This window comes from Labrus bergylta, chromosome 14, assembly GCF_963930695.1.
Source record: "Labrus bergylta chromosome 14, fLabBer1.1, whole genome shotgun sequence".
NCBI classification, from domain to species: Eukaryota; Metazoa; Chordata; class Actinopteri; order Labriformes; family Labridae; genus Labrus; species Labrus bergylta.
The window spans coordinates 14,616,030-14,760,208 of record NC_089208.1 but is presented as its reverse complement, the minus strand read 5'-3'; the positions used below and the strand labels follow the sequence as shown (position 1 = coordinate 14,760,208).

At 39.6% G+C, this 144,179-nt stretch overlaps 2 protein-coding genes and 1 long non-coding RNA gene across 7 annotated transcripts; 1 reads left to right on the top strand and 2 right to left on the bottom strand.

Annotated features, from left to right (window-relative positions):
• Positions 1 to 48,815: 48,815 nt before the first annotated feature.
• LOC109995648 (putative fibroblast growth factor 1) lies at positions 48,816 to 54,598 on the bottom strand. 3 transcript variants are annotated; one of them, XM_065963325.1, is made up of 4 exons: positions 54,449 to 54,598; positions 52,907 to 53,126; positions 51,913 to 52,016; positions 48,816 to 51,060 (listed from the first exon to the last, which is right to left on the bottom strand). In XM_065963325.1, the coding sequence occupies exons 1-4, from the start codon at positions 54,488 to 54,490 to the stop codon at positions 50,875 to 50,877; spliced, it is 552 nt and encodes a 183-aa protein (XP_065819397.1). In that variant the 5' UTR covers positions 54,491 to 54,598; the 3' UTR covers positions 48,816 to 50,874. The 3 variants fall into 3 exon arrangements, with proteins under 3 accessions (XP_065819397.1, XP_065819398.1, XP_020505101.2); XM_065963326.1 differs by lacking the exon at positions 54,449 to 54,598 and adding an exon at positions 53,999 to 54,105; XM_020649445.3 differs by lacking the exon at positions 54,449 to 54,598 and having other exon boundaries at positions 52,907 to 53,886.
• Positions 54,599 to 61,258: 6,660 nt separating this feature from the next.
• On the top strand, positions 61,259 to 143,570 carry LOC109995641 (rho GTPase-activating protein 26). 2 transcript variants are annotated; one of them, XM_065963118.1, is made up of 25 exons: positions 61,259 to 61,487; positions 61,697 to 62,017; positions 97,336 to 97,431; positions 99,378 to 99,439; positions 100,274 to 100,345; positions 105,124 to 105,225; positions 106,389 to 106,499; positions 107,170 to 107,274; positions 107,905 to 108,034; positions 108,982 to 109,082; positions 110,900 to 110,994; positions 112,423 to 112,501; positions 112,836 to 112,872; positions 113,095 to 113,160; positions 114,598 to 114,672; positions 114,772 to 114,856; positions 115,775 to 115,833; positions 121,000 to 121,105; positions 122,658 to 122,817; positions 124,736 to 124,880; positions 125,175 to 125,367; positions 137,073 to 137,108; positions 137,258 to 137,368; positions 138,199 to 138,290; positions 141,475 to 143,570. In XM_065963118.1, the coding sequence occupies exons 2-25, from the start codon at positions 61,864 to 61,866 to the stop codon at positions 141,561 to 141,563; spliced, it is 2,361 nt and encodes a 786-aa protein (XP_065819190.1). In that variant the 5' UTR covers positions 61,259 to 61,487; positions 61,697 to 61,863; the 3' UTR covers positions 141,564 to 143,570. The 2 variants fall into 2 exon arrangements, with proteins under 2 accessions (XP_065819190.1, XP_020505090.1); XM_020649434.3 differs by having other exon boundaries at positions 61,259 to 62,017.
• Positions 133,695 to 141,056, bottom strand: LOC136182422 (uncharacterized). Of its 2 annotated transcripts, none has more exons than XR_010668683.1 (4): positions 140,833 to 141,056; positions 140,643 to 140,736; positions 137,284 to 137,414; positions 133,695 to 134,563 (listed from the first exon to the last, which is right to left on the bottom strand). It is a non-coding gene; the product is annotated as an uncharacterized lncRNA (long non-coding RNA). The 2 variants fall into 2 exon arrangements; XR_010668684.1 differs by having other exon boundaries at positions 133,695 to 134,531.
• Positions 143,571 to 144,179: the final 609 nt, after the last annotated feature.

The following is a 144,179-nucleotide window of genomic DNA, read 5'->3' as shown; positions in this document are numbered from 1 at the left end:
TTCATAGGAGGAGAGGAGAGGAGAGGAGAGGAGAGGAGAGGAGAGGAGAGGAGAGGAGAGGAGAGGAGGAAAGACAGGAAGATCAGGTGAGAGCAAAAAAGCAGATAAACAAGGATTTCAGAAGGATGGAAAGGAAAGAAGAAAAAGAGGACAATGACAACAGTGAGAAGATCAAAGGAGGGGAGGAAGGAGGGGAGAGGAAGAAGAAAAAGAGATGAGAGCAGTACAAAATAATTCGAGGAGGAGAAGGGAAGAAAAGAAGAGCAGAGGAAGGAGACATTAAGGGTAAAGGACATAAGCAGAAAAGACAGCGAGGGATAGACATGGGACAGCTAAAGGAACTTCCTGTTAGCATTCAGACATAAGTAACAACTAGACTAGTCTACTAGTCTACTGTCTCTTTACTCAAATAGAAAAATAAATGTGAGCACAGATTGTGACTGATTCTTAAGCCCCAAAGTCATCCAAAACTATTGGACCAAATTTTCAAATGTTGTTTTTGGACATTCTGATGATAAGTCTACATTTTTTAGACGGACAAAGAATTTTGTTTAATATATGACTGGATGTGACGCTATCATTGGCATAGATTTTGATGTTTAATTTTTAGCTCTGAGACTCCACTGCCATTAGTCCTTTTCTAGTTTTACATTGAATCCGCAACAGCGTCATATTGGTCTGGCAGTGTGTGATTTTACATTGTGTTGTGGCTTTGTGGAAGTTCAAAGGCACAACATAAAAAAACCACTAACTCGTGATTTTCAGACACACACACTCTGATGCACACACAGCGTTAAATCCTAACAGCTCGAACGTTTAAAGGGACATTACGCCTCTCTTTCTACTTCTCATGCCAGCTTCAATTTTGGGTACAGTATGTGATTCCACGCAAAACGTCTTGCACTATTTCTGTGCAGACTCAACTATTAAAAATAAATTGTGAGTGAGTTTGTGACATGTTTGGAGATGGAGTTTCAAAAAGCCATGCCAGCTGTTTCACTACAGTCAAGTGTCCATGCTAACTTCTGCTAACCCTGCCTTACTTTAACATTATTCTTAGATTCATGGCCTGTTTTCCTTTACCTGAGATCTTATCCTTATTTGCTCGATTGTTTTCACCTGATTGTATTTAAATTTTAGTAAATCTATTAAGTTACTTTCTTACTTGAAGGTCTTTTATTCCTAACATTAAAAGTTAAGTCTTGTTGTCTTTCATCATTAAAACAATGATACTTAAGTAAATGAAAGAAATTATCTATTCTGAATTTTGTTCATTTTTAGTGGAGCTTATGTGACTCCGTGTTGGCTAATAATTTACCTTTGATTTGAACAAACTGTGTCGGATTATAACCTTTACTGTATGTATCACAATATGCAAAGGTGTGAAAGAGCCCCTGACTGATGTTGTGTGCTTGTGTGTATTTGTGTCCAGATGTGAATATAGTGAGTGTGCTTCACAGGCCTCTGATTAAAATAACAAGGTTTCCTCTGAAGCAGATAGGATGTGGCTCGAGAGGGATGCATTGACTCACCGGCTCTTTTGTTGTGATGGATGATGAGGTGGTCAATTTCCGAACTAAAGCCCAGTCAATACAGGATGTGAATCAGGATCCATTTCAATATGAAAATAAAATCAAAAGCAGCTCTCCACAGCAGGGTCTATTTTTACACGATTCTTACTAAAATGAATCATGCTGAGTCAGCCCCAATGAGTACATCCTGACTGTCAATGTGCTCACAAAGACCATTTTTCTCCATCAGATCAGCGTGTCACTCAGCTTTATTCCAAATCGAAAAAAAAAAGATTGTATGAGGGATTAAACAAACTCAGTGAACCTTATCTCTTGTAATAAGTCTAACTAGACATTAAACAGCCTGTTATCAGTTCTTACTACTATTATTAGAAGGCTTCAGATGGGACCATTTTAACCTAAAAATAGGACAAAGGATGAATAATAATACTTTGTCCACAAGAACAAGATCATTGTTGTCGTAGCAACAACGATAGAAAGAGAGATCATTATTGTCAAATAGTTGCTCTCGTTAAAAACGCAGGTTAGATTAAAAATGTGTTTCGGTTACTTCATGCAAAATGACAAAAAAGTGAATTCTGAAGAACCACAATCTGAAACCTACCACAGTTTGTCAAACAAGACTAAAATGTAAACGTAAAACAGATGTAAAATGCATGTATATTAATGTTGAAGTCCACATATTTAACTCCCCTTCCAAAGCTTCCATACTGCTGATATAATGTGCTAAAATATATTGGAAATGAAAATAACATGCATACACATATATTTTTATTTCTTAGGCTACCATAACAACAATACTCTTTCTGCAAAGAAACATCAACTCTGCTCGGAGACAGTATTTTGTTCTTCTTTTGCTAATAATAACTACCATATTTTGTAGACCCTTTGTTCTGTAAAAGGATATTGATCTGCGTAATTGACCTGGAAATGCGACATTACGTTAATGAGCTCACCTTCCTTTTATCTTCTTCTCCTCCCTTTCCTTCATCACCACACCTTCATTTCCTGAATTGATCCCCTCATCCTGCATATCAGGAAGATTAGCCTCGGATTAGCCAGGTAAACACAGCAAAGAGAGGGAGAGAGTGAGTGTGTGTGTGTGTGTGTGTGTTGAACCAGTGGGGGAAGTGGAGTCTTTGATCAGGCTAATGAGCTGCCAGTCCTCCTCCAGAGCCTGCTGGTTGGCTGGAGGGGGGATGGACACCTGAAACAACATGCAGACCACGCATAGCCTCCAGTGACACACACACACACACACACACACACACACACACACACACACACACACCCACATCCTGTCGCCATTATTCCTTGCCTGCCACCTCTTCCCACCCCCTGCTAGTTGTCTCTATCCATGTGTCAGTCACACCCTTCACCACCAATCTCCTCTGCAGCTCCCACCCAACTAACAGTAGTCTTTCCTGTAACAATGGTCACACCACCCACCTTCTGCCTAACCCCCTACCTATCCTCCTTACACACACTCTTTCACCTACTCTCACCATCCCCCGCTAACCTCCATGCATGGTTCCTCCTTAAATAAAGCTTAATGCCAATTATCAAAAAGCCTGTCCTTTTCCTTTTTCTGTCTTTTCTTTTCTTGTCGTGGTTGGTATGGCTACATTCATGGGACTTCACATAACTTTGATAAAATTGGATGTTTGGTTCTTGTTCTTCACCCATCTTTTCCCTTGAAAACGGATTAAAGCCCATTTTAAACATGCACTGCACTCCTGAAAATTTCCAAAAATGTCCAGGTGAGATGCATGTGTGAACAAGAAGAGGTTCCCATCCTGAACTTCAGAAGAAAAGAAAATCTCTGGAAGAATGGGTAGAAGAGGACCAGCAAGTGCTCACTAACCTCAGTGCTGAAAAGGCTGCCCTCCTCAGTCACTAGGAACAGCTTGAAAAAGAGAACGAAGAGCTTAATGAGGCACTAGAAATTAGCCAGAGTATGTCTGCTGCTGATCTCCAGATTCACCAAGAACAGGAGAGAATGAAATGTATGCAGTCAATGGTTTGAAACAAAATAAGTCACAGTCATACTGCATGCATACAATGCCCCGTCTCTCTGCCAGTTTGATTGCGGACCAACATGATATGATGAATGGGACTGCTGAGCAGAAAGTCCTCGTTGAAAGTATGGTAAAGAAGATCAGAACTGTACAGCAAAAGGCATCTGAGAAAGAGATGTTCTATCTGAGAGAGTATAACTAAATACTCAGCTCACCTTCCAGACCTCGCTCAACTCTAAGCTTTCCACTGAGCTCAAAGCTGAGAGAGTTAAATCGGTGCCCTCCCAGAAAGATGTTTTAAGTTAAGAAAAGGAGCACGAGAACGTATACATTCCTGATGCATCCACCATTGAACTCAAGGAGGTTGAAGACTCTGAAGAGGAAGCCTTGAAAGGGGAGTCATCCATCCTTGAACCACCAACAAGATGAGGCTGAGGTCCGTGCACCAACAGGGAAGCCTCCAACGTGGAAAAGGATTTGACACCTTTTTTGGTTGAGAAAACCAGAGAGATGGTAGAAGAAGAAGGTGTCAATAATTCCACAGCCCCCACACTTTGACCCTTCCTTACCCCCCAACTAGCCCTCAACCACAACCTGTCACCCCCTCCCTGTGGGTTTTTCTCCAGGTTGTTCCAGTTTTCCCACAATTCTAATTCTAATTGGCTTTTTTAATCATAAAATATATTAGATTATGTTTCAATGAAAAATATAAGTATAAAATTTCAATGAATACATCAATGGTTATTTTTTATAGTGTATGTCTTGGTACAGTAAAGACCTGTGGTTCAATATATGAAAGTTTTATTTCAATATGCTTTATTGCCATTACTACCATAATACTATCAATTGTTGGTTTGGAATAATCTTATATTGACATGGAAATGTTTTAAAAAAACAACAACATTATTTTTAGTAGCCCATGTTCCATATAACCTGTGCAGGCTGCAGGTACCAACCAGTTCTGTTATGAATACATTTTGTATTCTTGAGGGATCTGTAGCGCTGTTACCCATCAGACCTCCAATCACAACAGACGTGAGGGCCGTCCCTCCCTCTATGCAGAACAGGTGCTGTGCATAGGGCCTCATCATCATTAGGTGGGGCCTCATTCAACAAATTATTAACAACAGATATGTTGTTGTAAGGAAACATATTTCTCACCTGACTTGGGTCCTGGACCATTTCTCATGTGGAGTTGAACAACCTTTATTGATCCAAAGCAATTTGTGTGCTATCAAGTTTAAGACCTTCTCCCTTTGATTGCTGCACAACAATGTCTTATATTACAATAACAGCAGAGTGTCTGACGAGAACACAATCAATGTGTCACTTTTTATGTTGCTTTTTGACCTATAATTAGTGTGGTTTTCACAGCTAGAGAGATTAGGAATTATTAGTTCCTGAGTTTACTTCCTGAGACTACGTTTGGTCAAAAGGGGTCAAAACCTGTCCTGCAATCACTGCTTTTATTGTCCCTCTCCAAGGAAGTTTACAACTCCACACACACACACACGCACACGCACACACACACACACACGCACACACACACACACACACACACACACACACACACACACACAATCCCACTTACATCACACTTCCTCACCCCTGCTGACCCTTCAACCCTGATGTGTGTCACTCAAGGTGGTGACAGTCAGGGATGGCGCTGCTGACACGAGGGCGCTCAAGCGATAAGCATTTGTCTGCTTTTTCCTGCTTTTTCCCTCCTCTGTGTCTCCCTCTCTCTCTTTTTTCCTCTGTTTCCGTGTGACTCAGTGACCCATGACTTGACTGGTCTCTGACAGCTATCACAGCACTTTCTTATTTCACAATGACAGCTACAGGACAATATATGACTTAGATGTGTTTAAAATAAGTGAGTTAAGGACAAGGATAAACTGGGTGGTGTCATTCTTTCATGTGGTCTTTGACGGAAGAAGCTATGTATTTGACTGTCTAAAATAGGTTTTAACACGTATAATACTCCTACCATTGTGTATATACTATATGGAGAGGGACCATTCTTAACTTGTCATAACTCAAATTACAGGTCTATAACGACCAGGAGAAGAAACTTAACATTACAGTTGAAACTTTCAGTCCATTGGATCTCATGGTTCATACAAATAACACATCTCCTGAATATGCTCCTTACTCATTGTCCTGTCTGGAGGCTATCCTAAACTAAATGAGGAGTTTTCATGTTGCTGAAATGCGTATATATATATATGTATGCTTTAAAAACCTTCCTACCACATGTATCTCACTGTTATATTTAACTCTTTAGTGATGCAACACTTTCTGATGTATGCTGGGACAAAAAAAAAAAGTTTCCGAGGTGAGGAGATAGGAACAAAATTGTAACACTGCTTGTGGTCAGATTTTCTGATGACATATGGTGTCACAATCTGCACACATTCTAAGAAAAAAGACTTTAAAAAGCTTTTGTTTTCAACTCTTAAAGGTTATCTGGAAAACATTGTGCTAGATGTGGGTTTTATTTCTTAGCGTAACATTTAAAAAAACATTTTTTAATCTTCAAATCTCAAAAATGACTCAATTCGAAATAATGTTTAAATGTAATTTTTTCCTTGTGAGAACTTAAACTCATTTTAATTTAATCAATTTTCCATATCTTTACCCCACCAGCTGAATTATTACTCATCTCACACAGACACTTCTTGTATTTGTGTGTGCGTAGGACTGTCTCAGTGTGCAATCAGGATGTTATTGCAATTCTCACTTTTGACTGGGTGATTTACATCTTCTCACACTCACACTCACACTCACACTCACACACACACACACACACACACACACACACACACACACACACACACACACACACACACACACACACACACACACACACAAAAAGCCATTAAAACACACTCACTCCACACACCAAAGAGCGGAAGACATGCCCAGCAATAAAACAGGTTTCTGATCAAACTGGTTTAACAGAGGACTTCTGATGTTACAGAGATCTTGTCCTTGAAATCTGTTTCACATACTCAACGCCATCAGCCCTTCCGCTGTACTCTCGATGTGAGGGTGATGGATATTTCAGAAGTCACTTGGGTCCTGTCTCACAAATCCTCTGTTTATTTAAGTAAGGGCTTCCTGGCACAGGATTACGACTGCTTCTGAAGCAATGATCTGCTATGATAACACAGAAATACTTTGTATTTGTCCCAGTTTGTCCATGATGGCTAGAAAGAAACGGTTGTTTTATGTGCATAAATCCCATTATGGGAGGATTTGCTCTGGACTGGTCTACCAACATCTCTCTACTGGACCCTCTCACAAGAGATAACATTATATTTTGTATAAATATTAAGGACAGAAAAGGTCACTTGATAATGAACAGCAACAAGGCAATTCAAAGTGCTTCACACACCACATCAAAAGCATCATGACAAAAGTGAAAAATAAACTCTGAAAAATCACTTAAACAAACCATTAACAATCGTAGAGGAGATTCAATATGAAATAAATATGTACACGGCACTGAGCAAGACACTTTGAATGATTTTAAGTAGAAACTGTTCAAAAGAGTTGGCTGTGTATCAGACTGAAAAACTGTCATGTTAAAATCTGTCTGTCAAAACAGGTTTTTTAGTATAGCTGTAACACAACTAACACTGGGCGATCATACAACAAATCAAACAACTGCCTTATAGTATACAGCAGGGGTCTCCAACCTTTTTTCATCTGAGAGCTACTTTCAAAAAATGAAAGCGGCCAAGGGCTACTTGCATCAAATCACTTGCACATTTATTATGTGACATAGCTCACATCAGCTGAATTAAGCTACTGTTTGTAGACGTGTGAAATTGCAATAAGCCAATGCTTATCAATAATCTTAAATTCACATGAATGTCCAAGAAAACATTAGTACTTCATACTTGTTTTTATGGGCCAAATACATGAATAGTGGGAAGAGGTGCATTTACTGTCGTCAGATTTTTATTTTTATTCTTAACACAGTCGGTCAACCTATAGGCGAGCTACTGAAAACCTGCCCGCGAGCTACCTGCTGGAGACCCCCTGGTATACAGTATATTTAACACGTTAAATGTTCCATCTATAACCCCAGCCTTTCCAGTTAGTCCTTTATTTGGGGTCAACATTATGGCATGTTTATATTTGTTGTAATTTGGTTGGACAATAGTGAGGCAACTGATCTCTTCTTTGGTTGATCAGAGGATCAACTTTGTCGTGACTTGGATTGGGTTGATGCTTGGACATGTCAAAGTGCATTCCTGCTCCCTTTGCACACAGCTGACTTTATGAATAGAGGTTCAGTGCTTGTAAAACTGTGCTATATGCCTAAAGAAAAAAAACAACATAAAAATGTTGTCTTCAAACTGCAACTAACAAAACCTACTAAGCAAATCTCTGAGGTATACAGTAACTTTCATATATGTATGTATTTGTACATACAGAGAAACACATTTTAAACTATATTATAGGGTAGTATTATTATATTAAACAATATCATATCATATGTAAACCATAAACTATATGATGCCACAAGTCTTTGGTCAAGCAGTGAATCAACTTTTCAAAAACGTACCACTGTTATACTGCTTTACTGGGGTAAAACTGTTGATTTCATATGTATTTATGTTTAATGTTTGTGTATTCATGTTCTGAGTCACACTATACCTGTGTTACCCCATTTTATCTGTGTTGTTCTCCTGCTCAGGTGAAGGGGATCCTGGGAACAGCCAGGTTCAAGCTTCCCAAAAGCCTCTCATTGCTGGCCGCTTACAATGGAACAAAGATTGCCTCAGTGTTAGGATTCTTATGGGAAACCCAACCCAGACTGTAATGGCTACAATTTGACAACTGGGATCCAACAAGAGAACAGAGACAGGACTGATCTACTGTATGAGCCTGGGAGATGAGATCTGTACAGCCTCGGGTTTTGGTATCATAAAAAAATACATTTTTATGATAATCTGTTTTCCTATAGGCCGCAAAAATCGGTCTAAATTATAGTTGGGTTTAGTGATGAGACAAACAGGCTGTCTGGTTTTGGGTTAGAAGCTAAGCTTAGTTAATATCTGCACTCCGTTGGTGACATGTTCAAATGAAAAGCAAACCATGTATCTTACAAACAAAAGTACCACTCTTTTATTTGATTTTTTTATGAATCTCTCCGGTTGTGCTTGTCCTCAACTTGTTTGGTGCCTTGATGGACCTTTCACATTTCTTCTGCTTCACCCTCTTTTCTATTCTCCATAGTTGAATTAGTACAGTTTTCTACTCTTGGACACGTTTTAAATACCAGTGACATTTGTGCAAAACAAATACAAAAAGAGGACTATTGAAAATGTAAAAGAACTTGGAAATCCCAAACTCGGACTGTTGTTTTGTTCCAGGGGAGTGTCAATGTAGGTCAAACAGTACTTCACAATAAAAGCGCCTGGGCCAGAGACCGGCATTTTGTCTCGTTATTCAATAATCTCTCAAAAGTACAGGAGGCAGTATGCTCTTGCTCAGGTTGTCCGTGATCCTTCTTACCATGTGAGAGCAGGGTGTGGACGTTAAGGGTTGCGATAATCATTTTTAAAATGAATGTCCTTGTATAAAAATGTATTAAAAAATTGGGGCAGATAATTAACCGATTAAGCCAGCTCCGAAGTGCTTTTACATTGAAGTACTGTATGTAAAAGCATCAAGTCTGACAGTCTTGCTGTCAGTCATTGGGTCAATATGTCTGTTTGTCCGTCTGTGCCTGTCTGCCCATCTGTCTCCGGGGGTGTGGTCTTGCCTGTCTGAAGTTTCTGAGGCTTAGAGCGAAGTATTGAACAAAGTGACAACCCCATCAAAGAGTGCGGGCCAGCATAAAAGGACGTTTTATGACTGCCCTTCAAAAGAGCAGTTTGAGGAGTTCAAAGCACACACACACACACACACACACACACACAGGGAGAGGCAGGCTGCGGATGGAAAGTTCAGTGCAAAACCTAGAGCGAGACAGAGGATGGAAGAGGAAGAGAGGAACATTAAAGGTGAAGAGAGGGAAAGCCTCAAAAGCCATTTGATATCGCTCATCAAAGAGCCAGACTAACCTGGCTCACTCTGCATGTCAGGCTCCACGCAAAAATATTTCAACATGAGGTCTTCGTTCTCTTCAGGGCAGACGCACATCAAGTCCAGCAGGGCTGTTTGATCAATCTCTATCGTTTGCATGTGCTTTTTTTTAAGGCACACACCTTCCAGACACATGCCGGGGAATTCTTCAGAAGACAGGAAATATCTATTTCTGATTTACAGTGATGTATTGATGGCTAAAATAGGAACAATGGTCTGTGCTTATGGGCTGCCCTTTTGTACACTCATGTGCAATGGAGTGTTGATTTAAAGCACCAGCTGAATGGTCTGGTACCAAGGCAGACATCTACAGGATTTTAATAAATGTCAGCTGCATTTTCTTTCAAAAAGAAAAGCTTCCAATCCACCAAAGAATCCCCAATGTTCACTGTTTGTACAAATTCATTTTTATTATCATTAGGCAGCAGTTTTTTTTTTTTAAACTTTATTTATTGTTCTATTCATATAATATCTGATCATATATCAAACATGCTCTAAATAAATAAACAAACAGAGTTTATGCTGTCATTACTTCAACCCTTACTGTACCATGCTTTACCTAACAGGTTAGTCATTTGATGCCGAAGGATTTGGTTCAGACTAGAATTAAGGGTCAATTTATACAAGACTCTCTGCTCTTGGGGGGTGTACAGGTCCCACAAAGCTGTATCATTTGGGGCCACACTCAAACTTAAAAAAATAAAATAAAATCTGGAATCTGGATGCTGACATCAATACTTTCAAGTGGGACCAAAGCAGCACTCCTTTCCTTCGGCTAACATTAGCTTAAATGCCACTGCTGACGGAAAACAAACAATCTCATTCTTCTTCTTTCTGAAGAAACAGCAACCTGAGCTGATGTTGTCCATTGTTACGACCCTGGTCATATTACTCAGCTCTTCAGTATTTTGTGGAGGATGTCTGTGTTTGTGTGTGTTCTGTCTGTCCTGTAAATCTTTGGGTGTTCGTTTGTTCTGTGTTTTTTTTTTTTGTCAGAGTGTGGTTTGTCTGGTGTGTGAGTCTTTGTTGCTGGTATGCAGGTGGAGCTTGGTGAATTGCTACAGCAGCTGGTTTGACAGAGGGTAACTACTAGTAACTTTGATTTGTGGTCATTCTTATGTTTGAGAAGTTCCTTCTTTAGTTTGGGGACAGGGGGAGAAACAGCTTTTATTTCTGCTTTTATGTTGCACACCTACCTCCTTGGAGGGGAGCATAAAATCCCCCCAAACATTTTCTCATCCACTTTGGAAAAGCCCTTTTCTTGCACTTTTTCCTCACTATAAGCTACAGCCAGTTGTAGCAAGCATCCCCCCCACGCCATTTTCTTAAGAATGAGTACGGTCTTTTACATGCTTTTTTATACAGCGTCTCACGATAACACTTGTCATAAATTGGCACTATTCAAATGATGATGGATTGATTGATCCCTCCCTATGAGATCACATGAGACCATGTGGGGTACAAATTATTCCCCTTCTGGTAGACACAACAATATTAATATCCTAGACTGTGATTGGCAAAATTTTCAGATCTTCAAGTATGTGAACTTTTGATATTATATAAAGCGAAATATCTGTGAGATTTCTCCTTATGTGTGTAATTCAGTGTAGCTGTTTGTAAGGATAAAGGTGGAATTACGGTATTGCAATGTGTAAAGGGCTTGCGTCTGCCTTTTTCCCATTTTTTTTCTTTTCAGACCTTATCTTGAGTTGGCTCTGTTATATGTACCCACTCGTATATAGTAACGAAGACTGATGTAGACTGATACAGTCCAAGAAATCTGTCCTGCTCAGGAAATCTGTAAAAGTAACTAATCAACAATGAAACAAAGACAAAGTAAATGATTGGGTAGAGACTGCAGGTAATGGCTCATTCATAATTCATTCTAGAAAAATGTTGCCATCCTTATTTAATCACAATCTAAAGAACAGATGGTCACTTTCCCCAGACAACTGTAGCAGTAACAGTATCATAATGAACAGCTAATGCAACAGCTAATACTCATTTGCACATATTAGGTAAAACAGGATGTAAACATCTGTGAATGTAAATTAAAAACAGTCCCAAGTAGGGACAGATTTTGAATTTCAAAAGTCCAGCTCACATCTAGGCAAGCAATCAACATTTGTTAAATTTTAAAATGTGTGTGTGAATGGGCGTGTTGTGCTGGCGTTGGTGATTAAAGTAGGAGGTGTGTGGTATGGTGTTAGAGGTGGCAACCCTACCCTCACCTCCCTTACTAATCCCCCAATAACAAAGGCCTGCTTCTCTGCTCTGCTGGACACTGAGCCCTGCTGGACTCTGCCTCGGCCTCCAGGCTCAAAAACCTGCTGGTTACAATTTCCCTGTTCCTGCTTTAAAGGTTTCTGGGCTCCAAGAGAGAAACATGGGTGGGTTGTGAGGTTAGATAGAGGCGGAGAGAGGCAACAAAGGTTCAGTTTTGTCCTACATGGAACAAGGAGCTATTACATGAGAGATGAAGGAAGGGAGGGAGGAAGGAAGGAAGGGAGAATCAGGGAGGGAGGGGTGGGAGGGATAGGGGGAGGCCCCATTGGGGATTTGCTGGCCAGCTGCTCCCCAAGGGACCAGACATGAGAGACACTTTTATTCTGACAGGAAGAGTGACTCCGGAGAGCAATGAAGAAGAGACAGGAAGAAAAACCGAGGAAGGATAAACATTTTAAAAAGCAGACGAGCAAAAACAGAAGGACACTGAAAAAGAGAAGAAGCAGAGGGTTTTTGAAACTACAGTAGAAGGGAGGAAATGCCATTGTATACTTTCATTCTTAAGTTTTTGTGAAGAAGCAGCCATGTCAAAGTTTATTCAAAGATATCTTTTACATCAAGCCCTACAAAATCCAACGAAAAAATTGTTTGCATTTCATCTCCAACATCCCATCCCAATTGTTGGCAAATGTTTCATATGTCAAACAGTTTACTTCTCTTCGATTGTTTGACTTTTACAAAGCAAATGATATTACTATTTCAAAAAATGAAAGCAAAAGGCTGTCATAATCCATAGAAGTTCATGGTCTACAGTGATGCAGTAGCTAATGCTGTTGGCTCACAGCAGGAAGATTCCTGGTTCAAAACCCCGTCTGATTGGAGTATTTTTTTGGCAATTGCCTCATTCTTTAGGGACCTGGGTTGGGGACGTTAGTGTAACCCGTTCAAGTCCCATTAAAAACCAAATGTGGAAATTGTGACTGATTGTTGGAGAAGTTAAAACAAAAGTACAGTATATAAACATTACCTATAGCTGATGAGCTGCGGCTGGAGGCGGCCGATGGGATCATATCTTTAATCCCATCGGCTATCGTCAAACAACGACCTAGCCTATGGGAGCTACGACCAAGTTTTTGTTTTTTGGTTCATTTGTTTGTACCTCTGGCAAAGACTTTCTTTTCTATTGCCATTGTTTACAGTCTGTCTAGAAACTTGAGAAGAAAGAACTTTAAATTAGTTGAAACACAATGTCAAAGAGTGGACTTTTATCCACACTTTTATGCAGATATCTGTTTATAGAGATTTATTAAATTTAAATTATTGTCACATGATAGTTTAGGGGTTACTGTATTGCACAAAGACCATTGCATTCCACAATTTAGGCTCTCCACATGAACCTTTTCCCGTTCACCAACAAACCTACACATAATCACAATGCCTTTCAATGCAAAACCATACTTCCTATACAAGAATGAATTGTTTTCTAGCACTGAACTGTGGGTTGCTTTGTCTAATGTATTCACAGGGATTAACATTGATTCAACAAATGCCACTAAAGGTGAGTAGCAATAATATCACCTTATTTCAGACATTCTGTACTCCACTTTTAAACGTGCCCTAAATGCTTCACATGTGTGTTTAAAGAAATGTTTCCTTGGGGACTACAAATATGGTGTAAGTGGGGTTGTGGTTGCAGCCTAGAGTCTGTGCATCTCTTTACAATGAGACAAGATTGATGTCCTTATCAGCTCAATGAGAGAGCAGGCAGCTCCCTCTTACTTTCTGCCATTTGTGTGGCACGAAACATGAGGCCATCCAACAGGAAACATTAACACAGCTCATTGAACGTCTTCAAAAACTGATCGACTTTCAAAACCCTTCACGAGAAACTCACAAGGCCAGGAAAAAAAGGACACAGAGTTTTTCCTTCATTCCGTCCTTCCTTCCATCTCCTCTGCCTTTCTTTCTCCATATGGCAGCCATTTGTCTGGAGGAGGTCTGTCAGACATAAATAATAGGTTATGAAAAAACAGTAGGAGGGAGGGGGATGCTTGCTTTCTTCCTGAGGGACGGGATCTCCAAAGGCCTGGTGTCCTTCACGGCAAAACAGATCGAGAACGAGACAGAGACAGAAAGAGTAAGAGGGAGATGGATTGAAGAAGAGATTGAAGGAGAAAGAAGAGAGGATACAGACTTTCAGCAAGTGAAGTGGTCAGTTTTTGTTAAAAAAAAAAAAAAAAAAAACTTGGCAGCAGAAAACCAAAGATATGTCTACTTTTTTGTGTTGTGTCTCAACTTATATTTTAAAGCTAATTCTAAAAAAAACAGCTCTCTTGACCTATGACCGCCATGACACAGCAATTTTTGCAATACAACCAAGATGAAGTTGATGAATTAACTGGTCAACACAGCAGGAAGACAGCAAGCCAGGAGGAGGAGAAAGTGAAAGAAAGACAGAAAGTTGGAGGGTGTTTTAAGAAGGGAGATGGAGTGCAAGACAGGGAACATTAAGACCTTCTAGAGTTTGTGAGCCCTGATTTTCATCTGAAACCAATTAGTTACAAACCACGAAGACAACACCAACCCTGGTTTTTAAAAACATCCTCTCTTTATTTCTTCCCTCCCGTCCATTCATGTGTCAGGGTCTGCAACTCTGCACGGTCTAGACTCCAGTGTGTGCATGCTTGCAAGCGTGTGTGTGTGTGTGTGTGTGTGTGTGTGTGTGTGTGTGTGTGTGTGTGTGTGTGTGTGTGTGTGTGTGTGTGTGTGTGTGTGTGTGTGTGTGTGTGTGTGTGTGTGTGTGTGTGTGCGTGCACTTAAAGGCATTGTGATTAACATTCGCCCCCAATTCGCTGAGGGACACGCATTCTAAGCCCTTCCTTCCTGCTCCGAGTGGAATTCTCATTAGCTGATAACTACTTTTCAAGAGACTGCTGCATTCCTCTGCTGGATACCAGGGGCCTTGCAGGACTCTAGAACACACACACACACACACACACACACACACACACACGCACAAACACATGTGCACACATGCATGCACAAGCAAAGCCACAGATACAAACAAGAATCTGTGCAATCACAGGCAGAAAAACAGATGGATACACTTGTTCAGCTCTTAAATGTGATTTCAAAGTTGAAGAGTTTCATGTCTGTATTGCTCACTAACAACCCTCATAACTTCAGTGGTAAGCCAAACGTTTTCTCAAACACAGACAGGTTGACAGGCTGTAATAATTTCTTGTATGGTCCTGCTGAATTTTGCCTTCCTGAGCCAGAGGAAGAGAGCACTTTCCTTATTAGATTCTCTCCAGAAGTTTATGGTGTCTGTTAGCATTGAAACCAAATGCTCTCCAGCATCTCTCTTTCACTTCCAAGGACTATGAAGCTGCCAAAACAGACCAGGTGGGGGCAGATGGAAGGAGAAAAGAGAGGTGAGAGTGTCTGTTTTTAAGTGGGGGCAGACAAAGAAGAGACATGGACACCTGGTGCTCAGTTTTCTCGTCATCATCACACCTCATTTGGTTTCATCTGATTTTGAACTTTGGGGAAAGCTGTGTAAGATATTGACTACGTTCAGAAGGATCTGACATTTATAAGGCCCTTGGGAGCAGGAAACCTGTTGATGGCATTAAGAAATATGGTCATATATGGTGACATGGAATTTAAAAGAAAAAGCTAGAAGGGATGTGGGGGAACAGATTCTTACAAAACAGAGGAGGCAAAGTTATTTGGGTCTAAAGTCAGCTGTGTCTGGCCAGAGTGTAAATGTGCAAAAGGTGCTTTGAGAGAGATTAGTCAACACATGACCATCTGTCTCATATTCTTCTTGCTCTGCACATGTAAACTCACCTCTGTTACCCCACCATCTGCCTTTTTGCTTACACTGATGTGAGCCGTTTTGGTTTACAACTTTTAATTTTCCAACAAACCCTCAGATTTCTCTGGTGCTCAAAGTGCAGCTCACGCTCGACGTTCCATGTCAGCACATCGGGCTATTAATTTATAATGTGTAATGCAGAGTGGCCTGGTTATGCACAGAGTGGAGGAGTAGGTCTATGTATCCTAATGGGTAAATTAAAGAGGTTTAAACAATGTGATGTAAAAAATAAATTCAGATTCATTTGTGATGCCCAGACGTTAAATCCAAAAAAAAGTTGTGATCCTCTGACTTCTCCCGTAACGCCAAAAGCTGATCAGATACTTTTTCAGCTGTGTAAACTGACTAAAATTTAAAAAGTATTCATGCCTCCTGGAGGATATACCCAACAGTCTTTGGTGATTGCCTGACTTCCCCTGCCACTGTAAGCTGTTTTTGGTCTTCAGTCAAACAACTCAACTGTACCATGGATTGTCATAGAATTTACCAAAGAATACTATCTTCCCTAGATGACCTTTCACAACTTTCTGTTTCCTTTTGCCCAGGCTCTAAATTAATCAGTATAGTAAGCTAATATTAGTAAGATAACATACTAACTATGATGGTGACGATGGTCAACATGCTGCAAAAATGTCAGTTTATTAGCAATGCCACAAAGAACATATTGGCATGCTGGAATTAGCATGTGCCCCTACAGAGTTAGCTAGTTTGTTTGCAAGCCTAATATAAAACCTGGCCACACATAATTTGGGGGAAATGTCCACCGCTCAACAGCTTGTAAGCTGTGTCTGAATACAGAGGTATACTTAAATTACACTGATTTATGTAAATTTTCATAATCTAAATCACCTTAATGTCTCTTATTTTATCAAACATTTGTACATGGCTTGATAAAAAAGGTTACATTTGGGGGGTAATGGTGATGAAGTATGTGCTTGTTTGCCTCTACAACTCTCTCAGTTTTGAACTCTTCTTTTATACATTAAAAGCGAGGCTATTCCGTGCCAGACTGATATTTCTGCTTTACTGTCCTTTGCCTGTAGCTCACCGCTTCCCTCTGTGGTTCCTCTTGTCTACCTGCAGGACTGATGAAGGCCAGTAGCTGTGTAACAGACCAGTGTTGCCACCCACTTAGCTCTCATTCAGTCATTTGTCTGGCTCCATCCCCGCTCCAGGAACACTTCCCCTCAGCCTGTAAAATGATCACCGGATGGCTACTTGATTTTCCTCTCTTTTTCTGTCTCCTCTCCTTTCCTCCCTTCCTCACATCTCCTCTTATTTTTACTTCGTCCTCCCCTCCTCTCCAGCTCTCCCACCACCGCATATAACCTTAATTCTCCCAGTCCTCCTCCATCATCTTGCCTTTCTTCCGTTGCTCTTTTCCTCCTTAAAATGGATGCTGTTCCCCTGGGAGCGGTCAGCAGAGAGCGGAGGAAGGAGGAGGCACTTACTGAGTGAGAAGCGGTGCCTAAACATTGATGTAAAAGCAGGTAGGCCTACTTTATGGAGGTGCTAGGTGTGGGCAGCTACAAATGATGCCTGACATTTCGTTAGTCACACTTTTTTTTTAAAGCCAATAACCCATCCATCCATGTATAATCTATACATTATCTAATGCAGCCATATCTCATACCAGTTCATGAGAAGGAATATTTCATAGCATACCTTTAAGCCTCTTAATTGTACAGTGCCTGAAACATAAGAAGTCTGTGTTTGTCCTGGTTGTAAAGAGTGCAAGAACTTTGCCAACTTGCCTTCACCAGGTAAATCTTTTATGGAAACCGGATTGTGGTCTTAGCCAGCACTCAAGCAGACGTTTATGGAGGGAAGTGTACCTTCCATAATTTATGTACTAAACTAACCATAAAAGTTTGTTTCCAGTACTCACACTTTGATTTGAACTGGAAATCCACTTCTGGATAATTCTACATAACTGTGTGTTCCCAACATTTTTCGTCAAATTGTAAACATTGTAAACAGGCTTCTATACAATTTTTTAAAAAACAAGTTTTGTAGACACCTAATGAGACCTTTTCAATTCATTATTCAGACTTAAGGCAAACACATCACATGGACCCACAGCTATGCAGTAAGTATGATTTGAGGTAAAGCTACGTTGAGATTACTCTGTATCTTTGCACATTTTCCAATTACAAACATTTTCAGAATGCTTTCTATATAGAGTGAACAAAAACAATAAAAGAAATGCTGCAATCCAACTACTTTTTAACTTATTTACCCATCTCAAAGTATTTCAACAGAAACAGAAAATACATGGGAATGAGAAAAAATAAAACTAGTTTGACAGAATTCAAACACAACAAGTGATGATGGAAAGAAGGAGTTAACAGAATGGAGCTTTAAAAAAAAAAAAGCATGGCCACACAGGGAACATCTGAAAATGCTGCTGTGGATGTACTGTGTTCCAAATTTACCTGACATGGGCAGTGGAATAACCTTAATAGACCTTAAATTTAAAAAATGAATCAATAACCGGTTACCCAAAGTACAACACATTTTGTGATTGCCTTATACAGCGGCCTAATTGAGCAAATGATTGCTAATAAGTAATGCATAACATTTAGATGTATTTGATTTTTGCTTTAAGTTCTAAATAGATTGTTAATGAGAATAAAATTAGATTTTTTTGCCTTTTACTCCAGCCTGATCCTCAGAACCTCCAACCTCTGCACCCACCCTGAGCCTGGTGCCCCAGTCGTTGCGTGATCAGACCGACTCAGGGGCCCCCACTTGCCCTGGCTGACTCCACTCCTTTTCATTGGGGTCTTCCGCTGTCACAGTCACAGCCATGGCCCTAAATTCCCGTTAGCACACACACACTTCCACACACAAACACAGTCCCAACCCATCCACCCGCACGTGCACACACACTCACAGACATCAAGGGTGGTAGAGGTTGGAGCCATGGGGATGGGGACAGGGTTTGGGAAAGGATTGGGAGGGGGTAAAGGGGGGAGGCACATAGGGATAGCCCCGACCGGAGGCACGCTTCTAGACTTGTGGATGAGGCAGAAAAGCCATTATGGATTGTTATGGTTGGCTGATCGCTCCCTTTCAGCAGCTGAGCTGCACACAAAAGCGGCAAGCAGAAGCTAAAATAATGGATCTCCTTTCCACACACCCCCTCTGGAGTATATGTGACTTTATGTGATCACTAATGCATGATGGGAGATGGAGTGGAGAGAGTGTGTCATTGTCTATGAGAGCCTATGTGTGTGCTGGTTGTGTTGAGTGTGAAAGAAATGACAGGGAATTAAAGACTAAACGTTATTTTTTCATCCTTTTTGGGATCATTTTCTGAATTGGTTCAGAAAACACATTCATTGACAAAAAATCTTCATGGGAGTTGATACTCTAGAGGCATCAGTATGATCCTCAGGTGTTGCCAGGGAAACAGAGCTATATTTAGTAAAACACACACACATAAATGTACGAGTGTGGACATAAAAACTCCCACTCAAACATGAAAAAAAGAAGTACATCCTGCTGAATGAATTGCTGGACTACACTGAGAGAAAATTGTGCTGTAGAATCCGGTCAGCCGTGATAAAATAGACTGATACTATAATAGAATATGATAGTTAACATAGCACAATGTTGGTTGCACATTGGTTTATGTTATGTCATTGGGCTGTGCTGACATTGAGCAGAGTTACAGCCACCCCATCCATCCATTAACCTATAAATAGACCAGGAGCCATTTTTAGACACATGCCACATAGTGACGCTTCAGACCTGCTTGTTTTTGTACCGAGTGGATGACATTGCTCAGATAATATGATAACTAGACAATAGGATTAGGTCTCAGTTATGTCTTTATGAATAAACAAACTTATTAATAGCAATTGATAAGTATTGTAACAGATGGCTTGCTCTAGATTGACATTTTCTGCCTCTTTAAAGCTATATTTTTGCTGCTGCTTGAACTTCTTCTTGTCACTCTGAAAGGCCACACAGATTTCCATTCTGGCTGTTGCAGAATTAAACCTGGGACCTTTTGATTAGCACTAATAAAACCTTTTGGTAGGACTTCCTATTCCATAGGTCACCATAAGCACAGGTTGCATTTCAAAGACGAGTTCATTGTAAATGTCTCTTTCTACTTGTGCAATCATCAGGGTCTGGTCAAATGATTTGAAGTCAAATCAGTTGCAACTAGTGTGTGTCACAATCACAAACATGTATATTACTTTATACAGCTTTTTTTTTATACAACATTAGTATTTATTTTCCTGCTGCTGAACATTAAGTTTGTGTAATGTCAGATTCTGTGTGGACAGTGGTCTTATAGGAGTAACCAGACATTTATTGACCTAGAAGGAGGCCTGTGTGAATATAAAGTTACATGATCCTCCAACTCAGTTTGCATGATGATACCAAGGCCGCAAGGCGTTTATCTGATATAAATTTTAATAAGGTTACTGTGGTTTATTGATGAACTCCATGTGACATATTTGCTCTGGAATTACAAAACAAAAAACTGACAAACAAGGGGTCTTTGCTTTGCCATTCTTCCACACAGCACAGTATTGGTTCTACCTATTTCTTCTCATTTTGGACTATCATTTCTCTATTTAATTTCCTCTGCAGGACCTGCTCACTGCTTTCTTAGTTTAGTATCATGATAGTGCCATGTTTAAGTGATTTGTCCAATTAATAAACCACACAAACTTGCCAGAGTTGCTATCAGATAAAAGTGGTGCAGCTCAAAAATCATCAGGCAATCTAAACTGGAGATTCACACAACTTAACACACAGGAATAGGATGCTTACTTCTTCCTGATTAAAGGAAGAATATGCTATTTTTCACACTTTAATGTAGCAGATACAAGTATGTGCTCTGAAAATAACTCTGATTCGTGACTGTCTAAAATGAGTGTGACACCCAGGCCCGCTGTCTGTGATGCTTTCCAAGCTTTCTGAGCCGTATCTACAGCGTGGTTACATGGACGGGACGGCCGGCCAGCTCATCCCTTGTGTATAAAAGTTGTTTAATTGAGGGACTAGAGAAAAGAATACCACCATACTGTACTCACTGCTTATATGAACGTCACATTAGCATTTTTAGATCACGGTCATTTCGTGTAAATTTACATGCAGGTTGAAGAGCCGAGCATAATAAAGATCGCTAGCATTAGCATGCTAACACAACAATGCAGCGCAAGTTGTTTTGGTTTCATGCTGGTGCTCAAGGGCGACATCTACTGGATCAAAAAGTCACACATTCTTCCTTTAAATGTTTAAATTCAATTTACATTTAAAACATTGTCAAAAAGAAAACTCCACAAAAAAGGACTTGGCATGACACAAACTCAACCTCACTAAACAGTTTAACAGCAATCAAGTGTGAAAATCATGTCCAGTTTTTTATTTTTGCCTCCACACAAAGAAAGGCATGACCTATAACATATGGTAGCTTCCAGTAAGACCACAGGATTTCTTTCTTCCTGCAACAGTATGTAATTAAAACACCATGAATTCCACCATGGTTTTTTTCTAATAATTTTTGTCATGGCAGAATGTAATTTAAATATTTAAAGTAAATTTAGTTGAGTAAATGATCTGAGGTTAGTTTTAGGGTTTATTTATGATTTCTTTGCTTTAATAGAAAAGTGTAAACCCACTATTTGAGTTGTGCTGCACCCAGCGGTGGCCATTTTGTTAATGGGCCTGTCTATAAAGCCAGGAGACATTTGTTCTTATATGAAGAGAAGTGAGGATGTCCTGCCTTTAACGTATTGCTTGTTTGATTTAATTATGAATTAAGTTGCCGTATTTACATTGAACTTTTGATGTTTTGTTAAGTTAATACATGTTGGTTTAATCACTGTAAATAACTGCTCACCTCTTAGAAAAACGTCATCTGCTGAGTTCCCTTCCTACACCTAATGGCATGTACAGCTGCAAATCGTCGGCATAACAATGAAAATAGGTAGATAGGGATAGGTAGAGTGAAAACAGCAATGGACCCAGTACAGACCCCTGTGGAACCCCTTGAAACACATTGACATCTTTCTGACAGGTAGGATCTTAACCATTCTAGAACCTTTCCTGAGATACCAAAGTCATTCTCAAGTCTATCCAATAGTATACAGTGATCCACCGTATCGGAAGCAGTGCTAAGATCCAACAACAATAAAACACTACTTGACTCTGAATCTATAGAAAGTAGCAAGGTTTGAAACAGGTCTTTGGTTGGTCAGGGAGTCTGCATCCAAGCTAGGCATCTTGAGTAAGGGTTTAACCACAGCAGTTCTGAAGCAAGCTGGAAAAACTCCAGTGAAGAGGGATGAGTTTGAGATAGATAAAACACAAGGTCCTAATGTAGGCTATAGCTCTTTGGCAACCCAAGACAGCACAGGATCCAGTGAGCAGGTTGTACATCGTGCCACCATCACAACCTTAGCCAAGGAAACTGGTTCAAATTCAGAAAAGTCCTGTGCAGATGGACATAGCAACAACATACTCTGCTTTGTCATTGTAAGACTGGAGTATTCTGACTTTGAAGTCCTCAACCCTGTCATTAAAAATACAATAAAAAATCATGTGCAGAGAGGTCAATGCCACTGACTGCCTGATAACGCTGAGACTTTTGACTTTAGACTTTATTGTCCCTGAGGGGAAATTATTTTTTCACAGCACCGTTACTGTCCAACAGAGTCCCACCAAAGAACGTTCATACACAGAAAAACAGAGTATAACACAAACAAACAGAGTTAGACAACAGTCAAGAGTTCCCATTCTTGCCTGTTCAGGACCGTTATTACGGCGGGGATCAGGCTCCTCCCGAGGTGAGCCTTTCTGCACCTCAGTGCTCTATACCTCCGTCCTGAGGGAAGTGGGGCGAGGTGAGTGTTCAGTGGGTGTGTGATGTCCTGTTCTGTTGAGGCTGCAGTGCGTGTGATGGCCCTGTTATTGAGTTCTGTTAGGTTGGGGGTGGGGAGACCGATTATTCTGGCAGCTGTGGTTGTGATGCGTGTGAGTTTGGCCTTGTTTCTTTACAGATAACAAGTTGAAAAAGCAGGTGGAACAGTACAAGATGGGCTGGATTATGCTCTGATAGAGCAGAAACTGTTAACTATTTCCACTGCTTGAGTATTGATGAGAAGTGGGTGCTGAGGTGAGGGAGGACTGATTATTAATTCTTTTGTCTTAGGGACATTGAGATGGAGATGGTTATTCTCACACCACTGAGTGAAGTTTGTGATAGTGTTGTGGTAGTCGTGGACAGAGTTGTTGTCGGTGAGCATGGCAATGATGGCTGTGTCGTCTGAGTATTTGAGGTATGTGGTGGTGGGTGATGGGCTGGTGCAGTCATTGGTGTAAAGTGTGTACAGGAATGGGCTTAGTACACATCCTTGTGATGCTCCGGTGTTGGTGGTTAGTGCAGGTGATGAGGTTGTGCCCACTCGCACAGCTGAGAGCCTAGAAACAGTATCAAATAGTAGTCTAGAGTTATGCCTATTATTTTAAATCCTAATTAGAATAGTAGACTGTTTTTGCAACTGAATTAGATATAACAATAATTAAATCTCAATGTCCCTAAGACAAGAGAATTGGCCAGGCTGTCTTTCCATGCACGATAAAACACTAGAAGCCTAGAGTGACACCACTTACGTTCAATGTTTCTGCAGCTCTTTCTAAGGATGAGTAAATCAACATTTAACCAAGGGGTATGGTTCTTTATAAAGGAACCTCTGAGTCTTTACTGGAGCCACAGAGTCAAGGAGGCCCCAAAGAGCGCTGTTAGAGTTAACAGTAAGATGGTCAACTGAAGGAGCTTGATTGAATATTGGATCGACCACATCCGTAAGATCTTGTAAAGCTCTCTGGCTGATTTAACGCGATGACTTTGTTATCCTTGTTTCTTTCCCAAGGATAATTGAATTTGGAATTGAAATTTCAAATAAAATTATTGAGTGATCTAAAACAGGTAACACAGATTTAATTCACAGAGACAGTCAACCCATAGCCTAACACTAGATCAAGTGTATTCCACGCTGATGTGTTGGACCAGACACAAATTGTGTGAGATTGAAAGACTCAATAATATTTGAAAAAGTATTTAAGCAGAGGCTTGTCATCACAACAAATGTGAATATTAAAATCACCAACAATTAATAATGCAGCGCATCCTTTGAGTCCAGCAAGGCTGCATCAGCTGATCGAGCTCCAGAGACGCCAGGTAAACAAGAAGAATCCATCGCTGTCGGCACATGAAATCCACTTGATTATGACTTATCCTCACAACAGTTTTAATCGTCACACGCAAGCCACAGTGTGTATCGCGAGCACGTCAGCATCTCCGCTTTCGGGGCAGGAAAACTGGCTCGCGGCAAAACTATTCCTCCGGTACTAAAGCCAAAAAAAGGAGGGAGGCTCGAGGTCTGTTGTTGTCCATACTCAACATGAGAAAACCTCCCAACAACGTTACAGATGTCATAAAGTGCCTGGCACTCGTACACCAACAGCGATTGGTTATTTACAACCAGCAAAGACGCCAGTATAAACACAATAAACAACTGAGAAAAGAAAGACGTAAGGACAGGGAGACTACATGCCATGACACCTGGCGCCATCCTCACCATAAAGCGCACAATAATGTCTGTTTAATATAATCCTATAAAAAAGGGGAAAAACATAAAGATGATTGTAAAACTATTTTTAATACAGTGCACTACGAAATAAAGTTGAAATAAATGTGACTCAGAAAACATCTTTTTATTACAGTTTACAATAAGGCTGAGATAGACAGGCGGACAGGCGGACAGTCAGTCCCTTACCTCTAAATCCAGCTCAAATGTGATGGCAAACTTTCAGCCTCTTCAAACATGTGTTTGTGAAGAAGTTTGCTAAGTCTGGGAATCAAAGAGTCAAGAAGTCCACTAAGTCAAAATAATTATGAAAATATTTTACAAAATGGAAGAAACACAGAAATGTATCCAAATAAAGTCAAGTACCTGTTCTTGGGCAAAGCCTCTGTGAAGCATCTGACGACAACAGAAGAAATAGGCTCTCTTCGACTAGTGTTGAGAAACAAAAAAAAACAAAGACCGCTTAGTATGTTAAAACTTTTATCACATTTTTGAGTAGTTATTGAGCAGGCAAGGAAAGTAAAAACAAGATCTTGACGTTTCGATTCAACTGAGGATGAGAATGTTGGCACTATTGCGTCTTCGTGTTCGAAATCAGGACTAAAATATGTTACTGTGCAGAAATCTTTACATTTAATGCATGCAAGATCCATTTACCACTGTAATAAGTGTTGATTGTTTACCATGTTTTTAATTTACATCCAGAGAGTAACAAACAGTCATCGAGGGCAGGAATCGTATTTGCAGTGAGTTGATCTGAAAAATCATAAAGCTTTATGTTGAGTTGAGAACAGCCTCGTGAAAATCACATATCACTGTTCTGTAAAAGGATTTGTATAAATACCTGACAGTCGTCTTGTTTAATTGGTCAGTGTAATCATCTTCATGCGGCTTTTGTCTTGGCTGTGAAACAGATATATCATTATTTAAGTCCCATTTCTCTGTATAAATCACAGCTGTAGTATGTTTTAAAACACTGACACATACACCACCATGGAGGCAGAGCCGCACTCTGTGGTGAGTTTAAAGTCATGAACGGCCAGATCGGGCCAACTGTGAATCATGACCAGGAAATGAAGGTCCCAAGGACTCAGTGTATCCTTACACAGAAGAAAAGACAACAAAAAAAAAAGGCTAAAATACTTGTCCAGATGTGTATCACAGCTTCTAAGTGAGAGCACAGAACTCACCTCACCGTCAAGAACATTTTCAACCACCACCATCTTCCTCACTCCTTTAAAGCAAACATAGAAAGATAAAGTATTAAACAATCGTCACACAATCTTTTCCAACAGGCCTTTGAACTTTGTGCAATTGTTTCACGTTGTGTTTCTATTAGTTATTCTCGTTTACCCATTAGAAATCATAAAGTTTGTTTACAAAGCATCAAACACCAACGCTACAAAGTGCTTTACATAACGTACAAATCCCAACAATACGCAATAATAAAGTCTCAGTTAAACCCGAAAAAAACAACAACAATGTAGCAATAAACAAGACGTAACGCTTTCACACTTGCAGAAAACTACTTTTTCAGGAGCTGAATGTATGAACGCAAAGAGCCAAATTTTTCAGTCGGACTCCACCCAGCTTGAGCCAGTAATCACAGTAATATCGTGAGAGTCAGCAGCTGTAGAGCAGAGGTGGTTGGTTGTAACAAGCAGGCGTTATCATGGCAGCTGCTGAGGCCAAACCGGTCAGGGTATCTTTTGGTCATTCGATTTTCCTTTCAGAAATGGGTATTAAAAAACAAAAAAACGAGTGGATTTTTGATTTTCGTTTTTGAAAATACAAAAAATAAACTTGAAATACAAGGCTTTTCTCTTTTTCATGGTCAAAAAGGAATGAGGGAAATTTTGAAAGTGATTCAATTTTCATTTTCTATTTCATATAACAAAAAATAAAATCACTAGAAAACAGATTAAAAAAAAGGCCTGTTTTTTCATATTCTGAGACAGTGCTGTGTAGAAGAAACAGTAGGCTAATGCGCTACGGCTGTGCGATCTACCATGACACGTGGACATGGAGCAGTACGTCATTTTCCGAAACAATAAAAGAGTGATTCTCACTTTGGTAAAGTAAGAAGATAGTCACAGACTCGGCTTTCCCTGGATCAATTACTCATCAGCTGAACATTGCTTTTACAAAACCGACACCTCTCTGCAAACTACAATCGTATTTTGCCTCTAAACGAGCCGTCCTCCGTGCTGGGGAACTTGCATTGGCCTCTACGCGTAGCCGGCTGGTGCTCGGATTCGCAGGGACCGTCTGCAAATTGCAACACCGAAAAAGATGCTACAAAAATATTCAATAACTTCACCCAGGAGAGGTGTAGTGTCTAATTTTACACATGTGATCTCACGTTTTTCATACTACATTTCTTAGATTGGAATTTAATACTTTTGAGGATTTTTTAATAGCATATGAATAGCCTAATTTTCAATAAAACCCTGTCCTCCTGCTGTATTAACCAGAGGTGGGGGACTCGAGTCACATGACTAGACTCAAGTTGGACTCGAGTTGCAAATTTGAGGACTTGAGGCTTGCTTGACTGACAGTGATAAAAGACTTGACTTAGACTTGAGACTTGACTTAGACTAGATGACTTGAAATGACTTTACTTTTAGGACATAAATTTTGCATTTTTCGAGAAGCAAAGGATTTTTTTTGGGGGGGGGGGGGGGTGGGGGGGCCATGATAAATGCAATGCGGAGGAGCGCACGCAGCATACCAGCAGCAGAGGCTAGGCCAGTGCAACAGGCATTACAATGACTGATTACAATGACTCACAACAAGACACAAAGTCAGTAAAGTAACTGTCATATTCTCTGTGTTGTTTGTAATATGAGCACTCTTCATAATAACATTAAGCATGCATGTGTTGCATTACAACGTTATGTACAAGAGGTAGTCGGGCTTGTACTAATTTAGGATTTAGCATCCGATTTAAAGTCAGATAAATAAAAGCTACAAATGTGCAAATACACTACTTAGGTAACAATCATAATGTTCACATCATAATGAGAAACCGTTTGTTCACATTAACCTTTTTTTACTGCTTTGAATGACTGTTCTACCTGGTCGCACAAAGTTCATCAACTCTTGGTGTTGGATAGGAATCACATTAAGAAATTGAATTCAGGTACCTGAAATCAATGCAGAACCTTATGCTTCCATCCTTCTTTGGTACGAGCATCACTGGGTTACACTACTCGATGATCCCCAGGGACAGCATCAGGTCAACCTCCTTCCTCAGTGAGGCCAACAGGCCCTCAGGGATCTAAGCAAATTTTCAATGTGAGGATGTGGTACAACACACATTTGTATCATCTTAGCAGAGTTTTTCGGGCACATGGGTTTAGTATGGCCTTCCAAGTCCACATAGATAACAAATTAGCTTTTTGCTAGAGGGTTTTGTTGGCCTGCTAGCTGGCTGGTCATTTCACTTACTTCTTGGATGATTATACCTTTTGGCTGGATCCATTTCCTAAAGAGCTCCTTGAGCCTCACATACAACTATTTAGGGCTCTCATCAGGGTTGACATCCAGGGAGCGGAATCTTGGCCTGTAAGTCTCGAGGTTAATGTCATTTTTAGCAAGAATGGCATATTTTACTTTTTCATAATTAAGAGTCAATGTCTATATGCACATAAGCACCTCTAGCCTTGCCAGTAAGTAGTGTTAAGCTCTCCACCGATATGCTATAGCATACTGCTTTGTGTATTTATTTTGTCTGGAAGATAGCCGTTGCTGTCCGTCTTTTCAATCTTTGACCTGATGCTTTGCATTGTGGGAAACAGTCATCGGGAAGACTGGTCTGATGATCTACTGAATTTCTGGCCAGTGAAATCAGTACGTACTCAAGAATAGTAGATGTTTCAAAAACACAAAAACAGCCTGAAAGTTTGTGGAACCTTCTTTCTGATACGGGTCCCGGACAGATAGCAAAGAATGAGTCAGAGACGAGAGGAACTTACTGAGATGACCAAAGTGAAGAAGCAGCAGGATGGTTTGATAACTGATCAAAACAGAATAACCGTCTTATCAGAAACAAAAATACTACAGTTTGAACCACTGGAGGAGGAGAGACTGGGATCTGCCTGTACTTGAAAAAAATAACAGCATTCCCACAATTACAAATCGGCACACTAGTGTTGACATTGATCGATTGCTCTTTATTGTCAGACAAAGTCTGAGTCCCTGCAAACCAAAGCTTGGAATTTGGACAGGTGCCATGTCACTTCCTGAGTACTGCCAAGGTGTCTCTGAGCAAGGCATCAACCCTCCTAACAGCTCTGGCACGCTCTCTGTTTATCAGCCCAACAGTGATATCTCTCCATTAATGCATGTCCATAGTAGTGGTGTAAGAAAATATCGATATATACTAAAATATCACGATATTTCACGTGTTACTGTATCGATTCTCTAAAGCCTAGTATTGATATTTTATTAGCCTAATTAATAGTTTACATACATTTGTGATGGTAGTATTGTATTGTATTTCAACTTCTGATTGTGGCTGCACAATATTGGGAAAAATTTACATTGCAATATTTTTCTTTCCTGCAATATATATTGCGATATTTTTTTTATGTTTACTGCTTCACTCCGTTCAGCTGAATTCTCCCTGAAATGATGATTACAGACTCTCACCTGATTGCCTCTGTCTCTCACTGCCTCTGTGAATATTACGGGGATATTTATTAAATATATTAACGTGCTGCGCCCCTCCAGCCTGTGCGCGCGAGAGACACACAGCAGGAGCGCGCACATACATACAGGCTGAGCAGACGTGCAATGGCTCACAGAGTTTGTCCTCCTCCTGCGTTTTGTCTTTTTTGTAGGCTTGAGTAATCTGTTGCCAGAGATGTGAAGCAATGAAAAGTAATGTTTAGAGACATTTCTAGAACAAGCACAATGCATTTTGTGAAGATGATCTGCCTTGGAAAGGAAAAAAGGGCGCTTTCTGCAGGAAGCAAAGCAAACTTTAAGCAACGGATTACTTCAACATTAAACTGTACAACAGTGTCAAGTTTTATGGCAGCTCATGAAATTTTAAGGCGTGGGAAGGAGGATGTGAAATAAACAATAAAATGGGCTATCAATGTAGAAGAGTAAATGCTCTTGAACAATCAGACAGAGACTATGGCTTATGAATCGAGGATCTGTTTATTTCTGTCCGAGCATTTACTCGATCGAAACTTCAAGACCTCAAAAACAAAACCGAGAGCCCGTTCTGACTGAAGACAAAGTTGAACCCACAGATCTGGAGGCCGCTGCCTTTAACCCCTAAAGTGTTAAATATAGCCCCTTATGTAATGTTAACTGTAAGCCAACTGTCGGATTGTCAAAATCCCTTCTCCTCTCCGCTCACATTCACTGCTCCCTCTCTCTCAGTCGCTCGACCACTCACGCTGCCTGACCCTGATAACAGCAGGTGAGATGACAGAGCGCTGAGAAGGTGTTCTAACTATGCAAGTTGTTGCATGTGATGTGGTAAAATATATGAATGGATGCTCATTTAGATATATTAGTAATGTGAATGGGCTTAGACGGGCTACATAAACTTAATTGAAAGGCTCAAATATATGTTCTTGTGGTGTGACTATTGCGCATGCACACATCGCGATGATGATGCTGAAGCAATGTATCGTGCAGCCCTACTTCTGACCAATAGTTGGCAGCAGGCATTTGGTCTTTGCCTCTCCGGCCTCCTTCCACTCCTCTCACTAGACAACGAGATCTCGCGAGCATACACAGGGTTCGTACAGCTTTTTAAGAGTAAAATTCAAGCACTTTTCCAGCACTTTCAAGATAAAATGTCAACTTTTTCAAGGAAGCTTTAAATAGACTCTATATATACATATATATGACAAATAATCCTCCCTGTTTACCTTCATTTCTGTTTTACTGTTGCTCTTTTGCAGAAATGACAACCCAATTTACATACCAAGGGAACAATCCTCTATGAATGATAAATAAACACAATAACTTTAATTTAATTGAATCTTTACTTTCAAATTTAGCAAACATGTAATAAACATTAACATGTAATGTACTTTACGTGCAAACAATGAAAAGTTATAACAAATGTACATTCGTGTGCACATTAGGCAAACATTTAAACAAAATTTAATTGAATTCAAGTACAAATAATGCCCAAGTTGAGCAGGTCACGTCTCCACTGCTAGATGCATTATGTGGCTGTTGGAAATAAGCCCCCAGGGAAGGACCGGACCTATGCTTTAAATGGTCTTGATGTTTCCTGCCTGAAAAAAAGGGGAAACAAATCAAATGTTATTTGATTCAACAACAGACCTTTGTCAGTTTAGTTCACATGAGCAAAATTACCATCTATCAGGTTAATAACAACATGACTATACAGTACCTATGCCATAATCAATAGCTCTAGATGTAGGCAATACTTGCTAATTACGAACTTATTACATGCACGCACGCGCGCGCGCACACACACACACACACACACACACACACACACACACACACACACACACACACACACACACACACACACACACCTTTTTCCCCCGGCTGATAATAAATAATAATAAATAATAATAATAATAAAGAAATAATATAATAATAATAAATATATATATATTTTGGCAGCACACCGCAACGACTCTGCCAACAAATACTTTCTCGACTTCGACAACTTCACAAAATTAACATTTTGGATCTACTAATGTTACCAATGACCAATTAGGTTATACAACTTGTTATCTAAGGAAAATGCATCGGGCTGTATCGGTTATCACCCAGCTAGGTGTAACGTCACAATACGTTAGGATGAAGTAACCCCCCGAGCTAACGTTATCTAGCTAAAAACATGCATTTGATGCAATGAATGAATGAGAACTAGCTGGCCAGCTAATTGCTAACGGTTTTGAGCGTCAATTTAGCATGCTATTTCTTTGTATCGACAAGTCAATAACACACACACAAACTCGGAATTTGGTGTAATTTACAAAGGAGAACATGAATGAACAGTAATCCAAAGTGACATTGTCCGATATGATTGAACGAAAACCTTGTCTCAACTGACTTACCGTTGAAACGGCAACCTGGCATGGTAGTATCGAGAGCGATAGGTCCATGCGAGCAGCGACGTGGTTCTGGATAATTCCTGAAGCGATAGCCAGGTGAGGCGCGTGCGCAAGGAAAGAAAACACGGGTAGCAACACTCACACGAGACAGCGGAGAAAAAAACATTACGACTTAATTTTTTTTTAATTTACAGAATAGAATTATTTATATTTGTTAAATTAAACACTGGTCAATATAGAGTAAATCCAGCATTTTCCAGCACAGTGTTCAAATCTGAAGCATATTTCAAACCTTGAAAACACTATATTTAAAATCAAGCATTTTCCAGACTTTCAAGGCTCTGTACGAACCCTGAATACAGGTCTCCAGCGCCCCGCTAGCTTAGCCAGCAGAATGGCTGAATTCCAGCAGATAAAACAGGCTGATGTCTGTACTCATTTTGGCTTTCAGGAAAAAGAAGGAAGTAAAGACTGTGATAAGAGCCACGCAGTTTGCAAGATATGCCACGCCAAAGTCAAATACTTTGGCAACACGACGAATCTGCACGCACATATGGCCAGACACCATACCGATGTAGCACTACATCGAACGGCTAATGTGAAATGAGTGGATGCCTCTCAACCAACTCTTGAACAAGGTTATACATTGAAGTTACCACTGACCTTAACTCATGCAACCAAAATAACGCAGTCAATACTTAACTTTATTTGCAAAGACCTGCACCCTCTTAGCGTTGTGGAAAATGACAGCTTCCGTAATATGGTAAAACCATATTCCATACCTTCCCGACAACACATCACTGACATTGCTTTGCCAAAGTTGTACACTGAAGTTAAAACGAGGGTGCTGGACTCTTTCAGCTCAGCAGAGAGAATCGCTTTGACCTGCGATGGTTGGACATCGAGGGCCACTGAATTGTACGTAACAATAACAGCGCATCACATAACTAATGAGTGGAAGCTGGACTCACATGTACTGCAAACATGAGCCATGCAAGAGCCACACAGGGGCAAACATCATTACTAAGTGAGGCGGAGAGAGTTTTCTCCACCGCAGGAGACATTGTTACCGCCCAAAGAAGCTGGGCATGTGGACCAGCATGTCTTCCTCCACAAAAACCTTGACATTAATAAATGACTACTGGCATACAAACTGAGTATAATGTGAAATCCAAAGGATATAAGTTGTGCATTATTTACTCTCTGCATTTATCTTTTGTTTTATCAGGAATCCTGCAAGCACTTTTATTTATTTTTTAAATTAGAAAAATATCATTTGTTCGGATGGCATAAACGCCGAGACAGACAGCGTTGGTATCCTTGTTGGTGAGAAGCTCAATATCCCTCCACATTGCCATTTCAAGGAGCTAGATACATGTCAATCTCAATGTTTGTAAAGTAGTTAGCACAAGTGTCTAGGACGGTGGTAGGAAGTGAAAGAAAATGTTGCAAATCTTTTCATTGGGATAACGATGTAACTGCACTTATTTGCGCAGCCCTATAGCCTACCCTGACGTATGTTTTACTTTTGTTCTTTTTAAGGAGGATAATTATGATTCCAAAGAGGTGGAGAATGTCAAGTCAAAACTTTGTCTGTGTACGACGAAGGCTTAGGGCCACGTTAAAAAAAATAAATCTAAAATTTACAAGATTAAAGTCGTAAATTTACAAGAATTGAGAAAGTTGTAGAAAAATGTTTTTTGAAAATTTGACATTTTTTAAATCTTTTTTTTTTTTTTAATTATTATTTCATAAAAATTTTGAAGCCGAAATGTATTTCTTGAAAAAATTTTAAGCCAAAATTTTTTCATGAAAACTTTTGAAGCCAAATTTTTTTTAGGGAAATTGTTGAAACCAAATTTTTCCATGAAGATTTTTGAAGCTAAATTTTTTTCTTGAAAATGTTTGAAGCCGAAATATTTTCATGAACATTTTTGACATTTCTGAGTCCGTAAACCTCTACTTATGGTGGAGCTGTTTTCATTGGCTGTTTTACTAGTACACAGTAGCAGCCCTCTCATCGCAGCCCTCTCATCGCAGCCCTGCAGCGTTCAGCGTGTGTCCGGCTTCGTCGCTAGCTGTCAAAACGACGTAGACGGTCTTTGAGAGGAATCTCTCTGATTGGTTCTTCGGAGGTTTCATTTATCTCCAGCTCTCGACACAGGTTCACGAAAGCCCCTTGAGCATGCCGTTGTAGTATCCATGCTTTCACCCATTATTGCGGTTTCTCCTTATTTGTCCGCCTCTTCTTTTTCCACTGAAAGACCAAGGGCTGACAACTTCAGCGCCATTTTCAACTTATTATCAGACATTGTTCTCGATTAGTATGCTACCTAATACGAGTGGTGAGCGACAGCGGTGTGAAAATGGTGTTCTCTTATCATAACAACGGACCATTGCCGCCTGCTGGCATGGAGAGTTATTTCCTCTCACGCATGTGCAGAACGTACGTGGTTGTTGGCCGTCGGCTGTAGTCTTTGTGGTGTGTTCTAGTGCAAATTTTTTGGCCAGGACAAAAGGCGATGTGAGGTGACGCCTCAGTCGGCCTTCATTGCCACTAGTTCTTTGCCATCTGCTTGATTTATCAGGGCCTTAAGGGAGCAGCTGAAACGGTTACATAAATTAAGGTTTTTACAGACGCCAGTATAACGAGGATCTTTTGAGTGAAAGTTAACAAAAAGAAAATAAACTGTTTCTGATTCATCTACATACCTCAGTATGATTCTTGAAACTTCACAGACAAATTTTCTCTTGATATGTGGGAGTCTGTGAAATCTCTTGGATAGAACTGAAGGTCAGAAAGTTTTCTCGTTTTACCTTGGGGAAACATTGTGCAGTATGGAGGTTGAGAACAGGGCGGCACACAGAGTCTCTGGAAATAACAGAACAAGTTAGACATGAATCAGATAGAACTCTTTCATTGTATTTAACTCTTCATCCAGGACCACTAGAGAGGGGATTTATGAGAAATGCGTTTTTTATTCAGGGACATCCCTAATAATAACACCATTAACAGCAGATTAACTGCAGCAAAAGATCACATCAGAACTGATAGTGATGCATTGTGCACCTTCATTTAGAAACAAAAACATTAATGATTGATTGATTCATTAATGCTGCATCCTCCCTGCTGCTCATTGACGCTGGACTTTGCAGCATCTGTATTTGAACAGAGATAGTTTGCAGTTGGCTTACTGCTCAGAGAAGCCTGATTGAAATCTGATGGATAATTTATGTTGTGGAGGTGAGCCTGTAATTTCCAGGGGAGCCGGAGCCTCTGTGCTTAGCTGGCCACCATGAATGATTAATACGTAAACATTATTCATAACTTTCCCTCATAAAGTTTAGCTGGTCATTAATTCTGCCGGTGTCCACGCAGGTCGAGAGGGGAGGGAGGATGAGTTCAGGCTGAGGTGTGAAAAGTGCGACAGAAATGTGTGCAGACTCCAAAGAATCACAAAAAAGCCAGTAGTTTTGGCCTAATTAGCCTGCGTCTGTGTCGTCCTCTGAGGGACGCTTCTCCTAGGTGTTTGCAGAAAGCAGCTGAAGAGGTGAGAGGCTTTGACAGAAATGAGACAAGATTGATTGTTTTGGAAGATGAGTGCAAGAAAAACAAGATACTCTGTGACTGGTAGTATGATGAGACACCTAGTCTGTACGCACAAAGGAGAGAAAGTGTCTTTAAAGCTACATTATGCGCCCACCAAAGGTCTCTGAGTGCAACTGTTCTTTAAACACACGGGGGGGGGTTATAGAAAGCAAAGAAGACCCTTTGTTGATTGACAGGGTACAGTGATATTACATCATTTTGCGATGACATGCCTGCAAGCGTCTACAGCCCGTTGTAGAGACAACCTTTGGTGTAAGATGTTTTTTTTTTTTTTTTTTTTTTGATGAAGCCTGAGACATAACCTGGGTTAGATGAACTTCTGCAACTGGTGACGCTGCTAAACAAGACACAACAATGACACTGATAACAATACAATCTGTTATGAATCAAGGTTTTGGCTTTTGTTTACGTGTCAAATATTACATGTCATATATAATATTTAAAATGCTTACCTTTTACTCACACACTAAGAAGTGGACAAATGATCTGCTGGATTATTTTAAAGTTTAGCATCACTTCATGAAGTTTTTCTAGCAGATAAAAAAACAGTAAGTGGAATTAACAGTCTTACAGTTATTTTAAAAACAAAGTACCTGACATGTTCATCATACCATCACTTTAACTTCTCTGTTACTTTAACTTGTAAATTATCTTATTTCATCCTGACTTTCCCCTCTTGGGATAAATAAAGGATTGTCTTATCTTTATAGAAAGGGTTTATGTTTATTTATTGATTTACAGTTTCACTGTCCAGTCCAAAAGGAGGCTCTAATGAACCTGCAAGCTGGTTTGCAAACCTGTCATCAAACTTAAAGAAGAGGAAGAATAAGAAGTTCCTCCCCTGATTAGGAAGGAAATGGCCTCCTGATTTTCATTCAGTATTTGCCACAGAGGTGTTTGTTCCTCCATGAAACACTCTGGTTACCTAAAATTTATTAAAGTTCACTTATATATATCGCCGCTTGGACGAAATTGGGGGAATATCGCAAAATATACAAAAGACCTCTGAAAAGGGGCCCCAACTCTACTACTAGTGCCAATTTCAGCCCTCGAGCCCACTGGGTTCATGTTTTTACACTGGTGTTCCACTACAATTTACTGGTACGCCCATACAATTGCATTGCAAGTGTCACTGATTTTTTAAAACTGTCAGGTTCACTTGAAATTGACACTAGTGGTTCTGTGGAGGACCCTGAGGACACCCTCTCATTTTCAGCTCTGGAGCCCACTGGGTTCATGTCTTTACAGTGGTGTTCCACTTCAGTTTACTGGCACTCCTATTATTGCATTGCAAGTGTCACTGACTTTTTTTTGGAAAAGTGTCCAATCTGGCTCAAATTTGATGGGTGTCCTAAGGTCCCCCCATACTACTACCAGTGTCAATTTCAAATGAATTGGACACTTTTCCAAATTCAGTTACACATGCAATGCATATGTATGGGACACTGTGTAAAGTTCACTTGAAATTGACACTAGTGGTTCTGTGGAGGACCCTGTGAACACCCTCTCATATTCAGCTCTGGAGCCCACTGGGTTCTTGTTTTTACAGTGGTAGGATTTCAAATTGCATCTGCGCTGTCGCTGGGTTACACTTGGCATGCACTGTAGCAGTGGAACACGGTGTGTCCTCTGGTGATGCAAGACAGTACTGACGCATAACGGGGCGAACTTTGAGCATTTTTCTGGTGACGCCTGTGCGTGTTCGGGATCGAAGGATCGAGCCACACGGAGCGACCACAAGGGTCGTTTTATGCGAGGAGAGCTACAGATGCAATTCAAACGGAAAGGGAAGAGGGAATGGGGAAGGGGTAAGGGAAAAGGTAAAGGAAGGGAAGGCAAGGGAGACCTTACAGGAGATGGGTGTGTGGGAATCATTGTGAATAGGTATTCAATTTTCAATTGAAAATAGAGCTTGCCATTTTTAAGTTAATATGATTTTCTTTTTTATGTTGGAAAACTTTCAAATAGTTGAGGTGACATAAACGTATAATATTGAGTTAACACAACATTTTCATAGACTTGAAGTAAAACTAACTTAAAATTTGATATTATCATGACTTGTCAATCCGGCAAAATGTGAACCTTAGTCATGTGTGACTAACAAAGTCCAGCACTCTGTTTATTTCCTCAACCTGACCTCTTTCAGAGCAGTCATAACTGGGATTATTGCACCCCCCACAGCAATTGTTTTCAAAGTATACCAGCTTCAACGCATGCCATAAAGCAAGTGTTGTGCATTGCCAGTTTGTGTGTGTGTGTGTGTGTGTGTGTGTGTGTGTCTGGGATTAACAGTAACAGCTTTAATACAGCATTGTGTAAGAGGAAAACAGTCCATTCATCATATTTTGCAGTAATGTCAGAATCTTTTTTGTCGCTTATCTTCTAACACGTCATCGTTTTTACTCTATTTCCTTTTTTTCTATCATTCTTGTTCTGTCTTTTTTCTTGGACTCTTTTCTGTTGCCCCCTGCTCTCTTAGTCCCCCTCTTCCTTTCTAATCTCCCCCTCTCTCTCTCTCTCTGAGTCTCTCCCCCTCCATCCTTCCCATGGGCCTGCAGGAGATGGTAAGGTGATGTCATACCTCCACTTCCTGGGGATGTGAGTAACTGTACAATGTGTGCCTAGGGCCATGTAAGGGAGTGTGTTTGTGTTTACGTATGTGTGAGTGTGAGCAGCAAATAGTTTGTGTTTTTGAATGAGAGAGCGAGGGCCAAACGGAGAGGAGAGGAGGGGGATGAGGGAGTCAGCAGGGAACTGATTGCTGCAAGCCTTCTTTCCATTTGCCTTTAACACACATGCATACTTAACTTTTAACACACACAGGCAGTGATACATTCGAATAATTACAGGTTTGATTGCATGCTTGCACATTCAATTTATCTGTAAACCAATCCCTTTCACACATGCACTGCAACCCTGAAAATACCACATACAACACAGAGGACGATGCAAATGTCACAATCAGTTGAACCAGAAATTAAACAGAGACCACTGCCAACTCTCTAGTATAAGCTAGTGTAACGTCTATCTGAGGCCATCTGAACAGAGCAGGTTAGGATCATTCACAGTCAGTGGATGTGTTACTTCAGCCGCTTTCACACATGAACTCCTGATAATTTCAGTTTTGTCGTATTTTGTTAACAAGCCTCCGTCCACACGAGGCTCACCTGTTGTGATAACGAGGTCGAAAGTGAAACTTTGTAAAATGGGAGTTTCATTGTGTTGCACTGAGGCCTGAAAACAATCCATGCTTTCAGTGCAATCTGGACGTTAGCAATTATTTCCATGCAGCATACTGTATAATTGCTCAGTGCACACGCCGGCTGTTGTGAGTGTGTCTGTCATTCCAATCAATTTGAATTCCAATTCAAACAAGATCACTTCGTCACTGCATGAACATGTGTCAGAAATGAATCACATTCTGGATCATGTTTACATTTGTATATTGTTTGCCATTCTCACAAGTGCATAAACAAACTAAAATAATGTCATACTAAATGATATATCAGCTTTACATAGACAACTGTACATGTATAAAAAAACAAAAACATTTTTACCTGCAGGGCTGGAATAGTGCAGAAACACTACAACTCTCCAGTCCACATGTTCAGAAAAGTATTCAATTTAATGCAGTACAAACACAAATGCTGATGCTCAAAATTTCAAATTCCCCTTTTCACAAATCATTCCCACCCTGTGTTCCCAGAAAAACAAACCTACACCACAATCATGGGCAAACATCTTGTGAATTTGTTATCTTTATGTGTTGAGCAAGTCATTGTTGAGCAACTGACTCACAAGTCTTGGACGTCTATGCTTCCCATGCAAGGTGTCCCTTGAAAAGCAAGGACCAATTTTTTTTCACCATTATAGTGTTTCTGGTGTGCAAATGTTTTTATTACAACTGATATGAAGATAACCCAATGTTACAATAGAATACTTCATATTTCACACCATTTCAGTCGTACTATTCTTAGTTTCATGTGCAAGGAATCATCATGTGACTCAGACAAATTGTTAAAGGTATAAATTAATTACAGTTTTGTAAATTGTTAGAATTTGTTTTTTTAATTATTATTTTTTTTTTTTATATGTGTTCTTATTATCTTAAAATGTTTTACAGCCCAGTTCTTTTCACTCCTTGTTCGACAGCTAACTAACCCTACCACTGTCATGTTACAGATGTGCTATTTTGAGTGAGAAGTTCTTGGCTTTCTTTTCAGTAAATTATACAGACAAAGTCTCTGAGAGGAGAGAGGAGAGAACAGTCCGTAACAGAGCGAGTCTGAAAATGACTTAAGGACTGGAAATAGAGAGAGTTTCCCTCCTTTTGTCCCTTTAAGACCTGTCTGTACCCTGAGCGAGGGGCAGGTACAATGTTGAGGTTTTGCTTGAAATAAGTCCCTTATAAATCAAACAATGATCCACACTGGAACTTTATCACATGTGGGCCCAGAGCAGTTCTTTAACTGTGAATACGTAGAACTTTCATCTCAAATGAAAGCAGAGCTACGTTCAGCCCTGATGGTGCACTTAAAGGATAACATCTATAAACTTTGACAGATCTTCTACATTGCAGTTGCATGTTGTGAAACGTTCAGGAAGCTATTTGCTAACAGCTTGAATAGCATATGCATTGAATAGCAGACCAATTTGCCTATAGACAGAATCCCTGCTTTTCAACTGATGTCACACACTTATGGAACTGTCCACCTTGTGGGCAAGAAAGGCTTCCTATGTAGAGGTTACCAGACACAGTTGCTACCTTCCTGTTCTGACCAGCTTTATTTTTCAAATATAAACAGGTGTTGTTCAATTGGATGCAATACCTAACCAAGGAGGAGAAAACCAAGAGTGCAGGAGATTGTGGATTAATGCTATTAAATGCTTTACTCTCCCAAAAAAAATGATTGCAACTGCAGCTGAAAGTGATCCTGATACTATTGTTAGCACTCACTTATATTTTGTTGATGAATAATTTCTTGTCCTTCACTTTCCAAACGGCAGCATGATTGACCCAACCATGTCAAAAATAAAAAAATCTTCTGCACTTTTGTATTCTCTGATCCTGGCAGCAGTGTAAGGGGAAGGACTCTCCACTAAAAATATTTTAACATCAATGAAGTAAAGTTCTGGCAAGGACTCTGGTGTTTTAAGTGATTGAAATAGTGTGCCGGGGGCTGTTGGGGTTGTTAGAGCCCATAACTTGCAGTTATCTCAGTTGTTCTATGGTTTTTTTGGTTATGTAAACATAGACACTTTGAAGACAGCCTGTGCTGCAGCTCTATATAATGTCCAATGATAGCCACTACTTGGTTGTGAATGAATTTGTCTCCTGGTGTGAAGAGTCTTTCTTGGAGCTCAACATCTCCAAGACATGACATTAGAGCGCATACTCCAAAGCATCAGCCCACAATCAAAAACCAGGCGGGACCTGGATACCTACAAATATCTCGGGACGATAATTGATTCAAAACTGACCTTTGACAAAAATTGTGAGGCAGTCTGCAAAACGGCGCATCAACAATTATTCTGTCTGAGGAAACTTTCCCAGTTTCATGTTGACAAAACCATGATGATTTTGTTCTCCAGAGCTTTCATTGAATCTGTCCTGTCTTTTTCTCTTGTTTCATGGTTTGGTAACCTGACTCTTAAGAACAAAAATGCTCTCAACCAAAATGTCATGTGGGCGAGCAAACTTTTAGGAGAGTCTCAATCCAACCTGATGGATCTCTATTCTTTACAGCTGCAGCGTGTGGCGAGCACTATTTTTAACGACCGCTCTCATCCCTAAAATGGGGAGTTTCAGCTTCTCCACTCTGGCTGTCGATTTGCTGCTCATAACAGAACGTTACAGGACCTCTTTTATACCTGCAGCTGTAGCACTCCTGAACAAATCTAGCAAAAGATGATGCACTTTAACCATGCCGGGATTTTTCAGCTTCTTAACAGGTGTCTGTTTGAGGACTTGTCCATGGCCAGATGTAACGGATGTTGTTTGTTTGAATGTTTCCTTTGTATTGTTTTTATGTAATGTGATGTATTTATCTCTGTAAACGCTGAACCCAAATTTACCTTTCGGTACAAATACATAAACCTTGAACTTTTTTACCCTCTGGGCCAAACAAGCATGTGACACAGTAATAGGCTAGGTAGCTAGCATCCCTTTCTTTAACACAAGACACTGACATTTAGCTAAACAAAAGCATTTAGCTAACATGTTGTTGGAAAAAATGTATCAGTGGTGATCTTCTGGTTCTATAAATTAAATCTGCCCCGTAAAGATGAAAAAAATTGATTATCCCAACCACAGTCAGTGTTCAGTTGTTTTGGTATAACAGTGTTGACATTAAACTGGAGGTTAATCTGCCAGTATCTAAAGTAGAAAAATGATATTTGACTTGTACATTTGTGAAGACATTGCTCTGGTCTTAATAAGCAATTTATTACAGAACTTTCTTTCGTCATTTCTCTCTCCCTCCCCTCCTTTTTTGTCTTATTTGCTCACCTTTTCATTTCTTCCTGCTTTTACACCACCCCTCCTCCACTCATCTCCCCTCCACCTCCTCCTCACCTTCTGAGGTCAGCAGACAATGGACCACTTCAAAAGGCCGGTTTGCTTTGGACATTCTTTCTGGAGTACGAGAGGACAATTATAGCTTCTCCTCTTGTCTGAGCACACACACAAAAAGGATGTAGCCTAAAAACAGAAAGGAACGGAAACAAGGACGGAATAAAACGTGGGAGTGAGTAAGACTGAATGAAAGAGGGAGGAAGCCACAGTATCCTGCAATGACATGGCCGCAGCCACAACCAAACAGTGTGAGATATCTGGGGTGTTTGAAACGTGAGGTATTTGCCATGAATAGTCCTCAGTGTTTGTTCAGAGATCTATTTTGCCTTCAGTTTTCTTCTTTTTTTATTTAATGTTCTGAATGACAGGGAGGGGATAGGGAAGAGGAAGAGATGTGACATTAAACTCATACGTTTCTTTCCCAGAAAGGAGAGTGAGCAGCGACGCAGAGAAGAGTGGGTGTAATGACATTGCTCACGCATTCTTTGCCAGAATATGACTTATTCCATGACAACTTCCAGGGAAAGAAATATAAAGGATACTGTATCACGTCCTGAATACAAATGAAATCATGCCTTTATTTTTTTTTTTTATTACAAACACCAGAGGTTTTTCTGCTCCCATGTGTGCATTCGAAATAACATGCTTGGACAGTTTTAGAGATTGTTTCATTTTAAGAGTTACTTTTTCCCAAATCTAGTAGAGTAAGACTGATTTTTAGTATAAGATGATAATCTTTTTGTGAAGATTTCGGAGGGTCGCTGGTTCAAGTCCTGGCACGGAACAAGTCCGGAAATTGGCCTGGTAGCTGGAGAGTTGCCAGTCCACTTCCTGAGCACTGCTGAGGTGCCCTTGAGCAAGGCACCCAACCCCCCCACCAGCTCAGGAGTGCCCACTGTGGGCAGCCCCCTCACTCTGAAACCTCTCCATTAGTGCATGTCCATAGGATCCTGTTTGTGCATGTGTGTGTATTTTGGCCTATGTTTGTGTAGCATGTTAACTAGACAGAGTGTAAAAACGAATTTCCCCTCGCGGGATCAATAAACTATACATTATTATTATTATTATTATTAAGCTAAATGAGCTTGATGAACATGTCCAATGTACCTTGGCTTTCAGAAGTAATAGCTAATGATAGTTAATAAAAATTAATTAATTAAAATCTAACCTTATGGTTTTGGTGTATTTCTATCATATGTTTATATGTACAGGCAATGTATGGGACTTAAATGTTCAACCTAAAAAAAAAATACATTTTATTCTTTCATTTTCGATGCTATTCAGGTCTCATGCTACTCACGTTTTAGTTGTATTTAGCAAAGGTCACTGTCATCATTTCCAAGCAAGTGGCGTCCTTTCAGTGGACATTATGTTCCCATGCCTGTTTATGTTTCTCTATTTTGATGGTTTACAGTAATAGCATAGAAGTGAATAATACCTTTAAACAATACAGCACATTTGAACAGCAGGCCCTTTCCTGCCGTCTGAACGTCATCAGGAAGTCTATAACGTCACAGAGACTCTCAGAGACGTACTAAGAAAATATGTTTTCAGCAGTAGGAACCAGAGCGCAGTTTCCTATGGGATGCTGAGTAATATGGGTCATGTCAAGAAATCAGCCGCCTCAGAGTCTTCAAAGGGTTGTGCAAAACTAATGTCCTGACTTTAATGTGTCTCTTCATGTGGGAGTGAGTGACTGTTTAAATAATCCCTGGTTTCATTTAATTCTGAGGATGTTAAAGTGATAAAAGAAGCAAAGAGAGAGATGACTTCACTCTTTACGCTCCTTTCAGGATATTTCTGACCATCACAGGCGTCATCGCTGCAGTGGGTCTGTGTGTGAGAGTGTATTTGTGCATTTGAGACATCACAGCTGAGAAGACAGGCCAGCTTCCGGTCTCAAGATAAGGTATGTGAGTGTGCGTATGTGTGATGTGTGTGTTGTGCCTTCTGGACTAAAACAATGGATGTCAGTTCTTCCATGTTTCGGAAGTTCAAGCAGTGACAGAGAGTCACACTCAAAACGTGTGAGACACTGGTGTAAAGCAAGTGTGTGTTTGTGAGTGGAATTGTGTGTGTGTGTGTGTGTGTGAACAAGTCACACTGAGTGCAGGGGGAAAACAGTCCTTTCTTCTAGCCTCCATTTCTCAGTGTTTGGTTTGTTCCTTCATTAATAGCCTCTTTGAAGCGATAATGACTGTCCATGTGCGGACATATTCTCAAATAACATTCAGTAAACATCTTTTTTTCTATACCTATTCAATAAATCAATAGGTATATCATTTTAGTTATTTCTTTCTACAATGCTTATGGTTAATTTTCACAAGTACTTTAAGGGCAGTCTCTCAATTTGGTAATCGCCACTATTCACATGAACATGGGTTGAGTAGCTGCTTGTACACATATTCATTTTGTACGTCTTAACTGGTTCAGAGATTTGCCCAAGTCTTTCTTGTTCATTGAATTGCTCTGAGAACAAGCTTGAAATTTATGGAATACCTACAGTACGTCTCATGTTCTTGCTAAGAGTTATTCTAGATGTTCAATAAGAGGCATCATATCATTAGCATATAACCTAGCATCAAGACTTAGCAGTCGGAGGAAGCTCTGAGCACCATCACCACCGACCGGAACCTCCTCAGCTCAGAATTTTCACAATTTTCTAGTTAGTTTGGATTTCTTTAGCCCATACTGCAAGAGCCAACATTCAAGGCTAAAGTACTGAACAAAATTAAGCTAACCTAAGCTAACCACACCATTCATACTTACTTCTTGAACTATAGACACACTCCTACCTGTCGGTATTGGATTAAAACATCTTATGTGGCAACTTTGATGAACACTACACTCAAACACATTGAAGACTCCGAGCTGCACTGAACAACAATCTACACTTTTAGCTTGTTGCTTTGTTTTCGTTTGTTTCACCAAAATGATTGCAAATCTTAGCTTTGTGCGAGTGAGCGAGACCCTTTTCAAATATTAAAGATACTACAAAATTTGGCAGCATAAATCTCTCAGGAGTTTTTTTTACACTTACAGTTGCTGCCTTTTTAAATAAAAACTGTCAGTTCTTTAAAATAATCGTAAAGGGTCTTTTGGTTGACAAATGCCACTGGATCCCACTCTGGGGGAAGGCTGCATGTTTGGAGCCCCTACAGAATGTGTCGATGCAGCACAAATCATCTATTAGGAAAACAGTTGCTGTAGGGCCAACCACAAGCATCCTGGCAATCCTCTGGGTCGTCAAAATGCTGCCTCTCGCTCTCTCTCTGTCCCCCTATTTTCTTACCCTCTCTCCCCCCTGTCCCTTTCTTCTCAGGGATGAGCAGCAGCAGAAGGGGGGGGGGGGCAGTGTCAGCGTTTTCAGCTGGATCAGCTGACGGAAATGCATCCCTGTTTCCGCTTCAGTCGCGGTGTGTGTGCATGTGAGTGGCTGGGATGTGTATGTAGAAAGGTGAAAAGATTATCATGTGTAGGCTACAGTTACGTTGACAAAGCTTCTCTGTTTTCATGACAAGGCCACCAGAACAAGATGAGGGTGAAGTAAGGAGCAGAGTAGAGCAACCACAGGAATTTAGTGACATTAACCCCATCCAAACAATTATTTATTATTTGTTAATCCTTGGCTCAGTAAATCTCCTATAAGAGGAGTTTTTCAAATTGCCTTTGTTAGCTTTATTGTAGTCCTATTTAACTGGCTGCTTGCAAGTCAGATAAGCCACATAATAACTTTTCAATGACCTGCAAGAGCCAGCCTACACTGGTGTTACTGCTACTGTATATGATAAAGAAAGACTGAGACTAATATACATTTTGCTGAGCTATTGAGACATCTGAACTGTACTGTATGGTCTGAACCAATTGCACAGTAACTATCTAGGATCTACACATGCTGTGATTGGCTAACTCATGATAACACCTGCCCTACACCTGCCATTAAGGCACTGAAGCCTCACTTTGAACTGTGCTGGCAGTTCACAGAGAAACTCACATTAGCTAACAGCGTACAGCGAGCGCGTAAATGTCTCTCTTGAATCTAAAGGGCCATGAAGTTGAAAGTTGAAAACGGCTCATACTTTGCCACTTTTGTTATCTATTTGCATTAGACTGTAAAATTATAACACTGTAAAGTATAAAAGTATAAAGTGGAGCTTAGCTAGTTTTTGACAAAGTAACACCCAGTGAAACTTTGAGTTGAATAACCCTGCTTTAAAGAAGTACTTTCATTTGATTGTTATATTATTTTTTAATGCCAATGTACACACTATTACATACTGTCATTTCAAAACTGTGTTTAAAAAAAAAAAAAAGTATTTGCTTTCCAGATGACCGTTGTTAAAACTAATCTTTGTCCTGTATATGCACCATACACATCATCTGATGGTGAACGTGCGCTGGACATGCAGATGCAAACAATTGCACACATACCCCTGAAACAATCTTACACTGTTTCGATAAGGTGAAAATAATGTTTAAGTAAACTGTGCTGAAGTGCTGACTACAGACATACACCTGTTTGGATTTTGAATCCCACAGGCGACCAAGCTCGTCCTCCCGCCAGATGACTTGCAGCCACAATGTTCTCCTATTCAGCTCTGTGCTTCGGTTGGGTCAATTATAAAACTTTACATTTGGATTGTTCAATTTATTTGTAGTGCAGAAGGGCATGAGCAGCTCTGGGTGTTCCCCTAAATGAATGAACATAGCACGGCTAGTCATGTATGATGTGGTTTGTTTACTTCTAGTAAAAGGGTCCTTAGGTTGAGATGATACAGATCAAGGAAGTAATGATAGGACCCAAATGGACAAGCAAATGTGGCCCTCTCTGCATCGTTTCCAAAAGTCTCTGTGTCTGCCAGAACAATTGAACACAAGTTCACAGACAAACTAAGGCCACGTTTACACGAGAACGATCCTCTTCAAACAGAGCTGTTTTTTTCTTCTTACAAAAAGTTACACATTGAGACGGCAACATTGATAACATCCACCATGAACATGGCTCAGCAAAATTTTCCTGGAAAGAGTGAATACATTTGGATACATAAGAGAACAAGAAAATACACAGAACGATGAATATATAGAGGTCCCGTAGATAAACTCATAAAGTGCTAAGCAAATGAATTCAGGGAAACCAGAATGAAAAAAAAAACAGAGAAAGAGAGAGTACAGTAAAGAAAGATGGATTGAGGGAAGAGAGGAGTAACTGATGAGGGAATATTTCCCAGTTTCAGGGTGTGTACAAGTTGAGCTGTGTGTGTGTGTGTGTGTGTGTGTGTGTGTGTGTGTGTGTGTGTGTGTGTGTGTGTGTGTGTGTGTGTGTGTGTGTGTGTGTGTGTGTGTGTGTGTGTGTGACTGTGTGACTGTGTGACTGTGTGTGTTTGCTAAAGTGGTTTGTGTTGCAGGGATCTTGGCTGCTGTCAGGCTCGGGGACTCCCAGAGGAAGCCAGTCCTTGTTCAGTTTACAGTGAATGATTCCCTTCCTGCCCTGCACAGCCCTGCAGGCCAACAGCCAACCAGGTTTGTGTGTTTGTGTGTGTGTGTGTGTGTGTGTGTGTGTGTGTGTGTGTGTGTGTGTGTGTGCTGCCACATAGGGTGGTTGGTGGAAGAAGGAGAGACTGTCCTGTAAATGAGGGGTTGCAGATTGTGAAATAGTCACTGTTTGTCCACCAGCAGCTCGATGTCCGGTCAGTGTCCTCACATTTGACAGAACTACCTGTTTTTTTTTACGGACAGGTTTTTTTTTGCAGGAACTAAGGTTGTTGTAAAAAGGAAATATTCTTGATTTTAATGGAATCTCTTAGTGGTTATGTCTTTGTGTTTTAACGTGTTACTTTTTTATTTTCCTGCATTAGGTAAAACAATTAAAGATAAAACAAAGCAAATGCATTATTCCAGTAAATAACTTTTACTCAAGTACAAGTGTCAATACTTAGTTGTAGAAATAATGAATCCTAAATATTTACAAAGATCAAACAAACACTTTCTTTAGCACCTTATACAAAGTCTTTTTTTTTAATGTATTATTATTAGATTTGTCAATCTGATGCAATAACATTGATCTTGTTCTGAAGTTTAATCTTTTATACTTTACAGTAATTTATAATTGGATTAAATGTATGAATTAATGTATGATTAAATGTATGAATATATATTGTAATCTTAGTCGATAAGAGTATTAATCTGACTTTTTCAGAAGAGACATAAATCAATGATCCAGTAAACCATCAGAGAAAGCAAGGAAGGATTGTAAGTAACAAAATGTAGTTCTAATCTGACCTCTACAATTTACCTCCACGAAAGTAACATCTTTGACTGGAAATTTTAAAGTATTGCAAATTATAAACGAGTTATTTGTCACACTTTAATGAGTAATGCTCTTTCAGTAATGCTCATTTTCACTCTGTTTAAGTCTCTGTTTAATATTGCAGTTATTAAAAGCTCATAGCACTTTAAGTCCTCCCCAATTTGTTTTTGTGAAAAGGATCTTTTTTTGTGTTGGGACTCTGGCCTCATTTCTCACGTTTCCGCCCATGTACGGCTCCAGCCGTTACACATTAAGTAGAGATTAGACAAATACTTCCATCACTTCCAAAAATGTGGTGAGAATACTCAATCAGGGTGAACAGAAGTCTTTTCAGGTATCATCTGTCACAACTTGACCAACTCAGTCACTCCAAATGGAAAGCAACAAGACTTCACTAAAAGTAATGCAGAAAGCCATTCACTTCACAGTCTTTGAGGCTGCATTAACTTTTAACATTACATTTAAACACAAAATAAAAACTCTGTCCAGTACAAAACTTTGCAGCAAACGTGTGTCCACATTTCTGATAGGAGCTTCTCTGACATTAATCACATTTTTAAAACACATTTTGCTTAAATGTTATTCTTGCAAAGATTATTTATGATGCTTGGGATAAGACATGAAATTGTTTATTTGATTCATAAAATTTGTGTTAAACTATAAAAGTACGATAATTTCAGAAAATGTGTCGTCAAATCAAGGCAAGAAGGTTACATAAAAGTTAAGAACCGACACTTAAATAATTCATTGTTTATTTTTATTCTGTAAAATGAAAACGCTGTATTTTTTTACTCCCCAAATTATTAAACAGAACTCAGGTCATTCATCATTCACTAAGACAATTTATTCCTAACACTTCCACAAACCACACATGCAGTCTCTTAGATTTGCCTAATTTTTTATTATATTTATTTATGTTTTGTTTTGACTGAGGTTTGGTGAGACATTTAAACTTCATGATAGAAAAAACAAAGACTTGAAACAGTGACACTGTTTAAGTCCTCGTTCCAAACCGGCGTGACAATAACTCAACATGAATCAATGCTCCCACCTTGTGGCTAATCATTGCTATTACTGATGTTTGTGTTGAAGAGGACAAACACATCTGTTTAACACCTGTAACGTTGTAATTTATTATAAACACAGACAGTCACATACAGTTTCACAAACTCACATTTTATCAGTGGGAAAGCAATGGATGTATTTGATGCTGGATAAAACATTTTCATTGTTTATATAGACAGGATACAGGATAAATTATATGATACATTTCAATACACTTCAAACAATAATAATACTTGATGATTATGTTGCCTTTCCACTCCTTCAACGTATAAATTATTATTTTAAAAGTATCTAAAACATTCTGCAATATTAATAATAATTATTATCAAGAAAGACTTTATAAATATTCACAAAAGTCATTTGACCTAAAATAATGTAACAGCTATATAGTGTAATAGTAATAGTGTTTTTACTGAATATAGATAAACATTTAAAGATCAGACCAGCTGCTGTGAAAGAAAACTTTTTGTGACTTCTGTGGTCTGGAAAAGATGAAGAGTCCATAATACGGCCCCTCTCTTTTTCCCTCTTCTTACTTATAGTCAATGCTCCACACTTAAGTCTTGGTTGTATTTTTTCTGCTTCATCATTCTTTCAAATACAAAAAAAATTATAATAACCTCACTGAAACAAAGTTACACTTGAATCCAGCACATACTGAAAATACAGTTACCATTATATTGAATCTATCATTAACATTCTTCACTCTGGTCAGTAGAACCCCTCTATGAATAGAAGTAGCATTGTTGCACAACGATTATATCATTTTGTCTTTGTCTAGTGTATACACCAGTTAGTTGGAATAAGTGGCATTTAGGTTTAAGTTTCAGACCACAACCAACTGATATTCTCTCTTTTCAGTCTCCCCTCTGAAACAACAGGAGAGCCTTTTACTCTGACAACTAGAAGTTGGCTTGTACAATCAGGCTGAGTAATGTAGGTGACTCCATGGATCCCTTCTTTTTCTGTAGATATAACAAGTGCTTTATCAGGAAATGAAAATCATATAATTACAGTTTCTGGTGATTATACACAGTATAATATTTCATTTCTAGAAATTACTCTGATTGTCAGTAGATCCCTCACACAGTGGTCCTTTAAAGTATTCAAAAACACTATTAGCCTTATGGTGGTGATCGATAGTTAATATTCTAATATTATGTAAGTTGGAGAACTTTTATCTTTCATAAAATTACCTTTTGCACTATTCCAAATAGACCAAAAGTAGTCACAAAACAAACACAAAACTGGCTCGAGATGAAAAGTAGCAAATATCCATCCATACTGCAGTATTATTAAGCAATGCACTCAAGTCATTATATTAATAATTCCCTGTTTTGGAGATTTTGTTTTCTTTCTTCATTCTTAGTTCAATCCAGATGGTCTGCCTTTTATGTTTACTGCCCTGATAGTCTTTTAATGCCAGACGTGATCAACTGTTAAACTATTTCTGTGTAAAAGCAGCTTGTGCTGTCCTCCAGCAGTGGTATTTTAGAGCAGGGTTCAAAGTAAACATCTATTTATCAAGACTGACATGAACAGATATACTTCACAGAAATGTTCTCTCTCTGCAGTTTAAGGGACTGAATGTGCATATAGGAAGAACAGATATTAGCTAATACTGTATCCCAGTTATTATTAATGTAAGGTGCTTAACTTGACCATAACGCAGAGGAATAAAAACATTTAACTGATATACATCAAATTAAAGCCTGAACTACCTGTAAAAACAGCTAGTCTTTGCCCCAGGCGTCACAGCCTTGTTTACTGGTACTGGTTTACACCAACCTTTTGATGGGAAACTTTGCCTGGATCAGTTAATGTGCACATAAAGACTTCAGTGAGCATGTCCACAGTTCCTGCTGATGTCTCTCTTTACATGCTCTCTGCAGGCCTTGGCAGGAAAAAGACGGCCTTCTGACCCTGGTGGGTGTCAGGTCCTGCTTTGGGTTGGCCGTTCCTCTTCAGCGCGACATACCAGTTGTACTTTTGAGAGCGATATGTGTTGTAGTTGTTTTCTTCATACTTTTCCAGGAAGTAACACTCATCGTTCAGTGCTTGCTGAGACAAGAAAACACAATAGGGATTAAGTCTCTAAATCTTGATAAAATGGATTTAAAGAGGACATATTATACCCCTTTTCCACCTTTTCAAACAGTCCCCTGTGGTCTAAATGAAACATCTGTGCTGTGCTTTGGTCGAAATAAAACATGAATCAAGCACCAGACGAGGTTTGTGACCCTGTATAAACCAGCTCTCTGAGAACGCTCTGTTTTGGTGTGTGTGTCTCTTTAAATGCAATGAGCCCCCACTGAGTTTTACTGGTAGACATAACTCCTCTGTCATCAGAGTAAAAATGGCAGACCTGCACAAAAGTTTTGTTCTAGGCTGGGGGTGGAGATATCAGGGGAGGGGAGGGGATTTTTTTTTTACCAGAATCCCACTGTGACATCACAATTTGAAATCAAAAACACTGTGGAAGTGGATTTTTTACATGTCCCCTTTAAACACACAAAAGTATTGAGTAAAAGCAGTATAACCTTTTGTCTACTGATCTCTCTTACTGTGTTAATGGAATAAAATGCTTAACTATAGAAATAATCTATATTACAAATGTGTAATTATTAAGTGGTTATGTTACTCATAGGTAATTGATTGTGACAAAAAATTGCTCACGGTGATTTGTCTTCTGACTTTAGCGTTGAGAATATCCAGTCATATGCAGATTTGGAAATAACCAGACGATTACTAAACTGCAGGGATTATCGAGCTTAATCTCACACGCACAGGTTCTTATTTCACGTTGATACATCTGGCACCACCTCTACCATGATTTGACACTTTTCATCTCATACTAGTTTTACTTCACGGTAGTCATTTTGTTTCAAACCTAAAAGAAAAGAACAAACTCACTGATCCGTAGAGGCGTCCTTTTTTGTTCATAGCGAGGTATCTTCCAGTCAACTCGCCTTTGATGACCACCACTCCTACACTCACAGCCTTCAGGCCCAGGACTTCTGCAACACATGAATATGACAAGGTTGTTGCTTTTTTTTTAATGATTAAGTTTAAAAAAGTGGTAATACTTTACCAAATGATCAGGGAACATAGGCTTCTTTCTAAATATGTGCACAGGGTGTGCACATGTGAAAACATACTGTAATTACTGAGCAGCCATAGTGGAACTAATCTATATTAACAGACTCTGGACAGAATACAGAGCCTGTCAGCACAAGAGGCAATTTTTGGTGACGTAGTGCTGAAGTATTTGTAAGAAGGCCAAAAAAAAAAAAAAAAGAAGCATAACACCTCAGCCCCAATTAAATCCTGTATCCATCACTTATTGTCTGACATAGTTTGAGCTTTAACTAAACAGATATCTGCATGCAAGTTCACCTTACAGTCCGCTATTCATCATTACTCAGATCCAACTCCGGTCTCTCTTCTCTATTTGCTTGTTGGATTGTAAACAGTATGTGACAAAAGATAAAGTAAGCTCTGACTAGAACTCTGCTGGCTCCAACGGAAATCCAAAAATGTTGGCCTTTGGGCTGAGAGGCTGATGAGCGCAGATGTGTTCTTAGATTGTAGCGGAACGATCACCATGGATTATAAATATGCAATGAAAAGGTTGCTTAAGTAATAATTACCTTGCTCTCATATTCTTTCATTCATCACTTTTTCTAAATCAGTTCTAACCAAAGCATCTTATGTGCACTTCTTCTCATTTATTTATAATCACTGGACAACAAAGAACACTTTCAAAATCATCAGTTAAGTAAAAACCTTCATGTAAACCAAAAAAACACCATAGCAAGAGGACTGCTCCATCTTTAGTTTGGTCCTGATTCTGATATACAACAAGCCCACCCCCCAAACAAAGAATACAAATCAATGCCTTCCTCACCGTTTGGGTCATTTTCCTGCCTGCCACCACTCACAGTCCCATCAGGTAAAATCCTCAGGTGATATCCTCCGTTCATGCTGTACAGCCTTGTAAGTGTCCGGCTCTCCTGTCTTGACAGATCCAGAGCTGCAGGATTGAATGGCAGGACTGTCACGTCTCCCTCGGACATCCTGCAGAGAGTTTGAGGCTGGGATGATGATGCAGCGTGATGACCCCGTGTCTGAAACGACAGAGCAGATCCAGCGTGTTCACTGTTTATGTCTCCTGGACTGTGACTGAAACAGGACCAAATACAGGAAGGGGAAGACGACTTCATGATAAGATGAGAGGAAATACTCCCTCTATCTCTGCCTCCCTCTCTCTGTGTATCTGTTTCTCTCAGTCAACCTTTTAAGGTACGACTTTTTTTCCCCCTGTAGTGATGGAATTAGATTTGGACCAGGGCCAGACCACATGACCATATGTGTTTTCCTATCTTACATCACGTAGATTTCTTTGTGATAATAATTTCCAGATGGCAGTGATGTAACTTCACCTTAAACCTGTGCAAGGCCAGATAACATCGCAAACATGTGGGCACAACAAAAGGCATTAACTGCTTCTCCCTGCTGGAAATGTTGCAAGTGCAAGCAAAAGTCTGACAAGTACTTGCAACAGTTTAACAAATTACTTTATAATCCACAAGTGAAACACAAGAGCTATTTTCCTCCCACTGCTGCTGAGGTATAAATGCATCAGCTGGCTTCAACATTTTACTGTCGAGTCAAACAAATTAGTGTCCAAACACTTGAAATCTTTCCACTTGGAATACTGGAACCCAACCAGCCCTCCTTGTCGTCTGACTGCCTGCATCCTGAAACTGTATTGAATAAAAGGAAAACAATAAAGCCAATTTTAAAGCCAAGATTTCTTCTTGAGAGGTTAAAAAATCCCAAAGCAGCAGTGTGCATTTTCAGCAAGAGGTAGAAAGTGGCTGCAACAGAGCCAGACCAGGCTCTTTCCCACATCTGGAATGTCTTGGAAAAGCATCAGAAACAGATTGAGGAAGAGAGAGAGAGTAGTGCAAAACCACAAGAGGAATGTAAGGCCTACCCACTAGCTGAGGTTTTTCCTTAGAAAATGACACAAATAATTCTGCTGTTACGGAATATGAGGGGCTATTTTGTGCCCGATAGGACCTTTGGACAGAGCTGCTGGTGGGAATGACATCAAAGGTGCAATCGTTGACAGAGTCAGAGTGCAGGTGCAGAGTGTGAGAAAGGAACCTGTGTGTGTGTGTGTGTGTGTATGTGTGTGTTTTGGATTGGTGAGGGAGATAGTTGAAGGTTGAAGAGGAACATGTCTGGGCAAATTCTGAGTTAAATTCTGCTGGTAATAACAATGTTGTTTCTCATTGAAAGCCATATGTTTAAAAAAAGAAACAGTTAACGGATGCTGAAGAGAACCAGCTTTGGTAACTTAAACTTACCTTAATTAACAAAACATAACAGACCCCACACAAATACACAAAGACTCCTGTCATCCTGTGAATCAGTCTCCTACCTGTGAGAAAGTCATGTGACAGCCCCCCAGATGAACCAGCATGTCCTTCTTTTTCTGTTTTACTGTATTTTTCCTGTGAAATGATCTTTTCTATTTTTTCTTCTGTGGGGAATTTTTTTTTGTCCTTGTCTCCACCAGAGAAGTGGCCAGCCTTTGGAGTCTTTAGTTGGTATGTCTGTATTTGTAGCCCACCCCCCTACTTACCTCACCACCCTTCTAATAACGTCAGAGGAGTCATTTTAACAGGCTAACGTCAAGACTAAAATTACCAGAGGAGAAGTGAGCAAGACAGACTGTAAGCATCCAGGCCGTGAGAGCCTGGAAATGAGCAGGGCAGTCTGTTTGAATTCTGACCCATTCTTACGGTCATGTCCAATAAAAGCAACACAGTATTTCCAAAGATAAGAGCCATCAGACTTTATTTGTTTAACACTTTTAATACACAACGTGCCTAGCATAGAACAGAATAGATCAAATCTTTATTGTCCACCAGAGGTGGAAATCTGCCCTAGGCTCTCCAGATAAATAAAACAGTATAAACACATTCAGCCAGTCAGTAACACAGATAAGCGAGCAGAGTCATGTTGTAAGATATTTTAATTGCCAGACGGACTCTATATAGCGCCTCCTACAGCTCAAAGGCTCAAACCGGAAGAAGAGAGGTTGGGAATTATCTGCTGGGATACTCCTCGCTCTCTTCATTGTCATATCAGTCCATAATTGAGATGGAGGTTTTTGTGGTTTTCTCACTATTTTGCCTGCCGTTGACACAATCTTAGAGAGTTAAATCTACAGTTAAGGTGACCATTCCTGACAGGGAGGTGGAAACAATAAAAGTTAAATTGACTCTGTAATTTATGAAGCACTCAATAATACCAGAATAACAATAAATAAATAAAAACATGAAATAAGGAAATGTAATCATGAATCTCAATGTTTAGTGGGGCAACATACAGAAGAGAGAGAGAGAGAGAGAGAGAGAGAGATACATTTCAAACTGTAACACACAGGACCTCTTCAGTTCCCAGAATTCCTCTTCAGTAAGTCTCGTGGCTCAACCCAGGAGAAACAGTGTGATTGAAAACGTTGGTACAAAGCCTGCTTCACATGCCTTCAAAGTTCAAAATTGTTGCTGCAGATGGCTGTTCCTCATGAGTCTGGTTTTGCTCGAGGTTTCTGCCTCTTAAAGGCAGTTATTCAATTCCACTGGAACTTTGCTAAATATTGAGTACTGAATTCATGAAAGCAGGCACAGTCATAGTATGATGTAAGCGATGATGGTGTGCCATTTCTGCTGCAATTCTTCATACATGAAAAGCACAGTTAGTGTTCTATTTTTGAAAAAAGGACGTGGACGTCAGTGAAGAGTCACTCTGCCTCTCAGGTTGCAGTTTAGTAACTGGAAGCTTCATCATCAGCGTAAAAAAAAAAAAAGGCACACATTTCCTGGACAGTTTCTGTTTGTACACAGATTACACTCTGGCTTTAAACGGTTACATCAAGCAATAAATCCAGATAGAGTTAACCTTTTTTGTGGTGACAGAATCATTTTAAATGTTAAAGATGAAAAAGGATGGTACTGGTTAATAATTCATAATTTTGCAAAAGCATTTTCCAAAGCAGTCTTCTAAATGGTGATCCTCTAAGTGAAAGCAGTCAGCTGGACTATATCTTCAGTATGTACTTAGGATTGTTGCCATTTCTAAACTGTGGAAATGCCTTCCAAGAATCTCAGATCTATTTTTGGACTCTTTCAATGTCTGTCTCGCAATTCCACGATAATAAACAGCCGAGACGGGCAGGAGTCTGGGGGAATTTTTCACAGCGGTTACATTGTCTCCATCTTCTTATCATGGAAATTCATCCCTGCGGTTACACAACTTCACCTCAGCCTTTTTCTCAAGAAAGGAAAGCAAAAGAAAAAGGTTACTTTTCAGCAAAAAACACTTACATCATTTCTCCTTTGCACAGCATGGAAAAATATCAGTGTTATACCCCACCACAAGGCGGCCCTATGGGGCTAACTACAAACACTCAAATTGACCCAAAAAACACATTATACACCTTACCAAAGTCAAAACCAAAGGATTTATTATTAACAGACAAACTAAATCATTAAACAAAGATGAACTCACAACTCCACAGCACAGCAGTCCCAGCTCCTAAAGCCTCTCTCTTTCTGAAGCAAGCACTGTGCCTTTAAGCATTGAGGCCAGGTGCACCTCCTTAGGGGATCATCAGCTTCACCTGGGCAGAGCTGAAGACAACGGAAGGCGAGGAGGGACAAACAGCAGAGGGAAACATACAGGTCAGACCATAGCTGTACTAACCCCTCATGCATCAGGTGAAAACTGCAAAGAATGAACTGCACTATACTCAAGGTCGCTGGTTTTGTTTCAGTCCTGTTGTTTTTTTTGTTTTGAGTCTGACTATTTAGAACTCTGCACTAGAACTTTTGTTAATTTAATATACTTTATTATTTCCTGAGAGGAAATGACAACTTTTCACTCTGTTACTGTGAGACATGCTACACGCATACGTAGGCCTGAAATACACACATACAAAGAAAGGGCTGAGACATGTATTTATGGAAAGATGTCAGGGTGATGGGGCTGTCCTGGACTGAGGAGCTGGGGGTGAGGTGCCTTGATCAAGGGAACATCTGCAGTGCTCAAGAGGTAAACTGGCACCTCTCCAACTGCCAGTCCGATTCCATCCTGAGTCCGTAACAGGACTTGAACTAGCGACCCCTTTGGTTCCCATACCAAGTACTTACTAAGCTACTGAGCTAGTTATTCTCAATGTCAACTAGTTTCTTCTTAAACAAACAAACCAAAAACAAAAATAGGAAAACAGCTCAGGCTTGTTAAAGCTCTCAGTGGCATGTGACTGCTTCACATCACTCATTCATTCATTAAGCAGTTGCTATGATATAAAGAACCTCAAATGATCTCTGCCTGGTCAAATCAATGAACTGTGGAAACCAACAATAATTTATATTTGATGACAGTCCTATAAAGAAATGAGGCAGGTGAGTCCTCCAAACCATTCAGTCATTTAAGAGCCTCTAAACCATGTTGAACTTAGAAAAGAAATAAACTCATTATTTTCATGAATGTTACTCTTTTTCGGGGGTTTGTTACATTTTTCATATTGTCAACAAATGTCATGCACTTAATTCTTTTTATATTATGTACAGAATACAGTTGTACTTTCATTGAGTGGATTTTTTAGAAAGAAGCCAGAGGTCAGGATTATTATTTGAAAGTAAAACCACATTGGATTGGGTGAAAAGCTCCTGAGAAAGGAGGAAAGCCTTTTTATATGCAAATATTCACAATAATTCAGTTTATGCAGCATGTTAAAGGGTGAACTGTATTCTGGTTCAAGAACTGATGACATGATGAAACTTTAGGGCTTAACCATTTGAATAAGTCAAGTTTCCCTACAGTGCTTCAGGCAGTTATGACAGTGTTTGCAGTGATTTTCGTCTTTCTCTTTTATAAAGTTGGTACTATTGATTTACAAGAGCAGCCAACGTTAAAGTGTGAACGACAAATGCAGCTACCTTTTTCAGCACATAAACCTGACTATACAAATTGTCAAATCTGAACGAGCATTTCTGCATTTTAAACTTCATGCGAACAGCATTCAGTGACTTCCTGTCAATGGCTATCATTAGAGACTACACCACACTGTGACTGATGGAGAGATATAAGCAAGTGAGCAGACGCTGTGCCTGTGCTGTGCTTTTACAGAGGAAGTGGCGCGCTAAATCGGAGCTGTTTTCACACAATAACCACAAGAACAAACTGTGCATGTGTCAATGGCATGCATGTTGTGTTCCAAATTTATACAAATGTGTTATTATTTAGATGGCAAATAAGCAGTACTGTCATTGCATTATACTGTGAATACAATAAGTTTGTGTAATGCTGTCCAAGCAGATAGGCTGCTCAGGTTATTTGCCTATTATTTGAGTAGTAGGTTTATGGTTAGGGTTGCCACCTTCCAAGCAGAAGAATAAAGGACACCCCGCAGCGGGGGGTGCAACTCAGCAGGGGCCTGACCACCACTGGCCCAACGGTGTGGGGCACCAGTTGTGGTGAATCATGAATCATGATTTAAAACGTGGGTTTAATGAAGTAATAAGAGTCATACTTAAAGTTTTAAGTGCTTTATTAACACTTTTTTTTTTCTGAAATAATTTACAGAAACACAAAAGTTCAGTGTAAAGGCAGATACAGTAATGTCTGCACAATGAAATGCACCTAACAGGACTTCAGCAGATGCTTACCACAATTTCCCAGTTTGAGATCAATAAAGTAATTCTATTCTTACTACGAGCTAGACCGATCTAATTTACAACTTAACTTAAACTTCAAATAAAGTTATTAACTTAACATTAATTCATTAGCAGAGTATTATTGAAGTACTTTTGACACTGCTGTAACATAGAGAGGAGGATGACAGATTTTTAATTAAATAAACGGTACGAATTTAATAGTATTTTTATTCATTTATTCTGTCCTTCTTTCTTTCGTTTTTGTTGTTTTCTCATGAAATCATGAATGATACTATTAATATGGTTTTGAACTATTTTCTTATTGTATTAATTAAGTGTCTTCTGTCGATATATTGATGTTGTATTGATGATATCTCGCCCAGGCCATAGTGTGAATACAGATTTGGCTAAAATAAATGTCATCTTTTTGTTTTACGTACCGAAAAATATTCACACTATCCAAACTGTAGGCTACTGGAATAACCTAGCCTATCTATAAACATGGGAGAAAATATATTAAGTAGGCCTGCAATAGTTTCCTTTACATTATATTCATTTTCACTGACACTGTCAAGCCAGGCATTACTTTCTACTCACGTCTACTCACGTATCAGAGGCAGCTGCAGACATGTTTCCTTCTGACTCCTATGACTTTCTCTCACCCAATCACTGACGAGCTCTCATTGCTCATGCCAAAAATCAACCAAACAAACCAACGGACGCTCCGAGGAGGCGGGAACTAGCCGGCTGAATGATGCTGAGTTCAAGGCATCTTGGAAATACGGGAACAAACCGCGTCCCGCACTGATTCCAAACGGGACGCAATATCAAAGTGTAAAATACGGGACGATTGCGTATTTTACGGGACGGGAGGCAACCCTATGGTCTATCTTTTTCTGGTTTGTCTTTTAGTTTGAAATTTAGAGGTACAATTTGTTAGGCTATATGACTTCGCTATTGCATCACAACTTCAAATATCATTTTTGTTCCATTGAAATATGAACCATTAGTTTTTTAGAATGAGAAGTGTCACATAAAATTGGCGGTTAAATATTTTTTTTGCAACGTAGTGTAGTGTCAGCAGAGGGCACCAGAGAGTGATGAAGTCTTTAATCCAAGGCAGATTCCCATCCACAGAAATTCCCCGCTCTACGTGAAATGACATCACCGGCTCCTCCCACGAGCCAGGATCTCTCTCTGCTCGCTGCATTCAAAGATTGTCTATGATGGGTAAGATGTAATGATTAACAAATATTTGGTCCTTCGTGCTTGGGATGAATTCCCTCCACTTCCGAAATGCCACTGACTGAGGAACCTCGTAAAATGAAATTTAGAAAATTTCTCAACATGATTATTCGATGCTTAAAGTGTTTGATCAACATAAGTCTAAAAAAAAGTCTTTTTTTCGCTTAAAAAAACCAAACTCTACCTCATATGTATTAACCATTTGTTACATAACTATATATTTATTATCATGTTCATCTCAGCATTTTTTTTGCACTATTCACCACTGCACTTGCTGTCTTATTTAGCCTTTTACATATTAGTGTTATTTTTGCTTATATTATATTTATGTTAAACTTTGTACATTGAAAGCACAGTTACTGAAGACAAATTATGTGTGTGTGTGTGTAAGCATACATGGCCAATAAAGCTGATTCTGATTCTGATTACTCAATAGCCCACCCTTCACATCTGATTTTTTTTTTTTTTACCCCCACAGGCCATCTAAACTATTTGTTTTGGGGAGAAAAAGAGTCAAGAATTGCACATTATGCTACAACTGTATTCGTTTTGGCTACAAGGCCACTTTATTATTATTATTATTATTAATATTATTATTTTAGAAGGAAGTCATCTTCGCCTTTTTTTTAAGTAGGCTACTGTGCATGTGCTTATCTTCAACTTTATTTGTATGATTATCTCAATGCACCAGACGTGAACATTATGCTGTGCTAAACATGAATAATTATGCGTGTTTAACTCTACTACTACTATACAGTAGTGAGGTTATGTTGAATGACTTTATACAGTTATTGGTAGCCAACATATCGTTAATATAGGCTACCAGTAATATGATTATGATTATTATTGTTGTTGTTGTTGTTGTTGTTGTTGTTGTTGTTGTTGTTGTTGTATATTATTGTATCTATACATTAACTGGCCATAACAGGTGAATTGGAATAAAAAGTTAATATTTCCCCCTGGAATCAGGTAGCCAGAAGTAGCCTAATATTAATACAAACTCCTAAAGTACGAGTAAAAAAATGGTAAATTAACTTCAGAACTTGCGTCAAAGCATTGCACGCCAAGGAGATGCAGAACTTAAGACTAAACTATTAAAAGCTGCTGATTTTCTTTCCCCAACATCAGAGTGACCCATCCGCCTTATTTTTCTATCTCTGATTTGGAGTAACTCCCTACAAACCCGCCCCGGACGGTTAGCGCTCCATCCCGGCCTTCTCATTGGCCGAGTGAGACGTCAATCAGGGAGGGGGGGGGGCGGGGAGATTATCCGTGTCGGGGTAGGTTGATTACAGTGAAGAGCCGCGTTGAGCTGAGCGGGGCCGTGGAGTTAAAAAAGCAGTGCATTTAAAACCGCTCAGGGGGAGACACCGCATTTACGAGGCTAGTTTTGTTTTTTTTGGCTGCCTCCCTCTCTTTTCTCCCTCCTCCACCTCATCCTCCTCGCCCTGGGTGACTGTCCGGTCCACAATGACCCTGTCGAGTGGAATGCAGCACCGGTTTACCTGAGCAAGTGGACACTTGTTTCCTCTTCAGAATTATTCTGCTGTGACTTTTTAATCTCATTGAGTTGGGTGGTGTGTCGGACTGCTGCCATTCAACTTATGTGTGTACCGCATAGCCTACTGTAAAAACCTAGGTTATGTAGGTAGGCATCTCTCTCGCATACACCTCCACCCTTGTTTACATGTTGTAATTGGATTGTCCATCATTTCCAGAAGCAGCAGCAGCAGCAGCAGCAGCAGCAGCAGTAGCTCGGGGTTTCCTCCCTCCTCCCTCCTCCTCCTCCTCCACCACCTCCTCCTCCTATTCTTGTTCCTCCTTCTCTTGTTCGGAGCTCTTCGCCGGGCGGCCCAGGTTGTTGTGGTTTTAGCAGGAGACGAAGATGGGACTACCTGCTCTGGAGTTCAGTGACTGTTACCTGGACAGTCCACAGTTCAGGGAGAGACTCAAGTCCCACGAGCTGGAGCTGGACAAGACCAACAAGTTCATCAAGGAGCTGATAAAAGACGGCAAGGCGCTCATCCAGGCTCTGAAATGTGAGTAAATGACTGTCCTTAAGGCTACTTAACGAGGGTCATTTGATTGGCATTGATCCATAAGCAGTTTTGTTGCATGTGCTCTCACAGTAGGAGCATTGACAAAATTGAGACGCATACATGTATGTGACAAAGACACATCTGAATTCCTCTCAGAGTTGTGTTCCACCAACACTGGACTAAAGAGTTTGTGTGTGTGTGTTACTGATAAGGCACATCAGACAAAGGCGGGTGAATTTGAGCGCTCAAGTGCACAGTGTACTGTCCTCTGAAGCTGTCAGCACATTTGTTCCCATCAGCTTACATTACAAGACATCAAGAGGCAGAGAGGGTGTGTGAAATGTGTCTCTCGAACTCACAGTCATGAGTGCGTTGGGTACGTGTGTGATGCTGTTTAGTGTTGATAAGGTGTCCCTGTCCATCCTACAGGACGGGGAGCAGGTTACAGTCAAGTGAAATAAGACTAGATGTGGTTATGTTTTGGTAACTTAGGAATCCTATGAGGCTGTGTTTTCTCTAGGATTCTCTGTTTAGAGACATAAGAAGTCATGCAGGACTTCACTGCATTGCAAGTTGTCCAACATTTGGTGTGACTTCAATGATCAGAGTTGGCATTATTGGCTCCGTTTGTGTATTCATATAAGGGGTTTTGACTGCAGTTTCTTGTGGAAAGGCTCACAGTTTCAAGAACAGTGTTTATGAAGAGACACACATAAACGTATGTGCAACCATTGAGGTGAAAAAATATGCACACGATATACATTACATTAGCTTCTTTCTAACCATATTTTCCACGCTATTGTCATTTAAAAAAATCAAAAAAAATCTGAAACGCTTCTTTCAAATCACTATTTGAACCACAACTAAACCTGATGGTGACTTTAAAGTAGAGATGCGATGCCGAAACCAATGTTTTGTCTTTTTTTTTTTCAAATGAGATTTTGATGTACTGGTATTGTTGCGAGCAGTTCCTCCTCTTGAAATGTCACATGAAGCTGTCTCGCAAACTGCGTGTCGCTGATCTTTCTCAGAGACGGTTTAAGACTCAAACACTGCCGACCTTTTTCTTTAACCTTTGATCATGAAAACAGGTGACTTCTTCTGCCCAATAAGAAAAAAAAACACTCTTCTCTGAATCAGCAGTGGGATTTAATGGCTTGCCAGCATGAAATTGATGTGGCACCATAGATACACATGCACCACTGCATGCCCATTACCTGCCATTTGGCAGATGCAGCTTTTTAACTGGGACACCGGTGCTTCACTTCTTCAGACAAAACTGTAATGAAATGATCCTCACTGAAGAGATTTACTCATAGATGTCTTGTATCACAAAAAACTGTCTGGCAAATATAGTTACTCTAAGCCTAAATGGAAGTCTTTGAAGTGCTTTAAAAAAAAATCATACAATTGTTGTATTGATCATCATGATTTAATAAGAGGCCAAACTCCTGAGGAAGTTTATCAAAAACTCTCCTGGTTGACTTTCTAGCATAGTATAAGCAGTTACTACTTATAAGGAGCATTAAAAACTTGTGAATAATATGAGCTGCCATGCAAACCCTGGACAGCCCAGAGCAGACCAGCCCTCTGTTTAACCAGAGCTTTCCAGGCTGGTGTTATCATCTGTACCTTTAAAAACAAACATGCTCAGTCGTCTGTCACCACAAAGCTTTGTCAGCTGATGTGCAGCTATAAAGACAATTCTGCTTTTGTCCGTTGGTGAGGTCTAGAAATCAAACAGCATGGCCCTGATTCACTGAGGCTGAGGTCAGAGTCAGTTGCTTGTTAGGTTTCATTGTAACTCTTTGTGGCCAAAGAGCAAGTCAGCGAATCGTTCGAGTTAATCTTCTTCTCTTTTTTTTTAACCTGTATTACACTGCGTTGTTTGTGTTTGCTGGCCTGACGCACAAGATGAATCAGTTCTAAAAGGTATTTTCTAACAGCACTCTGAAGTTCCCTGTGCAGCTGTTCATCTTTCCTGCTGGATCTTTGTTCGCGCCTTGACCTCCTCTGCTCTTCCTGATGCATTTACAGGTTGTGTGAGTGTCCTGGGAAGGCCCTTAAATATCAGTTTAGTTACCAATTGCTGCCGGAGGAGAAGGCCTGAAGTCTGCTTACACTTATGTTTTAGTTGTAGTCCTCACATATGTTTACACAAACATTCAGTCCAACATGTGACATGATATTCATTTCCATCCACGTCTTCTATAATGAAAAACATTAGACAGTAAACAAAAACATATGACAATTGTTATAGATATTAAAAAGTACTTTAAGTTGGGATAAATGGATCGCCCTCACGATGTCTTTGATCGTAACACGTTGTTGAAGTGTTGCATGTCAGTGAGCAGGAAAGGCTTCATAAATACTGGATTAAGCGTTTGATTTTTCAAAACAATCGTAAAATCCATTAATGTTGCTAACGTAATCCAGATATAGAGAGGTGCATGTTTCTTTAGTCTTTTCTTATTGATATGAATGTGGTAAACATGACGATATAAATTAACTTCAGTGCATTTCACTATACACCAAGTGCCTCAAATATAACCAATCTAAAAGATTTAGGAAACGTCAACACTACTGTATATCTTAACCCTAATGAAGGTAGTTTTTTTTTTTCAGGACTCTAGCATTACACTGTTAAAGATTAAAACACGAACCAATGTATAGTCAACTGAGTGAACTACTGTATGATCACATTCTCCAGCTCCGGGCTGTGGAGCACATTTCTGTGGAGGATTCATTTTGGGTGCATTGTGAAGCCAGCAGCTGGAAGTTTTTAGCTGATGTTTTTCTCTGTGAATAATTAATGTGTCCAAGTGTGGAGAGCATTTTGTGAACCGAAAAAAAAATTGCACCTGGACCGAAAAAAAACAAAAACTGTCTAATAATCAGACATGATGTTAACATTAGATATTACAATAGAGCTTATATGTAACACCTTTAATCACAACATAAACAGCATTCTTTGGTATGGATGGAAAAATATACATTCCATTGACGTAATAACGGCTGGTTATAACGGCATAACACAGCGCACGCGACTGCTAAGATCTCCATGCGTGTCATTAAATGGCTGCATTATGTTTTGTGTTTGTCACTATGTTGCTCTCCGCTCTGTTGTTGATAATGTGATTCCTTGGAACTACACATAGCACTGATATAAAGGCAAATATTCTCATAAAAAAAGTCGTATATCAGACTCTGTTGCTTTTTCCTCAATTCCAAGTCTTTTTTTTTTAATGCCACGTGTTACCTCAGGAGACCCCGGGCGACCCCCCTCCTGTCTGACAGGGATAGTCTCCAGCTGTGAGGAGCATATAAAAAGTCCCCCTCAAATTATCTAGATATTTTCAGGAGTTCTTTATGAGACTGGCTTATGTGACATTGCATTTTTTTTGGCTGGATGACAGTTAAAATAATAAACTTTAATGAAATGTTTTGTTCCGAGCTTCAGACACTATTATTATCTTTTTTTTCTTTTTCTTTTTGCATGAGAATCACACGCTCGATTGTGTCTTTGATCATTAGTGTAATATTTCATAAAGAAGAATTTTTCCCCACCACTTTAAATTTACAACAGCTCTGTCATCATTGTGGGTTCCTAATTGGTTTATGTCACAATTAACACTTGTAGACACATACAGATATATGTTGAACACAAACTAACACACACGTAAAGTCTGTTTCGGTATATAGACTTTGAAAACCACAACTTTTCCCTTCAATGAGTACTTTTGAGATTTAAACAAACTTAAGACGGAAGATGCATCTGAACGGTCACAGATGTGTGTGAGTGTAAATGTGTGTGAGCCAGATGTCATTTCAGGGCAGTCGTAGCTTGTCATTACGGGGCCTGGAGAAACGTTTGGTTCTTCACTCCACCTCTAACATGACACGGCTCAATCAGCCAAACAAACCCTAATTACCAGCTGGGCAGTCGCTGGTGCTGTGATGGAAACAAGACACTGTGTTTAGTCATTTTATGTGACACTGACACATGACGTTTCCATGTTTTCAGCTCAAGGTATTTTTTTTTTGTAAGTTGCAGTCACTTGGCTCAGTTGAGTACTTCATGTATGAGGAGTCTGTGGAATGTACATTGAGTAGTGGTTGACACAAGTTTTGTTTACAACATATCATCATCACTATGTTTTGGTTGCAGAAATGAAATGATGCAGGTATTCTTCGAAAACACACAGCTTATTAATCATGAATATAACTGAGTTGCTGAATGGGTTCTTACAGGTTTTTGGACATGGTAGGAGAGGATACAGGGAGTGGCCAGGGGTGGTGTGTGCCCCCCTTCAAATCTGCTGCCCACCCCTAAGTCCTAACGTTAGATTTGCAATTTGCCTTGTCAGAGGCTGGACAAATTTTAAAATCAACTATTTAGGCTTGCTTGAAACGAGGGATGTTACTAGGCGAATCATTTCCTAGTTGGTTTAACAGAAATCTAAATTCAGACTAAATTACTATTACTATTAGTGCTTGCACCGCCAGCCTGTGGTCCTCCTTGTGGGTTAACATCCACATCCCGGGGGCTAAATGTGGTTTTGCACTGTTCAGGTCGATATGGCAGTTTAACCTGACGCAGCCTGCAAACTTTTTTATCACAATTAAATCATAATACCCCCCTTATCGCGATGCTACTGTGAGATGCTATCTGTGCTTATTTACGCCTGGTTGTTTTAACCTGTGACTTTGGACATGTATCTTCTTTTGAGTCCTTAAAGAATTAAGCTTACACGATACATATGCCACTCTGTTATATTAGCAATCGTCGTGTTGAGTTAGCGGTTACCAGTCAAAAAATCATGATCCTCCTCTGAACCACATGTCATGAAGATCAGTGGAAGTTGTTACTCTTTATTTTTTTTTTATTATTATTATTTTGTAATCTGTTGATTGTCACTGTATTAAATCACTGCTATAACCTGTAACTATAAATGACCAATGCTTGTTGCTGGCTTGGAGTCCCAGAGCTCAGCTGTTGTGAACTTGTTCTTAACAATGAGGTCATTGTCCTCTGCTCTGACAGTACTGCTTCCTGGAATGTTTGAGTCTGAGAGTCATCTTACCATTAGGACATACACAATCCCATCATCATCACACACACACACACACACACACACACACACACACACACACACACACATTAGAGTCATTCTGTCATGTTGATTATTTTTCCTAACGATTAAATGGAACATTAGAGAACTGAGCTCAGGGTGCAGCTGGAGACTTAGAGAGTGTGTTAGTTTTATCTGTGTGTATGTACGATTCTATGCACACATGTTCACAAATGCAGTTTGTTGACATTGATGTATTCCATATATCCATTATTATTTGACTGAGTGAGCTATACTTGCATGGTTTATACGCTCGACAATCTGCAGTCTGAGACATGTTCAGTATGTTACCTGTGTGTTTGCTGACTTCAACAAACTGATGACTTGATGCTAACTGATTGAGGATGAAGGAGTAAGGCTGACAGATGCACAGAACAGTGGTTAAGTGAGATAGAAAAGGGAAACATTAAATAGAGAAAGTAACACATGTATGATGTATGGCCCAAAGAAACCACCCAGTCCCTTTGAAATGAATCAAAGCAGCACTTAGGAGAAAACAAACAAACAAACAAACAAAACCTAAAGGGGACATATTGTGAAAAATCCACACAAAATGTGAAATAAACCCGTCCAGTCCTTTGTTTGTTTGTGGTTTGCATAAGTCTTACAACACAGAGAAAAATGCTCCGTTTCAAATTCGCTCAACTTGTGACATCACAAGAAAAAAAAACAAAAAAAACCCTCCCCTCCCCTGTTATCTCCACCCATGGACTCCACCCCCAGTCTAGAGCAAAACTTTTGCGCAGGTCCACCATTTTGTTTCTTCTCGCTAGCAAAGGAGTGATGTCTACCTGGAAAGGGGGGGGGGGGGGGTGCTCATTGCATTTAAAGAGACACACACACCAAAAGGGAGCGTTCTGAGAGAGCTGGTTTATACAGGGTCACAAACCTTCTCTGGTGCTTGATTCATGTTTTACTTCGACCAAAGCACAGCACAGATGTTTCAGTGAGACCCCAGGGGACTGTTTGAAAAGGTGGAGAAGGGGTATAATATGTCCTCTTTAAAGTAGATGAGCTGACCCCTGATGTCTGACCCTGTCTTAATTTATTAAAAGCTAGAGGTTTTGAAAGGAAGGAGAGGGCTTTGGTTGAATTTGGATTTAAAAAAAGGCAGATGGAACCATAACATTTTCAGCAGCTATTTCAGCTGAGTTAAAAAACAATGGAGCTGTAATTCATCTGGGGTAAAGTTGGTGAAACTTTTAAACAAAAACTGAAACTACTCCCTGAAAAGCCACTGCATGATAGTGATCCTGGAAGACTGGTTGTCCTGAAGAACACTCACATTGTTCAGACATGTGTGTGTGAACTGTTAGTGCTTAAAAACAGCCCTCTTACACTTAGCACTGTCTTGATAATAGCTCTTTTATCATGGGCTTACTGTGACTTCACATTGAACCTTTAACCGCCCTGAGCAGCCTCACAAACAAAGCAGCTGAGGGTTGAAGACATGTGTGTAAATGTCCCAGAAAAGAAGAAAAGTGGGAATTCCCAGGTGCGGACAACGTACTGCTGTAATCTAAAGTCTCTCTCAATCGTTTTCTCTCTTAACCTTCTGTCTTTGTTTTTTTTCTGTCGCCACCCACTGTGCTGTTTGTGAGGAAAAAGAAGGGTTAATAGCAGTCATTCAGGGGCTCAACTGTCAACCGTGCTGATAGATGAGGGTCACACACACACCCCACCATAACTAATTGTCAATAATGGTCGATGGAGGGAGCGGCCAGTCTTTTTTTAAAAGGTCCAGAGTGGAGGCAGAGTATACACCAAGAGGCAAAAGAAAGGGAAAGAGGAGGTGGGGGTGTAGTTGTCTTTAAAAGCCGACATTGGTCTTATTTTGAGAAGCCCTGATAGAGAAGATGGAGCAGAGCAATCTAGTTTGTGGAGAGATGAAGAGGGAGAGGATAGAGGAGGTAAGAAGCAAGAATTGGGGAGAGAAAAGCGAGATGGGGTGTCACTGTAAGAAAGCATTCCTCTGCATAGAAGAGAAGAAGAGGGTATGCGCGTGTGTGTTTTTAATCCATGCAGCATTTTGTCTGCAGTTACTCAGATTGTGTCTTTTCTCAGAAACTGTACAACATGCACCTTTACCATTGTTGTAGTACGCTTCCGCTTTTTACAGTTGCGGACATTTGTTCAGTGAACATGTACTTGATGTGTGTGTGTGTGTGTGTGTGTGTGTGTGTGTGTGTGTGTGTGTGTGTGTGTTGCCTCTGTGCAGGAAAGCACAGTGGGGGTTGGGGGTCTTCCTCTGGCTGTGACGTAGCGTGGAGGAGAAGGAAATTAGGGCACGACTCAGCCGAGCACTGGTGCTTTTGTTGCCTCGCTTTTGTCAAGGCAGACTGTCTGACACACACAGACACACACACACACACTCATACGCTCACATACACTCACACACACCAAACCTGCATGCAGCCATCGACTTTTAACGTCGTCAAATTGGAAGTTTGAGCTGACATACAGAACAATGAAACACATTTTCCTGGTGTTACTGAATGTTTGCTGGTAAAAGCTGCAACTAACCTTCATTTTCATAATGAATTACAGTGACAATTGTTATTTTAAATAATGTAGGAAATCGAACAACGAAAAGAGCTCATAGTGATTTGTTGAGTTTTCTTCAATTCCTGCACCAACAGCTCAAAGATAATATAATATAATATAAAAAAACCTTGACTATGATCAAAAATGTGCCTGTTCCTGGCTATTAAAAAAAGAAAACATAGTTAAGGCACTTCTGCATTGTCTTCACTTAAGTCCAATAACTAACTATCCATGAGCGGCTTATTAAAGAAGCATGTGACAGTAGATGTTAAGCATTTATTACTCGATGGTTAACAGGCATTTTTTGTGGACACCTTACCAGCATGGACATCAGACTATACAAGAAGAATCTGATCTTCCACTGGTTGATATGTCAGAAACAGTGATAAATGTCCATTTTTATTTGTTCATTAATGTTAAAAAAAAAATTCTGTGAGCACACATGAACCAGAAATTCACAGAGCGAACAGATATCTGCAGAAAAAAGCATGTGTATACACCAATCATAAACTGGTGTCGCTCATCACAATGACCACAGAAGTACATGTCTATCCAGTGTGTGGCTTCATCTCTTTTGCTGAATCTTTGATGTGGAGTTCTGGCCCTGCAGCACCAGCTGGACTGAAGCTGGTTAATATTTTAGCTCGCGGACTTATTTTGTTACACTGCCCGGATATCATGTGTGGCCTCAGTCCGTTGATGAGCTGTGGTTTTAGTTACTTGTGTGTCTTCTTACATGACAGTCTGGGATGTACTCTGCTGGTATGCCACCTGCTCTACAAGCCCCCTGAGATGCATGCAAAATGCGGCTGTATCATGATGACATGTTTGTTTTTTTCTCGAGTACTGAGGTTGCAGTCGCTCAGAAGTGTTACATTCACACATGCTGATGTGTAAAATATGATTGTTTTAGTCCGATGCCAGAGAGAGACATTTGTACAAAAATACAAAGATTAGCAAGTTTAAATATAAAAACATGTCATCAGAGGAACTGAAAGTAGAACTGAAAATTACAGTTTCTAGTGGCATAGTCATAAATAAACTCAAGCAATCAATACATGATAACTTAAAGTATGAAAGTTATCACATGCAACTTTAAAGAAGGAAGTGTGATTTACAAGCTTCTGAGAACCACTGCATCACCTCTGGGGACGAGAGCACTCCGAAACTTATAGTTAGTTATTTTTGCAGAACTGTAAGCAGCATCTGTGGTTTACCTTTTTTAGTTGCATCCAGATGACTCATGCCACATCGTCTTACTTATGTTAAGAGAGGCCTCTGAGACAATGGCCATCGTTCCTTAAATAGAGATTCTGGATATTCTTGTATTCTTGCAAGTTTCTTCACAAATTCAAATATTTGATCTCAGTACATTTACAGTATGACAAAGCATGCCATGGCTCTGTGGTGTGACCGAGAGGAACTGACAACTGAATGTTTCAAATAAAGCCTTGTTTGTTAGTTTTTTTTTTGTTGATGCACTTGTCCTAGTCAAGTAGCATTTCCTATCCAAATGCAAAAGTTTTGTAATTCTGAAGCCTCATTATCTTAACTTGTCCATACTTAAGCCGTACATGTAAAGCTGTCGCTTTCTACGATCCTCTTCAGCCTACTAAACATTCAAACACTGGTTTGAATCATGATACATTTTCCATGTGCCTTTTTACACACAGAGTTTAAATTGACTTTCAGAAATTCAAATAAAATCCATCCACTGTTCGGATAGCCAGTAGCCTAGTAGATAGTTTGCTTGTCCCATGTACAGAGTCTCTCTCACTGTTTTCTGACTATCCACTTGTCCTGTCTCTTAATAAAGGCATAGAAATGGCCAAAAATAATCCATCTGCTGCTTATCACACATTATGTCGTTTTTCAAACTCACACTGGTATATATCTTAAATTCACAAAAACATCTGGAAAATTCTCAACTTGAATTGAGACTTGAGTAGAGCTCAGACCTCAAACCTTTCCGAGCTCAGCAGATACATGTGAGAACAGCCTTCTGGATTTGAATTTAGTACTTAGATTCAGTAAAGTGAGTTCAAACATCCAAAGAATGTATAGATGGGATTTCAGAAGAAGCCAGCGTTGATTATCTGGCTTTTTAATTCAAACATTTAAACCTCATAGCCTAAAACAAATGGGCGCTGAATAGTATGACATCAGTTATTTTTTGGCATCCAGTAAGCATGAAGTCTAAGGAAAGAAAAACATCAGTACTTGAGCAATAGTGGGGAAACAAAAAAAGTGTGTAACTAATTATGACTACACCTTGTTCAACCTCTGTATATGTTGTGCATGTGGTTTAATGAAGCAGTCTGCCTTTAAGATGAGATAATGTCACTTCTTGTAATTGAATGAAACTCTATTCAAGACAGTTCTTCAATCAAGCTTCAATTTCTTCTTCCTGCCGCAGCTGCCGGCCTGATTCTCCCTCTGAGATATAGAAATGTTCTGGGAAACTTCACCGAATATGATTGTTTTAAAGAAATATTACCAGGAGTAAATTTGACACTCGTTCTGCTGACTACACACTTATTTGATCACATAACTGAACTCTTGAGATCACAAAGAGCCAGGAACGAAGCAGGAAGAGAGGAGGGAAAGTGAACTCTGAGGAATGCTCTTTAACTTTCCGCTCACAGCTACCTGATCGCTGCAGTTAGCTCATAAAACAGAAAGCTGCACTGTTTAAAAAGCCGCTTTTACTGCAGGTGGTTAAAGAGGCAATTTGTTTAATCTGAGCTGTTTTAACAGCAGACGGAGGCTGGCTTTATTAATGTACCTGTCACAACCAGCTCATTCTGCTGCAAGAAAAACAAACAATAGCCTGATTTCTCTACAAGAATATAAAACAAATGAAGATGCAGAGGAAAGCTGATGTCTTACCTAAAAAGCACGATTTTATAGCGTTATCAGCAACTAATGCATCCATTAAAAGTAAAAAAAAAAAACAGTTTTTATTTTTGTCTGTTGCTGGATAAAAGTCTGAACTATTCTTACCAAGGATTTAAATGATTGTCCTCCGTCCTTTTACCTTTCCCTCTTTACTCTCCTTGTGTTCGGGGAAGTTGTTTTTTATTTGGTAGGAAGACTCAAAGGTTACATACTGGGATTTTTTTCAGTATCGTATGTGGATGCTGTGACTATCTATTTATTTTCACGGGACCTGAATGAACCTCGGACATAAGGATGTTAAGGACTGGTGCCTTCAGTCACTAACAGTGGGAAGCTAGAATTCCATTTTAACGCATTAAACTCTGTTTTTCGATTTGAATATATTAAATCTGACGAGTCACTATCATTTAACAACTTCTAGAATATTAATCGATTAAAAAGATAAGTGATGAGGAAAATGCAGAGGAACGTCAGGTCAGTACCTTTGAACTACTCATTAGCAGCTGTCAGGTAACGGCTAACGTTAGTATTTAGCCACTTTTTAGCTAATGGGAATGGGCGACGACTAAAATAACCGTTTAACTGTTCAACAAGATATAACTGATTGGTTATCTAGAGGCAACTATCAGTTATCCAAATGTTTTATCTTTCGACATGACCCGACGTCCCTCCAGCTTTTCATTATTTACTGTCTTTACAGTTGCTGACCAATCAGGAAGCAATAGTTTGGTAAATATTGTCCGATTTCCTCAGTTTTATAGGCTTACAAACTGGAATAAAGCAGTGCATTTTACTGTTAGAGCTTCCCATGCTGAGGATGACATCAGGGGAAAATGTTGACCATGTGAATATTGTGAATAAGATGAATAACTTCAAACCCAGGTTATCCAAACAGTACTGACTTAACTATGAAATAAAATGAAATGTAATGCAGTTTTTGGCTATCCTACAGTTAAAAAAGAAATGACACATGATGACAGGGAGATTCATTTCACCCTCTGAACCTCATAAAAGTGCCTCTTCAGCCCCCTGGTTGTCATTCTCTGCTCAGCCTGCAGTGTGAAGCTGTCTGTAACACATTTGAGATGTGTGTGATAACGCACTCAAAGCCCCAGGTGGAGAGAAGGTGTGGTTGTGAGTCACCAGCCTTCTACAAGGAACTTTAAAACTGTACAACTCGCTGTCCAGACTTGCAACAGGTGTCGTTTGAAGATTCAGCTGCAGCTTTCTGATATTCTATCCAGCAATGTTTCCATAAAAACGCATACAGAGGATAAAGCTTGACAGGTTTGGCTCAAATGAGGCAGGGATACACAAATACACCTCCACATGAACACTTTCACTCATACACTCAAACTTGCTGACACATGTTGTAGATAAAATAGTGATTTTCCTCCCACATCAAAGCTCCTAAAGTGAGTCATGATAAAGTGTTACAAGCCAGAAGCCTGTGTTTCTGTCCGGCCTTGTTGCTGGATGTTGTGAGGGTGTGAGAGCAGGTAGTTTTGTGCCTGAGTTTCAGAACAATCCCTTCTTTGTTGTGCTTCAGATGTCTTTATGTTAAGCTCCTCAGTTTCAATTTAAGGTTCAGTTTCAGGCAAATGGGAACCTTGAAAGTTCATTTCCTTTAAGTCACGATGGAGAAAACGCATTTCAGTTTTTTGAAGCCTTGTGACCTGATGAGAAAATTAGAGGCTGAAACAAGTCAACTAGCTACATTTAATTTAAATGAATGTAAAGTGCTTTACTGTCTGTCACTCTTTACTTCTGTCTCTTAAGAGAAAATAATGCACTGTATACCTCACTCTAATGATTGACAGCTTTTCTTATCAAATACTTTACAGAAAACACATATACTTATAACATATGCATTTTTAGATGATATAACCATCCAACTTCAACATAGAATAATACGAAACCTCAATGCAACCAAATCATCTTCACATACAGTACTCACTTTTTTCTATTGATTTGTTGATATATTTGCTAATATAATTTATTTAAGAAACATTTTCAAAGCAGGACTTTGACATGTGTATGGTACTACAACTTTTACTTGAGTGTAGAATTTAATTGAAGTAAAATGTTTATGAGGAAGGTCAAAGGGCAGGCCTTTCCATGTGCCATACCAGTGTAAAGTAATCAATGTATTTCATCTATGAATTCAATTTTCTCTTATCACTAATCTCTAAAATTGATTCAATGTAGCGTATTTAAAAATATCTAGCAAGTTTTAGAACGTTCCTCAGAGGTTGTAAAGAGGTGTTGTTGGAAATGTTAGACATCAATGCAGGTGCAGAATCATTTTAAAACACCTTGTGGATTATTATTATAAATCTCCAACACAGATTATTCATCAGATAATCTTAGAAATTGTTCGAAGTATGTAAGAAATCACACCGATTTAAAAAAACAAACAAACAAAAAAAAAAAAAAAATGAGCCTGCTGGCATAAAGGTCACGCTAAGTGTGATCTTGATGAGTTGTGAGATTGTGGTTTGTGTTTACAGCCTGCAGAGTCTCCGGTCAGACTCACACACACTCTGCCTTTGTTTGAATTTCTTCTTATTGAGCTTTTGTTTTGCGTTAAACTCTTTTCATTAAACTATGAGACTTAAGCTGTTTTTCTTGTGACCAGCTTTCACAAGAGAAAAGTAACACCAGTATATAAAACAGGATTATTGTTGTGTGGAAGAAGAAATGAATCAGACTCCATTTCTATTTGCTTATCTTTCTCCCAGACTTTCCATCAACATGTGAACCTATTGATTTGTTTTCTTCATGTAAATCAATACCAATCAAGATTCTCTATATATGAGGAAAAATGCTAAAATCTTCTTATTTCAGGGTTTTGGAAACATGCTAAATGACTTTCTTCTTCAGGAAGCCTAATATTTTAAAGTTGATTTTAAAGGGAAAAGTTAATATTGCATGCTTCTCTAATTGTAACAGCTTCTTGACCATCAATGGATTTGCACGTAGAATAAATTGTTTTTTTTGCAAGAGAAGGCAATAGTTTAAGGGTGGGTATTTCAACCTCTTCCTATCTGCACTCAGTCTGATTTGGAAAGTTGTGAATGAGTATGTCACTGTGTTTGGTCAGACTGGCATTGAGGAGACAGTCGACCTTCCAGAACAATGATTCCACTTTCTCCTCCTCTTCCTCTTCCTCTTTTGTTTCTCCTTCCTCTATGCTGTTTGTGCATCTTTCGTTATAAACATGTGAACCTCGCCTCACCCACCTTCACCTTCTTCTCTCATCCTCCCATCCTTCCTTATTTCCTTTAGTCATTCTGACATGGAAATACCCTTCCTCTTCCCTCCAGTCTCCTCATCCTGTCCCCCCCTCCCGCCCGCCTGATGTGACTCTGTTTCATGTTATTAAAATAGGATAAGTGCTTACGCAGAAACTTGACTTTGCCATTATTGGAAACTGCTCGGGCGGATGAGTGTGTATTAAATTAAGTGCAGGAGTCTCTAACTCTCTCTCTATTTCTCCCATTGTTTGAGTTTGTATCACAGCAGACATGACCGCTCGCTGGCTGGGCCTTGATGCATTTTTGCCAGAGGTTGTGTTATTTTTATACCAACCAGACATGAGCGAAAACCCCGATGTGGTGAAATAATCATTCAGGGCATCAGTCTGAAGCAAACACAGTAGGCCAGTGTAATACTGTGACTTAGAGAACTACAGCAGTTTAAAATGTACTGTACAAAAGTAGAGTCCAGCTCTACTTCAACATAATGGCAGAGCGGTATAAAATGCAGCAACAAAGGACGGCAAGCCTTGTTAGAGAAGACTTATTTGAAGGTCATGATGGGAGACAGGATAGTTCCCCTTTCAGATGCATTTTATATGCAGCAGTTTCATCCTACTATTTAAGTTCAACGTAGATTCATGAAAAAATGCGTTTGTTCAAATTCATACAAATTCAACTGGGTTGGTTCTGAGTGTCAGTCACTACAGGGGACCCAGATGAAGGTTCAGATGTGCTTGTTAGAGTTTAAAGGCCTGTTAAGGACTCTATCCTGGAGTCTGTTACTTTTTGTAGCCGATTGATTATTTAGCTGCTGGGAAAATGTGCCCCTCGAGTATTAATGACAAAATGAGAAAGTGTTATTTGCACAAAATAACCTTTGTTGAACCTGATAAACTCCTCAACGTTTGCAAGAATCTGGCAATAAAATGTGAATCACAACTCATTTCATTGTACTGTTCTGATGAAATAATTGAATAGGGCTTTTTAAGGTACTGCCTGTTTCACAAACCTGTGTTCTTTGTCTTCATGTTAGTACGTTTCCCTTGATTCTTCCCCCCCAATTTCACTGTTGTGTTGGATTTACCAAATGGGAGTAGATAGATAATAATATTGATCTCTACTTGCCATGGGTTTCAAACACAACTAAAAAATTCAATCATTGTCTCAAAATGTTCATGTTGGCTTTTTGCACCAATGAAGTGTTCTGGTTTTGCTACAACAGCGTCTTGTATAACCAGAACTCTTCCAGTTACACATTCTTAAGTCACCATTAAATTTAAGATGAAATGTGTCATACTGCTAATCTTTCATCTCCAGCACTGGATCACTTCTCCAGTGTTTGTTGGGGAAAGGAAGCATGCTACTGCACGACTTCCGCCTCACACATTTTCCCAGCTGGTTGAAGGATTTGAACTGGCAGCTCTCCAGTCACAACCAATTATATGTGCAATAAAATAATTGTCCCACTGTCCCACTTTAACACTTTAATCTTTCATTGTGAGAAAGAAACTCACCCAGTGTTTGAGTGCAAGAGGCTCAGCACGTGCATGGTGGGCTGAGGGGAAGACTCGTCTCCTCTGCTGCTGCGAGCCAACCCAAACAAACCACAGTCCGCTGGCATGGAGCGCGAGGGAAGGAGTGTGTGTTTCTGTGTGTGTTTAACAGTGTGCGTGTCTGCGTTCGGCTCCCATCCTGCTCCTAAAATAACCCCCCGCTAAGAATATTTAATCCCCAGGTTAGCGCTCTCTCTTCCTTTTATTTCTTGTTCTTTATCACACCCTCACACATTTGATGTGCATACTGTACACACACACACACACACACACACACACACACACACACACACACACACACACACACACACACACACACACATGCAGGGGCTGTATTGTGGGGGGTTGGGTGTCCTGGTGTAAAGCCAGCCAGGCTTAGTGGGGGTAATCTGGTAGGTGTTGCTTTATTCTCTGTGTTTTCATGTGTCTGGTATCATTGACTAGAGTAAATTGGAGTTGGCTCAGTTTGGTCTCTGTATCAGGCATGGAAATTAGGATTACTGTAGGATTGGGGATCTCTGTATTATTTACTATTTTGTTAATAATCATGTTTGGACTGACGCTCTTCCCGCTCATCCCTTTTGGTTGGATCTCTGTCCTGCAGGGTCAGATCATGTAGAGATGTGACTCGGGTTCAGGAGGGTAAACCCCAAGATTAGTGCTACAGTGAAGGGGGGTTCCGGGTGATGTATGTGTGAGAAGATTGAGTTTTGGGGCCTGGGATGTATGTCCATCTGTGGTTATGGGGTGTTGTGTTTGATGCTTGTGTCAGTGGTCAGAACCCTTTCATTGGAGGAAGAACAGAAATCCTTTTTACGCAGAGACTCAGCAACAGCGCCGTAATGATACAACATGGTGATACTGCTGTCCCAGTGTATGATTTTATCCAACATTACAGAACCTTGTGGGAAGACTCCTTGCAGTTCCATTTGTGTGGAAGAGGAGATTTACACTTACATCAGCTGTTACATTATGACCACTGATATTTGAAATGAATGAGATTGATCATCTTGTTCCAATTACACCTGGCATTTTTTCCTCAAACTCAATCTGATGTAAAGCAGGAAAATAGGGCACCTAAATTGTGATGGCGAGACAACTCTTCAGCTTTTGTGGGCTTCCTGGTCTGCAGTGGTCAGCACTTACCCAAAGTGGTTAAAGGAAGGAAAACCAGTGAGCTGGCGATGGGGTCATGGGCAGCCAAGGCTAATTGATGCGCATTGATACATGGGCTACTTGTCTTGTGTTACTGCAGTGCCTGGATTTCCCCTCTGGGGATCAATGAAGTATTATCTGGCTCCTTTGGTCTGATCCTAGAGAAGAGCTCATGCTGGTTCTTGTAGAAAGGTGTCAGAACACACAGTGCCTCAAGTCCTTGATGAGTCAGTTCTGTTTGTCGGCAAAAGGAGGACCCACACAATATTGGGCAGATGGTTATGGCTGATCTGAGATCAGGATAAGTTAGGTTGACTTTGATTCTGTAAAATGTAAGATGAGTCGTTGAATTTTGATGATGCTCACTCAGGACAAGCTGCATTGAAGGCTAGACATCAGGTGGGTAATATGTTGTGCGCTTCCTCCCACGTACAAGGTCTTCTCTGACCTGCAGCTCAAAACCTGTGGACGGTTGAATTTGTCTCTCTGCTCTGTAAGTTCTGCTGACCAGAATCAGAAAGTCAGAGAGGCAGCCTTATACACAACAGAGTATTCACCTGAAGAAGCTGTAGGAGAAACGCGTTGTTCGCCCCCAATAAAGTTACAGTAATTTTCAGTGTGCCACAAATGATTGATTTATTTGTCATTGTTTGTTCCTGCAAGTGGCACCTGAGAATATAGGTTTGCTGTGCACGGGGTACCCTGTTGGTTATTCACATTTGATCTGTGTTCAGTACATAACCTAATAAAAAAGATCTGTATTCTTATGTTGATGCTAGTTCTGCCTTTAGCATTTTGCTATCAGGTGTATTGAGTTTCATTAAGAGCTTTGAGTGCACAGTTTTATTGGAAATCAGACTGACATTCAAAGGGTTTGAACCTGCCAAACGGAGAAAAAGAAAAGAGAGGAATTCATTATAATCTCTCCTGCCTTGAGGCAATAAACGGATATACTTTCCTCAAAGTTAGACTTTGGACCTGAACTTTTGTTTTTGCCAAATTCTGTAAGCATTCTTAAGCAGGGTGGCAAGTCTTTCGCTATTTGTAAACCTCTTATCCTATCCTTATCCTTTTTTTGTTTGAGTCTCTCTCATCTCTGTCTCTGTCTGTGTCATGCTGGCCTTAGAGGAAGGACTCAAACTGACAGGCCACCGAGCAGCAGCCACTCTGCAGCTCATCCCTCCGGGCTGCTGTGATCCGTCCTGACAGACACAGAGACACGGAGAGAAACAGGCTGAAGAAGAGAGGCAGAGAGAGGGAGGGCGTAATGGCTTAACGAACAAAAGACTGAAACAGAGTCAGAGGACAGGAACATGCACTCTCTCTTTATCCTTGCACACTGTAAAAGCCAATAAATAGAAAATGAGCCTGTGTTTGTGGTTGGATACTAATAGAGCGTATGATGGTGGTGCCCTCAGGCCCGCTTTTAGTCTCTGGTTTGGAGGGAGAATGAGGCGAAGTGGGGCGGAGAATGTTAGAGTCTACGTTCTCTGAAATAAATCAGACTCTAATAAAAGACAACATTATCTGTAGTGCTTTAATCATTGTTATTATGAAGTGATGTAATCTTCTGTAACATATAACTGTATATTGTCTGATCAACCAATCCAATTTATCTTTCAGATCTTTCTATGATGTTTTGTCTTGTATTTCTTTGATATTTTTTGGCTCATTTTCTTTTCTTTATTACGGACAGTAAATTGATTGGAATCTTTCAAAATTGGCCATAAATAAGATGCTGTTATTTCTGTAGGAAAAAAAGGTTGTCTGTCCTCAGCCTCATGTGATTACTGAAAATGCCAGAGGGTTAAAGACCTGAAAGAATTTACATCTTTGGGCTTTTGAAGTTAAAAAAAAAAAAAAAAACGGGTTGCGTAACTCTTTGTTAGGCAGACTTGAAGTATTTTAACTACAATCATTGCAAAGTAGTAACTTCATACATAACTTTAATGAATATAATCTTAAAAGTATGACAGCTTTGAATACTCTCCATTGCATCAAAATGCTCTTCCATAAAAAATCTTCCATAAATGAGTTTTATTTGAGTTTGAAGAAATAGATTAAATGTGGAGTTGTGTTTGGTCACGATATAGTTAACAATGATTCTGTAGCTTTATCGTGGTGCCCTTCACACCCATCATTTTACAGCATGCCAAAATAATCCTAAAATTCTTCCGTCTACTAATCAAGTTCAATCATTTTATTAAACACGCTAGTTATGAACTTGTGGTATTCCTGCCCTCAACAGATAAGTAGAATTCTCGTCTCATCATTAAATTGCTTCTTTTCTTATCCATCACTGCAATTAATCTGAACAGTACTCACAGTAAGGCTTCACAAGCAGTGGCCACCCATTCTGTCAGCAGAGATGGTGAGAAAGAATGACAGAAACACACTAAGTGTGAACACACAGTGAAGGCTATGAAGGTACACGATTGAGGGTTGCCAAGCATTCATTTTAAAAGTGCTACATTCTTAAGAAAAATAAAAAAATCAGCCCTGGTTACATTAGCTGAATGTGATCATTAATAATGGATTATACAGTAACGGATTTATATGATTACAGTGGAATGTTAAATGTTGTGAAATATGTGCAGAGGAAAAGACCAACTCTGCAGGCTATATCTGCACACTCTCCACACCCTTTTTCCTCCTTTTGATGTTTCTGCAGTTGGCCTAGATTTTGCTGTAGGTCTATGAAAGACACGACTGCCAGTATACCTCCTCATAAGAGCTATAGTCTTCTAAAACCACCATTCCTTCACACCTTTTCAGTGTTGGATCAAGGAAGGTTGTATCTGAACATCCCTGTAACTTTCTGTAATTAGATTTGAGCACACACACCTCCTTCATGCTGGGATTTATCAACTATGCAGAGCTGAGAAATCAGACCGTGTTTGAAGATCTGTCCGTAGCTCTGCTTTGTTCATTTTGACACATCTATTTCTGTCACTTTTTATGTAAAACAACCAAATACATGGTTTAGAAAAACCTGTCTGGAAATATGCACCACTATCCTCATATTTAAATTCCCATTACAGTCCAAATTGTCCCTTATATGTAACATAATGTAGGATGTACATACAACATTACTCAACCATTATGGTACTACTGAGCATTTGGCTTTTCTTAACCTGGCGGCAGCTTGCTCGAGGTTGCAGCAGGTGTCAAAGACAGCTTGCGCACACATGCATGAGTATGCACAGCAGCATGAAAACATGCTTGCTGAGACAGACACACACTTGCACCGTTAGTTTACCTTGTAGCTATGGCCACACACATTCAGCACATCAACACATTTGCAAATGACACGGTGAGTTTTCTTCTTCCAAAGTGTAGCTGCATGAAAGGAAATGAATACTCAAAGGGTCAAATTCAACACTGAAGGCTTGGTGAATTAATAGGATTGTCTTGATAACCTGTTTACTTCTTAACAGGAGAAAGAGGGATACATAAGAGAAGGAGCAAAGAGGGGAGGAAAGGGAGATTATAGCTTAGAGGCTTTTTCCACGTGGGGTTTGGTCTGCTAAAGGTTAAGGTTCTATGTCTGGTGATAGCAGGGGTCGTTGGGGGTTGGGGACTTCGAGACTTCGAGGCTCATTCATGTTGCTTAAAGAATATTAATCTGAATGCATATTCCTCTGCCCCGGGGGACAGAAAGAAAGCGTCGGGGGAGAAGCAGGGTTTTTTTTTTTTAAAGAGACGTTCGAAAGGCAGACTAGAAAGCTAGACTAGACATCCAGAAAGAGATCAAAGTGCAATTTCTTATTCCCTTCTCCCAGATTCTGTTTGAAGCTGGATTTCTCTGAATACCTCTGATACCTCCAGCGAATCCTCTGCTGTTTCAGCTCATAAAGGGCAGCAGGGAGCGTGGAGGAAGGAGGAGGAGAGGGTGGTGGTTGGGGCGTTGCTAGGCTGGCTGGCTGGCTGGCGAATGTCAGATGGCATTGGATACCCAAGGAGATGACTTCTCTGTATCTGAAGAGTATATGACTTGTCTATGGCCAAGTTAAAGGTTGCCATTTGGGGTCCATTCAGACTGTGTATGTGTTCACTGAGGCAGAAAAATGAAATGGGATCATGCTGTTTTTTTAAAGCAAACAGTAAAGGTTATATGTTGAGCTCATGTTCTTATTGAAGGTTAGATCCAGCTTTGTCTTTTGGTTTTGTTGCAGGTTTCAATGACTTGTTGGTTTTTATTAGTTTTTCACCATGTAGGACTGTTGATTGGAATTCCAAAATAATGCACCATTACAATTAAATTAACTTAAATAACTTTATTAGTCTACTGTATACGAAAGGGAGAAATCGAGTTAAATTCACATGGTATGATTTAATGGGAGTATAATCCCTTGAAAATCTGAATTCTTGTGTTTTTCAAACCCAAAAAGATCCCGTTATGAGGGGGGCCTGTGTGGTGCATGAAGTCCATCATGTCACACTGCTATATTCCTGCAGTAGCCCGACAATGGATAAACCTAACTAACACTGGCTCTTGCATGCCTTTCTTTTTTTCCTTCATTGTCACAGCAACCCCGTATGATTGTAGGAGGACGATAAGATGAACTTTTGTCTGTTGGTTGCAATCTTCCAGCCCATCTAGAGTCCACAGTCGTCATATCAGCTCCATTTTTGCAGATATAGTTGTGTCAGTTAGGGTACACACAAGAAGCAGAATAATTGATTCATTGTGCGTCAGAAGATTTATTATCAAAAACTTAAAACTTAAAAATTGGTGAACTGTTTTTAACGTTACTCATGGGACTTTTCTTGCTCCTCTTAAATGTAAGGACTGTTTATTATTATTTTACAGACCGCAAGTTACCACACAGCTGTTGTCAACTTTCTCTTGGTGTAATGTAGAAGTGTAGGAGCTGACAGTACAGTCAGTGCACTAAGAATCGACTGCATATATTTTTCAAATAAACGTGTTGACACTGCTGTACATGACATTTTTCCTGTGCTATAACAGGATGTTCCCATGCCACCGCCTGGTTCAGATTTTCTGGCTGGAAAACTGGACGGAGAACTTACTTCCTCTTCCTCTTCTTGTTTGACGATTTATTTTTTCAAACCTCCCGGACTTACGACAAAAGAAAGTTGGAGGGTGATCACTGTACGCCTGGGAAAAGTTTAAGCTCAGTTTATAAGTCAAAGGGTTAAAGCTTTGCATCCTGAAACCTTGCATGTGTGATGATATTTTTCTAAAAGAGATATAACAAATTATTAAAATGTAGTCTTGGAAAAATGATTGAAGCAATAAAACAATACAAAGATAGTTTCTCCATGTTTTCAGGCAATCAAGTTAGTGATTAATTGACTAATGTTCCAATCCTTACCAGAACTTCAGGTCTACTTGCTACTCTGGAGCTTCTAGCTACTTTAGTTTTCATAATATCACCTTCGTATTCAACAGTAATGAAGATTTAGAGATGGTTTATCCATTGAAAAAACATTGTTTAATGGGTCCTTACTAGATTTAAACATTTCTTCCTTGTTTAAATAGATTGTCCTCCTCTTCTCACAGATCCTGTATGCAGGCTCACTAATGCCGAGCTTCACTTTTATGACCGCTGCCCACACTGTAAATGTCTATATTTTCTGCCACATATCACTATTTTACAAAGCATTTTATTTCGGAAAATGGAATACAGTTGGAAAGGACTTCAAGTGAACTTCTGCCAAAGTAGCTAGATTAGACAAACTCTGTGATTACTAAAAACACAAATGTAACTTTCATGGTTCCATTTCTTCCTTGATTTATGACTTTCACTATTTCAGGCCTCTTCTTAATTCTATCCTTTGTCTGTCTCTGAAGAATCAACGGAATGAGGTCAAGAAGGATTCAGCCAATCCTGTTAGAGACTGCTGATTTATTTCCTGGTAAATGGTGGAGTCCTTACTTAAAGCTGCTGTCCTGCTTTGTCCGAGACAGATAAGATTGGCATGTATACTGATATCTACACACAGCGCTGGCCCTCAGGCTTGTTGGCAGCTAATGTGCCGGCGTTTTCTCCAAGGGTTTGTAAGATTGGCGTCAGGAGACGGCAAATTGCTCTGCTGTAGAGAAGGCTACTTTATTAATTAAAGTGAGCAAATGTAATTTTCAAGGATTATAACACATTTACTGAGCTGCTGTCAGTGCTATCACCTGCAAATTCCAAGTAACCTTAAGTTGAAAGAACCTTTTTCATAGGCGAGTTCACAAGGTCAAAGCGTAGCTTCAGAGAGGAGAAGGTTTGGGTCAGATGAGGTTCAGGAAGTGGATGGAGGCTATTTAGAGACTAACACTAATCTGGTTAGTGTGGTTTCCTCCCTCTCTCCTTTCTAACTTTCCTATCATCACTTAAGCTATACTGGTCTGATCTAGCATTAGAGGGCGGCAGTCGCTCAGTCTTTAGGGAATGAATGAGGTTGAAAACTGGAGGGTCGCTGGTTCAAGTCCTGGTGCGGACCAAAGTAGGGAAGTTTGTCTGGTTGCCAGGTCACTTCCCGAGTATTGCAGAGGTGCCCTTATGCAAGGCACCAAACCCCCAACAGCCCTGTGTAGAATAAGAAGTTTATAAACGTATGAAAGTCAAGAAGTTGAATGTCTTTGGTTCATGTCATATTTTATTTATTTTACAAGATTGAAAAGATCTACATGCATTGAAAATGAAAATGAAACCAGTTTAAACGGTTTAAACAAACGATGTAAGGTTTATTACCCACATATCACAACAACAAAACACAAACATGGTTCGATTCAAAAGAAGTGGTCGTGGTGTGGCGCTCAGGATGGACGTGAGAGAGTGAGAGGTAAACAGCCCGATCATAAGTAGCCTACACCTGGGAGACCGGCCATGTCTGCCAAGGTGCGGCGGAGCACCGCCCACCAGCAGCCTGCAGGGACACAAACACACCGACAGAAGGGCAACACACAACAGCAGGCCCTGCTGGCGGGAGGGCCGTCACACTTTCCACTGTAACTTTGCTTAATGTTGCTTTGTGCTACTCATGGTGGACTGTTGTTGGGTCTTGAGTGTCTTGAGATAACGTTTGTTTAGAATTGAAAGCGCTTTGAGTGTCTTTGATTTGATTTATTTACAATCCCTTTAATTACTGATAAGGACTGAATGTTTATTTCCTACTGTTTGTGTTGGAGCGGCCATTACTTTGTGTTGTACCAGTGATGATCTTTAGTGGGAAAGCAGAACCTCCCAGGCAGCTCAGACATCAACAACAAGCCTGAACAGAAGGAAAACTACTCTGTCATCCTCCATCTCGAGCTAGTTCCTCCCTGTGTCTCACCTTGCGTATGAGTGTGTATGTATGTGTATTCATCCTCGTGTGTTTCCACCACCCTGTGTTCTTCGCATTTACTGTCAGCTCTGTGTAAAGGGAAGGTCATATATTCTCTTACGTTTCCTGTTTTGAAGAGGACATCTTGGCTCCGAGTCAAGTCATGCTTGTCATATCAGGGAAAATCTTTGGTTGGGATATTTAAGGGGAGTAATAGAACAGCAGTTAGCTTTAGTGCTGAAACAATTTTTCATTAGCTTTTAATCTACCAGTCATTCGCTCCCTAATTTGATAAAATATCTGTTAGATGAAAAAAAAAAGTCTATAATGTGTTGTCTTCAAATAGCTGCTACAGAACATTCCAACATCAGGACTAGAACTCTGAAGCAAATTATCCTGGGGACACACGGATGTTTGTGTCGTCTGTGTTTCCTTCACTTCCACAAGAATTTACACAACTGAGGGAAAACGCTGTGTTTTCCTTTGAATTATGAGGTCAGTTCTGGCCAGAGCTGGGCATGTTCTAGCCCAGTGTCCTCCTCTCGGATACCAAGTCAGATTACCCCACATTCCTGCTGTGGATTTTTGCTGCAGCAGCGGGCAGTCCACAGAATGATTTCACCCCACAGGCGCTCTTATTTGAAAAAAGAAAACGAGAGAGAGAGAGAGAGAGAGAGAGGGAGAGAGGAAAACCTCCCCTGGTTGTCTGTGTTTGCTGTGTCAGCAACAGGCGTGGCAGTGCCAAAAGGAGAGCGGGAAAGAGAGACAGAGGGTGAAAGAGGGTTTCAGATGATAAGTAAGGAATGGGAAACTGTTCGAGACCGAACAGAAAAAGTAAGAATGAAAGTGGAAAAATGTTTCAGAAATACAAGAGTCATTTGAAAAAAAGACTGAGACATAAAAACTGGACTTCCTGCTTCTTGTGGTGACCCGGCTTCTTTGTGGCTGTTGCTAGGACACCATAGCTATGTGTCCTTGCACAAAAGGGGGGCGGGGGGGGGGGGGGTGTAAAAGCTTCAATGATGTACAGTGTTCCCCTCTTTTATTTCCAGAGTTACTCTCATCATTTCAAACCATTACAACCAAAACAATATCATTTTACCCTCAGACACTGGAAAGAGTTTGGATGTTCAGTGTTTCATTGTCTGATATACGGGGACTCACTGGTCAGACATTTAACTGCATGTAGGTCTGACAGTGTGCACGTTATTTAGAGCGAGGCCAGTACTAGATGTAGAGTAGGAGCAGAGTCCAGAGGGACAGACGGTGAGATGAGAAAGACGTATATAACGTTATTTTTAATGCAATTTAAACTATATAGATAAATGATGTTGTCTTAGCCTATATCTTGTTTTAAAATATATTCATGTATCTTAAAAACATGACAGATTTCCCAGCCCTAGGTAAGATTTAAAATGATCATCAGTGAAGACAACTTAGGAAGACTGTTAGTTTTGATAAGTTAATCAACATAAATCCTTTGCGACATTTGAGGTGGTCAAGTAACTCATCAATCGGGCCTGGTATAAGTAACAGTTATTATTTTTAAATGATGACTTTTTTTCTCCCTTCAGACTTCAAACCTTAAATCTATCAAGAAACTGTTCACAGCTCCTTCTTCTACAGCAGTTTTTAGGCTGAGTTCCCTTAAAAAAAAAAACTATCCGACTTTTGTTCTATCTGCTTGTCCGTGTTTCCCTCGACTCTTCCTGTCCCCTCCACAAACCCTCAGTTCATTCTAGTTGGAACTCTATGTGTCATTGTGTGGTTCTTTTTGTTCCCAGGCTTTATTTGGCTGTTGTTACTCATTTTGTTGGCCTCCGACTGCCATTCAGACAGTTTTCGGATGAGCAAAGAGCTACTGCAGGGCAAAGAAAAGCAAACATAAACTAGCACAGAGCTTCATTGACTTTGTTTCTCCCTGAGATAAGGAGGATATTGATGCCTCTTCGAATTTCTTCCATAAGTTTCATCCTCGGGATGGGCAGTTTGACACTTATTAAACAGGAATGAAATGCAAGTAGGGTGTGTGCATGAGTGTGTGTGTGTTGTGTGTGTGTGTGTGTGTGTGTGTGTGTCTGTTTTAGCTCCAAAATAGATTAGACCTACTGTATCGTGTAAATTAGAGGGTTCTGACTGTTCTCGACTAATTACAGTCAACTTTTCACAATACACACACTCTGACACACACAAACACTTGTCCCTTCAACCGCTGTACTGACACATTTAGATGTAATGAAAGCCATCTGCTGAGATAGACAAAGGGAGTGTTTCCAGTGTGTGTGTATGTGTGTATGTGTGTATGCTGGGTCTGCTTTGTCAACGCCAGTGCTGTGTCATGTGTTGGCCCATGTTTGCTTTTGTAAATGCTTCTAAATACGGGCTAGTCAATGCCCCTGTTAGTCCCCCCCCCAGTGTGTGTGTGTGTGTGTGTGTGTGTGTGTGTGTGTGTGTGTGTGTGTGTGTGTGTGTGTGTGTGTGTGTGTGTGTGTGTGTGTGTGTGTGTGTGTGTGTGTGTGTGTGTGTGTGTGTGTGTGTGTGTGTGTGTGTGTGTGTGTGTGTGTGTGTGTGTGTGTGTGTGGTGTGTGTGGTGTGTGTGTGGTGTGTGTGGTGTGTGTTGTGTGTGTGTACACATGACTCCCACATGTAAAGTTGTTCCATCACAGTTTAACTGTGTTTATGGTCCACAGAGACGCTGCTGGCACCAGGTATTCACAACATGATGTGTAGCATGTTCAATAACAAAGTGGAAATTTGAATTTCCTCCCCTGGATTAATAGAGTATGTCTTCTCCTCTTGTGTTCATTGTACATACTGTACATAAACATGTTAAGGGATATGAGATGGAGGTTATACAGTTGCAAGATGTCATATAAAGACACTAAATCAGCATTTTTGGTTGAATTCATTTTACTTAAACTAATGACGTAGAGATTACTGAATGCACTACAAAGCAAACAGCTGTCAAGTTGAATTCACTGTTACACATCTGGACAAATATTTAGACGCAGCAGGCATCACATTTTGAGCACTAAATTGTGGCCTTAGTATTTGTTCATTTCCCTCATCATTGCTTTTTGTGTTTAAAAACATCATTGACAGTGACTGGCTGGCGTACAGAGCTGGTGGGGGGTATGACTGAGCTATTGGACCACAGGTTTGTGTGTCGGCCTGTAGTTAACCCACCAGCAGGAATATTTATACAAGTGGCGGCAATTAGCATTTGATTGAGAGGTATGTAGAAACTGTGGGTGAGCCCAGTCGTGTTTTAACATCTAGTCTTTTGAGTTTAAGTGTGTTCTGGAGAACAGGTTCGTGGTCACCGTGCTGCTGAAAATTTAGATTTTAATACTCAAAGTAGATTCTATGTCAGTGACCTTACTTTTGTTTTCTTTTTGGAATCTAAAACTAAAGAAAAGGAGGCTTGTCTGGCACAAACTTCACCAACTGACAAGGTGCATGAAGAGTGAAAGGCTTAGAAGAGGTCAAAATGCCCCAGCCACACTTCAACTTTATTAACAATTCAATAGAATACAATTAATAGAATCTAAAACTGAGAACAATTTATTAATTAATATATATATATATATATAATCTTAAACTGGTACACAAATGTATTAAGATTAGGCCTTAGATTTCAAATATTGTGGCTTCCTAATATAGGTCTGTGACACAGAGTGCTTTTGTAATTGCTTGTGTGAATATTCAGCAACGCAACTCATTTTTTATGTACTATTTATGGTGAAATTTCTCAGATTTTCCTTGTGTGTGAGGTGTGCAAAGATTGTTCTGATCTGATCGGAATGATATTGGTGCAGCGCAGATTTAAAATGATTAAATATGTTCAATATTTACAGTCCAATCTCCTGTTTTGAAGGGGGAATCTTGAGGACAGCAGAGCACATACTCTGTGAAGGTCCTAGTTTGTCAAATGAGAAAGGTCAGAGTTCATGAATTAGTACAGAGAATACAGTTGAATTGGGAACAGAGGTGGACATTTTGAAGCAATCCGTGGATCTGTACAGTCTTTTGATAACACTGCTTCAAGTTAACTTGACTTTAGCTTCAATGAATTACTAACTGATTAACTGATAAAAACATTGTTTAACGGATTCATGGTTAACAAAGTTACACTTTTGTTTCACTGTGCCCGCCTCGATACTCGATAGTAAGCTGAACGGCGGAGGTTGTTTGGGGTCTCTTGGCAACAGCTTGGAATGACGACATATTTACGATACAGTCAGCCAGCTAGCCTTTGAAAGGTGATGAGATAAAATACAACTCTGAGCTGTTTTCCTTCTCTTCTCTCCATTTCTTTGCCAATCTATCACTCTCTCTTTCGAATCTTTAAAATGACGTTATCGCTATTGCATCCAACTCAAACATACAAAATGTTGAAACAGTCTTGGTCTGAAACTAATAACAAAGCATTAACATTGACTAAGTGTATTTGGGCAGTTAGAGTACAATATCACTAACAATTTCTCAAGTGGACGTTAAAGATTAACACTATCCATGCTGCAAGCCGGGACTGAAGAGGCTGCATTTCAGCTTTAACCTTTAAACATAAATCAATCCCATGTTAAAAGCCTGCAGGGACATTATGACAAGGTGTTAGTTGGTAAAGACCTAATGTTCTTCTGCTCTCCAGCTGTGATTGTGGATTGTATTACAGTGGGATGGTGGAGCTTAAATGTGGGTCTGTAACAGGATCTACATTCATGGCCAGATTTGACCGTAATCACCAATATACGCTTCTCAGTTGGCAAAGGAAGAGCGATGAGACTCTATACGTCGTGCGTCAATGTGCTCTGACCCTGTGTGCTTCCCCTGCAGCTGACTGAGCAGAATGGACAGACCAAGGGTGACCTTAGACCCCAGCTTTCCCCGTAACCTTCACTCACCATGACAACGCCCGAAAGAAGCCATCCACACTTCCTCGTCCTTTCTCTTTTGAACACTTTCCCTGCTTCTGGGGCTTATTGTTGCAATTGAAGTAATGTTTCCTTCCTGCTAAATGACAAAGTCACCTTGTATAGTCAACAGGAAAGCCTTGCCATGCACTCAATGTTAAATGATTGACTGAATTCACTCATTTAACACACATTTAAAAAAAAAAAAAAAGAAATTGCTGTACAGTACTTGGCTGAGGGGAAGTTGTTGCCTGCCAGGTATCAGGATTAGTTTTACAGGAATTCACTAAAAGTGGTGAAGGGATTTGGCAGCAGCATGGTGATGTTCACATGTTCCATCACATCTATGGATTGAAATAGTCACACTCTGTAAGTGCAGCTGTCTACTGCAAAACTGAGTCAAGAAACAAGAAATCCTGGTTTGAGAACCAAAAAACTGTATTTGAGTGTTTATCTGAGATGAAAAGAAAAGTCCCTGTTAACTGTACGTTATAATATATAATCCTCTGCTACCAGCTGATCATGATGGGCAAAGACAAATTATATTTGATGTCATGAAGATTGATATGTTTTATCCCTTATGAGTAACACATTTACAAAAATAGCACATGTAAGCATTTTCTTACAGTAACAAAATTGTAACTGTACCAACCAACAGGGCTGAGAGTCAACATGAAATACAGCGTAACTGGAATTTGGCTAACAAATGATACATCTCTATAAATACTGAACCAGGGAAGCCACGTGTGGAAGTAAATTCAAGTCAAATGCTTCATGTTTCTGTTACATTTGGTCCAGGAACAATGCCAACTACAAAGCAATATTCACGCTGTGCCATAACATTTCTTTCAGATCAAAACAGAAGTGTCCCAAGTATTGACCTGAAGTCAGTCATTTCAAAATGCCGGACACTTGAATTTGCCAATCCCTTGTTATTTAAATATAGCCAGTCGAGGAAGTAGCATCCTGTAAAATTGTGAGATTGTATACAAGGATAAATGTCATGAAAAAAATGGTACCAGCTTTTGTAGAGAGATTTCACAGTAGTCCACTAAATGATTGAATACAGAAATTCTAACTCTTACTCTATGGGTCATGTAAGAATTTGATGAGGCGACTGAAATCTGTCATTGTCTCCATACATGAATAGTGTAAATGTGTGTGTGTGTGTGTGTGTGTTTGTCCCACTTGATGAATAGCGTTTCTATTCGCATGCTTGTGGAACAAAGCTACTGCAGAGTTCAGACTACTGCTGGATATCCTGTTGATATCACACAGGCCCATTCTTTCAGGCGTGTATGTGTGTTTGTGAGTTAATGCACATTGCAGTCGTTGTGCTGTGTTGCTGCAAGGCCGTGGTTAATTACAAATTCCTTTTTGTGTTGCTTACAGTGCCGTGTGTGTGTGTGTGTGTGTGTGTGTTTCCCCAGTCTTTTGTGAGCAGCATGTCCTATTCCAACAGTATCAGAGGTTCTGTCATGCAAATGTCATTTGTCATCAAACTGCAGACAGAGCATGTGACTGTCATATTTTAGCCTGTCTGTATTCCACTAAGCATTTATCCTATGACAAGCAAATCGTCTAAAGTAAATCTGTGACGCTCCAGAACGGATTGACTACATTAGGAGTAACAAAAGTAGATTTTTTGCCTTGTGCTGTACACCTTTGGACTTAATATGCCACACTTCATGAAGTACTGAAATAGCAGTAGCATCAAAATGCATCACTTTTTTTTTTTAAATCAGAGAACTAAATTTAATAAATATCTGTAAGCAAAAAACACGATGCATAGATGACAAGTCTAATAGACATAGCATACAAAGGCTTTGTTCTGACTCATTTATAAATTCATGAATATACAAGTCCTGTGTGCATGTGTTGTAATTACAATACTGTTTTTGTTGTAAACTAAGGGGGGGGAAGTGAAAGAGAGAAGAATGGGGGGGATTTCTGTTGGACTGAGTGTGAGAAGATGGGAAGAGAGGCATGTGTCAACAGGGTCACCTATTTTTAACTGTCAGTGTCCTTTGCTGGCCTTCCTGCCTGAACACAGACTTGAAACACACACACACACACACACACACACACACACACACACACACACACACACACACACACACACACACACTCAAATAGTAGTTAGCAGTGACACCATAGCATCCTCAAGGCATCTTGCATCTGGGAGCACCCAACAATGTGTCTTTTTTTCTCCCTGTCAGTTGTAAATCGGATATTGCATATTCAAGATATTTGAGACATTTTTCATGGAATGGTTAATTTGGGTCACTTAAACAACAGACAGACACAGCAATACAAATGATATAGTGTAGTAATGTGGACACTCTTTGGTAAGAACATCATCATCATGGAAATCTGGGCCTAATACTTCCTTAGTATATTGTCAGTATGTTTGAAGCAGTACAAAACAAGCGGAGAGTTGATTTTCCCTTTTTTCCCCAGCCCTGAGATCCTGTCCTAAAGTAGATAGGTTTGACTACTGTAGATTACTGAATGTTTTCCACCTGGGTCTTGTACATTTGAACCAGTGCATGGAAGCAACCTTACATGGAAAAGCATGAGCACTGACTACATCTGTAGACATTCTTTACATGAAAACCTCTCTGGAAAATGTACCTGTGACAGCATGTAATTCTATCTTAATTAAAAACAACAATTTTATTTTGGCAAAAATCCGGATCATGCAGGCCAATATTGTGTTTTTGATTTGGAAACACCCTTTGATTGAGCCTATCGAGCCCCCCCTTGGGCCTGATGTGTGCTTGTGTACAGATGGGAACCTGAATGCATGTTTGCGTGTGTCCAATTTTCTGCAGTTGCCAGGATCTAGCGATGCATGGCTAAGGGGAGCAGTGTGACATGCATGATGTATCTGCATGTATGAGCCAGAAAAGATTCATATGTTACCTCATCACATCGTTTGCCAGAATGTACAGTCAGCCATACTCCAAGGGCCAGCAAGCTAAACACAAATGAAAGCTTGTAAGATTGTTTCTCATCAGTTTTGAACACATGGTTTACAGAGTCATTCTTCAAGGAAGGAAAGGAGAGAAAGTGCCTGTGGTGTTAAATACAATTCAGACCATGTAAAATGGAGAAGAAGAAAAATCTACGTGGTCAGCAACACGGTCAAATGGACACCTACAGGTGCACACTTTCAGGTGCATTAGAAAGTGCACAAGTGTCCACAACAATCAGGTGCATCATTTTATAGATTTCAAAATGATATGTCTGCAGTGCTTTGACTCAGAGTAGTTGTTGAGTCAGTACTGTACTAGTGTCTCACTGATGACTTTGCCAGGTGCTGCACGCGCAGCTTACAGAGTGTTCACCGCGTTGTGCACTATGCTGTCACTAACATAACAGCAGTGGATAAAGACACTTGAAAATGTAAACCTGTTTTACCAACATGCTATTGAGCTCTTTCTTTTCTATTCTTCAACGCCCATGTACAGTAAGCTCTAACACAGAACAGTTTCTTGTTTGCAGGCAGAGATTGAAAACTCTTTGAAAATGATGACATTCAATATTTTAGCATGAACTCGTCGGTTTTACAAAGTTGAGGTGCTCATTAGACATGTTTCTAATAGAAAGAGGAATGGTTGAGTATCTTAATTAATCATATTTATTTGTATTTCAATGACATTTATTTGCATTGCAACTTTGTTATAGTTAATTTTTCTTTTTATTTAGGGTTGTCAGCTTTAACACATTAATGCTGATGCGGTTAAGGCTAGAAATTAACATACCCTCATTCCCGAAGAGTTTAAATGAGGAGATTTCATTTATCAGTTTTTTGTGATCAGTGATCACAGCGGTTGTTTACTGGCTTGAAGACTTGAGATTGAGTGCGGCTTGTATTGAGTACTGCCTGTTTTGGGTTGTTGTTGTTTGTGATTGTACTTTGCATTTCCTGTGTACCTCGTTATTGAGGAAGCTCATGTGGGTTGGGTGTTGTTTTGTGTTGTGGGCAGGTTGTTGGATGGAGACTCCCTCTACTGTGATGGAGAAGAGCTCATCTTGGACAAATGACAAATTGACAAATTGATCACACCTGTGGACGTTTGAAATGTTTTTCCTGTTCACACGCTGAAGAAGAGCCTTGGCTCGAAACGTTCGTGTGGCAATTCAAATACAAAATTTGGAGTGCTGTCCTTATCGTTTTTCTAGTTAGAAATTAACATGCACATTTTTTTTTTATACAATCATATTAATCACAACTTATTTTGTCCCTAAAAGTCACATATTAAACTAAACTATATATATAGTTTATATGAATCTCAGAGCTCCCCCAAACATGTCTGTGAGGCTTCTTGTTATAAATCTACTCTGGTCCTGTATTTTATCACGCCTATAAACCCCTCTATTTCAGCCCTAGTCAGAACAGCCTGTTTCTGTGTCTGCAGCTTTAAATGTAAATTTGCTGTGTCCGACCGTGTCTCTCTGAAAGGGGATGTGGCTCTGGCTCTCTCGCTCCATGCTCAGTTGTTTACAGTGGAAAGGTGCTCTCAGTGGGCAAACAAAAACACCTAGCTGGGGGAGGGGTTACTGCCCTTTGTGATGTCATCAAAGGTCAAATTTCCAAACTGCCTGTTTGATCACACATTTTCTGAACAGTGGAGCAGGCAAAAGATGGAGAGGATGGACTTTTCTCATAATTGGGGGGGTTTGTAGACAGGCTAGAGACACATATGAGCATTAGAAAAACATGCTAAAGTGTACTGTATTTTGCATGATAATTGAACTTTAACCCTTGTGCTATGTTCACTTTTTGGACCCTTTACCACTGTTCGGGTCAAATTGACCCGGGACAGTATTGGGGTTATTAAGGCACACCATGGGTAAACCACTACAGCGATTCCCTGTAGTCACAGTGATGGATAAGCACAACGCAACTGCATTTTTTTAACTGCTCATTTCAAAACTCCTTGTCAAAAGTAATATCCACCTTGTGACATCAAAACTGGTTTCACCAGTTCTTTTGGCTGTTTTCACGTTGTCATGCACCTTTGATTACTTAAGATAACAAGTTCTTTTTTCTGTGGTTTAGTTTATGTCCTAACCTTCGACAGGAAGTTCTTTATTTCCTTCCAAATTTAAAGAAAGTTTGTATCAGGTCAGAAAGTAAAGTACCCTTAGCTTAAGACTGAGCAAAAATTCAAAATAAAAGCATGACAAAAACAACTTTGAAACGCAAACTAATGGAATTTCAAACATAGTGATAATAATGATTAAAATAAATTTCCTGCTTAATCGGGTAAAAAAAATTATTTGACAGGCCTAGTTTTAATGTGTAACAACATGAATGAAGTTTGGAAAAAAAGCGTATTAGGAGACTACTAGAAGAACACTAGGTTTGTTTTTTTTTCTTCTCCAGCACACTGGATCTGTAAAACCACAGTTTATCCTTCATGGCTGGAGTGTGGTCTCAATTTGGTCATACTTAAGTTATTTTGACGCTACGGAGCCGCTGTGACTCACTGCAGACTGACTTTCTATGAGGTCTTCTTAGTCAGTCCCAAGAGAGATAGTTTGTGAGTTTGTGTGTGTGCATGTAAGTGTGCCAGTAATAGTGTGAGAATTTCTGGCAGCAATTGCAGGAGCTGCTTATTTTTCCGACTGGCAAGTTGCAGAGGATCTTTCCGAAATTTTACACACTCTCACACGCACGCACGCATGCACACACACACACACACACACACACGGACGACCTGTGGTATTGACATAAACATGGCCAATTACATTCTGTCTTTCTTCTCTCTCCACACTCACTGTCCTTTCCCTGACTCCCATCTGTCTTTCAATAAGTCTCATGAGCCAACATCTCTTTTCTTTCTCTCGTTATTTCCTGCATCCTTCTCTGCTTAATGTACTTTCCTGTACCGTAACTTTAATTTCGTCTGTATAATTTTGGGCCATGAAGAGGAAGGAATAATTTATCCAAAATCCTGTTCTTCATTACAATCACTTTTATAGAGAGTAATGAGACGTGTCTATTTCTTTCTTCCCCTTTTTCCTTTCGCTCCCTACTCTGATCCTGCACATGTGGCTAACCTATGCCTGTCTGTCCAGCAACTGGAAATGTAGCTGTGTGTGACCCTGCCTCTAAATGGAAGTGAAGCCAAACTGGCCGTGAGTGTCTGCCTCCTAGGAGCTCTTAGCGCCTCATGTATTATTTGAAAGGCATCCGTCTGTCCGAGGCCTTTCACTGCCTCACTTGGCTCATGTGCCCCCAGTTTAATGGAACTTTTTTTTTTGCACTACTCAGCACACACTTACATGTGCAGACACACACAAAGTACACCCCAATATATGAGCTGTCAACATTCATCACTAACGCCACTGAGGATCGACTCACAGTATCCACCTGTCTGCATTTAACATATTTCTACTCGATATCAATCTGCATATGGAAGAGTAAGCAGGGTGAAGAGTGAAACATGTAGAAACAATATTGATGACATGCTTGATTCTTCTGACTCTTGAATCGTTTTGATGAAGCTGTTTCTTAACTGTGTTTTAAGCAAACCTCAAGCCCTTTTTCTATTCTCCTCTTTCTCTCAGGTCTCTCAACAGCCAAGAGGAAGTTCGCAGAGTCTCTCAACGAGTTTAAATTCCAGTGTATCGGAGACGCCGAGACAGATGATGAAATATGCATTGGTAAGCTTGCTGATATGCAATCCAGTCTATTCTGAATTCTATCCTGGAAGAGGAAAGCGTATAAATAGATGCTGGACTCCTCTGTCGTTTATCGTGCCCGAAATAGAAAAGTTGTATCAGCAGTGATTCAAAAAGGCAAGCTTTGTTTTCAGTGCGGTGGTAGAGGAAGCTATACAATTCGATATCAAATCGTGTGTCTGCATATTCATTTTAGTATCAAAGCTTATTCTTATGTATTGCCAAATTATAAAATGGGTATAAAAGAGGCTTGTCAATTGAACTGCCAGCCTTTCCCTTACAGGGACGCTTTCATTGAGTCATTTCTGCAACTAAAGATAGTCTAGTTTTTTAGTGTGCAATAAAAAAAAAAATGTGTTTAATCCTTTTGGTGTTTTATCTCAGATTTGTATCATTTATATTCAAAAACTCCTTATCTTGAAATAAGCTTTCCACTGTAATAGGGTAAATTACAGGTTTTTTGGGGGCTCTTTATGCCTTCATTTTAGAGATAGGAAAGTGAAAAGAGTCAGAAATCAGGGAAAGAGAGAGTGGGGAATGACATGCGGGAAAGGAGCCTCAGGTCAGATTTGAACCCTGGCCACCTGCTTGGCGAACTATAGCCTCTCTATATGGGGCGAGTTCACGAAACCACTACGCTACTGGCGTGTTCAACTTGAAGTGACATGTTTCTTAAGCCTTTAAAAAGGTTTTGACGTACTCCTAAATTCTGCTCTTGTTGTATTTGAACTACTCTTTCGTCGAACCCATATGATACTCCTTCATGCTGATGCTCAACCCAACACAAGGGTGAACATGAGCACAACGTGGGAACCTTTTTGTGTATTATCGGTGAACAAAAAATAATAATTAATTCTATGGACTCATCCCGGGCCTTGCAGCCCACGGTCTCTGTGTGAAACATGCAGCAGCTGCCACACCCTCTCCTGCTGCTTGGCTGTGTCTGTGCAGGCTGTAGCTCCTCACTGGGCTGACCCGCCCTCTACTGTTGTTTAACTAACCCTGGCTATCTTTCCTGAACAGCTTGCTGTTCAACTGGGCTGCACCCCTGCACTGTTTTAAGGGTATTCATAGTCATACCTATGTCTAAACTAATATCTACTATATACTGGATACTCCATATGGATCAGTCTTAAGAAACCGTTTGTTAAATGCTTAAAAGCAGCTTGCTTACAGAAAACTTTTGAATATAGCTTTTGTGATGTTTTCTGAGTCTATTTCTGTCTCAATGTAACATTTTTTTTATTTTCGACGGCATCAATGAAAAATGTGTGATTGAGCCTACCGAAAGTTTAACTGCATTTTACGAGCTTTGTTAAAGAATTGCACTCTTTTTCATTGCATTCCTTCCACAGTCGTGCAGGTTCTGCTCTTTCAAAGTTGAATCTAACTTCCAAGAAGCAAGTCTTCTTGATGTTGAAGAACAGAACGGGTTTAAGTGTATATGTCAAAATGGGATCATGAAGGAATGAACTCCATGCTCTGTGTGTTTGCATGTGTGAGTTCAACAAGCTGCACGTGCTCAGTTGATGTGTGTGTGTGTGTGTGTGTGTGTGTGTGTGAGAGAGAGAGAGAAGTGTTGGACAGCGATGGAGGCAATTGAAGTGGAAACTCTGACCCCAAACAATGTAGCCATGCCTCTCTTGCCAGCAAGCGAGGATACAAGCAGTGAGCTGTGCTCGCTGTGAAAGCACCATAGAAACGAACCCTCTAAATTGCGGTTTCATCTCCAGTTAATTACTCTGCTGTGTCATGAGTGAGAGGTCCAAGAGCAGAAACAAAAGCTTCATCCCCACCGCCTCATGCCAACTTTCTTCAAACGCTTTCTGTTTGCTTGTCTCAACAGCACTATTTCAAATTCCATCTGACGCTCTCTCTCCTTTCTCTGTCTTTTATGGCTATCTCTCTTCCAACATGTCTGTCCTCAGCCAAGTCTCTGCAGGAGTTTGCAGCCGTGCTACAGAACCTGGAGGACGAAAGGACACGCATGGTAAGTGTATTTGCAGATAATGGTGAATATTAAAGATGACTGCTAGAAGAGAGTGGAAACTGTTTCACAAATAAGGCTTGATATTACTCAGCAGATTACAAAATACAGCTAAAAAAAGATACGTTTATCAGGAATATTAAAGAAATAACAATGCTTGGAAGTGGTAAACAAATGGTGTCATCTCGTAGTGTGTCAAAGAGAGTTGACTTTTACTCCATGGGTCACAATGCTTCCAGCACTGTCTGCAGCACATGTAGCAGAGCATCATCATTCTGCATCAGCTATAATTGATATCTAATGTAGAATAATGTTAATGTTTCTTTAATTAAAGTTTGATGCAAGAAAACAGCCTCTTGAGTAGATCTGAAAACTAACTGGTGAACAATAAGTGCAAAATTCACAAAGATTAGTTTTTTTTAATTCAACCTTGAAATGTGTCTTGTCTTCTTTCATAACTGTTTGCAGTAAACTCTCCAAAATTGTTATGTGCATGAGAAAATGTCATCATTTGGGCCTATAATTCACTGCTGATCCCTCAGAGTTGATTAGTCAACCAACTCGTACATCATTTTATAATCTGGATAACTAAGACATTGTCCCTGGAGTACTTAAGTTAATTTTTTTCCCCACCTTGATGCATTCCTAGAAATGTGCATCACTGCTGGCATCATGTATTATTCACAGATAGGCTGTGTTGCTGCTCTCTCTAACCCCAGTGAATTGTCATAATTGAGCAGAAATAATACAGTATAAACCACAGTGTAATTTGAGAGATGTCTGTAATGTGTACTTGTTTGTCTGTAATATTGGAGTATGTGTGTGTTTGTCCCACAGATTGAGAATGCCAGTGATGTGCTGATTATGCCACTGGAGCGGTTCAGAAAAGAACAAATCAGTGCAGCTAAGGTGAGGAAGCCACTGGACTGGTGACAAAAATGTCTTCTCTTGTGCTTCAATATTGATTTACTGGCAGGAAAAGATTGCTCAACAAATCAATAAAAATCCTTTTAGTGCTTTTTCAGCTGCTAGGAGCACACCATTATAGTGCTTTCACACTTGGACAAAACTCCTGAAGTTTGCAGGAGGAGCTGCATGTGTGAACGCAAACAGTCAGATTTTTCACTCTGACTTTATCTCAAGTTTCTCCTGTCAGCTCCCTGGTATTTATTCTGCAGAAGGGCAAAGGGAGCGGAGGCAAACAATTTTAGCTTCGATAGGGGAGTCTGTTGCTTCTTCAGCCACTTCTGAGTCATTCTTTTTACATCATGCCTTGCTTCAGGAGACGCCTTGTCCACCAATATCAGTTTTAGTAAAGATTGTTTTAACTTTAAAGGACTACTATAGGACTTATGTCAAGAGCTCAGAACATTGTATGTTGTTACTGATGTGCTATAAACACTTTTATTGGACCTGACGGTGTACATTTTGCTGCTTGAACAACAAAGGATCATAAAGTATCCATCACCACTTAATCAATGCACTTTATCTTTATTTTATCCATGAATCTTGGAAATATTGCAAAGATGTATAAATAAAGGGATTTATTAGTAAATTATTGGTATAATTCTTATTTATTGTATAGTTCGTAGTTAGTATATTCTTATTTAATTTTCCTTTAAATGATTTGATTGCAGCGGCTGCAGAAACGATGGCACATCCTCTGCTAACCTGGCCTTTCTGTATTTAAATCTACATTAAACTGCAATAAAGTTTTTTTAGGACCAGACTCGACTGCAATATAATTCCAGAATTTGTAAGAGAGTCAGTAGCACAAAAAGACTGTGATATTTTTTACTTATTACTCGATCCCTTCTCTGATTTTATAGTAATTTATTCTTGGTTCCATACAGTGAAATGTACACACATCTGTACACTACAACAAAGAATTTGTGCTATGTCTTGCAGACAGAAACAATGCAGTCATATAACATTTTGCATTCTGCAGATGTGTAACTTTGAATGACATCTTCAAATGCTCTAGATTTAGCACAGTGCAGCAGTCACACACAGAGCTTTCACTGAGAGACTTTGGGAAAGTCCCTTTTAAGACAGGTTTGTAATGAAAACCGTTTTTTTTTGATTGCACATAGAGAATATTTACTGCATGTCTAAGAGTCTCTCCCTCCTCTTGATAGATTGTTCATTAATGTCTATCAAGGTCTGCAGCACGCCTAAATGACCTGAATAGGAGATTAGAGGAAACATAATCCTGCTATAAATCACTGATCTCAACTGTGGGGGGTCTCATCGGCCAGCAGGGCTCCCTCACTGCTAGGCCCGTGTTGTTTTAATGTAACAGTGTGTAAATCTTCAGTGAACATACAGGAGACTATGGAAACACTTCATCAAGTAGCTTACCAGGTGGATGTAAACTTATTTAACTGTAATAATATTGTTAATTTGCCCTTTTTAACTTAATTATTTTCTCTACAGCCTTAAAAAACATCACACAACCAAAAACCCCTGTCATGTTTAAGGACGAGTAGTATTCTGTATGTTGGGGTAATCTCTTTCCCAACACAGTATAGATGCTATATTTGAAATCTCTTCGCTACAGGTCATGGAGAAGTCACAGCTGAGAAGCCACAGGGGTTCCTCAGATATATGCAGCCTTAAACATGTTAATCGTGTAAATTCTGCTGATCCCTCCCTTTATAGCAGGTCATTGTTTAATTGTGACATGATGGCCCGATTAAAAGAAGTGAACGCGTAGTCTTTGCAGTAAGGTCGGCATGAGCGATGTACTAATCCCAGTTTAACCCTAAAAGAACCGATCACATCGTTGCCTGGCACAGTTTCACTTTTACTCCACAGCTCCTCGTCCTGTGTTTTAGTAAGTGGATGCCGTAGAGGCCGAATATATTTCAAACTGTTTATTGAAGGAAAACATGAAATCAGGGAAGTAATCTCATTCACCATAGAATTCACCATAGGAATTCAAATATTTGGCATGGGTCTTAATATGTGTTGCACAAGGACAATTTGATTGTGGCAACCATCCACTCTAAAACAAGCTGGTAATGTTAGGCCTTTCTGAATTTATAAAAAGTGCATAATTGCTGCAATTGCACAATAAAACCTTTCGGGATAAACACATTCAAGATGAAGTGTCTCAAAAGATCGCCATTTTCAAAAAATGTTGATTACAGGTGTTTGTGTCGTTACGTAAATTTAGTACGAGTAATGAGTATTTCAGTCAGCCGTGCAGTCATGTTCACATCATTTTAATCACATTTAAAACAGGGAGAATTCTATAGCATATGCACATTGGGACATTTGGGAACGGATTCCCAAAAGTTTCAAACCATACGCTGTCTGCAGAAACAGTCAGCGAGTGATGATGTTTCATGCTGCGTCATGTTTCACTGGGACTTCCTTATAATTGTCGACATGACGCAGCAGTGGTGTGTGTAGTCAAACTTAGTTGTGTGTGTGATGAGTCAGACTGGTGGCAGGGCTGGAAATAGACTTAGAGAATCGTTAGTTTACAATCATACTGGGAGGAGATTGCCACCTACTGGCTGCCAATGGAATTACATTTAAATATACCATCATATGCCTTCTAGTTTAAAAAAAAGATTAGGTACAACTTGGTACTGTGAATGAGAGAAAAATAACAATCACACTGGCTTTTTTTATTTATTTTTTGCCTTTTTTGCCTTTTTTGGATATGATGGGTCAAGAGAGACAGGAAATGTTGAGAGGAGAGGGTTGGGTTAGCAAAGGGCCGAGGTCGGATTTGAACCCACGGCTGCTGCAATGAGGACTACGGCCTATGTACATGAAGCGTGAGATATAAACACTAGGTCACACGCCCCCAAACACTGGCTTTTGTACCCAACACTGGAAATTGTACAATTAGTAGAGTTTTAAAAACCAATGAATTGATACTTTAAACCAAATATTTGTAATTAAACTTATAATTAGGGACACATGGGATGGATGCAGCTTCAGTTATTTGAGACATGATTACCTCTGTTAAGATGAAAAAGTGAAAGAGGAAGACTTAGAACAGAGGCCTTGTTGTTAAAAGGAACATTCGTCATCTCTGATGGGATCTGCAGCTGCTGTCTGTTCCTCCTTTTGGCCCACAGTACTGATTCTTTCTGTTCAGACAGGCTTAGCAGAGAAACACTTGTGTCATAAGACTGAAAGAGGGGCTGATATCATCTGCTTGTCTGAGGTTAGACTTACAAGGTGCATAGCATTTCTTAAGAGGGGTTGGAAAAACAAAATATACTATGAGAACTCTACAAATCCATGACATGTTACTCTTCAGTGATTAAACATGTCAGTCCTGAGTTGTGTTCTCCACAGCAGATGTTTGGACAGGTCATAGTAGGACAGCACAGGGGTTTCTATTAACATTGTGTGACAGTCAGCAAGCATGCAAGGCCTTCAAAGTGAAGCATCTTATTGGAATTCAGTCATTCACTGATTGTATTATTTAATACAATGTATTTTTTTTATTATAGTGACATGATTCAATATTAACTATGAACAATAATGATCCCCTTATTTTAATAGCCTGTATACAGCCTGCATATTTGAGATAAGCCTTTTTCCATTTTTGATAATTGCTGTCATATATTTCAATTTTGTTGAACTGGTTTACTTTTTTTTATTTTTATTTCTTCCCTTGAAAAAAAAAAGTAATCTGAATAAAATGCCTGGTTAATTAAAAGGTTTATTTACAGAGTAAATATCAAATCATCCCATTGTCCAACCCCATCAGTTAAATTAGGCAGCCCCGCCCCTCCCCAGATAAGAACCCTGATACATGTTTTAATAACTTATATTCATCCAGCAGCAGGTAAACCAATGAGTGTGCTTTTAAAATCAGGAAAACATTACAAACACAATCTTTCACCTTTTACTGCTTGTGGTGTTTCAACAACAACAAAAATGTTAAACGTCACACTGAGATTAAAACAGATACAAGTTTAGTATTATTTACTTGATAAAATAACTTAAATTATTTTAATTTATAATTTGCTACAAGGTTGTTTATCCATGGATTATATTTCCAATGTGTATGAGGCGATTTCAGAAGCTCCAGCCTCGTCATGTTGGGATAAAGAAATGTGTTTCGGATAAAGAAATAGAATAACATGAAGAGACCGGGACAGATGGACAGTAATAACACCCTGGGGCCCCTCGAGCTGTGTGAGACCCACCCTGATCTTCCTCTCCTCTGTTTATGTGTTCACTTCTCTTCAATGGTATATGTATCTTCCTTTTAATACTGGCTTTAGTTTGAGTATGGGTTTGTAGTCCTAAAGTGAGTGATAATGACTCATTGAATCATTAGAAAAGAGTCATGAAAGAAACATCTGGCTCTTTTCTTTTGTGTCTCTTGATCTTTATGGACACTTTCCAGTTTTTCTCTGTGTGTTTCAGTCCAGCAAAGTTAAAGAAACACACACCCTGCTCTATCTGTCCCTGGTTTATCATCAATCTATCTGTCCATCTCATATGTCAGTTATCTATGATGATGGGAAACAGTCTGTTGTTTAAAAAGCAGCTGTTCTTCCTCAAAGGAACAATTCTATACTTGACTCCCTGAAGAGTAGCACATTTTATGTGAAAGCTATAATACTAACTTTCTTTTAGTGACCATATTGAATGTGATGGGAATTAGAAAAGGAGTTTGGATCATGCTTTTTTTCTTCTTTCTCGTACAGGAAGCAAGGAAAAAGTATGACAAAGAGACCGAGAAGTATTGTGCAGTGCTGGAGAAGCACCTCAGCCTTTCAGCGAGGAAGAAAGAGTCACATCTCCATGAGGTACAATGTGTCTGAGATTATATGTTCATGGCTCTCTTCTGCCCCCCAACTGTCTGTCTAAACATTTCTTTTCCTAGGCAATATTTTTACAGTGAGAGCCTGCATAATGTAAAAAAAGAAACAGAGCATGTCCATTCCCAAGTCCCAGATCATCCCGTGCATCCCCACTTAACAGCCAGAAATGTTTTCTTATCCACTTATCCAATACTTCAACCCGGGCAGGTGCTCAATGTGGGGTTTTAAATTGAGCTGCAAGAAGAGATTGAAAAAGTGGTAAAATAATAAATGGGTGTTTAAAAGAAAGCAGTCCAAATAATTAAATAAAACACTTGTTTGGATTGTATGTCAGACAGATATACAAAGATAAAAAGTATATATATTATAAAGTAAAGGAGAACCGTGCTTTTTTAGTTTGACATGAAGGAACGACCCTCCACTCTAGAGCCTGACCGATTAATCCGCCAGCCGATAATATCAGCCGATATCAGCAAATCAAGTGTCTATCAGTATCGGCTGATTTGATCGAATATATATTGCTGGTATTACTAGATTTATTCCCCAGTCAAATAGCATTTCATTTGAGTATCACTGTCTTACATTAGCAGTTCTCTTTCTAGCTGTCACCAGCAGAGTGTGCTATGTGGATTACAACAAGTATTATCACAGTGTCAAGTGATGATGCACGTACAGGCTCAGTTACTTTCCAGTTGAGTGTATATATCATTGTATATCTTTTCCACAAGTATTTCATATGAGTGATTAGAGGGATCAATGCAATAAAATATAACTATAAAATGTAGAACTATCTATCTCTACAGATCGAAGATAGATCAAACAAAGATATTCGGCCGAGATACGGTTATGAGATGTTTTTCTCTTCCTAATATCAATATCATATAGACCTCAAAAATCCCACATTAGTCGGGCCTTACCCCCCTCATCTTAACTTTTTGTTTAAAGCCAGAAACAGAGTAACAGATCTTTTTCAGGTTTAAACAGGATGCTATGTCCCTTAACCATTGAGCAGGGGGTGACTGAACACGTGTCCCTCCATCAGTGGTACCACACACCCAGCTATAAGAGTCAACAAGCATCCCCATCCCCTCTTAGAGTATTTGGAAGTGAATCAAAGTGTCTCTCTTTAATTTCCTTCCTTGTTGTAGGCCGACAACCAGGTAGACAACGTCCGGCAGCATTTCTACGAGGTTTCCCTGGAATATGTCTTCAAGGTGCAGGAGGTCCAAGAGAGGAAGATGTTTGACTTTGTGGAGCCGGTAAGACTACACATCTCTTCTTTTCAATTCTTTCTTATCCCATGAATAAGCTGTGCGTACATCCTTTCTTTTATTTCTAGCCTTAATAACAGCTCCTCACTTTGACATATCTGACACAGAGTCTTCTCTCTACTGTCACTGGGTTGTAATGTGGAGAAACGGCAGTTTAAAGGATTCTGTGCCTTGCTCCCCGACACCTCAGTGATAGTCTCTGAGGAAATAAAGATAAATTGTTGCATTCAACCAAAAATCTTAGGATACTCAGGAAATATATTTGGTCTTCGTTTCTCCATCAAAAAAGTTTATTCTTTGAATTTGCTAAATGGAATATGTACAGTTTGTCCACTTTTCCACCTCTTCTCCAACTTGTTTTGTCTCCTCTACTTCCACAACCACCTGAACTTCCCCCTCTTAAAACGCCACCTGTGTTTTCTTTCCACTCTGTATTCCTTCTGCACTTTATTTCTCTCTTTGTCCAAACCCTCTACCCTAACCCTCATGTTCACATTCTTTTATTTTTCCACTTGTGCTTTGTGTCTTTGTCTCATCGTATATCTTCACTTATTCCACATCTGCCTCACCTGTCCTCTTATCCTTTCTACTTTCTCTCCCTTTCCTTCATCTGCTTCACCTTCTGTCTGTGTTTTTCTTTCTTCTTCCCCAACCTCAGCTGCTGGCCTTCCTCCAAGGCCTGTTCACCTATTATCACCACGGCTATGAGTTGGCAAAGGACTTCAACCACTTCAAGACGGATCTCACCATCAGCATACAAAATGTAAGGTCAAACATGCACTCGCACACAAATAATAAACAAGGTCAGACTATAGAGGACTGAACGTAAATATACATTCATGAAATGATAAAGAAATTATTAAAGAAAATAAAGATTAAAAGAAGGAAAACATCAATTTTTTTTTTCAGATTTGCTGATATGTTGCTTTTGTCCATCAGTGCCTGTTTAAAAACAAATGTTTTCCAGTTACAGGTGCAGATTTGAAATGGCCTCACTCAGGAATTTTAATGCAAATAATAATTATTAAAAGCCCCTCAGTATTTCGCTTTAAAATTCCAAGAACATCTTAATGGTCAGTGTCAAGCCAATTAACACAGGCGAACATTGTAGAGGAAAATTAATGTCAGAAAAAACAAGGTCTCCAAATTTTAAAAATACTGCAGGTGAAATTATTTCTATGATCACACCTTTACTTTTCCGAAGACTCTTCTGAAATTGTGTTAATCCTAGGGACACACAAAATCCTCATATTTGTCACATTTATTAAGTATCTCAAGTTTCTCTGCTGAATAACTTTTAATAATAACATATTTGATGTTGCAAGTTAAGCTAAAAAGCATCAGACAAAAAAAAAGGCCTAAGGCGTGTGCTCCTCTCTTCCTGTGTTGACAGACGAGGAACCGTTTTGAGAGCACACGGTCCGAGGTGGAGATTCTGATGAGGAAGATGAAAGAGAATCCACACGAACACAAGAGCGTGAGCCAGCACACCATGGAGGGATACCTGTTTGTACAGGAGAAGCGTGAGTAACTGCCCTGTTCTCTGTGTGTGTATTAATATGTCACAATGAAGGCACTTTTCTGATATTAAAACATAAATGAGTATGTCGGTATATGTGTGTGTGTATTCTTTTTTTGTGTGGTGTGTATTTAGACAGAATAAGCCATAGACTGTATAAAAAGATGGGCAACATGACAGCTCCCATAAGCGAAGCTAAAACATTTTTGAGCACCCCCTGCTGACTGGCTGCAGTATAGGTCATAAACTCCACCTCCTCCATGCTAACATATATAAAGCGATGTGAGCTATGATTGACATTGACATTGAACTTTCCGTTTCTGCCCGTGTATTCTTCAAACGGACACAAAGATCTGTGTTGTGTACTTTACTGTATGTGTTCTGATTTATCGGGAAGTTGAATAAGTGTTGTCGATCATGAGAAGGGACGGGACGTCAATCCTGCAGCTCCACCAACCGATCCCCACTGTGCAGAGTCAGGATCCAAATGTGCAATATGTCAGCCCCTGATGTTGGGAGAGGGAGAAGAAGAACAGCTAGAGAAGCATTGTTCATTTTTATATCCTAATATATCCAATGGCGCAAGCATGTTGATGACATGAAGTCTGGTTGGATCGCACACACTTTAATTTACACGCAAAGCGTCAGTGCAGGGGGGGTGGGGGACTGTTCTGAACCCTGAGCCTAGTGAAGCCAACTTTGATCCGTTTGAGATGTTGACAGCAGCTTTGACCGCATGCTGTTACCATGGCAACATATCTCTCTCTAGCTCTAAAGCAGACATGATTAAGACTCAATATTTTTTTTCTTGCTTTAACCCTTCTCCCTTTCTCTGTCTTTATTTCTCCATGACCTCTCTCCTCTCATTTCCTGTGTTTTTTGTTTTTGTTTTTAACCCTCTCTCCCTGTTTCCTGACTTGACTTACACGTCTTTCTCTCTCTCACCCTAAGGCTCATTTGTATCAACTTGGGTGAAGTACTACTGCACGTACCACCGTGAGCCCAAGAGGGTCACCATGGTTCTGTTTGACCCTAAGTCTGGAGGGAAAATGGTGAGTAGCCTTAGCCCTTTCGATACATACACTGACAGACAATGTCCGTGAGCATATATGCTATCTTTCTGTATAGCTATCTATATGTTTGTATGAAACAGAACAAGAGGCTTTTTTTAGCAACAGAAACAAATGCAGAAAAAGGTTCTACACACATATATGCACACACGTACATTAAGAGAGACAAACACAACATTGTATGACTTCAACCTTTTATGATTTGCACTCGGTTTCCACCCTGTTGAGCCCAATGGGATGCTCTCCAAATCTCATTAACACACTCGCCTCCCTGCAGAGCTCAACAAGCTCTCATTGTGTGTAAGGGGAGTATTTCTATTATTCCCAAATACATAACAAAAATGCCTATTAGTACTTTCCAGGAAGCGACATATACGTATTAAGAGCAGAAAGCTCTTTTTTTTTCACGCGTGGTACCATTTCACACTCCGACACGCTCATACAGAGAGTGATTAATATCCACTTCTCCCTCAACCGCAGCCTCAATAGATGAGAGTGCAGTGTTGTGAGTAAGAAGGATGACTCCGACTATTTTCTCAAAGTGTTATCTGTTATCACCCTCTCCACCTACGCACTAAAGAACTAAGAGCTGATGCAAGTTCTTGCTTGTTCTCTAAAGGATGTTGGAGCAGTTTGAGTGAGTTTTTAACTGAAGATAAAGTGGAAACAGTGAACATAACAGAAAGCATTTTTAACACAATGTAGATGAAATAACAAATTATAGTGAATCAAGGGATCAAGATGGACTAAACATGGGCTTTTTATTGTTTATTGCAATCAAATTATATATGCTTGGGTTGCTCAGAATGAAGAGTGAATATGAACGAATGGTGGAAAAAAGATATAAAATTTCATAAATTAAAAATTAAAAAGTGACTCTAGCCTCATAATATTAAGTTGTAAGTAAAGATTATTTATATAGCACCTTTCAAGAGTAGACGTCACAAAGTGTTTCACAATAAAAGAAAGGCAAGTCTGAGCAGATGGGTCTTTAACTGCTTTTTTAAAATGTCCACAGAGTTCACAGCTCTCAGTTCAGGAGGAAGACATTTCCAAAGTTTAGGAGCTGCAACCTTAAAGGCCCAGTCTGCGTTTGTTTTAAGTCTGGTGTGAGGTTCAAATGGTCCTAGCAGACCCTGATCAGAGGACCTCAGGGTCCCGCTGATGTTCTATGGATTCAGTAGCTCTGTGATGTAAGCAGGAGCTTGACCATGCAAGGCTCTAAACACAAAAAGAGGATTTTCAAACTGGATTCTAAAATGAATAGGAAGCTAGAGCAAATACCTAAGAGACCTAAGTAAGATAATACTTTAAATTATTTGTATATAATAGATAGAAAGGTATAATAGACATATTAGATGTTTTTGTTAATGCATCATGCTCACTGTGATGCTTTTCAGTTTGTGAATAAAAACCTGACAAATTCTTCCAGGTGCTCATAAAACTGCAGGGTCACAACGTAAAATTAAAGTTATTTGTTTACATTATCTATTTGAAATCAATTTATGTTAGCTAGTTCTTCTAGCACAGTGTGTTTACAATTACAAATGAAACTTATTGGAAAAACTTTTTTTTTAAAAGAGTCTTGTTGACGTCACCTCAAATGTCATGTGGTCAGTACTTTGCTGTTGGTTCCTTGGGGATTATTTTTCTCCTATTTAGTGTTAAAACATAAAATTACCATTTTTTTGGCATCACATTTTGCCCCCCCCACACACACACACACACACACACACACACACTTGCTGTTAATAAACACATTCCAATGATTGCTGTTATCATTTTTCTCTCTTTGTCAGGGAGATGAAGAGAGCTTCACCCTGAAGTCGTGCACAAGGAGGAAGACGGACTCGATAGAGAAGAGGTTTTGTTTTGATGTGGAGGCTGTCGACAGGTCAGTCAGTGTGGGAATTTACATACTGCAGATCTCCTATTTTAATACTGGACTTTTCTCAAAATCATCCTTTGATCCACCTCACACAAACATTTCACGCAAAAACAGTTTGCATAGTGCCTCATGAAAAACTGGTTTATGTTTCTGACTTAGCTGTAGAAACCATGGACGCAACATGTGATTTAAAGTCGATTTAAGTTTTTACCAGTAAAGTTACAGTTCAGTATTTGATAGGTGTAAAACAGTGAACAGACACATGGGGGCGCTGTGATGATTTTGATTTGAACACAGCACACAGTTGTACTCACAGGCTCTTCCCCTCTGAACAATTCCCTCCTCCCCTCCTCCCCTCCTCCGCCTCTCCCTTTTCTACCCCTCCCCACCCTGCTGCCTCGTCCTCAACTTCAATCTGCCCCCATCAAATCAACTCGACCTGTTATCATCTCATCCTCTTGTTTCCACTTTCCCTGTTTAGTCATTTAAGTCAAGGCCTCAGCTCATATCACTGTTGGTGCGTGATGCTTTGAATGTGTCTGTGTGCGTTTGGTAGTGTTTGAATTTATGTCAGCTGGTGTTTCATGGTTGAAGGACAGCTGGAAGAAGAGTGTGTGTGTGTGTGTGTGTGTGTGTGTGTGTGTGTGTGTGTGTGTGTGTGTGTGTGTGTGTGTGTGTGTGTGTGTGTGTGTGTGTGTGTGTGTGTGTGTGTGTGTGTGTGTGTGTGTGTGTGTGTGTGTGTGTGTGTGTGTGTGTGTGTGTGTGTGTGTGTGTGTGTGTGTGTGTGTGTGTGCGTGTGTGTGCAGGAGGCTGTAGTGCAGCTGAGTTGACAGCTGAAGGTAAGCAGTGTATAGGATAGGCGTGTGTGTGTGCAGGAGGCTGTAGGTAAGCAGTGTATAGGATAGGCGTGTGTGTGTGTCTGATTCTTAGTTTCTAAGTCAAATAAATCTGTTTTTTGTCCTTATTTAATCTTTTTATGGAGATAAATCTGTTGATTACAATACACTTGTCAAATATCTGACAACTAAAAAATTCATATTGTTTTTCTCTTGCATAACTTTGAGATTTGTATGCAGAGATCCTTCTTACACAACTGTGTTGATCTGAAGAGTGACAACAGGCACTTTGAATTCAGTAAAAAAAAAAAAAAAAAAATCAAGTTAACTTTAACTTCAAATCCTGGACGTATTTCATAATAAAATGAATCCAGTAAATGCAAAGTTGGATGTGAAAATAAATAAAATTCTTCTGTCAAGAAGCTCTGTTTTGAAGGCATATTTTCATGTTTTCATCTTTGCCATAATATTGCAAGTTTTTCTGTCAACATTTCACTGACTATGTTTAATGGTGATCTATATTGGATAATCAAATGTGCTCTGTGTATGTGTCTGTGTGTATGTGTCTGTGTGCATGTGTCTTTGTGTGTGTCTGAAGGTCGGGAGTCATCACCATGCAGGCTCTGTCAGAAGAGGACCGCAGGCTGTGGATGGAGGCCATGGATGGGAGAGAACCGGTAGGTAACCAAGGTTACGGGTTTTGTTCTTAGAAGAGAGGGAGAGGGAAACATGTCCACATAGCATAACAATATGTTCCTCATTAAAGATCATTTTTGTAGCATGGGTCTGATGTATATGCTGTCTGTACACTCATTGCATCATTTTACCTTTTAACATGAAGCAATGGTTCCAAAGCAGGGGGTCAGGATACGTCTAAGGAGTCCTGAGATTAATATGGAGGGACACAAAATGATGGATGGAGAAGGGAAATGCTTTATTTAAAGGGCCAAAAACCACTGACACAGAGCATACATGCGTGGACAGTTTGTTTATTTATTTTTTTATTCACAGGTATACAATTTAAACAAAGACAACCAGGCTGAAGGCAGTAAGTGGCTTTCTTTGTATTACAGAATTATTTGACACAATTTGACTCTTTGTTGTAGAAAGGTTTGTGTTGTTTTTAATCATACTGCTTTGCTAAAAACAAAATCCAGAATACTCTGACCATTTTGTTTTGCCCAGAGACATCATTCAAGTTATCAATCAGATTTTAATCATATTTACTGTCATACCTCGCACTGACTCTGTCTGACTCCCTCTCCATCAGTGGCCCAGCTCGATGTGATTGGGTTCAACGTCATGAAAAAATTCATCTATGCGGTGGACACTCGAGGTAAAATGACAACTTAGATTTATAGTGAATTTGTTTTGTTCTGTTGATTTCCTGCTTCTTTCTGCCACCATTACTGGATTTAAAATATACTTCCACCTGTACATTACTATCACTTGAGTTTACTTGTTGCATTAGGAGGCCATTAGCATACTTCTAGTGTAGCAGCTTGCTTGATTTATAGACTGTAAAAATAAGCTTGATCAGCAGTAAGCTGATGGTAGGAGTAAATCATTTAGAAATCCAAAAATAAAAAAGAATTACTATAAATAAGAAAAAAGGCTCCCAGAAGAGTGTATGAGGTGTAGATAAAAGATGCTCTTCAGTTTTTTCTTGGGCATAGATCAGACAAGAGTGACGGATGTAAAGATGTCTGAAGATGCTATACCACTGTGTAAGTAGTGGTTGCTACTAGCAACAGGATGTTCAACTGAATGTGGTTAAATATAGCATGCACTTTTTCGTTCTAATAAAAAATGAATTCAGAAAGACTCCCTGGAAAACTAAAGGACAAATACATTACATGAAAGATACATGTATGGTGGAACTATAATCTACATTCATCTCAACAATGAGAGTAGAGAAGCTGTTGATGGATTTTTTGTGTGTGTTAAAATACAGACGTCTCAGAGCTGTAATTAAACCCTCCATCTCCTATTTTTTTGTCCTCTTATCCATCTTGAGGTTCTTTAAAGATGTTTCTAACATGTTACAGTTCCACGTAGTTATACCAGCCCCTTCCTTTTATCTGCTGCATTAAGAGCATCCATTATGTTACACTCTTTGGTATCCACTGCTTGGTATCCACTTTTACATTTTGCAACATGTAAGCCCACTGACATGAGGGTAAACTGAAATCGTTTGTAGTTACAGGAAAGCTCAGTGTTGCCCTCAACTTTGCCCACAAGAAATGTCTGCTAAGTAAAAATCTTTAAATATATTTTAAAAATCATCTTTAAAAAAAAAAAAAAACTACAACCTGGATTGTTATCATTTACTATATTAGATCCTCAAATAACTAAAAGAAAAACATTTAACAAATCCCATCAAACCTTACTCATAAATTTAAAGAGAAAAACCCTGAAAACAAGAAAAACTGAGCGATGACAAAAAAAAGCCTGAAGGCCGACATAAAAATGGAAAACTAAAAGCGCAGATAGGTTAACCAAAAAAAAAACAGTTTGATGAGAATGTAACGTGTCAGCTGTTAAAACGTGTTTTGTCATGGACAATAAACACAGAATAAACTTTTTAAACATTACATAAGCACTAAGGGGTAACAACCAAAATAACATTAACGCCATCTCTGGTTTCTTAGATCTTTAAAACCCTGAAGCTGCCTGTATTTCCATTACATCATTTGCATAGGATTGTTTTGAAGTTTAGAAAAACAATAACATTAGACGAGTAAAAACGGGTCTCTCCTCTCCGTCCCACCAGGTATCAATGAGCAGGGCTTGTACAGAATCGTTGGCGTCAGCTCCAGAGTGCAAAAACTACTGGGCCTTGCTATGGGTGAGCGAAAAAACACACATGTTAAGTCATGTCTGAGTAAATAAAAATACTGTTCCTCTTCTGTTTTTGTTATTTAATCTTTATGTTTTCACCCATCAGATCCCAAGACATGTGCAGACGTGGAACTGGAAAACACAGAGTGGGAGATCAAGACTATAACGAGTGCTATAAAGCACTATCTCAGGTTTGTGTGGAAAGACTTACACTGTTGAACATATAAGGTATACATGTCGAAATAGAAAACTCAGCTGATTAAGAGTTATGTCAACTCTAAATTATTCCTTTTATTTTGAAATTGCAGCACTTGTTTTCTCTTTTTCCTCTCAGTACTAAGTATGTATGATACTTTTTTCAATCTCTGCATCTTTTATAGAGAATATTTTTCTAGTCTAAACTCAAGTCACTGAATTGGTTAATATGCCGGTTCATTCACACATTATTTTCTCTATTTGTGCTGGTCATCAAACACCTGAAGAAACCAAGCTGTGCTCTACTTTATTTTCACAAAGTTTCAAACTATGTTGTGTTTCTTTTTCAGTTGTTTTGAAAAGACTTCCTTAACAGCATCTAAACATTTTGTAACAGGGGTGGGATCGGGATTAGGGGGTTAAGTGGGAGCAGAAAAGTATGAAAACGCATTGAGGGAAAGTGGTGTTCAAGCTGTGCTCAGTCTGTTGTTCCTGAATAATTCGACACTATACACAACACCCACACACATAGGTACACATGCACTTACACAAACATGCACTCATTAGCATACAAATGGACAGTTATAAGCACACACACACACACACACACACACACACACACACACACACACACACACACACACACACACACGCACACACACCATTAACAGCATGAACACATCAGGTCAGGCCTCATTGAGAAGCAGTAGGAGCCATTACACTCTACAGGCAGCTCTTATAAGCTGATGTATGACTGTGCAAGCTGGCGTGACAGCAAAAAGACGAGAAGGAGAACATAGTTCGACGAGTGATCATCCAGAACTGTCCACATGTATTGGTTGTGGCAGAGGAGCCAACCCTCAACTTTTCACTCCATTCTCAAACCTGTCGTCTATTGTCTTGTGTGTTTCTAGAGTGCTGCCTGCACCTCTCATGACGTACCAGTACCAGAGGAGCTTCATCAAAGCTGCAAGTAAGTGTTTCCCTTTTGAGTCGTTTCATTTGCCTCTTAAATGTGAGTGCAGCCTGCAGAACATTAAACAGACTCTGCTGCCGTTCAAGGTTGTTCAATTCCCACTGAGGCCTCCCACATATAGATACTGCTAAGAGCTATTCTGAGACCCAATTGGATTAAAAATAACTCCTACAGTTCTGAATAAAGGGCCACAGTTTGTACATGAAGTGCACAGATTGCACATCAATATAAAGATGTTTTATAAATTGATTAAAGGGGTTTTTTGTTTTACTAGAAACAGTCTTTGTTTGCCTCCTTTTTACCTCTCTCTATACACACCAGTATGAGGAGGTTGTCGCCAGCATTCTGGCCTGAACTCCATTTGCAAAAATGAGAACATGAATGATTCATTCCATTAATGAGGTCATGACTTGCTTTTACAAACAGGAAGTTCACCTGCTGAGAAACAAGTGCACCCACTGCGCCAACCTCCACCACATTACGCTCATGTAACTCAGCCTCTGACTGTGCCGCTTTGTGTTGTGAGTGTGCACACAGTATGTTACTGACCTGCTGCAAGTTGTGTTTTCATGCATGGAGATTAGAAGCCTGGTGATTCAAATGACTGAGTTCCACCTAGTTAAACGTCTGTGTTTTGAGGTTTGCTCTGACAAAAAGAAAATATGCAGAAATAAAGACTTTGCATGGGGGCTCTTCTCAGCATACTGTAGGTTTAATCTAGTTGAGATATGTCAGGCCTGTTAAATCCAGCTGTCTATAGTTCTTATGCATTTAGCTTCTTCTTCTGTATTCTTTTTGTAAACAGGCCCTTCTCTAGTTGCCACATGTGTATTTTAGCCCAACCCAGTCTCTTCTGCTGTCCTACAGGACGTCTCATCGAGCTGTTGTCTTTGCTCGCCAGTAGCACAGACTTTAGAAGGCTAAGCTGACAGGGGGAAGGAACTCAAGGAAATGAATGTGTCTCTGGCAACGCCACCAGGAAATGGCTCAATATGAGGCCAACTGGAGAGGAAAGAGTGTTGAAGGATATATTATGCAAAAGGAGGAGTGAGTGTGGCAGTTGAGGATGCCAAATCAGCTGGTTTAATACCAACCTCTGTTATAATGTATTCATGGATGAGATGATAAAAGGACAAATCATCGCCAGCTTATTATTTACAGATTTGTATTTCTCGCCGTCCTACTTTCCTTCTATTCAAAAGCTTCTTCTCGGTTTCTCCCTCAGACATTCATCAGACTGTCTGCGTTTGTATGCTATGAATTAGTGCGTTGGAATGCATACAATATGTGCAAGAATGCATGTTTGCATGTGTGAGCAGACTTTATTTTTGTAGACACAGTGGGGTGCTTTGAGGACAGCGTCCTCAATTCAACTCTTTTCTTTCAGCTCCTCCCTCACTCCTCCTCTCTTTCATGCATTCTCCCCCAACTCCACCTCATCATCCTCCTCCTCTTCTAGTTTCATCTTGCCTTACTCTCCCCTGTCCCGTCCTGCTCTGGTTTAAAGTATCAGGTTTAAACAGAGAGTGTTTTAAGGTTTGTTGGATCAAATTGCGTGCGTTATTTATTTTTTTACACCAGCACCTGACAGATGTGGTGTGTTGGGTCAGGAGGAAGAAATTTTACTTTCAAAAAACACTCAGCTGTCTTGAAGATGGATTAACCTAATCCCAGCAGTCACTACAATCATTTCAGTGTATTCTTGCTGAAATGATCCTTCTCATATGGCTCCTAGACCACAAAACAAAGTTTTGTAGCTTGCACTAAATGATTAAGACCATGAAATAGAGACTTAGAAAGAAAAATGAGAAAGAGAGAGGGTGGAGCGCGAGCTGGATTTCAGATTCCTGCCTTAGGCTATAGGCATGGAAACACAAAAACAGTAATACTTACTCTGTATCCAGTCCTTAGGCTTTGGTTCCTGTATCCCTTTCATATTAGTTTATTGTATTCTCCTCACCTTTGACTGTATCTATTCATTTTTTAAACGTTCAAGAGGATCTCATATTTTCTTATGTTCCTTCCATTAACTTCTCTTTGACTTCAATGTACTGTAAGGTAAGAAAGAAGTGAAAGGATGAGAAAGGAAACGGGTAGGGCTAGGGCTAAGGTTATGGCTATGAGTCGATTTGAAAGCTAACGTCCAGTTCCACAAAAAGAGTCATCCTGCAAAGATTAATACAGGATTCCAACGACACAGAATAATTAGTCCCTCTCCCTGTAATTACTACTGATATGTCATATATAATTGTATCTGTTTTCTAACTGTCCATCCAGACCAAAAAGTCACAAGTTCAGCAGCAGATAGGATCATTTGCACCTCGGGGGGCTTAGTATTTGGGTTGTGAGACTTTCATGATTGCTCAGCCCTTCTCTTCAGTTTTTGTCAACTACAGAGACCCCTAAAGGTGGTCAGATTACACATTTTTGATATATTTAGTCTCCATTTTTTGATTAATAAGCGATGTGTTAGTGGACACCAGTTTAGTTAGTAGAGTAGACACCCCATGTACAGAGGCTCCAGTCCTTGTCTCACTGGTCACGGGTTCAACTCCCAATCTTGACGCTGTTTGGTGTGTGTCTTTGCTCGTTCTCTCTCCCCACATATCCTGTCTCTCTTTTCCTGTTCTATCCAATAAGGGCCAATCCTGCCAGCCAAAAAAAAGGTGTATCAGGAGATTTTGTGCAAACCTTTACAATGCATGTAGTCTTGTTTCTCATTAATCCTTTCATCCGTCCTTTAATTCTCTGCTTCTTATGGTTATCAGGCTTATGGGAGCAGAGGGGGCAACGCTGTTATACGCACTAAAACAAGTACATGGGGGAAAGTAGAACACAGTTTGACCTTTTTGTGCCCACATCTCTCGTTCTTAACCTTGACAGTAATACATCACAGACATTTGCTGATGAAACACTCGAGCTATGACTCTCCATTTGATCAGCATGAGTCCTCTTCTGTTATCTGATGGCCAGGGAGCTCCTGGAATGACTCTGCGTGAGACTAAAACAGAGAACTCTGTTTAGATATTCACAAAGATTAAGATTTATAACTAAACTTTGATTCTATTCATATTAATTACATGTCTTTGCATTCATGTCACGTTGTTGATAAAGTATCACTCTTAGTGCTTATAACTCTCAGTGGCTTTAATGACTGTTTACACAGAAATATGAAAGTCTTAACAGATAATGATCGGTAACTTACTTAATAATAGTTAATTGTGTAGTTGGCTATGTCTTGAAAGCTTTTCAAATTGAGTCAGGACAGCTCTTAGTCATGGTTTTCATCATATATGAGATCTTTTAACGCCCATTCCTTTCTTTTAATAAAGTTTTTCTCATATACCCAGCCACCGTAAGAATTGAAGCAGGGTGTGATAAGGCTTATACTGCCTACACAGCTGAGATGACCATTATTAAAAATGAATGACAACAAAGTGGACAGGTGGAGCCTCTTGAGTTTATTAAGGATTAGACGATGGTCAACAGATGTGGTGAGCTTCATGAAGCCAGGCATGTTTCCTTGTGGCTGTGTGGATGTCAGTTTGACTGGCTCACACATGATCAACATCTTCAGTCACTTAAGAGACACAACAATGGAGTTTTTTGATGAAGTGACACCCAGACTTATTTGAGGTTTTTAGGCTTTTTTCTGAGCCTTTAACTGTGAAGAAGTTTGTATTTTACAAAAATAAGAATTAGAAAAAAAACACATGAATAAAACTCAAAATGGGTTCGATGGTATGGGCAAAGAGTCATCTGCATAAAGAGGAGAGATAAAGTGACTGTTAAGTGACGGATGTGTTGAGGCTATAAAAAATGACTTCTGCTGGTTGTAATAAGGAATGACACAGCATCAAAGTAGCTTATGATGGTCAGTATAACTAAACAGCACATAGTGTGTGTAAATTAAAATAACCACAGGGCCATATGACATGTTGAGCTCTATCCTGTCATTTTTGTAGGAGTTCATTCAAGCCTAAAATAATTAGAAACAAGCAGAACAATGTTGACTTTTCTTTTTAAATCCCACCTTTATAGATAAATACTGCTATACTGCAAGATATTTCATATTTCTAAAACTTGGTTTTTAGAGATCTGCACACATAAGTCCCCTAGTATGTGTTTCACATTGTAGAATGCAATATAGAGAGCAATGAGTGTTATTGTTATGCAATGAGTGCAAGCATCTGTTTGGAGATAAGTGTAGCTGCTGTCGGCATCCACATTCAAGTGAATGCTCGCGTGCGTGCATAAGTGCGTGCATGTGTTGACGCTCTGCTGGCTGGGGATGTATTGACTGCCACTGACAGTTGGGGCCAGTGGTTTAATCTAGTGTGAGTCTGCTGTCATCTCTCCATCGACCGCCTCTGCAACCATGACTTATCATTGTCATTCATCAACACCAGGTCTCTCTGCCTGCCTGTCTGTCTGCTCTGCCTATTAATCACCGGGACACAGACTTTTCCCACTTTCCAGCAGAGTTCAACACTGAGTGACTTAAACTTTCCAAATTTGTCTCTGACTCCTTTTCTGTGCCTTACTTTTCTGGTATTTGCACCTCTTTGTAATGTGGTGGAAAATACTTTATTTACTTGCCATCCCAACATAGGAGTCTAGTAAGGAGTAAGGAAGACTGATTTTACTCTGTTTTGGCTAACTCTTGGTTTCAGCAATATTTGATCGATCGACAATAAATGGCTAAAGATATGCAGCAAAGTCAGGCTGAAGCAATGTCTTTAAGGCAAAGGCAGCAGGAGAATAAAGACAACATGTAATAGTTGTAAAAACTGCCCAGATATCAGCAGAATATTTGGAAAAAAGATGATACTTTCATTTAACCTGAAGTACCTCAAAAATGTATTTATCTTTTATTGTATTTTTTAAATGTCTTCTGCTGGATCTTACAGAGTGTGACTGTCTTTATAGCTCTACACAAAGGGCTTACATGTGTCCGTGTGCTGGGAGACAGTTTGAATACAGTCTGAATCATCCTTTAAACAATAAGAATAAACTGTCTCTACTGTCTGGTATTATACACTTGTTTGTCCTGTGTTTGTCTCTGCTCCTCAAAATATTCAAAATAAAATGTGAACGCCAAGATGAAGTCTTTATGTATTCAACACTCTCTCTCTTTCTCTCTTTTTATCTTTCTCTGTTTAGAGTTGGACAACCAAGAGGCCAGAGTGACAGAGATTCACGCTCTGGTGCACCGGCTGCCTGAGAAGAACAGACAGATGTTGGAGCTTCTGATGAAACATCTGTCCAAGTAGGTGGAGACCTACTGTATTCATTAATTGTCATGATGTATCAGACAGTGGGCCCCCTTAAAAACAGTGTAGCATTTACATTTGAACTCTGCCCTGTTCCTGTAATTCTCCTCAGCTTGATTATTGTTGTTGTTCCTCCTCGAGGAGGATTACAGATTCATGTAATCTCTTGACCACTTGCATTAAGGCTATGTGCACCGAAAATAGAAACCCATCCAGCAACCACCAGGACAAATCTATTTCCCGAGCTTATCCCTCGAAGGGGAAGAGGGGTTAATAGTCAGGTAAAGGTCTTTGTGTGGATCCCTGGAAATGTATGAGAGACCTGGTCACAGCTTAGTTAGAGTTATTTTGATGATTAGCAGGACAAAAGCGGTCTTTATGTTTGTGTTCAAACCGATTTAAATTTGGTTTGGAATAGTACAGTACTCTCAGTATTTGTTTTAACAGACTTAAATACATTCACTAAGTAAAGGCATTGTCATTGAAGCAATGTTTAATGTTGACGGTTAAAAAACGGAAAGAAAAATGTATTCCAGTTCTACCCCAGGTGTCTCAATGTTTTTTGACCTGCAATTCAGCAAATCAGTACTTACTGGGTAAGTAATGGGATGTTACTCTCCCATTGAGCTGATTGGAAATTAGTGCTCTGCTCAAGGTTATTTCAGCAGATTAGATGATGAGCACTCCAGATGATTAAATTCAACCAATAAGTTCCACGACTTCTGTAATGGCCTATTTTCTTCTTAAGTCTATCACCTGCCAAACGCCTCTTCATATTTTTCTCCCAGCACTTTAATTCATTGCCTACCTATTTTAATTATTCTCATAGTGTAAGTAGGCAAAAGTTAACTGCATAGAAAAACTGGGAATCAAACAGGTTGTCTGGTTTCATAAACATAAGGCTTCTGCAGCTCTTTGGCAAAAAAAAAGCAAGGGTTGGCTTACCTGTAATTATTAAGCTAATACTGGCAACCTGCAATGTGTATACCCTCTAAACCCACGACTAAGCCATGTGGCTTTAAAGGGCTTTTGTTGAACGGCAGCATCATGACATAAAGTTGGATAAATGGGACATCAGCCATGCTTACACAGCGCCTCGTCAGGTGTGAATGCAGGTATTCTAAGGACATGTATGTCTTAACCTGGGTTTAGTGGATTACACCTGACTTACATGTTAAATGTCTGGATCACAGCTAACACCTGTGTGTGACTTCAGGCCAGATCAGATCAGGTTTGCTGGCACTGGTGCCCTCTGAAAATACAATATCGCAGAGCGTGTTCATTTTTGATGTCCCAATTTGTGGTGCTGTTGAAATGCACTGCATAACATCTGGACAGAGAGGGGATTTGTTCCTAAGCCACTTTTTATTGATACAAATTGGATGACCAAAGAAAAGCAATACAACAGTAGTCTAGTCAGTATAACAAACCTCTCTTAAACTGTTTCTAAAATGTGTAATGCTGCTTTATAAATGGTCAATGTGCAGTTTTAGTAATCACTCCCTCTCTTCTCCTTCTGTCTCCTCCTCTCTCTCTCTCTCTCAACAGTGTGGCCAATCACCACCAGCAGAACCTGATGACCATCGCTAACCTTGGTGTAGTCTTCGGGCCAACTCTGCTCCGCCCACAGGAGGAAACAGTCGCCGCCATCATGGACATCAAATTTCAGAACATTGTAGTGGAGATCCTTATAGAGCACCATGAGAAGGTGAGAAGCTGAGACATAAATACACACATTTACCTACTGATTTGAAACTTTGCCCTTGTTAAGTATGAATATCGTAACAACATATGAATGTCTGAAAAAAATGAAACTTATCAGAAATCATCTTACTTCCCATTAATGAGGCCGTTCAAAATATTTATTTTTGGGGCTTTTTATGCCTTTATTTTAGAGATGGGACAGTGGAGTCAGAAACCGAGGAGAGAGAGTAGAGAACAACTTGTAGGAAAGAAGCCACAGGTCAGATTTGAACCCAGGCCGCCCGCTCTCTATGACTTAAGTCTCAGTACAATGCGCACTAACCGCTAGGCTATTGGTGCCCCAGCATTTATTTTTTGATAACATCATGATTGATAGAAGCTTGATGGTGTCCTGTGAGGTGTCCATAATCAGGGTTTTGGACACACACACACACACACACACACACACACGCACACAAGCGTAAGCATTTATATGTATATAGCATGTATATATTCTATATATACTTCAAAGACACTTTCTCTCCGAGACTCAACAAGCTTATTGGCAGACAAAGCTACTTTCAGATCTCACCATAGCAACCCACCAATCTGATCTCAGCTACTACATGTGTGTGCATGCATGCATGTATTGACACACATGCTAGATACGTGTGTGTCACACAGGGTTTTCGCCATCTCTGTCCTCCAGGATTCCTTGCAACGACAAACATAGAAGTGAATATTGGTTGTGTGATAGAACAGATCTGAATGCTTCAAGACATCTAATCACAGCCACTGTGATTGGAGTGGTCCATTTTTCACCTATTTTGTTTTGCTGATTTCAGCGTGAAGCTCGAGTGACGTGCTATTAGTTCTCTTTCCTTGCCTGGTTTAATGAAAGCATTTCATTCATGTGTAACTAATATTGAAATGATTTTCTCATGCTTGGTGACATGCTCATGTACTATACTGACCATCAGTACGTTTCACCCTGCTAATGACCATTCATTCCAGTTATGTGAAAAAATTCTTGTTAATTTTTATGTTAAAAATGTCATTCTGCAGCACTCAGATCTGTTTCCTGAGTGGCGCCTGTGAGTGTGGAGTGTGGAAAAATGCAGAAAATAGGCAATGACAGATGAAGGGATGCTTGGATGATCACAACTAAGAGGAGCAAAGAAGCATGAGTTGTGTAAAGAACATCAAGTATGAAAACAATAGTAATAGATACTGAGGAAGAGTGAAAAAAACACTGCTGTGTTTACTTTTCACATGGGAAAAAATATATAAAATAGACAATGACAGATGAAGGCGTGCTTGGATTCCAGCATTAGTTGTGGAAAAAAACACCAAGTGTGGAAAAAGTGAATAGTAATAGATAATGGTGGCGAGGGACAAAAAATTGAATCACACCTGCTGTGTTTATTTTTATCACAACGTGGGATTTTCTGCATCTTTCGTTATTGTGCTTTAAGGAGTGAATCGGATCAGTCAGCGATGTCACTATCAATGCCACAGATCTGAAATGTAAGGAACAGTATGCTCTGTGAAGTTTCTGCGTATGGAATCATTCACAGTTAAAGGAAGTGTTAGACACACAAACAACATACTTTACTTATGTTTAGCAGAGTGGCAAATAAACAGCAAGGATTCAGAAATAAAAACATTAATGTATATCCAGCAGTAGTTCATCTATCAGACCATATTTCTTTCCAACAATAAGAAAAGAACAAGATAACTTTTAACCAGGCATTAAGTGAGCAACTTGTGTTTTTTTTTTTTTTTTGCAGCATGGTGAACACATCCTGCACTCACACACACAAGGGCAGCAATAACAACATGTAGACATTTTTGGGGGGGAAATTGTTTGTCATTTTGGTTCAGTAAATGTCCACATAGTTTTATTGATTGCATTTTAACCTACAGTTTGACTTTCTTTGCAGATATTTAAGGACGTGCCAAATTCTGCAAGCGGTCCGACTAATATGCAGCTCCACTTGTCAAGGAGGAGAAGTGCAGAGAGCAAACCCCCGTCCTGCAGCGAGAGGCCTCTCACGCTCTTCCACACACCCACACATTCTCAGAAAGGTGATTTAGACCACCTCATTTTGACAAAAACAAGTATAAAGGCATTGTTTTCTTTATTTTCTTTTCCTTTTATGTTTAATTACACCTGCTTTGTGTTTTCATTTCCTTGGCTAAGAGATAAAAGTCACAATATCTACCAGTTTCCCTTGTTGGAATGCTCAACATTACGCTTTCAGTGTCCCACATAATTGTTGTTTCAGAAAAGGAAAAGGCTGTTGGTAAAAGAGGGGCAGAACATTAGATAACATTTTCTGAGTGTGTGAGGTTTGTCAAATTCTTTCTTTATTCTTGAAGGTGAAAAGAGAAACAGTGTTGCCGGCACCAGCATCTCTGAGCTGCAGCAGCCCCTTTCCACCTCCACAAACTGTAACAGCAGCAGCAACAGCAGCAACTCGGGCAGCAGCCAAGGTCGGACCCCAAGACACAGCCTGACCAGCAACGACGGAGACACACAGGACACCACACGGCAGATCCGACCAAGCTCACTGTGAGTAGAAGAAACAGAAATGATAAGAACATGAAACTGTGTACCAACAGAATCCTCACACATTCTGGAGGTCTTAATGTCCCGAGAGTTATGAATGAAAGTGAATATTCACTTTTGAATCCCAATTCCTCTTCTTTTCTACTGTTAAAATCTAAAGCTAATTATCAATAGTAAATAAAATGAAGCGTCTTATTGTTGAAGAAAAGACCACAAACCTTTTGATGCTAGTCACACACAACCTGTTTAAACGCATCCTCGTCTCCTAACATGTCTGTATATTTTTTATGGCAGCTATTGAACACTCAGTCAAAGAAGACCTTTGTTTTTAAATACACAGCTAATCATTCTCTCCGGAAACAACATTAAGACGTGTCAGTAGAACGTAAACAAAAGCAAACGTAGATTTAAATAAATAAGTACAGATTAAAGGATTTTTGTGTTTGTGGGTCGAGGGTTTTGACTCTTATGTAACTATGTAGAGACAGAAGTGTACACACGTATAATCATTAACGCTTCAATGCACTCACACGCTGGGCTGAAACCTGATTCCTTCAATCAATCGAGTACCTTGTTTTCTTAATGGCCTCAATCTCTTCTCAAGGCTTTGCTTTAGTCCGGACTACTGTAAAACATTCTGTAGAAAGGCGAGAAACACTTAAAGTATGGACTCTGCGTAGGGCTATTTATGTGCTCTCGCTTTATGTCAGCAGAGCAGGAATGTCTCCATGTGCTTCTTTGTCCTCATCTGTCCCCTAAGTCTAACCCCATATTCTGTGGCTTCTATTTCATTTCAAAGCCTCTATTCTATCATATACACAAATATTTATAATACATTTTTAACTTTTTTTAATTTATCAGAAATAACTATGGAAAAAGTAGCTGGCTGTCATTAAGTCAGTAGTTGGCTGGTTGGCTGACAGCCTGCGCTTGTGGAAGGCCTTGAATATTATTGGTTTATATTTATAACGGAGCGAGGGAGAGAGCTTGTCGGTGGGCGAGCTGCTTTGACTCTTAACGAGAGAGGGAGAGAGTGCCGGGCTGCTGGGTCGGTTTACGAGCTAGTCTAAGTAGAACAAGTCTTTAAATACAATATATGGGCAATCAGAGTGGGCTGGAACTTTCAGAACTATCTTCCGCTTTTACTGTGTTTGTTAGGATTTGTCAGTCTCAATAGGAAATGTTTCTACAGTTATAGTTTGAAATTATACTGTCAATGAAGGAAAGATTCTAATCCTTGAGAAGTTATCTGACTTTTCTTGAAGTTGAGTCCCAGTCCTTCATTCCTTTGATCTCCTCTGTCCCATTGGCCGGCTCCTCTGTCCTCATGCTTCAGGGCAAAGTAGCATGACGTGCTCGCGAGCGCCTTAAAGCTGGTACACGTCAGTCTGACAAGAAAGAACAAGCTGCGATGAAAACCCACTGCTGTGTCGTGTTTTGCACTGTTCACACCAAACTGATAGCAGCCTACTGCCAATAAGTTTGTGCATTCTGCACATGCGCGAGAGGCAATAACTTGAGGATGCACAAACAGCAGGGTTTTTACATCTATTTGTCATTTTTCTGACGAACGCCTTTGTAATTGCCTCGAAAATTCCTGAAGATAAGGACAGAGTACTGGCCTTACATGAAAAGAGTCTTCTATATGTGCCCTCTTGACTTGGTATTGGTTTTCCTTCTTCACTTTCGTTTCTCTTCTCGTGCCCCGAGTCACTGACTAAGAGCCAATCAGAGTGATTTCTCTCCTCTACTGGTCGCCACCAATTCAAAATGCACCGAGCAGTTCCGATGCTGCTGATCACACCACACCGACAAGAGCCACCAACCCTTTCTGACAGCCCTGACTAGCCCCGACCCCGGACGGTCGGCTCCGCGTATATCTACCTTTAGTTCAACAAGCAGGTCAAATCCAGAATATTTGATTTGGATGGCCCAGTCCTGACTTGTGCAGCAGTGGCATGAAGTTCTTTTATTTACCTTCTTAACAAAGGTAATTATTTAATGTCATTTTCATAACAAAAAAACATTTAAAATGTTTTTGTTTTGTTGAAGTGAAGTAAAATGCGTTCCCTGCTCGTGCTGTTTTGATTTGATTGCAGTGAGTAGAATGAGCAGGTGTCAGGCATCTCTTCAACATAGTAAATCAGTTAGTCAATGAACTTAAAGTATGATATTAATATAGGCCTAGTAATAAGATGAGATAATCCTCTATAAGTCCCACAATGGAGGAATTAGGTATTGGCACAGCGCTCAATTCAAAAATACTGAAACATTTGAGATAAGCGTCACTAGACACACACCCCTCAGGGTTATTCACATGTGCTAACACATATCTGCACATGAAGCTCAGCAACATACAGTAAAGTTGAGCTATACACACACAAACACACACACACACACACACACACACACACACACATACACACACAAGCATAAGCATTTACACTTACATGCAGTGTTTTTATCTGTTTGTCTGTCATCATGGGATTGGGATGTCGACATGCACCCTGCAAATCACTTCATCCTCTGACAGGTAACTCAAGTAAAGCCCTCAGAGGGACTAAGCATGTCCACACTGATTCCTTTTTTCTTTCCTCTTTCACTCTGTGCTTTTATTCTTCACTGTCCTTTATTTTTCTTTCATTCCAAACCCATAGGAAATTGACCTCCGCTGTTTGATTTTGTATTCTGTTTCACGACGTCTTATTTAATGTGGCCCTGTGTGCTTGGTAGCTTTAGGGAATTCCCCTCTGTCACTGATGACATGTACATGTAGCTGTAGTGTGACTGATGGGGTCGATTTAATCAACATGTCTGAACATGCAGCACATTTGTACCAATCAGTTTGAGCAGAAAATTCTCTACAAGTCTTGACACAGGTATAAACCGAGGAAATGAAGTCTCGTACTTTGGTCCTTAACGGACTAAAATATGAAGCTGCTCTGTTGAATGTTATCCACCAAAAACATAAAGGAATACTTAAACACTGACTTTTTGCATTGATATGTGCACAACATAGGTGAGCTTTGATAAGTTTATTCTGCTGTAAATACATTAAGTACTCACATTGTCAAATTCAGGACACCAGATTTAAGTAATTAACAAAATAAAAGGCGACTTTTGTTTTATGCATGAGTAAATTCTCTAAACAAGTAACGTAATCTGAAATAAAATAAAAAAAAGCTTCATTCAACAGCTGTTGCCTGCTCTATTAGTTGCTTCTGAATTATGTATCTATTAAATGTAATGAAATGATTGTGCAGACCTCATCACGCTGGGCTTCTTTCATTCAATTAACGTAAAAAAAAGAATTCTCATACTGTGAAAAATGTAATGATCTATTTGAAATGCAGTGTGTGCTATGCTTCAGGAGAGATTCACACAGTGTGAACAAGATGGAGAAAATGGACGCAGTTTTAATGTCAGGCATTCATACAGTAAAAGTGAACAGTTTAGAAATATTTTAGAAACATTTGCATATTTAAACATTCTTTTGGCATTTTTCTGGAGTCAAGCCCAGGGTGCACCTCAGGGTGTTATGCAAAAGTAGAAGTGATATGTCATGTATAATGGATGCAGGTTATATAAGAAATGAAGAGAAAAAGAGAAAAAAACTAGACCCTGAAAAAGAGCAAAGGGGTGACAGGGTGTGTTTTAAATCACAGTACAGAAAGCCATTAAGTGACAGTTGAAGATCATAATCCTAATGTGACTCCTAATGGTACATGAAATGATTTGCTTGCAAGCTTCCGTCTCTATTTTCTGCCTTATTTCAGCTCACTGTGATGCTTATATTGAAAGCATGGCTGTAAATTGCTTTAAGCATGATGTGCGCTGTAGAGATGCACCTATTGGAGAAATCAGGGCTGATTCCGATACCAGTGCTTCATGACGTCTTTTGGTGTAAGATGACTCCCACAATGCAACATTTTCTCTCATGTTTGACAATGAAAACAAAATCAGTTTGTTTAACAGGCGACTTCATCTGCCCAATTCAAAATCAGAAGATGCCAGCATGAAATGGATTTGGCACAACAAATTAAAATTTGCTACCAACATCGGTGCATACCACATTATTTGCTGATGTCTGTCAACAGGACTGATATCAGCCGATACCGATGTTGAGCCAATTATTCGGTGCATCCCTAGTGTATATGATATGTTTAAGTGAAAGGTAGCGAAAAAGATTTCCCTTCACCAGACAGCTTAGTCATTTGTATCTTGCATGTTCAACAATTAAAAAACTCAATGCAATTTGGATTATGGCCTAATTTTATTCCAATGCTTAAAAAAACAAAATGCACTCTATCAGCTCTGTGCACATAGACCCAAAGCCCAGAATCCTTTTTCCTAGTTTCAAAGATAAGGTATCTACTCAAATCTCACCACAATAACATGCATGCTTCCCTGAGGGGGAGACAAGTGGATTTCAGAGCTCTCTTGCTGTAGTAGTGAGTGAAGTGTGAATCTCAAAGGAGCTGCCAAGGCCAAGATGAATATGAAGAGATTGTCATGATTATGAAAGCGTGTCCTTTAAAAAAAACAAAAAAAACGACAGTCTCACGTAGAGAATCTGTCTGTCTTAAGTCAGTTAGATTACAAATAACATGAAACCAGAGAGGCATGAAAACAGTCTGATTTATAGGATGAATATCTGGGACAAATTTATTTTTTTGGGGAAAAAAAATAGATTTAATGTGGGTTAGAGTATTCCACTGTGTTAGGTATGTTTTACATGTTGGTGAACATTTTGTGATGAAAGCTCTTATAGTGGGTTCAGAATGGAGAGACACGTGAAAAAAACAAACACAGGAGCACATACTTAGTTCCCATGAAAATGACTTTTGTTTGAACAGCAGTGGTGATCATTCAAGCAGCTTAAAATCAAAAAAGTGATATCCAGCAGACATGTGCACAGTATCCATGTTGTCCTTGAAACATGTGACTAATGAATACAGCATAGAAGACAGAGTCATGTTGCATTCTATTAAATTAGATATTCAATACTTCTATTTATTATCTTTATTTATTAATCTATCTAACACACCCTGATTAACCATTTAGTCCAGCAATAACACCTGTACGTACAGTGGTGGGGATCTTACTATCAGGAGTGATACTTGGTAGGAATATCCCTCTCTTGATTCCACACAGAGGATCAAAAAAAGTTCTTTTTGCTTTTTCAAATGTACTCACACATATCTGAAATGGATTGAATACCATGAAAATATTGTTAGAGTTAAACCATCAGCAGCTTTCTGGAAAGATTATTGACAGTGTTTGTCTTACCATATAAAGGTGAATCAGTCAGTGATTGGACACTTCTTCACCAGGCGTGCCACACAGCCTGGTGTTCAACCAGTGTTTGTGTTATCTATGGCTGTCATGTTTAGAGTTTTCTAAAGTTTTCCCAGCTTAGAGATGAGTTAGGGACACATGCTGGCTGTGAAATCTGATTTTACAACGAAAGACACTACTGAGGTGCATTATGGGTAGGAAAGTAACGACAACCCAATTTTTCTGGGCAGCAAAACAAAACAAAACAAACAAGGAAATGTGTTGTTACAATTTTTCCCCCATGTAATGAATAATGAATGTCTTTGGAACACACGATAGTCAGCTTGTTGTAGTTTTTCCAGCTCTATGAAATGCAGAGTGGTTGCTGTAAACCTCTTTTAAAAAAATCTGTTTTTAGTTATCGCTTATACAAGTAACACATTCATCACTCTTTCTAGTTGAGCCAAAAATAAAGACTGAATAAAGGACAGAAGTTTTCTGTTTGACCTGTGAGTCGAAACATGCGTCTCTTGTTGGACTGATGATTGCTAAACCCCTTCGGACTACAACTTGAACCTGGTGTATACAGGGTAAAAGTACAAATGGCAAAATGTCTCCTGTGTGTCACTTGGGGAAATACAACATATCTTTTTTTTGTATTCCTTTTGTCTGTTTGGCATTTACGAGGAGGAGAATTTAAGATCATCTGATGGAAAAAGGTTAGAAAGAAAAAAAGCCAAGGTAATTACTCTCTCTTGCAACAGGTGAGAACGTGAAAATCTTGACTGTTTTCTAGGTAACCTGTCATAGAACTATTTCCTCCCCGTAGAATGACACACATGATACACACACTCACACACACACACACAGAAACACACACACAGAAACACACATGCAGTTACCAGTTTACTCATGCCTGCTGCTACTTTCTACTGATGATCTGCTTCTTGGTATTTTTTCCTCTTTCATTTTATGCCTGTAGCACAACACAGACAGTACGACTCTCTCACGCTCTCTGATCTTTAGATAGGAAAAAGAGCAACTTCAGTCACTCATGAGGGAATTAACTTAAGGTTTGAAATGGATCTCAAAGCAGCAACCCCTGATAACACTGGATATTTTTAGACCACCAGAGGCATTACGATCAGAGAACGTTTTATATGGACTTCCTCTGAATAACATTTTCTCCTCTCTGCCACCTCCAGGCGGCCCTGTCTACACTGTTGTTATATAATACCAAAGTCAGAAGTTCCTGTAACACTTACCACCATCTCAAGGAGGATGATGATGGCAATGATGATGAAAATGGGCGATTATTCTGAGGTTGGGATACTTTTGTTCCAGCAGTAGATTCTAGAACTCTCTGCTTATGCATCGTGTTGCCCTGGATTTGATTTCAATGTCATTTTGCAGTGTCACAATCTCATTTTCAGCAGCAGAGCTAATCAGGCGGAACAGTGACATTAATTTGGAAGCAAGGTCATCCACATCAATACTTGCACCAAACGTTTTCTTTTCTGTAATGTGTTTAAGTGTATCGGACATTTTAAACAATAGAGATAATAAAACAACAACATATTAAGTGGTTCAGGTTTGAATTCCGACCTGCTGCTCCTTTCCTGCATGTCATTCCCGACTCTCTCTCCCCGATGTCCTACTCTATCCACTGTCCTATCAGATACAGCCTTAAATTTCTAAAGTAAATCATCAAAAGAATAAAAAGATGAGTTGGTGCCAGCCTTTTGTGATTCAAGTCAGTATTTTATAAAGACTAAACTGCAGCCATCCTAACTAGTCCAACCTCTCTTCTGTCCTGTTTCTTCTTTTACCCTCGTTGTTAGAAGAGAGAGAGAGGTAAAGTCAGGCTCAGTGACACCTCGGCGACAAGAGCCACAACCAAAATTTACGATGCTCATTACTGAGGTATTCCTGAGCACTTCTTGCACCTTCGTGGTTTTTTTTGTAGTCCAACTTTAATAATTGCAGGACATGCAGATTAATTTACCTAATGGACTTTTAGGTCACAATAACTTCTTACATTAAGGTTTGAAACCATAAACTTATAGGAAGAATCTGCATTATTTAAACATCAATACAGCAGAAATCAAGTATATATCCAATGTAGCTGTCCCTCTGAATCACAGCTGTTGACAATGAGTGAGAAGTGCGAGTCCAGCTGACTGTGTTGTTGTCAGAGCTGTGTTTACATCATGTTAAAATGGACGGGACGGTCGGCTCCTCTCGTGTAGAAAAGCTGTTTTAGTCAAGGACCAGAGAAATGAAGAGTAACGTACTCACTGCTTATATGGAAGTCACATAGGTGTTTTAAGATCAGCGTCATTCCATTGCAATTTATATGCAATGTTCAGATTCAGATTCAAATGACTTTATTAATCCCAGAAGAGCAATTCAGTTTCATGTGAAGCAAGCTAACTCAAGTGTGCTAACATTAGCGCTAAACTCCTTCGCGCTAACTCAAGTGAAAGAGGGTTTGAGGTGTGTCTCTGGAAGAGAACAGAGGCGTCAGGGGGTGCTGCCATAATTTAAATTATTTGGCAATTGAGGATAACATAATGGTGCTGTTATTGCAGTGCACAAGTTTTAAGCGTGTAACTTTTTAATTTTTTCCAGCAAAGTAAACTCATATTGACACTCATTTAGTTTCACTTCCATTTGAGATTTCATTATTGATATTTGTGTATTAACACTGTAACTCCTTGAATGATTGACACCCGCACTGTCTGTAGATTTTAGATACATGCTGTCATTGCGGGTTCCTCATGTGTCTGTGAATTGATGGCCTGTCAGGTGGAGGCTTGAGAGTCGAGACATCACTTTAATTAAATGAGCTGTCAAGTGTGTTGTATAGAATACATTCACATCACATCATCAAGTTAGTTCACTTTGGAAGTGTAATGTTTAAGCTTTTTTTAGAAATATGTTTGAAAATGTGTGGGTTTTTATTTTAAACCCAGTCCAGAGAAAGACACCTGATTCAATTAAAATAACTGAATTATCAGATGGAAATAATCCCTTTCTGTCTCATCCAAAAGATCTGTCAGGGGGGAGGGGTGGAGGAGGAATGGGTGAGAAAGAAGGTGTAGATAGTACTTAAAGTAATTAGAGCAAGGGAGCAATAAACAGAGACATGCAGTGAGTGACAAATGGAAGGGGAAATGGATGGTTCATACAATCACTCAAACTGACACTTTAACAAAATGTAATAAATGAATAAGGAACAGAGCTTATCTCAAGTTTCTCCTTAAATTGAAGGTGAAATACAAACCAAATTTCCGAGAAATACAAGAAATGAACTAAGTTTGTTGTTTTCTAGAACCCAACATGTAGTGGGTTTTTTTTTTGCGGAAAGTGTTACCACACAGTCATTGATTCACAGAGTTTACCGCTTGTTTAATCCTTTGATACTAATCATTTTGATTAGGGTTCTGTCAGTCTATCACTGTCTGTGCTGTGTAAGGTCAAACACTCCCTGGTCTCCTGGGTAAAAGACTTGTGTCGAGCTCATTCATCCATCCGGAGCCCCTCACTGCAAGGACTTTTGTGTTATTGTGTGGAATGGTACACGATAACACAAATGCACAAAAAGGAGAAACAATGCATAGATTTCTTGTTTGACTTTATGAAATTAATTGTCGGCCTTACAGTTCACACATTTTGCAAAAGTCAGTTCATGCATATTTTTTTTTCAAAGCTTCACAAAATGCTGTCAGATCCTGGGACGCCGGTGGTGGTTGGTGCGCGTGCCCCATGTGCAGAGGCTGTGGTCCTCAGGAGCGGGTGGCCCGGGTTCCGGTCTGACCCGTGGCTCCTTTGCTGCATGTCATTCCCCACTCTCTCTCTCTCCTCGGTTTCTGGCTCTGTCTACTGTCCTGTCCCCAAAATAGGGACATAAAAAAAAAATCTTTAAAAAAAAAAAAAAAAAAAATGCTGTCAGCTGCCATCATTTGTTGGATATGATGAGCTTCAGATTCCAGTTTCTTTAAAAAAAACAGCTGATTTTAAGGTTAACATCCAACTTTACCCCTTAAATCCATCAGTTTGTCCATATATGTCACTTCACAACATGTGATTCACCTGCAGAGGCAGAGCCAATATTTATCTGCTGGAGTGCTTTGTTGGCATCAGCTCCTTACAACATGTGCAAAGAAGAAGCATTGATCACGTCCTAAGTATCAGCACTGAGGCTGGTTATTGAACAGGTTTGCGCTCAAATCACAACCGGAACATGATTATGATGGTGCCGCTATGGCAACCACAATCATTAAAAAAGGTCTGTAGTAAAAATAAAGATTATTCGATATGAATGAGTTGATGTTTTGTGCAGAGTGGTAGGTAAGAGCTAAAAACACAAATGCACTGACTCCCAAGTTTGCATTCAAAATAACCAATAGGGAGAAAGAGTGGAAGAAGAAAAAGTCATTTCCTGCCTCTGCTAATGGACAACACCTTGTTTTTTTGAGAAGCTCTGTTTTTATATTAACATTAGGTGAAATAATTATGTATAATGTGAAGTCCCAGACTAGATTATGACTCTTGTGGAAGTGCGCGCAAAGATAGACATGGCTTGTTGTGTCCTGAAAGGGAGAGATGTGTGTGACTTTTACTGATTTTACTGCTCAGTTAAATGATCGTGTTGAGAGGGTGGAGGTGTATGTGTCTCATACCACCACACCGGGCTGAAGTGTTGAACGTGAGAATGGATTCAGTGATGCCCCTCTAAAAAGTGATACTTATTGATTGACATGCACTTTTTGAATTTAAGCAAATAAAAGTTCAGACATCATTTCAAGAAGATCAAAAACATCCAAACTTTGACAATTGTCAAATCTGTTGACAGTTTGATCACATGGTGAAAAACACTCGCTTTTGTCTTGAACTGGATCCTTCCATATCTTTCTATAAACCTCTCTTTAAATTCAAGTGGTCATTAGTCTTAATAGCAACTTTCACAGAATTCTTTCAATACGATTTCAGTGACTATAAAGGAGTGCACTACAGTAGTGCTGTTGAGTGCATTTCAATCTCAATAGCTTTAATCTACTCAAATGTAGGAACCCCACTGAATCTTCCTTTTAAATCTTCTTTTTCTTCTTTTTTTTTTTTTTATCTTCGTGGAGACAAGATTTCTTCTAGCATTTTCTCTGGCTACGTCTATGTTTCAATGATGCTTGAACCTTGCTCGCATAAACCAGCTTTTATTTATTCCTCAGTTTATTTGAGGCAAAGCAGAGAAATAATGGAGGAGCAGAGGCTGCAGAAAAATCTCCTCTTTGAGTCTGAAACATGACGGCAGTCACAATGCACAACATCCTGGCTGAGTTTTTGTTAGTGCTGCTGCGTGAATGCAAAGTGGTGGGCGTTGTGTTCCTTCATTACTCTGCTGGCCTTGCTCATGACAGATTTCTATGTGTAATAATCTACGCATGTGTTATTCACTAAAATAGACTCGTCAAGGAAAATGATCTTGATTCTTGTTACACAACCAGACCTTGTTTATATGTAATTGAATTGACTATAACGTATTCCCTTTATATAAGCTTTTTATTAAGCCTCACTTTATTCTTCCTTTCTCTGCCTATCTTTTCAATAGTGCTCATTGTCGATGATTATTCAGCATGATGGCTTCCCTGAGATGGATGCAAGCCTGTGCAAAACTTAGTTTAGATTACAAAATTGCAAATTCAGTTTTGTAATATAGGAGCATTAAATATATTTTTCAGCATCATGTCGACTGCCCTTTTTTAAATGTTATATTACATAACTAAAGAAGATATGCACTTTTCTCTGAGCTAGGAAAGAGTCCTGCTAAGCATGTGTGCTGATACGTACTTGATTAGTTTGACCAAACCTTCATAAATTTTGGTTTCTAAGCATGACAATCTTGTTGATTTGATTTTGCTCTTTGGTGTAAAAACTGTTAAATGCAGCAAATAGCTCCTACGCTCACAGGGTACAATAATGCTTTCGGTGCTCAGTGAATCCAAAGTGAAATCAAATGAATCAATTATTTGTTTTGATGTCGTAAAGTTCACAAGAAATCACCAAGAATTTCCCTTCATTCTGGTTTGTTATTTTAATCTGTGTTGGAGCGCTTTCACCCAAAGGGTGTCATTAAGGAGTCAGTTTCTCGTCACAGTCAAATCGGTCTGGGTTTATTTTACCTTTTTCTTTTGCGAAAGATCTTGGGAGGCCATTGTTCCCTGTGTGCTGGAAAGCTTGTGCAAGTAGACCTCAGGGAGAGGACACGGAGAAAGGAAAACCTCTCAGTTATATAATCTGTCATCAGACATAATGTCGGGATTAACATCGAAGTAATTTAGGTAGCTTTCTTTTGTCGTTTTCCATTTTCCAAAAGGAAGATTTTTATATGACTTACTTATCTTGCATTGTTTTTTGTCTTGTCTTTTCAGGCTAAACCCAAAGAGTCGCGGCAGCATACCAGCCAGGTACATTGCCAAGTGCATCTTTGATTTCAAAATATCACACTTAACAAAGCTGAAGATCTCAAGACCTGTATGCATATGTTCATTTGCATTCTTTTGAATTAGTCTCTTACTGCCACATCTCACATTTTTTGTGTGTTTGTGACCATTAGTGCAACGTCTCCGAGCCCCACCTCACCTCGATCCCCCTCCTGGCCGATGTTCTCAGCCCCGTCAAGCCCACAGCCGACCTCCTCTGCCTCCAGTGATTCCTCCCCTGTCAGGTCTGTCCTCATTGTTTGTGTAATAATTTAACAAGCCACCACGGCTCTAAATGTGAAATATAAGAAGACAGTCATTGTAGTAATCCTGTGACACTCTCAGACACACACAGTGCATGTTGTATGATTTGTAACTGTGTGCAGTGAAAAGAAAAAGAGGAGAAAAAACAAAAGTGTATATATATATATATATTACATTCAAGAGGTCTCACTTCTGGAGGTTTGGTGTGATTCTTATCTGGGAAGGTTAAAGTCAGGATGGATTTCACATATAAAATGTCAAAAAACTGCATTATTTTAATCAGTTGTTAATGGTCATTGAGTGTGCTGACAGTTCTGTTTTCGCATCATTCGCTAAACATTTGGAGTGATTTTGCAGCTGGAGTTAGCATTTGGCTAACTTGTTAGCCTTTCAGTAAAGTGAAAAAGGATTTTGTCCCCACAGAAAGAACCTGAGGTAGCTCTTCATTTGAAATAATAAGAATTTGATATTTGTGACACCATTCAATGTGGTTTCTCACAGCTACGCTTAAAGTGACCCACCATGAGGGTGTCCTCCCCTTTGTTTAACGCAGCTAGAGGCTAAATTACATTTGGTCCCATCTACAGAGCTGTTAATCTAGAGTTGATTATCCTGAAAATTCAAATTCAGGTTATTGTGATCCATATTACAATTCTTTCATGACTTGATTCTGCCTCTGGTTAGTGTCACTAACTAAATGTCAGGCCTGTATACGTTTCTATATCAATCTTAGTTTGAACCCGAAGCTGTCTGTTTCCTCCAGAATCGACCTCAACCTTCCGTCTCCCTCTCTTTCTCTTTTTGTCTCCAGTATTGTGGGCAGGAAGGCTCGAGCGCTGTATGCCTGCAAGGCAGAGCATGACTCTGAGCTGTCCTTCATCGCTGGGACCATCTTTGACAACGGTGAGTCAGGCTCTGCGCTCGCCAGCAGAGCAGAAATAAAAGGAAAGAAAGGCTGTTTGAGGTTGGATAGAAACAAATGTTTCCTGTCGAAGAGAAAATTCAGCCTATGGAGATTAAAACACACTTAGCCTTGGTGGTGATTTAATTTGTCAAATTGAAAATCTAAAGAATTCTTAAAGTAGATCTTTGGCCAAACACTATCACAGAAATCACAATTTCTCTGGCGTATCTCCTTTTTTTTTCTCATTGTATTTTAAAAGGTTCTCCATCATGTTTCGTTAAATTCTTTCTTTGTCAAGTGGTCGTCGTTTAAAAGAGAAACATGCACTGCAGGTGTGTTAATAAGCTTTAGTTCTTACCTTGAATTAAATTATTAGGAGCCTGAGTCCGTATGCTGATGCATCATTCTGTTAGTGAAGTTTATTTTAATCCAGCACCAGATTTCTAAAAAGAGGCTTATGATGTGAATTTACTGTTTTCACACTCTTCTCAAGAGAACATCAGAGGCTGGAAAAGCAGAATTAGTGAAGAACAATTCTTGCGTTGCTTTTGAATGCAGCTGAGCTCTAAATAACCTTCAAATGTGAGCCGTTATTTGCGTTGTTTGAGCTAAGAATTAGCAATGTATGAGAGTAATCACACCCACAGACTCAACCAATGTTTCGAAAAATATTAAAGATATTCCTTTTTTTTCTATTTCGATCCTTTCCAACCTTCCCCCATGCAGAACAATCATGATGAAAACATTTGGCCCTCTTCCGCCTAATTTCAACCTCTCAAACCTCAAGCTGCCAAAACTATGAATCACTTTGTCTCCCCTTAGTTTTCTTTGGCTCTGATCGTCTAATGAAGACCAGATTTGCAAAAATGTTAATGTTTATAAAATATTTATGCTGCTCTCATGGCTGTCAGGCAGAATAACAGTTGAACCGAATGGTTTTCATGGCACGACTGTGTAAATCCCTGCAGGGAAAAGGGACACAAATGGTCTGTCGAACCCCCAGAACATAAATAGAGTTAGCTGTGTTAAGACTATTGCTGCTTATGTAAAGCAGAGCAGTGTCATCGGAGCCATTTGGGTCAAAATGTGACCTTGTGGACATGTAATCTCTAAAGAGGCATGTCAGCTAGCCAGTCTGCTGACAGCCAGACCGGGGTGAAGCATCCCAGCTGTCCCTGTGGAGCTCATAATGCGTCTTTAGTGGTCATCAGGATACAATAACGATATATAGATGTGTCACCCTAGCCGTGCGATAGAAGATTACCATGGTGTTTAATTCATTGTGTTGCACAAACTGAATTTAAAGAAGGCAGAACCATGAAAATCAAAGACACATAATAAGCCTTTGCAATGTCTTGCATCCAGATCCCATTTGAGTTTTATGTCTTTGATGTGACTGTGGAGGAGTTAAGATTTACCGTGAGGACAAAATTAACTGAACACACGATTCACATCTGCTGCAATGTTCTCTTTAACTTCCTGTCTTTTAAGTCGTATCCAGGCAAGGCAAGACGAGGCAAATGCATTTACATACAGTAGCACATTTCAGCAACAAGGCAATTCAAAGTGCGTCACACAAGACATCCAACGCATCATGGCAAAGGGAGGGGGAGGGCAGTTCAAAGTTGATGTAACAAACAAAATCAAAGAGAAGCTCAATTAAAACCAGCAAAAACAGAAGCTGAGGTTCAGGTGAACATGCTTCCTCATTATTGTAATATTATTGTTCCTGCATTTTAAGCACAACAATATTGGAGAGACACAATCGAGAGAGAGAAGGGATAATGTTCACTTCCCAAATTCATGCTGTAGACTGAGTCACAACAGAAATGTGTGTGAACTGGGTCATAAAAGCCATTAAATGTTTTATGTATGAAGCAATACCCAAACTGAAATATAAAACAGATGTAGAATTTTACACACCAAAGAGTCACAATGAGTGAAACATTTGACTGTTAAAAGAAAGCAGGATGATGTTTCTGGTCGCTCCTGGAGGACAAAATCAGCCAAGAGGTAAGACGTACAGGGGGCGCCAGAATCAACACAAACTGAAAGTCCTAACAGACGCTTTAATAATTCACATTTTGACCAGTTACATTTTGCTAGTTTCTATTCTCAACTTACTTTGTCATTCCTTCCAAATTTGTATTCGTTTTTATCGAAAAAAATAAATAGTTAACATTAATTGACATCTATTGCTTAATAATTATAAAACCAAAGCTGCCTTAATATTTTCTGAGCATCTACAAACAGGTCAAGTATGAGTGGTATGCAAGAGGTTGTTTTGCAGTTTGACCTCAGCTCTACAGAGTTGTACTGTGCTTTCAGCTCGTTGTTTTGGCTTCACTTACCTTACATCAGTACCTGTGATGAGCCAGCTGGAAGCCACGTGGTCAACATGAAGACCTCAGCCCCGCTTCAGACAGATTTGACACGCCGTTAAAACTAGCAGAACATTAAGCAACTTAAGAGCCAAATCTTCCCCTTAAAAGTTGGTGGAGACCGAAATAAAAAAGAGGTGGAAGAGAAGTGAATACTTACCTTTGTGAAGTGGACAGAAACTAGATGAATGTTAATGTTGGTCCGTCATCTGCATGTGTCAGTGTTGAATTCCTTGCTAGTATGGCGGCTTTATAAATAGAAAACTGGTTAGAGGAATGTCAAAGGTACATACCATTCTTTATCTCAGTAGCTCATCATAGATATATAACCTACAACCTGACAGCTTTAGTGAATTTGGCACTGCATTGAAGGCTTCCTACACATCGACGCTTATAGTGCCTGAAGACTGTTGATTGGACGAGGACAAATGAAAGGAGGACAGTTACTAAGCAACTTGATTATGATTGATTTAGATCAGAAGACTCGTCAAAAGTGAATTACGTCTGCTTCAGTATTATATTGCCACATATTAGCAGCTGTATCTGTGTGTGATTTCCTGACAGAGATGTCCATTCGACATATTTACAAATAAAACACTTGGATAATGAAGAACATGTGGAATTTGGTCTCCTGGCCTAAGTTATCTGCATCTGTCTGTCAGCCCTGATTGCTCAATTCGTTACTCGCTCACTTCTGCACGTGTTTGCTTTTTAAGTGCCACTTATTCATGAACCTTTTCCCTCCGTTTTGAGTTGTTAAAACTAAATATTTTTTTCTTCTTTTTTTTTTTCCCACTTCCAGTTCATGCCTCAAGGGAGCCCGGCTGGCTTGAGGGGACTTTGGATGGCCGAACAGGACTGATACCAGAAAACTATGTTGAGTTTTTATAGTGAAGGGCCAGGAGAAAGACTTTACCTGGAAGACAATGAACTGGAGTAGACCAAACTGGACTGTTGAAGACTCGAATTAACTGCACAAGACGGAGCAGACTTTTATATATCTTAGACCATACTGGACTGGGCCACTGTAGACGGGGACTTGAAGCTGGACCGACAAGAACCTGTTGGAGTAGATGTGATACTGGAAAGAAGAGGAGCAAACTTACTACGAACCTGAGGGAGACCCATGACTTGCACTGGAAAATAGAGGCGTCCAACTGTGTGTGTGTGTGTGTGTGTGTGTGTGTGTGTGTGTGTGTGTGTGTGTGTGTGTGTGTGTGTGTGTGTGTGTGTGGTTTAGATTTTTCAGCCCTTGCTTTATCACTTTGAACGGCACTGCTTCAGCGTCTCCTCTTATAATCAGACAAAAAAAAAAAAAAAAAGATCTTCCCCCTGAGATGTTTGAAATGATGATAGGGAACAAAATCCGAAGCAAGTGGCATTCAACTTCGGACTTGTTAGTTCACCTTTTCTACTGGTGCATGTCTGAATGATTGCTGATCTCATTGGGATGGAGCTTTTTAAAGCCAATGTTTTAATGATTGAGTTTCGTTGTACAGCTGTAAATATGTTTTTGAGCACTTGGTGTGATGGTCTGGTAATTCCCCTGGACAGGACTCAACCTGGCTAATGTTTCAGAGCTCACAGTTCATGAGAAGGAGCCTCAGGGCGGATCAGCACAGAACAGGTTCGCTGGAAGGTCAGCGTTTGGTTTGAATGCCTCTCGCTAACAGAGCCTTCAGGAAAAATGTTTTAAGAAAAACGTTTCAAACAGATGGGCAGTTTACAAAGCGACGTTAATTTAACATTTGATTCCTGCTGTTGACAATAAGCCCAGCTGTGAGGGCTCACTTTGCCTCTCCACATGTATTTAATTGTTGGGAATAACTGAGTCCAATATTGAGTTTTGTGTCGAGTCATGTTTGCACTATTTCAATTCATTGTTGCGACTTTAGTTGAGGTGTGTTAAATGTCTTCAATTTCATGAAATCATATTCTATTTCATTCCTTTTAGAAAAAACACATGGGGGTGGCACACATACACAAGGGCTGCAGGAGTTCAGACTGTAGGGACTGACCAAATAGGTGCCAGTTTACTTTGAGCAAGGCACCAAATTACCAACTACTAGAGTGGCCAATCCCTGTGCAGCCCCTTTACTCTGATACCGCTCCATGAATGCATGTCTATAGGTCTTGTTTGTGCTTTGGGCCTTTGTGTGTGTGAAGCATGTCTCTCAAAACATTCAAATGTCTAATGTCCCTCGGGATTAATACATACAAAAATCAACATTCATGTTTTTATTCATAGCCGACATCTTTATCTAATACTTTGATCCATTACGTGAATTCAATAAATGACTTCAGTGGAGATTTTTTTTTTATCTCTTACCAAAGAAGTATTGCATATTGTACATCATGACATCTCTCATCACGTCTAAAATCTTAAGAAAAGATGAATTAAACATTTCCTGAATCATTCAGTTATAGCTGGTCTGCTTTGGGGCTCCGAGCAATGTCCTCATTCTGGATTTTTTTTTTTCCTCGCTCTGTCACGTTTCCTGTGCTTTCCTTATTGGAGCAAATAATGAAAGAACATTTTAGCATTTAAATAGGGAAAAAATCAATGGGAGTCAAAAGAAATGAAATGTGAAACGAGACTACTTTGTTCATATCTGAACTTATTATTTATGACAGTTTCTTAAAAGGTGTAATCCTGAAATGTATTCAATCTGAGGTGTTTTAATGACATTGTAAATACAAAAAAAAACAGCATTTGATAAAGTATGATTTTTGAATTATGAAATTTTATATTTTGTATTTTTAGCCTACTAACTTAATTTCTTGATTCCATCTTTGTTGCCCAGATTTTTGTATTATTTACGTCTATCTAAGCCTTATTCTTTCAGATGTTTTGGTGAATTGACAAGAAATTGTGCAGAATTAAAGGAGATAACAACATCCAGAGTTGGATTTTTCTTCTACATTAAGCATTGAGGCTGAATAACAGTTATTCTGTGGCTTTATTCACAAAACATGTAGCAGAGCTTTGTTTGTATTTTTTTGTTTCCTGAGCTTTTAAGAATGATTGAACCAAGATGAAGTTATTAAAAACGAAAATCACAGTGATAAATGGATTTGATATCTAGGAATGTTATAATGCTCAAACTCTATAGAATGCACATCTTTAATCGCTGAATAAGATATGGAACAAGCTAATGGATGAGAACGCTTCAGTCCAGTCTGCCTTCATATATGGTATACACTTATTGTATCAAATATTTTTACAGTTAAGGTTTTAGAAAAAGAAAAAATATTTAGTTGATCCTTCAGGTTATTTATAAATGGATCCACATTTTGTAAACAATTGTGCTCGTAAAGAAAGCTGCTAAAATCAATTTGCAGCTGAGAAACAGTGAAAGGTTAAAGTAAAAGCACCTTCAACCATTCTGACCTTTCTTTCCTTTTCTACACAAACTCACTGAAAACTCACCCGCTCTTCCCAAAGTGAAATATTCAACTCTTACCTCTTCAGCTTACTAAGAATTTTTGGATTTTTTTTCCCGTTAA

Excerpts from the sequence above, each read along its gene's own strand:
- LOC109995641 (XM_065963118.1), top strand. The coding sequence starts at position 61,864 with ATGGGACTACCTGCTCTGGAGTTCAGTGACTGTTACCTGGACAGTCCA. Across the intron at positions 107,275-107,904 it reads TCACCATCAGCATACAAAAT|ACGAGGAACCGTTTTGAGAG; the intron begins GTAAGGTCAAAC and ends CTGTGTTGACAG. Across the intron at positions 114,673-114,771 it reads ACTACTGGGCCTTGCTATGG|ATCCCAAGACATGTGCAGAC; the intron begins GTGAGCGAAAAA and ends TTCACCCATCAG.
- LOC109995648 (XM_020649445.3), bottom strand. The coding sequence starts at position 53,222 with ATGAAGTCGTCTTCCCCTTCCTGTATTTGGTCCTGTTTCAGTCACAGT. Across the intron at positions 52,017-52,906 it reads GCAGGAAAATGACCCAAACG|AAGTCCTGGGCCTGAAGGCT; the intron begins GTGAGGAAGGCA and ends CATGTGTTGCAG. Across the intron at positions 51,061-51,912 it reads AAGGACGCCTCTACGGATCA|CAAGCACTGAACGATGAGTG; the intron begins GTGAGTTTGTTC and ends TTCTTGTCTCAG.